The sequence below is a fragment of the Pseudonaja textilis genome, chromosome 3 (genome assembly GCF_049901715.1).
Source record: "Pseudonaja textilis isolate UNSWEBS1 chromosome 3, rPseTex1.2, whole genome shotgun sequence".
In the NCBI taxonomy this organism is placed as follows: domain Eukaryota; kingdom Metazoa; phylum Chordata; class Lepidosauria; order Squamata; family Elapidae; genus Pseudonaja; species Pseudonaja textilis.
Genome location: NC_141992.1, coordinates 31,920,060 through 32,026,103, shown reverse-complemented (window position 1 = coordinate 32,026,103; position 106,044 = coordinate 31,920,060). Strand labels below are relative to the sequence as shown.

The following is a 106,044-nucleotide window of genomic DNA, read 5'->3' as shown; positions in this document are numbered from 1 at the left end:
CTATCATGTCTCCCCTGGTCCTTCTCTTCACCAGACTAGCCAAGCCCAGTTCCTGTAACCATTCTTCATATGTTTTAGTCTCCAGTACTCAATTATCCTGGTTGCTCTTCTCTGTACTTTTTCTAGAGTCTCAACAACTTTTTTATAATGTGACCAAAATTGGATGCACAATAAACGATAAAACAAAGATTTACTGGAGAAAGGAGATGGAAGAAGATGATGCATGAAAGATAATGTCTGTTGGTATACCAAGCAAAGGCGTGGCCAGGGGTCCGACAAACATCAATTTACATATTTCAGTACCAAAAAAGGTAATGCTGAAGAATGCACAGGCTATTATCCTTAAGGCAGGTAAAATAATGCTGAAGATTTTGCAATGTGGATTGCAACAGTATATGGGGAAAAAACTGACTGCAAACTGAATTTGGAAGAGATGGGTCAATTGATTATTAACAAATTCAAAGTTCAAATGGATGTCTATTTTTGCTTTATTGATTATACTGAGGTTTTTGCACATGAAAAGGGGTGGATTGTTGTCCTCTCACATCTAAGTCCTAAGAGGTGAGTAAAGAAAACAATAGGGACAGACACGGGTAAAGGGAAAGAGAAATATAGGGTGAATATTTCAGATGTTCGGGTTTATTATATTGTTATTTATTTATTTCCTTTATTTGTATAAATAGCTTAAGTCCTTCCTCCTCCTCCCATTTTTCCCAATAACAATAACCCTATGAGATGGGTTGGGCTGAGAGAGAGAGAGAGAGACCAAAGTCACCTCAGCCGGCTTTTATGTATAAGACCCAACTAGAACTCACCATCTCCTGATTTGTAGCATGATGCCTTAACTATTAGACCAAACTGGCTTTCAAATGTTATGAGCTTGACAGCACCAGCCAGGAGTTATGGAAGTTGAAGTCTACATGCATCTGGGTAGGATTGATGACCTCATGGAATCATTATGCAATTAGTGATGGGGAGAAACTGGTGCGAGGTTGGACTTGACCTCTTAACTCTTATCTACAAATTGTGGGTGACCTTCAAAGATATGGGTATATAAAGCCACCTATCTGCCTATTTCTTTGATGATAAAAAACAGCAACAGTTAAGCTAGAAGGTGAACTAAGTAGTTCAAAATTAGAAAAGGAATATACAAAGATTATATATGTTAACTGTATTTATTTATGTCTGGACTATAACAAAAGAAATGGTGGATTAGAATAGAAATTGGAAATAAAATTGCAGGGAGAATTACCACTGACCCTAGATATGCTGGTGAAAGCAAGGGAGATATAAGGAATAAGGAATCTCTTCAGGATTTAAATTGAAGAATACAAAAGCTGGTTTGCTGTTCATTGTTAAAGACTAAACAGGCAGTGCAATGCAAATAAGTAGATAAGAACTTGAAGTAATTACAGATGTTTATTTTTTTGGCTCAAAAATTCACAGGGATGGTGAATTGGGAGAAAGATAATGATAAATCTAAATAAAATATTAAGATGCAGAAACATTACTCTTCCAATTATGAAGGCTATAGTTTTCCCAGCTGTAACATATGGCTGAAAATTGGATCATTAGAAATTCTCAATGAAAAACATAGATGGTTTTGAATTCTGTTGCTAGAAAAAATATTGTGAAGGTCTTGGACTGTAAGAAAAATAAATATCAGATGAACTGGACTGCTGACTATAAGCAGTAATAATGAAGCTAAAATTTATTTTCAAAATCACTAGAAAAGATGTTGATGTTTGAAAGGTAATTGAAAGATAAATTAGCAGAGAATGAGATGACTAAGCTTATGTTTTAACAACACAGATATTGGCGGACAATCCTTGCAAAATGATTTCCTCCAGTTCATGGGAACAGTGCAAGTGAACAACAGCCTAACCCTATTTCTCCTTTTCCTTGGAGCCGCCTCTCATCAGTACTGCTGAAAATTTGTGACAATATTTCCCATTGTTTGGGGGAAAGAAACAATATAAAGTCATGCATGCCCTAAAATAAAATAAAAATCACAAGCTCCCTTCAAAAATCCAGAAAAAATACAAGATTTCAATTCTCCTTTTTAAATTGGCATCGCTTTGTATCATTATCCCATGCAGCTCCTTTGACCCATACTCATAGCTCTAGGCAAAGTCATTCCTTGGATACCAAACAGTTTCCCAAAGCTATCCTAAATATTTGAGGCCCTTGTTATAGAAAGAGGTTGAAGCAAAAGTATGATGAGCATTTTCAAACTAGTTGAATAACTGTTATAAGAATATTCCAAATAATAAATAACTTGTTAAATAGCCTTTTGTTCTGCAATAAATAGGCTTTAAAATGTTGTGATCAAGTAGCGGAAGGATAACAATGATCCTTGAAGTAATATTAAGAGAGATGCTTTGGTTTGGTGGTTGAGATCAAAATCCTAGTCATACATTAAGACAATCATGGATTTTTATTAAAAGACCTCTGTTAGTTGCTGGTGTTCAAGAGTTAGGGGCCAATTAAAACTGTTAATACCCTAAAAGGCATAGCCCACAGTTATTGAAGGGATAGCTTTACTCCTATGAGAGCCAGTTGGAGTAGTGTTTAGGGCACCAGATTAGAAACTGAGACGGTGAATTTTAGTCCCACCTTAGGCACAAAGGCAATTGGGGAATCTTGGAACAATCACTGTCACTTCAATCTTAGGAAGCAGGGATTTCAGTTCAAGGAACCAACCATTTCAAAAGTCTTGCTAAGAAAACTGCAGGGATTTGTCCAGGCAGTTGCCAAGAATCAAAACTGACTAAAAGGCATAAAAACAAAAATAAAAAAAAATCTATCAGAAAAACCTATCTGGTTATTAAGGTCAGCAGGCAACACCCTTTTCATGATGCTCTCACTGTCTGGGGCCTTTTTGTTGGATACAAGGCAAGTCTTCTCCAGTGTTGCTCCCAAACACTGAAATGTTCTCCCTTTGAAGTTGCTCCAATCATCCACCCAAAATGATCCTGAAAAATTACTCTTCAGCCAAGATTTTTCTGTTTGATTTGGTTTAAGAATGACTCTCTTTTGTAAGATTTTTAATTGTTACTTTTAAAAAAGACAGGATATAATTTGTCAAAATAAATGTAATTTAACTCTTTCTGTCTCTGGCCTTGGGAAAGGAACCCATAATTATAGCTTGCTTACTATTTTATGACATGTTTCATGCCCTTCAGCCTTCAGTTTATTGTAGTTCTTGACTTCTCATCATTGGGTAAAAGGGCTGGTTTTAAAAGGTTGTTAAAAAGTAAGTAAAAGAGTGGAATTTCTAGGACTTTCCTCTGTCTTTGTTGGCAAATTTCTGTAAAGGATGGGTGACTTTGGGACCATTCTCTGGTGTCTATAAAATTGGTATAGCTACTCTATGTGAGGACTTTTAATGTTTATGAGTAAACAATATCCCATTTAGCAAGAAGCAAATAATGTATAATAGTTAGTTGAACATAGGAAAGGTAGAATAGGAATAGAATAGAATAGAATAGAATAGAATAGAATAGAATAGAATAGAATAGAATAGAATAGAAATGATAAGAGTTGGAAGGGACCTTGGAGGTCTTCTAGTCCAACCCCTGCTTAGGCAGGAAACCCTACACCATTTCAGACAAATGGTTATCCAACATCTTTTTAAAAACTTCCACTGCTAGAGCATTTATAACTTCTGGAGGCAAGTTATTCCACTGATTACTTGTTCTAACTGTCAGAAAATTTCTCCCTAGTTCTAAGTTGCTTCTCTCCTTGATTAGTTTCCACCCATTTGCTTCTTGTCCTGCCCTTAGGTGCCTTGGAGAATAGCTTGACTCCCTCTTCTCTGTGGCAGCCTTGAGATATTGGAGCACTATCATATCTCCCCTAGTCCTTCTTTTCATTAAACTAGACATACCCAGTTCCTGCAACTGTTCTTCATATGTTTTAGCCTCCAGTCCCCTAATCATCTTTGTTGCTCTTCTCTGCTCTCTTTCTAGAGTCTCAACATAGTTTTACATCGTGGCGACCAAAACCGAATGCAATATTCCAAGTGTGGCCTTACCAAGGCATTATAAAGTGGTATTAACACTTCACATGATCTTGATTCTATCCTTCTCTTTATGCAGCCTAGAACTCTGTTGGCTTTTTTGGCAGCTGTAGCACACTGATGGCTCATATTTAAATGGTTGTCCACTAGGACTCCAAGATCCCTCTCACAGTTACTACTATTGAGCAAGGCACCACATATACTGTACCGGTGCATTTGGTTACTTGCCTATATATGCTTTACCAGATAACGCAGCAAGCTGTAGCCATATATCATGACTGCTGAGCCTCAGTGTTGGATGAGTCATCTTTGTGAAAGCTTTCAAACTGAATTTATTTTCTTTTAAGAAAATATGTAACACTCCAATGTGGGGGGAGAGTTCCCTTGGTTAGAATGGGGAATAGTTGAGCCTCCCCCTCAATCTGTTTGTGTTCCCAATTCAGCTCTGTATAATGTGCGGGTGGTAAACAAAATGATGGAAACAGTAGTCGACTACTACAAGCAGAATAGTTCACATCTTGAATCTCTAGACTCACTGAATAGTTCACATCTTGAATCTCTAGACTCACTTCACTTTCTGGCTTCTAATGTTGCCTAGAGCCAGGGGTTGTATTCAGATGGTTTGGGCCAGTTTGCACGAACCGGATGTTAATTTTACATTCAGTTCGCCAAACTGGTAGTTCTGAAGATCAAATGGCCCCACCCCATCCCTCCCCTTCCAGGAGTCCCCACATGCCTGGTTCTGGCTCCCAGGTAAGTGCCGGGAGGCTTGCTAGGCCCAAAAACGGGACATGGGGGGGTGCGGCGTGTCCTCCCCCACGCTCTGTTTTTGCTTCCAGGAGGCTCCAGGGAGGCTTGCTAGGCCAAAATGCACACCCCCCAGGCCCTGTTTTGGGCCTAGGAGGCAACAAATGGTGCTCTCTGCTACAGAGGCACTCACTAGAATGGGCCTGGGGGAATGGTCTACCAGAGTGGATCAATATCTCTTAGCACAGCACACCACACCCTGTCGATCCACCAATGTTAGCTCTGCTAAAGTATTGATGGTCCGGCAGTTAAGGACGGTCTTAGACAGACTGCATCTTGAGTACTTCCCAGAAAAGCCTAGACTCTGCAAGAACCACAAGAGAGTTTCGGGAGATGGACTGGGTGAATGCAAGGAATTTCCTGCCACCATTATAGAGATAACTGGGCCGTGCTCTTATAAGGCCGAATTAGAGGATGGCCGAATATGGAAGCAGCATATAGATCAATTATGAAGGTGAAGGTTTTCCAGACCACACCAGCCAGACGACACATCCATGATCGCCAAACCATGAGTCTGGTCAACCGGAAGCACACTGGACACACAAGAGCTGACTGAACCAACGCTGTCCTAGTCACCGACAGAACCATCGATACCTGTCGCTCTGAGCCTGACTCCAGCATCTCTGAGTCCAATTGAGGAGGAAGCCCAGCCGATAGTTCCTCAACATCCAACAGAAGGAAATTCCCCTCCAGAGACTGTGCTGTGGAGATTGGGGCAAGTGCGATGTAGGTCTGCACACTTACAAGACTATGCCTGTGCAATCGAGGTGTGAAGGGGTGTTGTGTCCGAAGTCTTCACTATGGTCCAGAGCAGGCAGAGGACTCTATCCTGAGAGCTGATTGGTTGCCCTGCCTGAGCAGCCAGTATATAAGAGCTGTCAGATGCCCTGTTTGTTGTTGCCAGACAGTCAGTTGAGCTGTTCTCTGTTAGCACTAATAAACCGTTGGCAACTGATTAGCTTGTCTCACCTAGTTCTTCCCTGTCGCTTTCACAGAACAGAAAAGTTTTGAAAATTCTGTTTGTCACCTGATTTGGTCACGAACAGAAGCGTTCGCGACCTGAGGTTCCACTGTACTTAAACAGAAAGAATTTTGTTTTAACACATATGGCTTCAATTCCAAAGCTACTTTTTATGAAGGCCAAGTCATGAAACTGAGATTGGAAACAAAGCAAAGGTTAACCTTCTCATTCTTTCTAACCCTTCCTTCTTATGTGGAAGTGAGCCTTTCTACTTGCCATTTTATTATGAAGAATTTACCACTATCTTCAAATTAAAGATTTGCGTTCCAACAACAAAAAACACAAGTTTGCAAACTGCCTGAATAGTAACACGGCACATAATTTTGTATGTTCAATATCGAACCACAAAGTGAAAGAGGGAAAATATTTGTGAGAAATATTTACTGTGTTATTTGCTTGTCAAATTTAAACTCCATAAAGGTTGTGACAGTAATAGAAGTAATGCTGTAACCATGAAGCAGCAGCTAGGCAAACTGCTGAATAGTCTGAATTATGCTTTGGAAATTGTGTATGTATGCTCTGAAATGGAGCAAATGAATGAGACCTAAAGGTAAGCTGTTCTCTACAATATACATTATGAACTTACCACACTAAGTCTGGCATGAAAAAGCAGAGCAACTTATTTGTTTTGAAGAGGAGGATATGGAATAAAGAAAGAAGATTGGCTCCAACAGTTGTAGGAGACTGCATAGTTTTGTATACCTATAACATTCCCAAGGCAGTAATCAATACTGTATTAGCTCTAAGTGTTCTTTTGGCTAAACATTGAATCCAGGCATACTGGATGGATGGATCTCCCAGGAGGCTGCAGGGAAGTTTCTCCCTTCCCTCCCTTTCTTTCTCCCTGCCATCCCTTTCTTTCTCTTTCTTTCTCCCTCCGCTCCCTCCTTCCCCCTCTCTTTCTTTCTTTTCTTTTTCCCCTCCCTTGCTTTCTCCCTTCCCCCCCTCCCTCTATTCTCTTTCTTCCTTTTAAGAGAAAGAAGAAAGAAAGAGAAAGAACTACCATGCATCTCTATGCTATTCATGGTATATTTTCAGCTGGAACCTCTTTCTACTTAACCTTAGTACAACAACCAGATATTTAAAGCCACTAAACACCTTGGATTAATCTTGAAACTTTTTGCATACATGTACAGTGGAACAGTGGGTTGCAACTGAAATCTGTTCCAGGATTATGGTCGCGACCAGATGTGGTCATGACCGGAAGCAAGACCGTCTGCACATGTGTAGACAAAAAAAAAAAAAGGGCACCGAAGGGGAAATTGCCATGGCGATTTTTGGATTTGCTTGGTTGCCACCCAAAGATCTGTTCATGACCAGAAGCAAAACTGTTCTTGCCGTGTCCGAAGTCTTCACTCTGGTCCAGAGCAGACAGAGGACTCTATTCTGAGAGCTGATTGGTTGCCCTGCCTGAGCAGCCAGTATATAAGAGCTGTCAGATGCCCTGTTCGTTATTGCTGTACAGTCAGTTGAGCTGTTCTCTGTTAGCATTAATAAACAGTTGGCAACCGATTAGCTTGTCTCTCCTCATTCTTCCCTGCTGCTTTCGCAGAACAAAATACCGGCGATGAGGATGGGATACCGAGGTATATCCTTGACAATTAAGTTGTTTGGGCTGTGTGGCAACCACCCGCAAACAGCCTGCAGATTCAAAAATGCTGATTGTCAGCGTTGTGGTAAAAGAGGCAACATAGCCAGGGTCTGTAGGTCCATTATGCCAGCTGTTCCTTCACATCCAAAGCAATCTTTTGAGAAGGGAACCCCTCGGAAGCAGCCACAGAAAGGGGATGGCTGTTTCACAATTATCAGGGATAATCATCCAAATAAATTGGGCATTGGTCAAACTACTCCAGCTATCAGGAAAAAAATTCACTTCACCGTTAGTATAGAGGGAAAACCCTGTCAGATGGAGGATGACACGGGTTCTGCTTAACCTTAGTGTCATGGGGCACTATTAAACGATTAGTGCCCAAAATAGCAAAAAAACACCTGAAACCTTGTTTTCTAAAACTTAAGGATTATCAGGGTAAGGCTATACCCATTATTGGGTCAGGGAAATTTAGGGTTCAGTTTAAACAGTTTACAGGGTGACTTCAATTAGTCATTGTGGAAGGTTTCCTCCCTAGACTGTTAGGGCTTGACTGGCTCGAATCCTTTGGGCCTGACATTACTGGCATCAACAATATAAACGGCTCTTACTTAGAAACCTTGACTAAAGAATTTGCCAGGGTTTTTGATGGGGGATTTAGGCAAATACAATGGTACTCCCATTGCCTTTAATTTGGATCCCCAGGTCACTCCTTTGCATCTAAAACCTAGAAGAGTGCCTTTTGCACTTAAGCCAAAAGTGGATGCAGAAATTGATAAACTCCTGGCTCAAGGGATTTTTGAATCAGTGGACCATGCCCATTGGGAAACCCCAATAGTGACTCCAATTAAGCATGATGGTTCGGTTTGTCTATGTGGTGACTTTAAGTGCAATCTGAATTTAGCTTTACAGCAGAATGCTTATCCGGTGCCAGTGGTTCAGCACCTTTTACAGTCTTCGGGCAGGGGATCGATCTTTGCCAAGCTGGATTTGGCTCAGGCCCATAGATGAGGCCTCTGCTGAGGCTCAGATGATAAAATGGAGGGAGGGAGGGAGAGAAAAAGGAGAGGAAGGAAGGACCACAAACCCTGGCACTAGACGCAGCTTCAGAGGATGCTTTGAAACAGCGCAGCAATCCAGGGCTGGAAGGGACTTTGGAGATCATCTAGTCCAACCCCCTGCTCTAAGAACATTGTTAAAGTGAGTTTCTGTCTTTTGACCCACCCAGTCACATGACCACACAGCCACACCCACAGAACCGGTTATTAAAAAATTTGAATCCCACTGCTGCCTAGACCATGGTTGAGATAGGAACACTACAGTGCAAATGTAAAAGTCACATTAGGTGCAACCATGTTATGGTTCAGTGGAGCCTGAAGCCTGCTCTTAGTTTAATACTAATGGATTATTTACTATTTCGGCATTTCCTTTTTTTTTTCAATCACCCATTTTTCCTTTATATTTAATATGAGAGCTAGTTTGGTTCTCATAATGGTTAAGGCATCAGACTAGAAACCATGAGCCTGAGTTGTTCTAATCCCACTTTAGGCATGAAGCCAGCTGGATGATTTTGTATAATTCTGTCTCAACTCTAGGAAGCAGGCGGTGGCCAACCACTTCCAAAATTTTGCAAGGAAAACTGCAAGGATTTGTCCAGGCAGTCATCAGGAGTTAAGCCTGATTCGAAGGCAAACAAACATATAAATAAATGGCTTTCTTTATGCTGAGCTGCATCTTTGTAGCATGATACCATAGCCTCCCTCTGGCCTTTTTACACTTTTTCACTGTTTAATTTTGTTTTAATTCAGCTTTAATTCTGTTTTTGACTCTGTATTTTGACTGTCTTTTTTATATGATTATATAGTTTTATTTGTAAACTGCCCAGCATCATAGAGATGAAATAGGCAGTATAGAAATTAGGTAGGTAGATAATACTGCCTCCTCCCCCCACCTTGATTAAACCATTCACACAAAGTATAGTTCTATTAAAAATCATACTATTAGGAGGCAGTTGCCTTCATACCACTGACACTTAAAAAGGCCATAGTCTTCATAACTCTGGGCTAAGAGATCATGTGACTACTGAATTCTTTGTTAAAATAACAAAGAAAGCTTGGCTGGTTTTTATGTTTATAGCAAAGGATATTTTGAGACCAGGATTCAGTTTCATTTTAGCAGACGGTCACATCAGCAACGTATACAAATGTTGTCTCAGAGGTTAACCATTGCTAATACAGTTTTGCAAAATGAAGAGCAGTTTGACCAGATGGATGCAGTCTATACCTTGAGGTTTTTTTCTTTCTCCATCTGTGAGAAATTACAGCAGAGTTTTGTGATAGTTCTTCATTTCCCCATCTCTGCAAGTCTCTTATTATGCAGTTTTTAGACACAGCTGCTGCACCAGCTGTTCCTCCTACTGTCACAAAAGATGATTTTTTTTATGGGGGGAGGAGGCAGCCCCCATGGCAAGTTGCTCAGAAGCTCCCAGTAGAATTAAAAAGTCATTCCAAAGCTTCATATGTGATATAGAATCAAAAGAAAGGCAAATAGTGTGCTCCCAATGAATATATTTCTTTTCAAAAATCAATAAAAGGAAAATGGCAGGAGGGAGAATGTGTAGTTTAGGGTTTAACAAGACTAGCTGTCAATCCCATAATATTTTTAATTAGTGTATGGGATGGAAGGTAGGCAGGACATAGAAATATATCAACTTGCTTCCAATCTATTTTATGCTCTCCTAAGCAGGAAGATTAAAAAGAGTTGAGTGGAAAATTTTACATATATTTTTTCTTTGTTTGCCAGTACACAAACCAATTTCTTTCCTTTCCTTCCTTAATAACCTCTACGTTTATTCACCATCTTATATTACCATGTGTATTAGATGTGTTTTCATTTGGCCAATTTTTGCTGTATGGTAGTGCAATATAGATATTGAAACTCACCATCCTGTTCAAAATTTGACCTAATTGTATAAATAGAATACATTTAAAAATTGGCATTAGTTGTTATGCTCCGTGTTTTACTAGATTCTACACCATAATATAGAGAATACCGATCTGTGTTTTGAAAGCATTATTTGAGTTTCCTTCATTTATAAGAAACTAAAAATTTTATGATTGTGTAGTAGATTGCATACACGAGCAAGATTTAGAATCCACAAACAACATATTGATAAAGTCATAAAATGACTTTGATGACATGGGGCCAAAAGCAACAATTTAAAAGCCTGAAGTTGTTTTTCATTTATTGTAGTTCTTAAATCCTGTTTTTTCCCAAGCTCTTTGTCAATTCATTGCTCTTGAAATAACTAAAAGAAAAGTCAATGCCTTTCATCTCAAATGTATAGAATTTTAATTGTAATCTTTATTTTGAAGTTTTGTATATTTAAAGACTATAAAAAGAATGTGTACATTATATGCATGATACAAGAATATTTTATACAGGAAAGCAACTTTAATTGACAAATAGCCTTGGGGAGTTACAGTCTTAAGCAAGCAGCAGCAGAACTGTTTAAGTTTTTCTTCTGGTAGCTATTCTACTTAGTATCATGCAAATTACCCCTTTTCTTCCAGGTGAACAACACAATATTTCTTGCCATGGGGATAAAGTCAGAGAAATTATTTTAAATAGACATACATAATTGTTCACATTGGTACCACCACAGAATAATATCTTCCTCAAATGAACAAACAAAACAATGAACCTGTTTCAGACAACTCTATGTAATTGCTCAATTTGGCCTTTACATTTAAGAAATTCTGTAGAGGGCTGTTCCTTTAATGGAAAATGCAGGTACTCCACACAGCTCTAATATGTAAAGCACACTGTATGTTTTGCTTCATATTTTCTATGTAGCATTGAAACACGAGAGAGGAGGCATCATGATTTTCCTTTAAAATTTTGCAGGATTTAAATTTTTAAAAATATTTTATTCATAAAGCCTTTAAAGGGCTTATCTGAAAATATCATAGCTGAAGAATAGCAAGCAGTAACATATCTGCATTGCCTTTGTGCTTATACAGGTGGTCCTTGAGTTACGAATGTAATGGAATCTGTCCATTCCATTCGTAATCTGAGGATTCATAGGAGTGAATCACGTACCTTGAATGTGATCACTCCCTCCTTTTGCCCATGCGTTCGCTAATCAAATGCATGGCTCGTTAAGTACACATGAGGTAACTTGGGGGAAGGAAGGCCATGGGGGGGCCTAGTGATGGAACAGGCCACCTGCTTAAGACCACCCAAGGTCTCCCTTGACCCACTGAAATACTTCATGCTCCCCACAATTGCTTCCCCCCGCCCAACCTGCTGTACTGGTTCACTTACTGTACAAAGATCTAGCAAGCTGTCTCCTCCAGCCTCTCAGCCACATGTTCCCCTCCGCAGCTCCATTTTGGTGTATGCAGGCTTCGTCCAGCACTTCGCAGCTCAAAACAGAGCTTTGGAAGGGCAGCCCTCCAAAGCTCTGTTTTGGGCTACAAAGGCTTTGCAAACAGAGAGAAAGCTTCAATGTTTCAGGCCTTCCCTCCATTTGCAAAGCCTTTTGCTGCAGATCTCATCCTGACCTCTGTTTTCAGAGAACAGAGGCCTAAAGTATCATGAGATCACAAATGATCAGTAGCATGAGATCTTGAACTAATGATCTGGTGTGATCTTGCAATACTTTAGGCCTGTATTCTCTGCATACTCACCGAAGGCCTGAAGCATCAAAACAGGCCAACAAAGCAAAGGGTCTCTAGATGAGGTGAGTATCCATAGGCCTCGTACCTATGAAGACCCGGCCGCTGGCAGGGCAAATATTGCGGAGTCTCTGCGGTTCGTAAGGTGGAACAACTGCTGTGGTGCTGCAACATTTTTAATTTTGGGACTTGTTCGTAAATGCTAGGGGCACTTATCATGTAACTTCGAATGTTCACTAAGGAAACGCTAGTAACCTGGGGGTTACCTTTATTAGCATTTGTAATTGTCCTCTATTGTGCTATAAAATAAGCTATTATTTCATATGATTTATCTTTTTCCTCCTGTTAGGAATGTGTATGTGATTAAAAATAAGTTTAATACAATGCTGTCTTTTTTAAAAAGATGGCTTCTAAGGAAATGTGCCATTGCAATGAGGGTAGGGGGATTTGAGGATTTTATTTGGAGTAAGAAAGGGCTAGATAGATTAGAAAGGGATTTTTTTAATAATGTGGGGGAGAGTAAGTTGCATAGGAAGATTTAAGCCAGGAGTATTGGAAAGCTTAATGAAAAAGGGAAATGGAGGCAGAGAAGATAGAAAAAAAATCATAATTGGAAAAGCTGGCCTTGTAACAAATGGAAATGACAAGGAGCCAGTGAGTGATAAAGGCAGCAAATGAAGAATAGTTGTTGAAAGTGAGACTCCCGTGCTGCCGTACTTGGAAGCAATGGAGGTGGCTGTGCGGCTATCATTAAAGAACTGCTCAGAGGAAAATTGGCTAAACAGGGTAGCCTCAACACACAAGCTGATGCAGACAAAGTGGTGAGCTAATGGTTTGGCATGTTCTGTGAACTATTCGCCTTGTTATCAGGATGCACTTGGAAGCTTCAATAGCTATGAAAGGCAGATCCCCACATTTTGGATTCTGGGAGGATTATTGAACAGGTGTAGCATTGGGCCTGCCACTTAGAGAAGCTACCATTCCCCGCAACTTTCTATATTGGAGAAAGCCTGTTGGGTGTTACAAAGTATAAGATGGAGTGATATATATTGTAGGTATGATTATTAGATGTAAACAGCAGGAGAGAACAAGCAGATGACTGTTTTAGAATATGGAGGTGGAACATTGCTTTGGAATTATTCCAAATGGAATAATGTGGAGCAGTGTGGGAGCTTCAAGAGGCCCACATTGTACAGTGGTGTACTTTGTGAAGACCAAAGTTATGAATAAGGTCCTCCATAGCATAGGCTCTGCCACATATAAACTAGATTCATGTCAAGCAGACAGACTGTGGCTGGCTTTGAAGAAGAGTTGGTGCCAATCCGCATTAACAAAAGTTACCATGTTTTCTTTGTATTTTTATATTTCATATTTTCATTCTTGATGTTATTGTGATAGGAGATAAAGTGTATAAAATTATATATTAAAGCAAATTTAATTGATGACTTCGGTCATTTTGAATAGAAGTAGATAACATGGCTAGTATGTGTGGCTGTATTGCAAAGGCATAGTTGTAGGCAGGACAGCTGCTTCTAATGTGGATATTCGACTGCTCTTTATACCATTTTAATGAAGGCAGCAGATGTTAAATTACAACTGATATTCACATTACAAAATTATACAATAAGGATCTTGTTCAAATGTCTTTAATTTAAAAAGTTTAAGGTTCTGTGTAATTTTTATATGCCATCCAAAAAACTTCATTTTAAAACATGAATCTAATCTTTTTGAAATATCCTTTTCTTCTCAACTTTCTTTTAGTTTTCTACATTTGTAAATTCCTATATTTAATGTGGGCCAGAGTTATTGTTTTCATGTTTCTTACATTAATCTGTAAACTGCAGGTTATTCATCCTATAAAAAGACAATTAAAATATAAAAATAAACATGAGTTGCACAGAATGAAACTTAAAGCAAATAATTTATATATAATATACACCACTCTGATATCAAATGAAGGTATCTATTTAACTTACTGTTTTATTATATTGATTAAAGCTACATTAAGTCTTTCTTCTTAAGCAAACTGAGCAAGACATTAGCTGGTTTACATATTGCATTAGACCAGTATTTCTTTATCTTGGCAACCTTAAGATATAAGTAGTCTTTGACGTACAACAATTCAATTAGCAACCTTTTGAAGTTCCTTCGGCTTATGACCAGTTCCTTCACACTTATGATTGTTGCAGCGTCCCCAAAGTCACGTGGTCAAAATTCAGTTGCTTGGCATCTGGCATGTATTTATAACAGTTGCATTATCTTGGGGTCCCATGATCACCATTTACGATCTTCCTAGTTGGCTTCTGACAAAGAAAGTCAATGGGGGAAGCTGTATTTGCTTAAGAGCAGTGATTCACTTAAAATTGCTGCAGTGATTCACTTAATTGTGGCAAAAAAGATTACAAAATTGGGTGTCACTCACTTAACAACTTCCGTGCTTGCTTGATTTATTTATTTATTTAACTTCTGTGTTGCCTATCTTGCCTAGAGGCAATGCTAGATGGTTTACAATCAACATGCTTAGTAATGAAAGTTCTCTTCCCAATTATGGTCAAGGACTATCTGTATAGAGATTTCAACCCCCAGAATTCCTGAGCCAGCCATAAGTTGAAATCTACACATCTTAAAGTTGCCAAGCATTCGACCATGTGCCATGTTTATAAACCACAGTGGCCATATCCATACATTGCACTAAACTAAAATCAAACAAAGAGAGTTTATGTAGCTTGATGTACGTATATAACATAAAATGTTTTAAATATATATTTCAATAAAATCATGATTTCTCTCTCCCCCTACAAAAATAATTTCAGTTATCAATCATCAAAATGAGCATGAATTCAGCAAGCCTAATGAATGATATTACATTCCTTTTTTTAAACAAGTTTTATTCAGTTTTCCCCATTTTAACATCTTTTTAGTGAACAGCATGATTACAGATTTCACATATGCATACAAATATGACAATGGTTACATATACAGTTTTTATATTCAATTTCTTATCTTAACAATGCTTTTATACATTTTCTATTTTGTTATATTATTCCAAATGCTTACCTCTTATTTAGTTCACCTATGTTAGCTTCATAATTATTATACTTTGATACTTTTAACTGTCATATTTGTATATTTCATCTTAAATTCTAATTAAAAACACTCCTTAGAAATAGTTTCCCCCTTAAAATATCAATTTAAGTGCGCCATCTCTAAGTATTACATATTCATTATCTCCTCTTTTAAATCCCATTAAACATTTAACATTTTATTACCTAAAACATTAAAATTAATAATCCCTTTAAAACTACATAGTGTATATAAATCAGATTCTGCATAGTTATTCCCCTTTTTAATTTCATAAGATTTGTTTACAATTTCAGAAAAGAAGACATATTAATCTACTCATTTAATCCTGAACCCTGGTGTTAATCCCATTTCAGCTCTCCTCCAATATCATTTCATTTATTTTAGTATATTTAATACACAAATTCCATTAATTATTCCATTCATCTTTATATATTTAAACAAAAAACCCTGCAATCCACTTCTAAAAAAATATCTACTCCATTGTAACCCTTCTTAAATTTCATTTCGATTATTTCAGTATATTTAATAAACATATTCCATTAGTTATTGCAGTTATCTCTATACATAAAAGAGCTTAAATTCCATGATCAAAAGTAAGAGTTCTATTTTCCATCTTATCAGTCTATATGTCCCTTTTTCATAACTTTAAACTTGTTTATGTAAACCCCCCCCAATACCTTGCAGAATCCCCTTTCTGAATATTAATCAACCATTATCTCTATGTCTAATTAAGCAATTTTTCCCCACCTTTTTACAATTTTCATATTTCTGTTTCCAAGTCTTGTTTCTTATCCCCTTTTTCCCCTTCTATTTTCCCCTTTATTCTTCCACTCCAGTTTTTGTCCCTCTCTCTATTTGTAGCTTCCTTCCACCCTTTGAATTTCTGCTGATTCTTTTTACCTTTTTTAATTGTTGGAATATTCCCCTCTTTATTTAACCTCTTACATCTCCTATATTTATTTCCCACTCTTTTCCTCTTTCTTTCCATAATTCTTTGTTCTTGATGAGAATTAAAAATGGCCTCTTCTGAAGTTTGTTCCACTTCCTCTTCTATATTTTGTCTTTGTTGTTCATGTTCTGCAATCGCATTTTCCATAATTTTAAAGCAAAGCCCAACGATTCAACCATGCTCTTGTAATGTTTCTTTCATGTTTCTAAGCTCCATTTTTAATTCCAGAAGAGATATTGCCATTTTAAACCTTTTCTATTTAACAATTTAATCCAAATAGTGTCTATGAAATTGATTTCCAACAATCAGCTTTTATTTTATTCCTCTCGAGTCTTGGTCTTCAGCTAATCCAATGCAAAATCCATACCAGAATCAACAGTTAATCCAAGGGCAGAATCTTCTTGTTTCTTTCTTTGGTACAGTGTTTCAGTTTTTCAAAGTTCTTGTTTTATTGTATCAATTTTCCTTACAGTTTTTAAGAAACAGAGTCTTTTAGAGAAAAAAAAAACCAAGTTAAATTTAACCAGTTAGATGGCACTCTTTCTTATATCAGATCTTCATCCCCCCTTTTTTCCCAGCTATTCAGAGCTTTTTAAACCAAGAATAAAAATCAAATCAAATCAGTATTACATTTTCTCTTTAACAATCTATAGTTCAGCTTTACTAGTGCCTATATTGAATCAAAACATACTTATCCAAATTAGTTAAATGATTTCTTTTTCCAGCTTCTACCTTTCTCAGTTCAAAGCCCCACCACTGTCAAAAGCAATTTACACCTTTTTTTTCCTCCTTTCTCTTCGCTGCTTTAAATCCTTTCTTAAGGATTCTTGAAAAAGGTAATCCTGGGTGTTAGTGTTTGGGGATAAACCCCCGAGCAGAGTGCACAGCAGCAGTCTAACCAGGCAGCCAAATGAGAGAGAGAGGCTGGGCCCAAGAGTATACACACACTGGAGACAAAAACACTGTTTGTGGTTTTAAATAGATATTTAATTCACACAGAGATTAAGAATAGTCATTCAGTCCATATGTCAGTATCCAGTATATCCATCCAGTTACCTAGTCTATAAACAGTAAATACAATGTCTTTATCTGTTTGTAAATCTTCTTCTTCTGATACCTTTCTCTCAAAGACAATGCTGAGTATGAACAACTCACCAAGTAAACACAGTCCTTTTGTTCAGTAGAGAGAAATATCTTGCACAGTAGACATCTCATACAGGAGTAAACAGCAGGCAAACAGCAGACAGACCAGAGACCAGTAACACCAGGAACCAGGAACTCGAAACCAGGATCAGAAACCAGGAAGTGTTACGTCTCTCTCACTGCCTCTTATTGCAGCCTGCAACCGCACCCATAATTATGCGATGACATTGCAGTTTGGAGCTTAAAGTTGCAAACACTTAAACCTAGGTTTTATATATTCATTCACCCAAACCAGTTGGTGTATCCATATACCCAACATACTCCCCTTTTGGGTGACATAAATATATAATGCCTTCACAATCTGAACCCATATTTTTCACAACTCTCTAGATGCTTAATAGCACCTTGGGCTTTAGTAAAATGATCAGCTACATTGTCCTCCAACATGCAGTACTCCAGCTGTATCAATTTACTCTGTACAGACTGTCTTACATTAAGATACCTCAAATCTGTATGTTTACTCCTAGTTTTTACTGCAATACTTGTAGCCATTTGAATTGCTGCCTGATTATCCTCATGTACAACTATAGGGTAATTTACAGTTATACCCATATCTTTTAACATTTGTTTATACATAATCAACTCAGTACATAATAGTGATAAACAGGAGAATTCTGCCTCCATAGTAGACAAACTTATATGCTGTTGTCTAATTGACTTCCAGCCAATTAATGTCTTACCCAGCATTATGGCTGTTCCTGAAGTCGACTTTCTTGTGTCTCTTTCTGATGCAAAACTAGCATCTGCATAAGCACTCAATATGAGATCACCCTCTGGTTCTAAATACAGTGCATGGTTTAATGTTCCTTTAAGATATCTTAAGATTCTTTTCAATGCTATCCAGTGACATTGAAGCGGGTCATTATTGTGCCGTGCCAGCTGATTAATACTAAAAACAATATCTGGCCTTGACCAATTGCTAATATATGATAAGCTACCAATCAAAGATTGATATATTGCCTTATCAAACTTGGGACTTTGAGTATCCATTTTGCAAATATCCTGACTCATAGGAGTCTTTACAGGCTTACAAAGTTCCATTTTATAATCTATTAGCAATTTAGATATCTTATCTTCCTGAGATATCTTATAACCTTTCTGTGTTATATTTAAACCTAGATATCTCTTTATCTCCCCTAATTGCTTGATTTTTATTTTCTTACCTAATGATGCTATAATTTTATTTGCTTCATCATTAGTCTCAGTAATCAAGGCAATGTCGTCAGTGAACAACAATAATAATGATATTTTTCCATTTGTCTCCCTTTTAAACAGACATGGATCGGCTAAACCAGCTTTAAATCCTATATTGTTCAGTTCCTTTACAATATACTGGTTCCATTCATAGCCCGATTGTTTAAGACCATAGAGGCTCTTCTTTAACAACCAACAATCATTATTATTATCACCTTTCAATCCACTAGGCTTTTTCATATATACAGTATGTCTTAGTGGAGCATGCAAGTAAGCAGTTTCCACATCTAAATGGTTAACTATATATTTCTTGCTTGCTGCCCACACTAAGGCTGCCCTTAACGTTGCTGCTTTAAGACTAGGTGCAAATACTTCATCATAGTCATTTGCACTTTGTCTAAAACCTTGGGCTACTAATCTTGCCTTATGGATTAAATTTCCATCCTTATCAGTTTTTATCTTAAAAATCCATTTGCAGCCAATGGGTTTTACATTTACAGGTAATCTCACATTTTCATATACCTTCCTATCCTTCAAGGATCTCAATTCCTTATTCATTGCTGCATACCAATTTTCTTTCTCTTTAGAAGGATACCTTTTTATCTCATCCACAGTAGATGGAACTCTATTTACCTGGCACACTGTATTAGCCTGGTATCTATCAGGCGGTCTAGATACACGTGTAGTTCTTCTGGGAATTACAGGGCTTGTATGAGAACTTTCTTGAGTTACTACCTGGTCCTTTTCCTCATCTTGCTGAGCTATTTCTTCCTTGTCTTCTTCTATGGGCACTATTTCATCCTGTACTTCTCTTTTTACTTTATTCTTAAAGTTACAGGGATACTAGATTGGATTTCTGTAGGATTCAATAACCACTTCGTTATTGTTATCCTGCTCTAACTTATCCCATCCTACGTGCTCTAGAAATTGGGCATTAGCACTACATAACACTCTAGATGTGCCTTTCTCCCAAAATCTATATGCCCTATGGTTAGCTTGGTAACCAACGAAGAATAATTGTTTAGCTCTGTGTTGCCCTTTACGCCTGAGTTGTGTAGGGATATGCACCCATGCTGGTGCACCAAATGTGTGCAGGTAACTCAGATCAGGCTTCCTGCCATGCCACATGGTGAATGGGATTTCACCAGTAGTTGAGTTAACCATGTTGTTCAATAAGTGATTAGCACACATTGCAGCCTCCCCCCACAAAGAATCAGGTAATCCAGAATCAGTTAACATTGTTCTAACCATTGCCTGTAGTGTTTGGCCTCTTCTTTCTATATATGCGTTGTGTTGTGGTCTGTATGGTGCAGATTTCTTATGCTCTATACCAGCTGCCTTTAATCTATTCTGGAATTTGCTATTAACAAATTCCGTACCATTATCTGTCACCAAGGTTATCAGTTGCCGTTTAGTCTTTCTTTCTGCAAACTTTAACCAGTTGAAGAAATGTTGATATGTTTCAGTTTTGCTTTTCATTAAGTAGCAAAACCCATATCTAGAGTAATGGTCCATAATGCTCAGTATATACCGAGCACCCCCCATACTGGGTTTCTTTGGACCTATAATGTCTGCAAATACTACTTCTAAAGGTTCTTTAGTTTTAAAACCATTTAGTCTATTTGCAGGCAATATTTTACTCTTGTCCTCACAACAGACATTACAACGCAAATACTTATCACAGGGTTTCAACCTTATTCCTTCAGATAACTCTACTGTACGTTTTAGCATTTTAAAATTCACATGCCCCAAACGCCTATGCAATAAATGGATACATTCATCATGAGGCTTGGTATTGTTAAATACAGTCTGTGCCTCCCCTTTCTTACTATCATGTAAGACATACAATGCTCCATTTAAAGCTGCAGTTACCTTTTTGTTATCTCTTTCCAGTATGCACTTATTATTCTTAAATGTAACCACATATCCTAGTTTATCTAATTCTCTTACAGAAAGTAAGTTCATTTTTAACTGTGGTACATACAACATGTTTATATTCTGTTTTAAACATGGACAATATGCAATACCTTCACCCTTGGCCTTGAGGTGCCAACCATTAGCGAGTGATATATGCTGAGAGCTTGTAGACATTTTTATAAACTTTGTCTTATCTCTCGTGATGCAGTGGGATGCTCCACTGTCCACCACCCATATATCATTCTTCATATCACAGTTGCTGTATGTGGCTAGTTCAAAGGATTTCTTTGGCTTCTTTAAATTCTGGCGTTTTCCTTTTCTGCAGAATCTTGCCAAATGTCCTCTGCCTCCACAATTAAAACACTTTTTAATTGTGTATGCCGTTGAAGATAACTTCTCTTCCTCCGGGTGCTTTACCTTGCATAGCTGGTTCCTTTCAGGCTTTGAAGATAATTTCTCTTCCTTATTAGGCTTATCTTCCCTCAGCTGGTCACGTTCACTCCTTCTTCTGGCTTCTTCTAATAGCCTGCCAGTTATCTCAGTTACTGATAAACTGTCTTTTGGCAATACCTCTAATGCAGTCACAAAATCATCATAGCTTCGTTCCAAAGAAGACAGTATAATGTATACTTGTTGCAACTCATTAAATATAAGCTCTTTTTCCTGTAATTCTTGAAAAATGCTTTTCATACAGTTTAAATGAGTTAACATGTCTCCATTGCTCTCAAGATGTGTTCTAAACAGCTTCCGTGTAAGATTAATATGAGCTCCTACACTGTCTCGAACATAAATCTTCTTGAGATTATCCCAGCAATTGGCAGCACTATCCTCTCCACGAATATGTATCAGTTGCTGGTCTGAGAGAGTCAGTCCTATGATGCACAAAGCCTGTTCATTCTTTTGCTTATAGTCCTGTATCTTTTTGGCATCCTCTTCAACAGTAGGATCCAAATTGGATACATCTGGTGGGTTTGTTATTATGTCCCACAAACCTTCTCTTCGTAGCAGTAAACTACACTTCATTGACCATGAAACATAGTTTGTTCCATCTAACCTGGATATCATGGACAGACTTGGCAAATTTACTTGTGCCATTGCTCTGCAGAAAAATAACTATTCAACAAACAGTTTGTCTTTACAGCAATGTGTAACTCACCCCAAATCTAACTCTCAGATATAACCTGGTTAGCTAGACTGTGCACACTGCTGGGCCCATAACCAATGTTAGTGTTTGGGGATAAACCCCCGAGCAGAGTGCACAGCAGCAGTCTAACCAGGCAGCCAAATGAGAGAGAGAGGCTGGGCCCAAGAGTATACACACACTGGAGACAAAAACACTGTTTGTGGTTTTAAATAGATATTTAATTCACACAGAGATTAAGAATAGTCATTCAGTCCATATGTCAGTATCCAGTATATCCATCCAGTTACCTAGTCTATAAACAGTAAATACAATGTCTTTATCTGCTTGTAAATCTTCTTCTTCTGATACCTTTCTCTCAAAGACAATGCTGAGTATGAACAGCTCACCAAGTAAACACAGTCCTTTTGTTCAGTAGAGAGAAATATCTTGCACAGTAGACATCTCATACAGGAGTAAACAGCAGGCAAACAGCAGACAGACCAGAGACCAGTAACACCAGGAACCAGGAACTCGAAACCAGGATCAGAAACCAGGAAGTGTTACGTCTCTCTCACTGCCTCTTATTGCAGCCTGCAACCACACCCATAATTATGCGATGACATTGCAGTTTGGAGCTTAAAGTTGCAAACACTTAAACCTAGGTTTTATATATTCATTCACCCAAACCAGTTGGTGTATCCATATACCCAACACTGGGGGTATTTTCCATTTAACTATATCGTCCCGTTCTTCCTGCTGTTCGCTTCTTTTTCTCTCCAGCACAATCTTATTCGAGCTTAATCTTCCCCTTCAGGGTGGCCATTTTAGACCATCGCTTCAGATGTTTTCGGGAGGGAGCAGTTGCCAAGCCAGCGAGGGGATTTGCGACTCTCCTCTACCTGGCTGATGGTCTCCCCTTCTTCTGCCACCCCTACGAGGCAGCTTCTGCTCTAAATCAGACCGATCGGGTCTCTCCGACACTGAAGCACGGACCAAAGCTGCGGACAATCGCAATCAGCGGTCCCTCTTCAGGGAAGTTCAAAACTGTATTGGTATGTAGTGCCCATGGCATTATTATTTCAGGAAGAATCATTAGGTGACTCATACAGCTTTAAAAATGTTTGGTTTGAGAGAAAAAGAGTTCAGTCAACACTCATAATCAGTATCTTTTTATAGCCAATATTATTTTTAAAAATGCACTTGCATACAATATGATCAGTTTGTTTTATTGAAAGAAACAGAATAACTAGGTAACACCCTGAATATTCCACACTTCAAAAAGACAATCTGTTCTGTGAATTATGTAAGGATAGGTAATTACAGGTAGTCCTTGACTTATAACAGTTCACTTAGTGACCATTCAAGGTTGCAACAGCATTGAAAAAAGTGACATGACTATTTTTCACACTTATGACCATTGCAGCATCCCCATGGTCACATGATTTACATCAGATACTTGACAACTGACTCACATTTATGATGGTTGCAGATAGTCCCGGGGTCATATGATCCCCCTTTGAAACCTTCTGACAAGCGAAATCAATGGGAAACCTGATTCACTTAACAACCATGTCACTAAGTTAACAACTGCAGTGATTCACTTAACAAATGTGGCAAGAAAAGTTGTAAAATGGGGCAAAACTCACTTAACAAATTTCTCACTTAGCAACTTAACTTCTGGGCTCAATTGTGGTTGTAAGTTGAGGACTACCTGTACAGTATAGCCACCTAATATTTCTAACATACAAAAATATGATTAGTTTACAACAGCCTGAAAAAGCCTATATTGGAAATTATTTTTAAAAAAATAACTTTGTTATCTACCCATATGAAAACAGGAAACAAAAAACAGAACATAAACATTTCCAGTGAATGGGGGAAATCCATTATCATAAAAAACACATGGCTATTTTCCAAAATGTCTAAATTCAGGAATACATGTAAAATGGCCATTTGCTGTTGCCATTATGAAGGGTTTAAAAAAATCTAAAGAGAAACTTTCATGAAAGTTTTTTACAGGAAAGTTCCTATATTAAATAAAAAGTATTTATACATTCTTTATACTGTTAAATGATTTGTTCCACTAGTTAATGCTATTTGAGACCCTGCACCTACAATATCAATTAAGATCCACAAATATGTCAGGGAACTTATGTTAAGTAGTGTTTATAAATAATTAAGTGTAAACATTGATAGGGGAAAATCTTATTGTGGATTATCTTTGAATTATGTAAGTGATTGTACTTTTTGTATTCAAATTAGGATAATGACTTATTCCAATCTTCCTCATTTTCTATTTTTTTTTAAGCTGCCTGTACAGCATTTCTAAATCTATTTCATTCAGTTTAAATAATATAAATAATTCATTCAATTTATATTGTATAAATATAGCATAGATACTTTTTATATTATTATTTTTTTGAAAACATTTTTCAAGCCTAATAAAATCATGGCATATTAAGTAAGGATGAATATTTTCTCAGATCAGGAATCCAGATCTCCTGTTAAAATGTCCTCAATGTAAATAAAACCTCTGCTGAACTGCTTTTAACACAATTCACATATGCATCTGTTTTCATCTTCAGGGCTGAGATAGTTGGTACTTGGTTAATTTTGATGGGGCAAGCTGTTTGGGAGCTGGATTTCCAAACGGTCACCTTATTCTTTTTGTGTTTCCTTCTTATTAGCATGAAAACCAAACAGAATACTTAGCTTGCTAAACAATACAATTTGAAAGAGTGAGGAATGGAACTTATGTATCCAAGAGTCTTTGGACCGACCCATTACTTCTAGTTCACTTCCCTAGCACACACCAGCATTGTTCAGTCACGTTAGTGGCAGAAGGGATTCAACCTCATCTGTAAGCTATAGGAACAGTAGTGGAGTGATCACATATGATTTGCTTTACAGTCCTGTGCTTTGTGTGAGTTCAGACAAAGTCTTAAACAATATACTTAAAAAAAGAAAATTCAGTATTACTGTTTGATGACTGCAGCCCAAAAGAAACACAGAAAAATCTAAAATCTATTTGAAGTACTAGTTAAAAATATGCTGATCCTTCAACTTTTAGAGGAAATATTGCCCATTGTTTAGGGAGAAGGCAGCAGGAGGTGTCATTGCATGAAAGCAATGATGTGAGACGAGAACCAATAAAAGCTGAGGGCAGACGTTGCCCAAAATATCAATAATTTCTGAAGCAGATTGATATTTATTCCTTTGAACATAAAACATGACATGATAGTGATTTTGGCAGGGTGGCTTTTAAATATTTGTATGGAAGGAATTCAGAAAGGCCATTTGATTATCTCATGAGAACAGACACTTAATGGTGCAAGATAACAAATATATCAAACAAGCAAAGTAAAGATGTGTGATAAAAGAATTAACAAGCCACATAAATATTGTAGTCCTATAAATTAAATACAAAACTTTCTTGGCTCCCAAATATATACATTTGGTGCCATAGGCAAATTTTCAATGATAAATCAAAACTCAGTGCAACAGCATAACCAATAATTTTTAATGCCTTATAATCAATCTTGCTTTTTTTAACCAAGGTCCTATTAAGCATCCTATTTCAAATAACACTCCAGCACATACAAAAGTACATTTGTTTTCTTCAATTAAAAAAAGCTGCTTCATTTTGTATAATGGTGTTTAAAAACAGATTCTTCACTATACTCATTGTGTTGAAAATGATTACTATACTCATTGTGTTGAAAATGATTACTGTAAAATGATATTAGGACAGCAGTCAGACATTTTAATTCATAAACCTAGTTTTTTTTAGCAGCAGTAGTATGTGTGTGTGTGTGTGCGTGCAGTGCATGAGGTCACCGAGTGTAGTATTCATAATGATACAGAGAAATGAAATTATGAAAATAAGTTAACATTTTAGGAAGATCTATGCTCGCTATGCAAATGAATTTTGCAAGATCTTCCATTTCATCTAGAAGTCCAATTTTTTGTTCTTTTAAAATAAGAAATCCACATTGCTTTTCTGTGTATCTGTACAAGCCCGGAAAAGACCCAGAAAGACTAGCTTTAGTCAGTTCACATGATTGGATAATAAATTTTGGAACATCATTCCTCCAGGGATAAGATTGGCCTCTACCCTGATGCTTTTCCACGAGGTCTTGAAGATATGGTTTTGACAGACGGCTTGGGGACCCCATTCTGAGCCAGTCAAATGGCTTGTCTGATTCTGTTGTTGCTGCACTAGGGTGGTTTTCTTTAAATAAAAAAATTGTGGATTTTTAAAGTTATACACTGCCCAGAGTCACTGTGTGCGAGTCAGGTGACCATATATGTTTAATAATAAATAAATTTCAAAAAATACAATACACATCTGTATTCATTAATAAAAGAATGAGATAAAATCTAATGCTCCATTTGGCACTTCTGGTGGATTGCTAAATAGAATTGTACCTGTTGACTGTATAATCAGAGTATGATAACTGCAATAATAGTTTTAGCTATGTATGATTGCATCATTTTCCATCTAGTAAAGCTTCAATCAAGGAAAAGTTTTTTAGTATTCACACTCTTGCCTCACCCCCCATCATATTACAGGATTTCACAACAAGAATAACTTATTTGACACCCTTCCTTTGTTCACCATACTATTTACTCTCTTCTTTCATTTTAGAAACCCAAGAAATAAAACCTAATTTTCCTCTATTTGTTAACGTTACTAAATTTTAAGCATTTTGTAGGATAGTGTACTTAAAACTCCCAGTTTTTGTTTTATATTTATGCAACTGGATTTAAAAAGTCCATTAAAAAAAACATCCTTAAAATTGGTTTGATATGTTATCTGCTCTGATAAAAGAGGCATGGATAAAAAAAACATAAGCAATAACACTTCCAAGTACCATAACTACAGACCAAGATCATTATAAAATGATATCCATCATGCAGAAAATTTGGTTATTTCTTTTGTTGCTGAAGAAGTTGTAGATAACATAGTTGCACCTAGATGCAAAAAATACTTGTGATACTTGTGTCATCTGATCCTTATATTTTAACATTTAATTCATATTTCTTGATTTTAAAACAATGAAGGGATATTTTCTTCAGCTAATAGCATAAAAGGGGAAACTAGGTATCTTGAAGAAAAAGGAACAAAATATTTTGCTTATAAAATACTCGTTTCAAGCTCTAATCAGAAGAAATCAGCAATCTATACTAAACATTGTGGACAGACTTCAAGCAGACATTCATATCCAATGTTAATATAAATGTTCAGTATTGCAAAGGATGTTCAGATATACATAATTTTAACTGCCATTGGAATGTATTTTTATCCAAATAGTTGTCAGGTTTATTTGGTAGTAGATCTTTTATTATATACCAGGAAGTCAGAAATATCATGCCAAACATTACTGTCATCATATAGGTAGGTCATGGATGATTGTAGTGATGGTTGTAGAGTGTGCCGGTGATACTCAAAAAGCCAAAGAATGATCCCCCAAACCATAGCAGCAAAAATTGGGAAGGTATCTTGTTTGGGCTGTGGGATATAACCCTTCTCTACTGCCAATCGAGACAAGCCAAACAGGATACGAGATAATAGATACATATTTATCTGTTCAGGAAAAAAGTACTGAATTAAAATTAGGCAATTAGCACAACAGGAAAATGAGATTACTTGAAACAACTTTCAATTTAGGAGATCATCTAGTTCTTTCATATCAAAATCAGTCTCTAATTTTAACCAGACTGCTTGCATTTTAATAAAGTTCAGCAACATTTTACATCTATTCCTAAATCTAATGCTAGAAATACTGTATCAGCTATAAATAAATCCTTTCCCAGTTGCATCAAGACTGGTTTCAAAAGAAATGCATCTGTATTCAAAGTACATTTCCTAAAAAGCATCCAAATTTTATCTGGATTTTTAAATTTTACAGTGAAAAATCAACATGGATAGGAATTCTTCTGCCACAATTATCTACCACTGTGAAGTATCGGTTCTAACTTACCAAATAATTTTTTTCATCCTGGAAGATATGCTTCTCTAAATGGGTTTATCATTTAAATAACAATACTTATCTTTTGTTAAAATGTTCATTGAGTGTGGTTAGCAAATAGATAGCATATATTCTTTATAGCAGGGCCTGTTCTCTGAAATAAGGTTGTCCCCAAGACTCAAACGGACCCTAGTCTACTATTGTTTATATGAGCTGTGAAGACTTGGCTCTTCACCTAAGCTTTTGGCACAGGAAAGTGAGACCCCTCGCTTCATTCCACTTGCCACCTTTTATCTTTTATTAATGTTCTTGTAATATGATTGCTATCCAGAATAGTTGAGAATTGGGCAGCATACAAGCTTATGATTACTAATTCCTTTCTTACATTTTATTAGTGAAAGAAAGATGCAGAAGAATTGTATACAGATAAATTCACTACCCCATCTGTGGCAGATACACAAAAATTAATAATGGAAAAATGTGATGGAACAATTTACTAATTTTTTAAATTTCCCTTTCACTCTTCATGAGATCAATAGAACCATAAATCTAACACAAAACAACACAGTTGCTTACCTGGCTGTTAATATTATTACTTTCCCCAAACACTAACCAGCCCCCAATGAAGGCTGCAATGAAAGAATGAAGTGGAACCTTCTTTCCTTGCATTTGTGATTGCATGGCCATCAAACCCTTATAAATGAATACAAAATAGGACAGACATCTAGAATGCGTATAGGTAGCTTGAAGAATTGTTTTCAATTTTTCCTTTAGGCTGAAGGGAAGAAACAAAGAACAATTATTACACATAACATTATTTCCCTAAAAATATAATAAATCAATTATAATCTTTCCCTGAAAATATTATTAGTCATTGCTTCTGATGTACATTAAAAAGTAACAAGATCCTCATTTCACGTTCAGAAAAATTAGAAAACTAAAGCCACATAAGCTATAAAAGAGCACAAATACATTTTCTAGTCAATGTACTCAAATGTTTATAATTTTAACAGTTTGTGGCATTTTAAAAGACATAGTTGTAGAAACTGAAACATTGGAATTAACATTGAATTAACATACAAAGAATGGCAGTTAAGTTAAATATGACATGACTAAGATCGTTAAAATTATTAAAAATTCAAAGAAGAAATTGTGATATCTACTAGCTGAATTCTATTTAGTCAGGAGAACATCTATAAATTAATGAATCTTCAACTACAGAATCACATTACAATGGATAAGATTGCAATGTTACTTTTACATTAAGGGCTGATATGATGACAGCATAAGCTGCATTGGACATAGTGAAACTTAGTTGAGAATATATATGTATGTATTGTTAGATTGCCTCATAACCCTCCCTTGATTTCCTAGAAAATGTTGTTTCTATGGATAAATATCCACAAAACAGTATTAAATACATGTATAGTCTGATTTAAGTACAAAAAGGACAAAGGGTATTATTAATCTAATACAAGATAATCCTTTTTCTGTGCTAATATACAGTATTTAATTCAGTGAAAAACATCCAAACAGAAACATTAAGAATGCAGAGAAGAAATCACAATGTGTACTAAAAGTCTGCAGATAGTCCTTGACTTACAACCACAACTGAGACCAGAATTTTCATTGCGAAACAGGGTGTTTGTTGAGTCATGCCCAATTTTATGATCTTTTTTTGCCACAGCTGTTAAGCAAATCACTGCACTTGTTAAGTAACTCATACTTCGTTAAGTAAGACTTTGCTTGTTGGAAGTTGGCTTCTGCTTCCAGAAGACTGCAAATAATGATCAAGTAACTCCGGGACACTGCAACCATCATAAATACATATTGGTTGCCAAGCACCCAAATTTTGATTATGTGAGTGTGGGGATGGTTGTAAGTGGCTGTGATGGTTGTGTGAGTACCAGTTGTAAGTCACTTTTTTCAGTAATGTCGCTAAACTAATGGTTGTAAGTAGAGGGCTACCTGTATTTTAAAAAACATGCAGACAACAAGGTAGGCTTCTTTGATTTCTATGGCTTTATTCTGTAAGTGACAGATGCTCTGAGAAATGTACCTTCCACTTTTGAAGAGAAATGTCATTACCAAAGCATGAGGGGCACGGATTTTGGCTCCATAACTGCCAAAAATAAAGAAAATGCATAAAATTGTCAGTAAAATAAAGTTTAATGTGTGTTTGAATGCAATTATTGCAAGTAAGCAATACCCCAATCAAGAAACTGCCAAAAAGCCATCAGTAAACAGCCCAACCAAAAAATCTCTAAGACTACCGCCACCCACACAGATAGGCAAGACACCAGAATATAAAATGACAGGAAACTACTCTACTAGCACTGATGAAGTTACCTAGGGTAATGAAACGCCTGCAAGAAGAGCAAGCTCAGAGAGTACCAAGGACCCCCTAATTATTGCTTGATGTAACTTGAAAACAGAATATGGGGATACAGTTCTTGGGATGACAAATCAGCACTTTTCACAACTCCTTTGCCATATATATTGGGATATAAATTGCACAAACAGGTTGAGTTTGTTCTACACTGATAGACTTAACATGGTTGCCTAATATGGCACATAAATCTGAATGCTCAGATTTAGCATATCACTAAAACAATGTTCTGAAACCTCTTCCAAGAGTGGGAGAAAAACGTATGCCTGCCCACACAAAACGTCACTTACACCTATAAACAAAGCATCAGTAAAAAGGGTCGTTATTTTCTCAACAAGCAGACAATACCAGGCAATCTATTGCAGCATCCCACAAAGCGGCGGGGGGAGGGGGACTGTGAAGAAGAGTGAAAGCAAAGTTGGAGACAGCCCAGCCAAGGGCAAATCTGCTTCATCCCACTTAATTCTTAGTGAAATCAGCGTAAACCCTGGTCCGTGGTCGCCAAGAGGACTCAGGCAATAGTTTCGGAACAGGAACGCGAAAGAAAGACGGTCCCCAGCTGAAACTTACACCGCTCCGTTGCGGAAGCCCTTGAGCACCGCCAGCATGGTGTGATATCTCCGCTGCTGCAAGAGAGAATTGACGGTGTAGAGCAAAGTCTTGAGAATTGTCTGATCGCCCATTGCCTCAGCCTTGACACTTAGGATCTACAAGCCGGTCAATCCGGGGAAACAATTTGGCTGAAACACAAAAGGCATAGAAGCAGAGCTTCAGGAAATAATGTCCAAGCGGAAAACCAATCCCTGAACTCTAGTTCCGCTCTAATTTTATAGGCTCGAGAGAAGGTTTAAGTTACAGACGAAGAACATAGAACATAGAATTAACAGAGTTGGAAGGGACCTTGGAGGTGATCGATAAGCAAAATGTACAGCCCTGTAATTATAACTTTTCCTTACCCGGCTGTTCAAGCAGAAGCAACTTCTATGTCTGCATCTTTAAAAGAAGGCATGAAGTTGGTCGTTTAAGATCCAGACCAAATTGCAAACAATAGTATTACTAAAGTACAGCATTTTCAGAAGCCACGACATCACAATGGTTATTCTGAATATTATGGGAAATTAATTACTTTGCAGAAATGTAGGACGTCACTTGGTCTCAAATCCCCAATTTTACAATATGAATAATTATAGTCTATATTTTCAATGTGGCAAATTTAAAGAAGATAAACAAGATTGGATCTAATTAGAATGGAAGATTATCAAATCTCAGAGGTTCAAATTAGATTGGAAATTTGAAACATATACACACATACACTAGTGCCCCAAGAAGGCATGACAAAGCACTTTTTAAACAGTGCCAAGAAAACTATGGAAGTGTCTTATGCCTTTTAATAAAAAAATATTCTTTGGAAAAGGTGCTACTAGGCTCCTTATTTTTCCCCATGAAGTTAACCAAGGGTTTAGTTAATTCTTTTTATATTATATTTTCATTTGTGGCAGTTTTGTTTTAAAAAGCTTAAAATATTATTTTTCTAGAGATAATAACATGAATGAAAACCAACACAAATTCCTCCTCATTTTATAATTTACTTTATAGGTGAAGCAGGTCACATGGCACTGAATTCCTTTTTTTTCTTATTATGAATATGTTTCATTTTAGAATAGAATAGAATTCTTTATGATTGGGCACACAAGGAATTTGTCTTTGGTGCTCACTGTATATAAAGGAAAAAATACATCAAGATACATACTTTTCACCCTTTATTAATACATACATTTCACCCTTTAAACAAGATTTTAACCCTTTAAATAAGATTTTTAACTCTTTAAACAAGATTAGTAAGTAAGCAGGTAGTTTATATGAAAATAGGATACCAATTTAACTGCTTTTCCTGTTGATCAGGTACCTGGTATCGGTGGCAAACAAGTAGAATTCTTTGATGTTGGCTTGAGAAAGATTTTTAAGCAAACTGTGTTTTGATAGAGGATAAGAGTGTGCCCTTAAATCCCTCCCAGACTTGGAATTGTGGAAAGGGAACTTCACGAAGACAGTATTGTCACAAAAACAGGAAAAGCCCAAGGGGAACATCAGGTCAACCAGAAAACAAACTTACATAGGAAAAGGAATCAAATAAAAAGTATTAAAGAATCCCTATAGACAAAAGCCTAAGTAATTAAGAAAACTAGACAGATAAGAAAAGGAAACAAAAGATAATTTAGAAAACCCTTACAAACACAGGACATACCAAATAAGCAAAACAAACAGACAAAAGACACAAAATATAAATTACAAAAGGGACAGACAGGAGATTGCCACAGAACAAATATGAAAAACTATCTTAAAGCTAAAAGAGATTACAGAAACCAATAATACAATCTGGCCACCCCGCTGAGTTTGCCCTCCGGCGGAAATAAAGACAAACTCAAGCAGGATTTGACACATTAGGCACAAATACAAACACTCACACAAAATCAACTTACAAAGGGAGAAAAGGGTATAAAAAACCAGGGACTTACCATGGGAAGCTAGCTAGCCCAGGAACACAGACTTCTCACTGTTCTCCTCTTTCCTGAAAAATAAAAAGATCCAGCTTTAAGGAGTTGTCCATATACTTGCGCCGGAGCTCTCCCAGCAGGAAAATCGAATCCCTGAAAGAAAGGCATTTTGACACCTTTCAACAGAATGTTGCCCAGTGGATTAATCATTAATTTATAAATTTGTCAATCTGATGTTGGAAGAAAAATCCTTCTGGGTTCAGTTCCAAGTGGGGAAAAAGACACTGGAAACATGGAGGCTGTTTGGAAGGTTTAATGGTGGACAGGACCACATGGCCTGGAGCCCCAGATTGAAAAGGAAGGATGATCACATGCTTCAAGGTGAAGGAAGAGATCAAGAAAAGGGCTGAGGTGCTGAGAGTGCCTGGGTTTTATAACCTTTGTTGGGATTTGAATTGGAGCTTGTATTCTGATTGGTTGTCAGACTCCCATGAGGCAGGGGCAACTCTGTAGGCTGTCCTGAGTTCCAGGCTTGGTTAAGCCTTGCTGGATGATGATGCACTGAAAGGGCTTTTGAGCAATTGCTATAGTTTTACCTGGAGATCTTTGTTATGTAAAGTATTCTGGCCCAGGCCTTAATGGCCCACCCATTAACAAAGGTGGAGGTGAGTTTCTACTTCTGAGGTGTTTTTGCTCTTGAGTTTCTACTCTTTTTAGGGGAAATATTCTGCCTTTTTAATATTTCCTAAGATATTTCAATTTTCTAGGAGAGGTGTGGGTGCTAACTTCCTACACTGATTCAAAGAGTTTGAGCATGATTAGTCAAAAGGCATTATAGAGAAAGGTTGGAGGAAAAAATGTGTATAGATTGGACACAGACCCTACACTGATTCACTGAATTTCAGAGGGTCTCTTGGTCATAAGGCTGAATTACTTTATGGATTTAAGTCAAGAGAGATGGTTGTGTAGGCCTGCTCTCTGATAGATCACAAAGATGTTCCTACTGGCTCAATATGTCTTGTGTATTAATAAGTCATGCCTGATGCTGCATCAAAATGTAATCTTTGCTTTGATAGGGTACATTTCCATTTTCTGGGCGGGATTTAAACTTTGATTCTCATCAGTGTTTTCACAAAGGTTATTTCCCCACTGCTCTTGAACACTTGGATTTCTTTTCAGGGCTAGATCCTTTCCCAGAGGCCATTGATGAGGCTCCACATAGTGGAACACGAATATTGTCTTATAGCGATTCTGAAATATCATGAGCTCCATGGCTGAAAGCTAAGCTGATGAGCATCATTTAGAGTTGGTGAGCATATCTGAAATTTTGGGAAGATGTTTTGGGTGCTTTCAGAAAATTACTCCCATAATGAAAGTCTCATCGGTTTTGGTTGTGGTTAAAATGTCTTTCAGAAAGTGGCAACATAACTCTATTATCCTACACCTGCTTTTGGTGGCTGAGTCTGAACATCCAACAAAATACGTAAGTACCCAAAATTATGTTTAGGCTGCACATAGGTCCTATTGAATGCACATCCAAATCCTTAGTTGAATAATATTTTATTGGAACCAATAAAAAAGTACAAAAAATGATAGAAACTTTCAGGTTCTCCAAAATGTATGAGTCATGCAAAAGGATATAAAAAGGGGGAATGCATGAAGAGGCATGGAAGTCCCCAAAATCTGGACTGATAGTCCACTCCTGGGATCCCCTGTGAAGAATCTGAAATGGAGTTTGATTGTTGGTGGCAATATCACGGATACAACTTTTCCTCTTGACAACTGGGACAAAGAACATGGTTGGCCCTAAGCTCAGATCGCAAAATGCAATTTTTTTCCTTTGCTCCCAATTTTTTTCCTATCCTCTTTTTCGTTTGCTTTCCTTTGCTTTAGACACAGAGGTTCCCGAAGAAAGTCTGACATTTCTTCTACATAAATTAAAAGATAAGGTCCCCTCCCTGAACAAGCCGAGTGAAAGACCGAGACAACGCAGCAGCAAGCTCTCTGGCTAACCCTACGGCCAGGAGGCCCCGCCCCTTCCAGCTAGGCTATTCCCTGAGCCAGCCTCCCCTCCCCACCTCGTCGCCTCGCGCTCCCCCTAGCGGCGGAGCGACCCTCCCTCGTCTTCCCATAATGCCCGTTTAGGTTGTTCTGCTGTGGCTGCCTCGGCTTCAAGATGGCGCAGGCGATATTCGAGGCGCTGGAAGGTATATCGCGGGGAGCCGGGCGGGTTGAGGCCTCGCGTCTGGGAAAGTCCATTAAAAAAAAAAAGCGCGGCTATTCCACGCTGGGCGCCTCCCTCCCGCTGTTGTGGATGGGACGGGGGCTGAGAAGACGTCGGTGCCGCCTCTGGTGCTGAGGGAGGGTTCCTGGAACAGCCACTGTACGGTGTCTGTCTTGGAGGAGTAACCGCACCATCCGGCCGTCACCATCCTGCGTGCGCGGATAAATTTGTTTCTCCCGATAAATCCCGGAGGAGCCAAATCTTGGCAAGGGACGGGAAACTAAGCAGGCGGCTCGGGTTCTCCTGGAAATTGTTTCCAAAGCAAAGAAGGGACGGTGGCTTGGCCAATTGCTACCGCCTCTCTTGCAAGTTCCGTTCAAAGGGCATTTGTTGCTTTAATTTCCTCTCTGTAAGAATTCCTTTTTACCTCTAAAGGTGCCTTTTCTGGCTTCTTGAATAATGCAGCTTACGTAACATCGCCACCATTCCCTGGAAGAATTGCATCGTAGTGATTGGTGTGACATTAAAGTCTGGGCACGTACATTTGTGAAAATCACTGCTGCTAAAGGTTATTTATTTTTTACAAATGCAAATGTAGTTTGCTACCTGCAGTGGCAGTTCAAAATTGAAAATGTTCCCCGGTTGCAAATTACGTTCCCTCCTAATTGTGTGAAACTCCAAGATACTGTATGCTTCTGTAAAAATTGTTTTAAGAAGGATCCCTAATGAATTGGATCAGCAATCTATTTAATACAGTACCCTGTCTAAGTTTGGCCAACTGGATTCTTCTCCATAATATATAATTTAAAAGAGCATTGTTGTTACTTGATTTACACATCTCAGGACCAACTAATGTGGCTAGTTTAGGTTCAGTTTCCACTGCTTTGTGAATCAGCCACTGAAATTTGTGTTATAATGAACTTGGTCATGGTGGTATCTACATATAAGTATAATTTATGAAATTTATGTCTTCTGAAAGTGCTCTAAAACAGCAACTGTATTATATTTATCTGGAAAAAAACCTAAAGGCTTCTCAGTAGACACTTTGTTGTGTTGAACAGTAATTTCCTTAAATTATTGTTTTATAGGCCCTATTTCCCAGGCCATTAAAACATAAACATTTAGCCTAGTCTGACAAGTAAATTCAACTACTGACATGTGTTTTTGTAGTTGATGTAGCATGTGTTATCACAGCAGTGAAACAGTTTTAGTGGGCTGTCATAAGTCTTTCAGAAAAGTGTGCTAAAATGAATGTCCTTTCAGTACTGTTTAAAAAAGAAACAATTACTGGATCCCAAAGTCCAATCTATAAGAGCTTGTCCCATTTAGGTTTGAAAACTGGTTGTTCTGTATAGTGAAATCTGACACAAATCATTGATTAAATTGATACCAAAAAATAAAATCACTATCCAAACAACGATTATGTCTGTGCAGAGCATTCTTGTTTTGGAACCATTTGATTTTGAAGTCTGTCTTAACTTGAAAAAACATGATGTGTTACCTCAATATCGACAATTTAAGAACTGAATGTGCTACTTTATTGGAAATCTTGCCTCTTTACTAAGTGCATCTTTGAGGCTTAGCATAGCTCTAGTAATAATATTGGATACAAGATATCCTCAAGCTATTTCAAAGTCTACCTTATGATGTTCTTAAAATTATATTCTTTTTAAAAGAAGTTTCTGGGATAGTTTTCTATCTAATTTTCAGGATGCAAGGGATCATTTTGATTTTCTCCTCTCTGAGTTTTTGTTGTTTGAGCTATCAGAGACTACTACTTCCTCCAGGTTTTATCAACTATCTTTTAAAAGAAATGTCTGTGGTAATTTCCTTTTGATCAAGTTGACAGCCAGCTAGTAGAAAAATGACAGAACTTTTCTACATGGCACTAAAATATAGCACATATGTATGATGTTTGCCCGAAGCTCTTTATTTGGTACAATGAAAAATAATTGAGGTTTCCCGAGTCTTTACCTTTTATTAGGGATCACAGATAACTGACAATGGTATATTTGATATAATATATTCTAGGATTTAGGAAAACTTATTAAATCACATGTACTTCATTCAAATAATTTGTAAAGTATGATGACAAATTTGCATATACATCACATAAAACGTATGTATGAATTTACAGCTTCTTTCCAACTATAGTTAACCCAAATACAATTTCATTTTAGAAAAGCATTTAGTGTATTTAAAACACATACATAATATACCAATATTATAATCAAGATATTTTTTATTGGAAGTGATGAGAAAGCTTATATGACAAGAAGGATACTTCCTTTTGCCTTATTTATAGATAATTACTATGGATTATGGATGGAGGAGGAGGAAGAGTGAAGGAATGGAATTTGGAATTATTATTACTAGTCTATGTTACCTTGAAGCATGATCTTATTAAGATATTGGCTAATTTGCAGTTTTAAACTATATTACAGTGGTGCATTTAAGTTTTCAATTGACAAAAAGTAAAAAAAAATAATGGTTCTTAGCTGGCTTAATTTATCAGTGAATTTGATCGTAATAAAAAAATGAAATAAATTGTAGCTTTGGTATAACAGCCTGGGCACATGTTGTCATTTGTCCCATCTGTGGATGCTCATGATCATTGCCTGCTGGTTCATAAGCAGTGAAACAATAGCCATCTCTACCTCATTTATAATAAGAAGTATGTGTTTAAGCATGACTTTCTAGTTTGATGTAATTCAGATTTTCCTAATCTCCTAGTGTCATCTTGATATATTGGAACTTATTTTATCGCCAACAATGTAATCAAAGTTGACTAGAGATAATCAGAAAAGATGTACAAAATTGGGGAGGATTGGTTTAATTCATTTTAAAAGCCTTAACTATTTCATACCTTGGAATTCTACTCATTGACTTTGTATTAGGTTTTCATGTTATTTTAAGTAATATGGTTATTTGTTTAACTTTGGCTCAGTATAATACATAAACCACTGTAGTTTGCTTCACAAATCATGTCTTACCTAGAGTAATATGTGAAACTGACCATTGTATAAAGAAAGACCTGGATGTAAGGTTCTGTCATTTAAACATAGCAGAAAGGGAGAAAATCTACTTTGTAAGTTTTTTTTTAAAAAAAGATTTTATGTTTAAGATGCATAAAGCATTTAATAATTTGAGGTTATAATCCTACAGATATTTACTTAGAAGAAATTGTTGGCAATTTAATTTGTGCTTTTGTGTTGGTGCTTGTCCTTTTCTAGCTTCCTAATCTTTTTGACAAGTAGGCTAGAAGGTCATAGCAGCTACTCCACAAATTGCAGAATGGTGTTTCACTCTTCATAGTAAGGACAGGCAGAAAGTAATTTATATTTATTTAAATTAGTACTTTTGCTTTCTGTAAGTAGATCCATGTGTGGAGAATGCTGGAAAATAGTCTGCTGAAAGGATTCCAATACCCTTGATTAAATATGGTATCAAAACCAAATGGCTGAGGAGACTTGTCCTCTGTGTAATAATTTAGGAATGCATCCATTGTGGTCAATTATCTTTAACATGATGGTGCTATAAGCATCGGAAAACATACTGTGTAAATGATACTGAGTCATACATGGAATGTTCCTAAACGCTATGATGAGAAGGAGTATCTCCCATTAGGATGTTATTTTCAACAGCAGTCCTGTGGATAGTATAACTAATCTGCTCTTTTGGATTATACCCTCGTCCAGTGACATATGCTTAATGTAATCAATCTGTAGAATTAATACGTAGCAATCTTTGAGCTAATAAAAGAATATGAAGTTCATTTTTAATTTATTCACCTTGTAGTATCTAAACAAAGTTCAAAAGATAGTTATTTGGAAAAAGTGAAGGTTGCCTTCTTGGACACTTAATAGGAATCCACTGTTTTGTAGTTAAATGCATATAGGAACAGGAAATAAAGATGCTTAAATCTTACTCTAGTGGCTAAATCCAGATAATGGAATTCTGATATTGAAATTAGTCACATCATAGAATACCATGCCTTGCAGTCCTTTCAAAAGAACAATTTATGGTTCCCTAACAATAATCTTCCCATGCTTATTGATGGACTCTCCTTGAGAATGTTTTACTCTGGTGGATATATTAAAACCATTGATATAATAGAGGGTTGATATTTGAAAATTGTAAATATATGCGGTTGTGATAATAGTATTCATTTAGTAAGCACTTTTAACATGATATTATAGAGTATAATTCAAAAGAAAAAAAACCAATTATACAATTAGGTCTAATAAAACTAATTTATAGGTTAACATGCAACCAGTATAGATATTTGCAATTACAACAAATCAAATGCAACCACTATATATATTTAACGGAAAGTTCTTCAGTATTAAACATCATACATATATGCATAATTAATATTAAACAATACACGATAAAATTAGAGTAGGGTAAAAGGCAGGTAGTCCATGACTTATGACCACAATTGGAACCAGAATTTCAGTCACAACAAATTTGGTTGTTACGTGAGTCATCAAATGACCAGGACAAATTTTACTGTCTTTTTTCCCATGATTGTTAAACAAATCACATGATCCTTAAGCAAATCTGACTTCCCAAATTAATTTTGTTTGTCGAAAGCCTGCTGGGAAGGTTGCAATTCATGATCACATGACTGCAAAATGCTGCAATCATTGTAAATGTGAGCCAGTTGCCAAGTACCCAAACTGTGACCACCTGATTGTGGGAATGGTTGTAACTTTGAAGAGAGGTCATAAGTCACTTTTTCTGACTTTGACTCTTGTAACTTTGAATCATGATTAAACAAATGGTTTGTAAGTCAAGGATTTTCTGTAACTGGGCCTTAAACTAACCCATTAATTAAAAAAAAAATCTTTTAAAAAAAATCCCAGAGTCTGGGGATTGCCACCTTGGAACCAGGAAGAGAAAGAAGAACCTACCTAGTGGAAGGAAAGAAGTGGAAGTTTTGAGGGAGAAAAAAAGTGTCAAGTGTTTGTGTGACCAGACAGTTGTAAATATAACCAATAGTTTGAACTGTGACTGGTTTGTTTAAGTATAGTACTTGAGTTAATAAAGATCCCTACACTGTAAGAAAACTGAAAATAACATGGAAGTTAATGCGCCGAAATAAGTTTTATTGCAGTCAATTTGTTCATATTTTTATCCCTGGAAGGAATACAGATTTTTCTGATTGCCATTTCTATCCCCTCCAGGAATGGATAATCAGACAGTGCTAGCTGTTCAGTCCTTGTTAGATGGCCAAGGAGGTGTTACAGATCCATCATCACAGACAGTCAACACATCTTCCTCCATCCAGTCCATGGGTGAGTCTCTCATTGGGACTTCTTCGTTGCTTCTCTTTGTGATGTGCAGTAACATAGTAATTGGTTCCAGTGTGTCTGTGAGTGTATGCATGCACTACTTCTTTGAATGCCCTCTGTATTCAAAGAGTTATATGATCCTGAAATAATATTAATGAAACCATTTTATATTCATAGCAATAGGGCAGTTAATTTGCTATGTATTGTCACCTTTTAGCATAAGATAGCAGTTTATTTGGTTTCATTCTCCCTATAGCTTTATTTTTTAACAGACACATATGCTGATTCAGGATAGTGTTTTCCCAGGACAGTTAGCAATTAAGGTGATAGTTTAAAAACACACAAAGACATAATATAAAAACATAATAACAAATACATTACTAAATAACTTTTATGTAGCACGTCCAATTCAAATTTATTCCAATTCAAATTTATTTATTTCTGAAACTGCTACTCAATTCTGCAATATGCTACTCTATTCCAAAAAGGCAGAGTAGTTTACCGCATTGTAATATATTATGATAAATATATTAAAAGACCTGTGACAATTAAAAAGTTTACTGCATTGTGTTGACAATAAAATAGATCCCAGAGCATTTCAGATTTGGAAAATTACCACTGAGAATGTCCATATCTGAGAAATTAGCTGCCACACTAAGGCATCCTGTAATGGCTAAAATCATACCAATTGGAGTTCTGTTCAAATACCATGGTGCAATACCGTGCAGGACCTTAAAGGTGAATATTTATCTCTTCAACTGCAATTAGAAAAAAAAACCTGAGACGAAGTAAAGATGACATAAAACTGGTATAATATGGTTATAACATCCAATTCCAGTCAGTACTCTTACTGCCAAATTTGGTGATAACTGAAGTTTCTGGATGGTTTTCAGAGGCAATCCAATATATAATGGATTGTGGCAATCTAGATGAGAGATTAACCAAGCATGGTTTATTGATATGTGACTGCATTTTAGTAGGATCATAGCTGTTGTTGCAATTTTAGCCAATGAAAGGTATTATGTGTGCCTGAGCCTATAGTGATAGAGATGAATCTAAAAGCATGTCCAGTTGGACATGTCCAGCATGTCCTACAAATTCAACCACTTAGGAGAATGTAGCCTTTTCTGAAACAGGTTGATTATTATGAGCCACCTACTGTTTCCAGCCTTTTCATGCTATGGTCGAATCACCTTGATAGTTAAGTGAGACATCGCATGATTGCCATGATTGTCCTAAGATGCTGCAACTGTCACTAATATATGTTTGTTGCCAAGTGTCCAAATTGCAGTCATGTGACTGTGGGGACAGCAGTTGTAAGTGCAAGGAATGGATTGTAAGCCACTTTTTTGCAGCATCATCATAACTTTGAACAGTTGCTAAATGGATAGTCATATATTGGGGACTTCAGATGGGGCTTGCTTTGAGAAAGCTAAGCATTCTCCTAACTGCAACTTGACGGTGTTTAGTTAATAATTTCTTGTCACTTTGTTCTGCTGAAACTCTGTGTCTTCTTGGGAGGAAATCTTTCAGGTTAAATAATTTTTTTTTTCCTTTCCCTGATTTCAGATGACGAAGATGTATTTCTCTGTGGGAAGTGTAAGAAGCAATTCAACTCATTACCAGCATTCATGACTCATAAGCGGGAACAGTGTCAAGGCAATGCCCCCTCACTGGCTACAGTTTCCCTAGCTACTAACAGTGTGTATACCCCGTCCATTACCTCAGTGCAGCAGGCTCAGACCACCAATCGTCAGGTAGAGATGCTGAATGTTGGAGCTTTTTGTGGTTGAGTCACCAGTTGTACCTAAGCATACCTGTGTACTAAACATGCCAGGGTTTCCTCTTATACTCCAAAGTCAGTCTCAGCATGTGTAAAACCTGTTAATGGCTGTCATCCATTATCTTAGAGCAGCAGCCCCCAATCAGCTGGCGGCAGGGGTGGGGAGGGGACATTCTGTGTCGGTGGCAGGCATGCATGTACATGCATGCTTGCCCATTGCTTGTGTATCTGGGTTCTGAACAGGCTGCGGCCTGGTAACGAGCCGCAGCTCAGAGTTGGGGACCCCTGCATTCGAGAGAAGTTGGTGACTATAATAGTGTGAAACAGAGGCAGTGGACTCAGAATGAGAATTGGCAGTGAGGATACCTGATTTCAAGCTTGTGTAATTTCCAGAATGGGTAGTCTTAGGGTTTTAATTTTGGGAAGACTGCAATAGAACATCTGAGATAAAAATCGGATTTCCTCCTGTTTAATGACTAATTGCCAGCTGAACAAACTTTTACCCTTTGTACTATGCTACATAATTTAATTGAAGAAGTTTATTCTCAAAATTTTGACTTTTACTACATCATTTCTTATACGGAGTAGTTGCACTGAATGAGTTGTTTTACTTTGTTTCTATGTGTTTCTGAAGAATTTTCTGAAAGGTTTCTTGCCTAATATCCAGTGTAAGATTTTGTTTTATCCATTTTGCTCAACAGATCTCTACTTACATTACTGTTCCACCCTCTCCTTTGATCCAAACCCTAGTCCAAGGGAACATCTTAGTGAGTGATGAGGTCTTAATGTCAGCCATGTCTGCTTTCACAACCCTGGACCAGCCAATGTCCACAGTGCAACCCACTGTGCAGGTAAATATTCTTTTTCCTGCCATTTAAAACACACACAAGCACTGACAAATAGAATGTGCTATAAAAACAAAAATCAATAAATGTATGTTGGAAAATAATGTTTAATGTCTGATGATCACATACTGTATGCATAATGTTGTGTAGTAGGGCTGGGCAGCAATCTGAAGGACAAAATGCAATTTGAAGCACAGGGTTGGCACACCCGTAAAATAGATTGGAAATATCTTAAACCATCCATCTATCCATTTATCATTCGTAGAATTGTGTTAATGTTGCTAAAAAATCTACACATATATGTGCGTGAACCAGGAGTTGACCTTGACTTGAGGCATTTTTTATCTTTTGTGGTCAGTTTCTTTATGTAATAATATTGTTATGTTGAAAATGTAAGCTGATACATTTATTCCTTAGAAAAGATCCCTTCATTATTAAATAAATGTAAATTAGGATTTGCATATACGTGAACTTTATAGCGACAGATTTATTTTGCTAGTATGCAGAAAAACATGGGTATTGATATTGATCTTGGTTAAAGAAGGAAAGCCAAAGTCTTCTTGCAACTATTGTTCCTATTTATGGACCAAAAAGGGAGGGAGGGAGGGAGGAAGGAAGACTACTTTCTCATTCTTTGTTTTTAGAGCAGCTTGAATATGCATCCTGGAGCAGGATACCTCTCTCAGCCTCCCCCACCCCCTCCACCCCCTCAGCCACCACCTCCACCACCTAGAACTCTTGGAGTGCCAGGCCCGGCCAATGCAGGTAGCAGTGGAGTGGCGGAAGTCTACAGTACATCTACCTCCATGCCTGGGAATGGGACGGTAGAAATACAGAATCTGGGGATGCAGCCATATCCACCTTTGGAGGTAAAAACGGCTGCCTGTCTTAGTGATTATATTCTTGCTTGTGATTATGACAGGTCTTATTGGCCTTTGTGAAATGACACTGTTTCTGATTTTACTCCATCTCAACATGCCATTTTTGTTGGTTTTCAGAGAGTGGCATAACTAAATGCACAAAGCTATATTATAATAGATGATAACTTTCTTCCTAAGGAAAATGGTTGTGAAATAGTTCCCAGTCTCCAAAAGAAGGAAATTAATTATGTTCCAGGCAGATTCTAAACTGAGAGATAAGTATTACTTAAATATAGTTAGCTGGGCCGCACATGGCCAGAAGGAGGAATATCATATATTGACCTACAGGTGTAGTAGACATTTATCCATGGAGATTTGAATGATTGTTGAATAAAAAAGTAAGATAAATTATACTTAACACACACAAATTTATCAATGTGTCCTGAAATGCCAACGCTAAATCAGGTGTTAAAGAATCTGACTTTCAAGAGATAAGAGATAACAGATTTACTGTACACACTCAGTATTGAGATTGAATAAAAAATTTCAGAAGGCTTATTATTCAGAAATTGTATTTAAATGGTCATTAGATTGTAGATTAGAATTAGATTATAGATTAGAAAATCTAGATTGTGCATGATTAGAAAAAACAATACATTATAGAAGAAATGAAAGTAATGTAACAGCAGAGAAAGGTCTCTACATTTGGCAAGATTGGTTTAGGTTATCTGCAACCTAACTGCAGTTAAATTGAATAAGCAACTGGTACTGACTTATGTTAACTACTGTAATTATATTTCAGGCTAACTATATTTAAGATTTATCAATATTTATCCAACACAGCAAATTATGATTAGTTAAAAACAGGATTAGCACCAGATTCTCCACATGGCCATACAAGAAGATGATGCAAATGTGTAAGCAATGCAGAGAGTTTGTAGTTTTCATCTGTAAGCAACAGAGCTTTGCTATGCTTCCTATTTCCAAACTTTGAGCTCACAATAGAAGTCAAGATAGCCTATTTCTCTTCTGTGTGATGGTTGGGAAGTCAGAAACGATGGAGCTTTGAATTATTGACATTTTTCTGTCATGTGTTATCACTGATTTCTGTTTTAGGTGCCCAGCCAATGTGTGGAAAACCCAGTATATCCCTCTCCTCCAGTATATAGTCCAAGCAAACAAAGCTTTAAGTCTAAAAATGCTAATGCTGCTGCTTCCTTGAATAATACATGTGGAGGAAATCTGACCAATTTTGATTCTGCTTCCAAGAATCGTCGTTCCAAACCGGACAATAACTTGCTTGAAGGTAGGTCTTCTTGCTACTTATTCTTGCTTTAGTCTAATTACATTTAAGTAAGACAGAATATGGAGTCCATGACACTGGAAGACTTGAGTGATATATTGTAAAGGGAAATCTATGATCCTCCAAGAATCCTGTGATTCGTGTACCCCAAAACCAACATGCCAATAATAATCAAGGGTGATAGACATGTTGTCCGTAAACCTCTGGAAGGGCAGATAACCCAAATACTGGTTACTAGAATCCCGAGGACTCATTTTTTTATAGCTATATGAAAATGCTAATGTACTATTTCCTATTCAATAGTGAAACATGTGAAATAGAAGCTTCACTTCATTAGCTTCTAATTGATGTACAAGATGTCTTTATTTGGAAGATGTAATAAAATATGTAAAATATGTTTTGGATGATACAGGAATGTGAAACTTTGGTTTGTTACATATTTCATAAAATTCCGAAACATTATGTAGCTATTGTGTTCTCATTATAAAGAAGGAACTAACAGCCATATGGTTGAATGGGCTCATTTTGTTTTTACATTCAGGTTATTTTTAGAACTGGTTTTTTTATTTTCTTTTTGATTAACAAATCAGGTTGAATATATGTTGAGATAGATAGATAGACAGACAGACAGACAGACAGACAGACAGACAGACAGACAGACACACACTAGAAATCCATGTCCTGTACTCAGGAAATCACATTTAGACCTCACAAAATTTATGTTTTTCTTGTCATTTTGTATAGCACATTATTAGAATATTGGTTCAGCCTTAACCTTTTCAGGAAGCCAAATATATTCATTGTAATCCACTAATATGGATCACTACGACATTGTAACCAATGAAAGCTGAGCTATTGTTTTGATGTTGTAGGAAATGTTGCAGTGCCATTCCTTCATTAGAAAGTATGAAAAATCCAGTGTAGGTAGGAGACGCCAATGTGGCAGTTCTTTCCTTTACCAAGATTAATGCAATCTCAATTAAAGTGATATAAGCATGAGATGTAAAGCAGAAAGTTACCCATGAAAACAGAAAATGAAAATAGTGGTTTTACATTCCTTCCACGTAACATCATTTTGTTGGATTTTCCCACTATTTTCATTCTATTCTTCCCATAAGGCAATGTACTCAAACTCCCTGCAGCACTTCCATTCCCCAAACTTCATTCTAGTTTGATGGGTAGTGGACAAGCAAGAATCTGCAGCAGGATGGCCTTTTTGACATAAATTCATGCTTGTTTTTTGCTGTTTGCATTTCAGGAAAGCCCAAGTCACCAAAACTGAAATGTACATACTGTGATAAAGCCTTCACCAAGAATTTTGATCTGCAGCAGCATATCAGGAGGTACTGTTGAGCTTCCAAAATCGGACAGAAGCAGTGTCTATTTGGACAGGCCAAGGACTTGATTGGATATTCTGAGCAACAATTGGAGCCATTCTTACTTGCTGGCAAGAGCTATGGAAAATAAAGCCATCTCTCTGCTTGGTCAGTGTGATCCCCCAAATGTTGAACACTGGTCTCTGTATGGTGTATGTGTGAAACTTAATCTTGGTTCTGATTGCTGAACCATCAGGTCTTTCAGAGCCTCAAGGGATAACAAAATTTTGCACCTATTATTAAGACAGGATTTGTTTTATTATTATTGGATAAATAATTATGCCTGATAGACCCATAACTCTAAACTGCAGTAGGAGAGAAAGATACAGAGTTGTACCATTTTAGGATACAGATGAGCGTTTGTAGGATTTCATGTTTCTCCAGGAAGATTCTTGTCACATGGAAAAACATATCTCAAAACAACGTCTCTTATCTGTCCTCCCTGAAGGAGTAGGTAGGGTTTTTATGTATTCATGTATTATGTCAAAGTTGCTTGTGAAGGAGCTTTCCAGTCATGTAAATTCCTATCTATATGCAGTTTGGAATGCAACTAAATTGTAGTTATGAGCCAGCTGGAAAAGTGTTCAGTATTAAAAGGATAGAGGAAATTAAAGTAAATGAAATACATAAATGGTGGATTAACTTGCTCACTTAGAAGATTGTGTCTCCTCCCTGAATGCTGAGAGAGGAAACATCCTAAAAAAAGATGAAGCCACAACAGTGAAGATTGCGGTCAAGTGCACTAGTAATATGTTTCCCCCTCTATTGAGATATTATAATTCCTGTTCTCTCATGTAGTGTCTATTTTTCCTTCAGTCATACCGGAGAGAAGCCATTCCAGTGCATTGTGTGTGGTCGAGCTTTTGCGCAAAAATCCAATGTGAAGAAGCACATGCAGACACATAAGGTGTGGCCACCAGGAATTGGATGTACCATCTCTCGGAGCTCTGTCACTGTGCAGGTCATGCAACTCAACCCCAACCAGCAGGAGGATGAGGAAAATGCAGGTGCATTATTACTGTAATTGCTTGAATGGTCAATCATATGGGCCTGCTTTCACCAAACCTCTGAATAAAAGTGCTTCTGCTATTCTGTTTTATAGATTTATAGATGGAAGGGTTAGAAAAATAACTGCTGTGTACTGGTGGTTTAAGTATGTGTTAGCATATGAATCTATAAATCAGATATTCAGCTGTTATGATCTTGCTCAGTCATAGCCCTTCGCTTAATATTGTTTCATACTCTTGTAATTCTTAATCCTTTTTCAAACTTTTTCTTCACTTGTGGAACCTGTAATACCGATTCCCCCCTTCTATGGACTAAAATTAGATGTATACTGAAAATCAGGCATCTATCTTCAGGAAGAGATATCCAAATGAGCCTTTAGATACCGGTATAATTGCTTTAATTGAAGATGATTTTGGCTAGTAATTATGAGAATTGGAATCTGCAGAGCAACAGATTAGAAAGCCCATGTTAGATGTATTCCTGAAACAGAAATTGTGCATCTAGTGCTTGGGTGTGTGGTATCACTAACTTCTTAAACATCTGTGCTGCTGGCTATGGACGATCATAAAAAATTGTGGACAATGATCCATGCACATCAAGCCTTTTGCATATTGTGTGAATGTAACTGCTTGGGCTAAGATGAGTTGTACATACCAACTGGTTGATAGGCAATGAGAAGATTGGTAAGGGCCAAACTGTTTTAAGTTATAATTGGGCTCACCAAGGCAAAAGTTGGAACTTACATAACAAAACAAGCCTAACCGTACAGAATGAATCTTATGTGGTAGAGAATATTTGTGTTACTTTAGTCTCCTCTGCCCACATAACAAGTCTACGACTTCACCAAGGACTAATTGCTTCATTGCTTGAGAATATGAGAGGAGCACTTTAAAAATAATATAATCCAGTCAATAATTTATTTCCACAGTGACGGAATAGATATCAGTGCACCACCTGAACGGAGTTCACAAGTACAGTAAAGTCCCTATCTAGTGTTCTTTAGCAGCCGCCAATATCAAGCATATCCCTCCAATACTGGAGATAATATATAAGATTGGTGGCAAGAGTTCTTCTGACTTTAAAGTGAAATTGAGCATAGGTGTTATCCTCAATCTTAATAAAGAATGAAAAACAAAGATACACAAAAAAGGAAATCTAATTTCCATGGTTTTGCATCTTGGAAAAATAATTTATATTAATTCTATTTTGCTGATTTTGTTTGTAATCTTTTCGAAAGGCTTATTTCCCTTGAAATGCTTGCAATTGAAATTAGTATTTCTGTGTTCTGCGTTTTTTTTTTTTCCTTTAGGCTTAAACCAGGCTCCAAGAAGTAGCCCTCCACAGCCTCAAGCCCTGCCTCCTGGGGAAGAACATGACACGGCAAAGATGGAAGCCAAGCAAGTAGTCTTGATAGACAGTTCTTATCAGTGCCAGTTCTGTCCCAGCAAATTCAATACATATTTTCAGCTGAAATCACACATGACTCAGCATAAACATGAACAGGTAGATAGTTCATCATGAGATGGCTTCATTCTGTCATATCTAGCTTTTTACCACTTTTCCATGAGCTGCAGTCCAATGCATGCGTACTTCCAAGTTTGGACAATCTAGGTTTCAAAACTCACATGCAAAATGTTGGCTGTTTTGCCAACTGTTTTATCTTTAGCCTATACAGTTTAAAACATAAAATTATACTCTATGATACTCAATTATACTCAATTCTGTTTAATTGGCTACTCACTGATTGACAAAAACTCTACGATACTAGGTATGGGAATTGTAATACACACACACACACACACACACACACACACACACACACTGTATTCTTGACATTGTTCTTTGGATCCAGCATAGGAATTTTCTTCTACGCATATTTTAATTTAGCGTTAGAAATCTGTGTTGAATAGATAACACAATGTATTCTACACAAGCAACTCCACGGAATCTAATTCACAGATGTCTGATAGTTGAAATACATTTTTCAGTTATATTGCCTTCATATTTTTTTCCACTGTGTAAAAACCAAACATTTCCATTTTTGTGTGCATGAATTATTATTCTGGGCATATTCAGTAAGTCATTGCTCGGAGCCTATGTTTGATTGCAGGACATTCCAGTTTTCATTCTTGGAATTTCTAAAGAGATAGAGAACAAAAATTCTGCTCCAAATTCTAGAGTGCCATTGCTAGTGTAGAAACTATTCTAAGCTAGATGGTATCAGCCCATATCAGGGGCCGTCCTAGGTTTTTTACTGGAAGGAGACAAATCTAGAGGCAAATCTTATGCACCGACATGACGTGTAACCTCCGCAGGGAAATAGCTTTGTATTTTTTCCATAAGGAAGAATTGAATGTTCACTGCAAACTTCCAGGAGAGGCTGACTGGAAGAAGAGAAGTTAAGAGTAATTCATTGTCTAGGGACATAATACATAGCTTTCACTGTGAGTGGGTACATCTCAGAGGAACCTTTAATTACATTTATACATTTAATGCTGAGAGTACAGTACAGTTTGTTTGCTTTTGGTGGCGCAGAATAATGCTGATTTGAATTCTCTTTTCTTACCATTAATGTGCAGGTGTACAAATGCGTTGTGAAAAGTTGTGCCCAGACATTTCAAAAGCTGGACTCTTTCTTAGAGCATATCAAGAACCACCAGGAAGAGCTGAGCTATCGCTGCCACCTCTGCAGCAAGGACTATCCTTCTCTGTATGAATTGGGCGTCCATCAATATTCCCACAACTTGCTCCCTCAACACAGCCCTAAGAAGGACATGGCAGTTTACAAGTAGGGTAGAACTGCAAATAGTAATATTTCTAATCTGTTTGGGAGGGGAAAATTAATGAAAAGAATGAAAAATGATATAATTCAAACTTGATGGTATTAATACATCAGGTAATCATTTAAATTGTGGATTTGCTGTTGAATGATTTGGTATTTTCCTTTTAAAAAGTAACAAAATCAAACCCCACTGTGAGCATAATAACCTCCTAGATTGAAGAAAATATATTTCATAAATATTGATGTAGAACAATGGTGGAATTCAATCTTTTTTACTACCGGTTCTGTGGGCGTTGCTTGGTGGGCGTGGCAGGGGAAGGATACTGTAAAATCTCCATTCAGAGGTGATATTTGCCGGTTCTCTGAACCTCTAAATTTCCGCTACTGGTTCTCCAGAACTGGTCAGAAGCTGCTCTACACCTCTGATGTAGAGATTATGTTTTTCTATTTATGGCATACCAGAGCTATAAGATGAATAAGTTTTTAATCCATTCCATAAGCTTTCATCTGGCAATTGTGAACCCAGACATTAGGCAATTACGCATTTATTTTTAAGCCTTTATTTCCTTCAAGGATCTCTTAAGTCTTTTCCTGTTTGAAAATGCTTTTTGAAAATGCTAGCTGGCAGACTTCAGTCATACTAACACGTTCTTTCTTTCCTTAGGTGTGTCAAATGTGTAAATAAATATTCCACACCAGAAGCCCTGGAGCATCACTTACAGACAGCAACACACAACTTCCCCTGTCCTCATTGTCAGAAGGTAGGCAGATACCTTAACAGTAAATTGACTTTCTGGAGTAATAAGCAATTCTATAATTTAATCACCTAGTATAGCAAAATTTTGTCCCCTTATTCTTTCATGTTTATTTCATAGTTTGTTTCTCAGGCTTTAGAATGAGAAAAGGGAGTCATGCCCAACATTGCTTATGTAGTCACGCTTTTGTATAGTAGATGCACACTTAGGTCCGGTTGCATTGTGTCATCTGTACTGCAGAGGATGCTATGGAAATTCCAGCACCTGAGTTCTCACAATTATCTTCTTCCAGGCATAACATACTTTCTGTCCTGTGGCTCATTCCCTGAGGCAAGAGCTATCCATGGAAGGGTGTTTTTTTTTAATAGCTCACTTGATTTATGGTAGTAAAGTCTTTGTCTCACTTATTTTAGAATTTTACTGTATAGATTAGTTATACATACCCATTTCCTTAGGGAAAGAGTAGGAAATCTGTAGACCCTGGACCAAAAAGAGCCCTTGAGGCCCTCAGAGTATCCATCTAACCGTAACTGATGAAAAGTGATGAAAGTATTCTGCCATCAATTAGTGTCTATTTCTTGAGCTGAGAAATAGATGAAAACTGTAAAATAAGCCCCTAAGATAAGGCTTTCCATGTTGAAAAGTGAAGACAACCCTGAAACTTTCTAAAATTCATCCTTGTCCACATTTGAGATATGACCTCCCCATTCACTTTTTAGATTCAGTTTCTCAACAAAAAGAGCAAACTGTAGCCACAAAATAGTGCCTCCTCCTGGTCTGACTGGTATTACTATCCTTTTAAATGCCCTTGATCTTAACCAGAGTTTCAATGACATGCCTTCTTTTTACAGGTGTTTCCCTGTGAGAGGTACTTGAGAAGGCATCTGCCTACGCATGGAGGAGGAGGCAAATTTAAGTGCCAGATCTGCAAAAAGTTCTTCCGCCGAGAACACTACCTCAAATTACACGCACACATTCATTCGGGTAAGAAATGGCAGAAATCAGTTTCCAATCTGTTGAACCAATTCGTTTTCCAAAGTTCTCCTGTCATCAACTTCAGTGGTGGCTGATATCTTTACATTTGCTGGGTTTTGCCTCCCTATTAGAAAAATCGTGTTCACTTAGCAATCTTCTTAATTTCTGTCTGATGGATCACTACTTTGATTGGAACCATTTGAATATTAATTATTTTAATTAAGTTTCTGTTACCAGGAATAGAAAATGACTTATTAGAATGCTTTTTAATCAAACTCATGTATGTCTTTATTGCTGAATTTATACCTCTTTCCTGTGCAGGTGAAAAGCCTTTTAAGTGTTCAGTGTGTGACTCAGCCTTCAACAGGAAAGATAAACTCAAAAGGCATATGCTGATCCATGAGCCTTTCAAGAAATACAAATGCCCATTCTCGTAAGTATCAGAGGACCCACAGCAACGCTAGCTTCATAGACAACAGTGGATTACTTAGATATTGGAAAATAAAATGACGCAAATAATTAGCAGCTTTTTGAACAAATGCATATAAAGGAGATGAAATCGTCTTATTTTTATTGACCCTGGGGTTGGCTAGAAGTTCCCAAACTTTCTCAGTTCATAGCAGAATTCCCAGGGATTCCCAACTTGTGGGCTGTGACATTCTCACTAACAACTCCATTTATTAAATAGTGAAGTATCCCATTATACATCTGTGCATAGTTTGGGTATAGCAGGATTATGTCTTTTGTACCAAGGTTACTTGTTTAAAAAAGCTCTGGTCACACATTGAGTTGTTACACTAAAAAACAGTTTTGAAATGAAAAGAAGACAAAATTGAGAAAAAATGTGGTTTATGCAGGGGGTTGATGCTTTTGTAAGGCGCTTCCAGTTGGCACTATTGCACATCATCTCATACTTAACTATAGACCTGTGAGTTTGTCAGTAGTCTCCTGTAGACCTACCATTCCAAAGCTCTCATTATACTGAAAATATTGTTTCTGTTGAATTCGGCTTTATCTGACTTCTCTACCTCTTCCCATTCCTGGCTTGATTGAGCAACTTTGACTTTCTTAAATGGTGCAATAAAGTAGCATAGTAAAAACAACCTGACTTGGAAGCAGATTATTCACTGTGATAATCTTTTATTCTTTCTGCCTCTTTAATTAAGGATCAATATGCAGTTCTTTTTTGTTGTTTTGTTATTTTTTCAGTGTACTTTTCAAAAACATAGTGAAGGAGAAACAGAACAAAATTATTTCCATCAATAAGTAGGAACTTTATTCTTGCAGCAGAAGAGAATATAAGTAACTCAGGGTAGAACTGTAGGGTTCTTGGTGCTCTCTTTCTGTACCAGACATTATCATTGTGAGGGAAAGTAGCAAACTACTCTATAAAGTCCTTATTTAGCAATCATTCACAGTTATGATGGTGATGAAAAAATAACTTTACAACCAGTCCCCACATTTACGACTTTTGGAGGTCTGTAAAGCAAAGTAAAGCTGAAGTAAGATCATAAGCAGAGTCATGATTTCAGTTAGCAATCACTTAATGACTTGAATTGCTGGTCCCAATTGTGGTTGCTAAACAAGGACTATCTGTATATATAAAACAACTAGCAAATCTCACTGTCTTTTGTGCTGATGATGTTACATAGCATGAAAATAAAATGTGTGCAAGGAAACAACCAAGCTCAGAAAGTACCAAGAACTCAATACTTCTTTCTTGCTATAGCAAAGGGTTTGATCATTTAAACTTATAACTTGCTTCTACTAAGATGACTATTACTGTGTTAGTGTAGCAGAATTATCTGTTCAAATAACGATGGTCATACAGATGTTTTAATAAATGACTAATCTTAGAACTGGCTCTCTGCATCACTTTTTTTGTTATTCAGAAATCATACAGGCTGCAGTAAAGAGTTCAATAGACCGGACAAACTGAAAGCTCATATTTTATCCCATTCAGGTATGTGGAATTATTGCTTTTGATTTGGCTCAGTACTGGAAATAATTATAATTAATGTATTGAATGTTAATAAAGCATTTAGAGTTTGTTTCTTAACTTCAGTGAAGAGTAGAAGCAGTGCAACTCAGCCCTAACTATTTATGTTTTCCCTTTTTGAGCTTTGAATCAAAAAATCTAATTCTAGCTACCATGGGGACTGAATTAACCATTTCACATTGAATTGTTATGCCAGAATCTATTCCCAACAGCCAAATATAGCAAAACCCTCAATAAATATCTATTCAATGTAGCTGAGTTTTCATGGCTTCCTATACAAAATATGGTTTATATCACCAGTGTAATTATATGGAATTGATCTAGAGTCACTAAGAAAGTGTTCCATAAAGTTTTAGGTTCAAATCTTGCTTCATCCAGAAAAGTATTAATTGGATATAGATGAGGCCTACAGAAACTTTTTATATCTAAGCTGTTCGTTGTATTCTCCCATTTTTAGGTATGAAGATCCACAAGTGCCAGTATTGTAACAAAGCCTTCAGCCGGCGAGCTCATATGATGGAACATCAGCGTTCTCACACTGGCAACTATAAATACCGTTGCTCTACGTGTAGCAAAGGCTTTACTCGCCAGAAGTACATGAAGGACCACAAATGTAGGCTGAACTCATCAAAGGATAAAGAATTACCAGTCAGAAAATCTCAGAAGAAGTGGGGGGCACGTGGGCGGAAATTGGGACTTCCTCTTTCAGCTCAGTTGGCTTTCACAGAACTCAAAGACCCTACAGGTGGAGAGAGCCTTCAGAAAAGTAGTCCCAATAAAGAACAGTTTTCTGAACCTGACACTGTTCTCTCCATTGTGGTTGGCAGATCAGCAGCAAATTCAGACAGTGGCAACTCTGGCCAGCATTCTGGCATCTCACCCAACCTTGCTCTGACAGAATTGCAACCTGGCTCTGAGAGTCCATGTGCCATGCTGGCAGTCCCTGTTTACATTCACACTACTGACTAATTGACAAATGCAATGCTGCATCCATTTATAGGAGGGAAAGTTCCTGTTTTAACTGATACAAAAGAACTGCTGCAGAGTGAGAAATGAATGGCGTATATGTACAAATGTTTGGCTTCACCGATGCAGAGAACAACATTCTTTTAAAGAAACATATTACAAAGTGCAGTCATTCCTCTCCTTATCTGGATGAATTCATTTGAAGAAGCTGTTAAAAACGAATAGGAATAATTTATATTCTTTTTATTTAAAGATACCCGGTGCTTAAATATTCATTCAAGTTCTTGAACTCCAAATCTAGATCACCACAACATTGTTTCACTTTTCTTGATTTAATTTTATTGTTTCATTATGGAGCACTTACAGCAAACGGTGATGACACCAAAATGACAAAACGTGAAAGAAAATGTTATTGTGCAAGTATTATATACTTGCATCCTGACCTCTGACACAAATATGCAAATTGTGAAATTTCCATGATGATGCCATCACTTGCACTCCTAGAACTCCATGTATGGTTCTGTCCTAAACTCTACATTGCACTTTCAAGATGAAGGTTTATTCATAACATGATCCTTTGAAAACTTCACAGACTTATTCATAGAAGTATTTTTTTTACCATTTCCCTTTCTCAGGGTATATCGGAATGGGGAAATTGTATACAAACACAGTTGACAAGTTAAAGCTGGAGCCCCCCTCCCCCCCCCTCCAAATTTTCTCAGATTTGCTGATACTAAGCAGCTTTGGAAATAAATACATCTGAACATATGATTTTGAAACAGGGGAATATCATAGGAATTTAGATTTCAAAGGAAAATGTGACTCTTTCAAGAGTTGAAGGTTGCTAAATTTGTACCTGCTAAGAAAAAACTGGGAAAGGGGACAAAAGGGAGGAAAGCCCAGCATGAACTGTAATGGTGTTCATACTCTTTTCCACCCATTTGTAACACCACAGTTACTACATTTAAGAAGAGAGCTTTTTAAGGCAGTTTTTCTCAACCTCATGCTGGCTGGGTAATTCTGGGAGTTGAAACCCACATGTCTTAAAAGTTGCTGAGGTTGAGAAACAGTACTCTAAGGTACTTTACCAGTAGGCTCAGTGACAAGGCACTTGTGGAGCATTGTAGCTTGATCTTCTTGTGTCTCACAAACGCTTGATAAAGGGAAGCAACTGGTAGTGAAGGATAGCCTCCTAGAATGGGGACCATGTTCTTCAACCTGAGCGAGTAGTTGCTTTGGGTTTATTAAAATACCAGATTGAGATAATAAGTATGAATGATATTAATTTAATCAGTGAGAGAATTATATTAATTCCAATGGATTACTTGTGCTGATGTTACATTTTATGTTATTTTTTCCCCGAGATGTCCTGTGGTTATGGTATCCAAATCCAATTGTTCTTGAGCGTATGCTGTCCATAAGCTTCTGGAAAACATGCATTCTGTGACATTAGATTGTTAAATCTTTGAGTCAGAATTTTTGGGCTTCTGTGTACTTATTTTTATCTGAAATTGTAGAGTGTCTGTTACAGCCACAGGAAATGAGAGAATTTGATTTGACTTCAAGAGAGGTAACTCAAAACCGTGATCCATGGGCATGTATGAAGGATCTCTTATTTAAGCAGCTTTTCAATCTGCATAATGGCATTGGTGTGACTCCTAGCTGTTTCTATGTATGTGTACATATATTCCACATGTGTGGGGACAGTTGGAAGCAATTTCTAGAGAAACTATGTTGCGCAAAACACATTTACAAGTCACATTCAAGAGTATACCATATCAGTCTGTTGAAAGTGAATCCTTATTTTCAACTGTCATTGCACATTAGAATACCAAGAACATAAGGGGCTGGCATCTTCATTAGGCATCTCCATTGATCTGGTTTCCTTATACCCACTGATGCTTCCACAATGACCGTGAAGATAATACAGAGAAGTGATATAAGTTGCTTATCTGGTTTCAGAGTTTTAGTTGCAGTAATTTGCCTCTGGATTTCTCCCAAAAACAAGGTTGTACTTCCAGCACAGAAGATAAGCCAATATCAATGTCTTTCTCAACAAAATTTGTTATGTCACAGAATAAAAACTAGAAATGCACTAAATTATCTCTATTCCAATATTACAGATTTTCAGATATTGGTAATTCTTGTCAGTTGTATAATTCCTTGAGGCTTTCTTTAAGGAAAATGTTTTTCTAAGATTCCCCCCTCCCCAATAAGTTTAAGTGACGTTTGCTGAGGGTCGGGATTACTATGTATATTTTTCTCAATTACCTTGTTACCATAAATAACACTATAATTATGTTGTTACCGCATCCTGTTGTCTGCAGTTGCCTTTTGATGATGTGTATAAAGCAAGGCTAGTCTGCCTGACCATGGAGTGTTCTTTTACATTAGGTCTTTTTGAAGTGGCATTTTTCAAAATGATCCAAAAGAGTATGTATCCTTTTGAATTCTCTAGATGCAGTATTACAAAAATGAGATTGGGAGGAACAAACGATCCAAAATCAAGTGAAACATTTAAGCCATCAGCACAAGATCTATAGGTCAATGTCAACCCAAGAGGGAGGTTGACGACCAAACACATTCAACCTAAATTATCATTGGTATCAGATTATGCCCAATATTAACCTGTTATTGAGTTAATCTGCTTAACTCATTCTTTGCATCAGTCTTCATACAAAAATAAACTATAGCCCAGGGGTCTTCCAGGGGTCCTCCAGTCATGTTAGCTCAGGAATTCTGGGAGTTGAAGTCCACAAGTCTTAAACTTGCCAAGTTTGAAGACCCTTGCTATAGCCCAACCTACCAAAAAAATAACTAAAATGCAGACTAGAAATAAAAATTAAACAAGAAAATAGTAAAGAGAACACACGTCTGATTTTGATGAATTCACTGGAACCTGACTGATTACACTCCAGAGTTCTGAAGGAACTCAACCTAACATCAATATGTGAAAAGATACTGGAAAATATAATAAAAAACAGATCTATGAACATCTTAAAACAAATACTGTAGTTATAACTAGAAGCCAGCACAGGTTTGTTAAAAACAGGTCATGCCAAACCAATCTTACTTCATTCTTTGACAAAGTGACTAAATTAGTAGACCAGCGAAATGCTGAGGACATAGTATACTTAGACTTCAGTAGGGCATTTAACAAAGTACACCACAACTTACTTCTTGGTGAGAAAAATGTGGCATAGACAGCATCACCACCAGATGGATTTGTAACTGGCTGACAAACCATACTCAATGAGGAGTCCTTAAAAGTATTACATCTGCATGGAAGGAAGCAATGGGGTATCACAAAGTTCTATTTTAGGCCCAGTACTTTTCAATATCTTTATAAATAATTTAGTTGAGGGAATAAAAGAGGAACTCATCATATTTGCAGATGACACTAAACTGGCAGGAATAGCCAATCCCAGAAGACAAGCTCAGAATCCAAAAAGATATTGACAGACTTGAATGGGCCCTCCAACAAAAAAGGTACAAATAAAGATTAGGCAAAACCTGGCTCAAAAACAAAAACTTGTAGTCCTGGTGGTCAATCACTTAAACATGAGGCAACGGTGCGGCAGCAGCCAAAAAAGCTTATATCCTTGGTGGTATAAACATAGAATGAAAATCACCTGAAGTATTAGTACCACTTTATAAAACCTTAATATAGAATAGGATAGAATACCTTTACTGTCATTGCATTCTACAAATACAATGAAATTTGAAAGACCATACCTGAAATACTGCATCCAGTTTTAGTCACCACATTACAAAAAAAATGTTGAGATTTTGGAAAAAGTGCAGAGAAGAGCAAATAAGATAATTAAAGGCTGGAAACTAAAACATTTGAAGCAGTTCTGGGATTGGGTGTGACTAATCTAGAGAAAAGAAGGACTGGGGTGATATGATAGCAATATTCCAGTATTTGAGGGCTGCCACGAAGAAGAGGGGGGCAACTTATTTTCAAAAGCACTAGAGGGCAGGACAAGAAACAACGGATGGAAAGTAATCAAGGAGAAAAGCAAGCTGGAATAGAGGAGAAACTTCCTAACTGTGAGAACAATTAACAAGTGGAACAGCTTGTTTTCAGAAGTTGTGGGTGCTTCATCACTGAAGTTTTTTAAGGAAAGATTGGACAGCTACCTATCTGAAATGGTATCTGTCTCCTGCTTGAGCAGGTATTGAACAAGAAGACCTCCAAGGTTGCCTCCAGCTCTATTCTAAATTGAAAAAAAAACATAAAATCAGTTTTTAAAATTTATTATAGTTTAAAACATTTTAAAATACAATGAGTATTTCAGTACTTTCATCCTTTTTTATATCAGGGGTGTCAAACTCACGTTCTCACGGTGTCCTTATGTGATGTATTGGATCTTTCTCCCCCTTCGCTAAACCAGGCATGGTGGGGGGGGCATGGCCAGTGCATGACACATCCGGCCTGCATGAGGCCCTGCTTTATATCATTCTCCTTAATCAATTTAAGAAAAGAACCAATCCCACTTGCATCAAGTTTTTCCTTTTCCTCACACTGAAAAAACAGGCCATTTCAGGCTTGCTACGCATGAGGTGAATCTGTTGTTTGGCCTTGTGGAAACAATTTAGGCTGGTATTTTCTATGTGTTTTAGACTTTTAATACTGACCAGCATACTAGTGATTGTGAGAGTTGATTAAAACATCTGGAAGATAGTGAGTTACATATTGCCAACTTAGTCTATGGACATAGCACCTCTGCCTATTGGATTTGTAGGAAAGCAGCATTGTCAGTTGAACACTAGGAAGTCGGCAGAGAACATTTGGGGTCATTGTTCTCTTTCACATCTACTACTGTCTACATGTCTGGCAGCTATGAGGAATGAGTAATGTTACAATAACTATTTTTCAGTGGTAGTTTTGATACCAAATTCAAAGTTACAGACAATTCAATGTCTGCAGTAATGACAAATTGATTTGTCATTACTCATGATTTGATTGATATTCACCTTCTCATAGGCTAAAGTCAGCACACAGATATAGAGGCCACAGTCAAAATAACTTAAAAGCAGCAGGCTATTTGCAAACATTAATAAATACAGTACAGAAAGTAACTAGCAATTTGATTGTTTAATTACTTGTTGATGAGTGGTAGAAGGAACAGTTGAAAACCTAGCTAATTTTCCACTGGTGTATGGTTTGACAGAGCAAAAAACATACATGGATGAAAAATATACATAATATTCATCAGATTTTCCTGATAGATTTACACAGCATAGATATCAATGGATAATGTGTACCAGAGTCAGGGGATTATCATTTTTCATTTCAATTGAACTATGCAGCAATATAGTACAGTACTGAATGAAGAAAATCTTGATTTCTGAAGCAGCATTGATGGCAGAACATTAGAGCATACCAACAAAACGGCCCTTTGTTGATTGAAGGCTAAAATATTTTAAAATTTCCATATTCTCAAAAGTCAAAGTCATGTGATAGTCAAATGAAATGGGCAAGATAGCATGTTTGGAAACCCTTACATAAAAACCAGTGAAATGGTCTAGAAAAAATACACAGCAAGCAAGGGCACAAGACATAAGCATCAAGAGCATCCTTTTTGTTTCTTTTAAAAATAGTATTCTCTCAAGCCTCAGAAAAAAACCAGAGAAAAGTCTTTTAAACAAACGCCGTTTTTTTTTTTTTTTAAAAAAAAACCTCTTTGAAGCACGTTATTTATGTTGTGATATCTGGCTGCTGTATAAACGGAGAACTTCAAAATCCATACGTTAAAAAAACGAGGCTACTAGTCAACGATTTTATGGATGAAACTATCACCGCGACTCAGAAACTGACAACAGTGTATGTCTAAGCACATTCGTGCAAGAGCATCCCTTCTCGAGCAACACTACAATTCCCGGCAGCCTTTGCTGCTTATTTACACCCACTTGAGCCGAGAGGCAGACGGAGGTGGGCGGGGTTACCGCTGTTGCCACAGCTCCCCGAGTGACGTATGGGATAGTGGGCAGTTCTACTCCGGGCCGTGAATCAGTCGCGGGGGTGGGGGAAGCACTTGGGGTGGATGCGCTGCCGAGGGCTGGTGCAAGAGAGGGGTCAGTGTCGGGCCTTTGGCCTGTGCGGCTAACTAACCCGGCTGACGGTTCGAGGGGACCGCAGGGATCACCTTTCTCTGCCACGACCACCTCTGCATCTCGGGAGCAACCAGCATCCTCCTCCTCTCCCTCGTTTCCTTACTTCCTCCGGGCTGGGGTTCTCGGTTCGTTCCCTCTCCTCGCGTGAGGTCCAGCCATGTCCGGGCTGCTGGGGAAGTTGTTCGGGATCGGCCCGGGGGAGAAAGGCGGCGGGAAGGGCCCTTCTCCCCAGGAGGCCATCCAGAGGCTTAAAGAGACCGAGGACATGCTGGGTAAAAAACAGGAGTTCCTGGAAGAGAAGATCAAGCAGGAGCTGTTGGCGGCCCGCAAACACGGCACCAAGAATAAGCGCGGTGAGTCCGGCTGATCGGAGCCATGGAGGAATCCCATCTCGCGTTTGTGGGTGGACTCGGATGAGGTGAATTTGAACGCCCTCCTTGGATGGTCAAGCGAGCGGGTAGGGTAGTATAAAAGGTGGACCGTGTTCTGTGTTTTTACTCGGGAGTAAACCTGTGCATCTTATAGGTAGGTGAGTAAACATTTGCATCTTTTAGGTAGGGGAGTAAACATTTGCATCTTTTAAGTAGGTGAGTAAACCAGTGCATCTTTTATGTACACTGAGAGCATTTGCACCAAGACAAATTCCCTGTGTGTCCAATCACGCTTGGTGAATATAATAAATATTCTATTCTATTCTATTCTATTCTATTCTATTCTATTCTGTTGGTAGGGTCAGAATTGTGGACATTGTAGGCTTTCTCCAGCTGCCCCTTTGGCCTCAAAAGTTATGGGATGGAATGGTTGCAATCGAGAAGGATTGCAGAAACAAAATGCACTAACATCAGTTAGCACAGAAGAGCAAAATTTTTGAGAGAAGTTTCTACTGTTTCTGAAATCCGTGATTGAGGGAGCAACCTTTGATTGTAAGGTGCAAGTCTCATAATGAAAAGCACCCTACTTAGAATGGTTCTTTTATTCACATCTCAATAGTATCTTGAGTGTTGGATGTTCAAATAATTTTGAAGGGACCTCCCCCCCACTCCAGTAGCATCCAGGGCACAACAGGTGTCTGGGGAATATTGTGTAGAGTTGTAATATATATATAAACACTTTGAATTTTTAGAATCTCTTACATTCTGTGTACGGTAGGTGTGTAATCAACCATTTTATAATGCTTTTAGTTGATTTGTCTCTTTTATTATCATTGGTGGCATCTCATTTTTGACCATATTCATTCCTAAGCATTAAGTCTGTTGGTTAAGGCATCAGGCTAGGAATTGGAAGACTGAGTTGTAGTTTTGCCATAGGCATGAAAGCCTGCTGGGTGACTTTGGGTCAGTCACTCTCTCTCAGTCCAACCCACCTCACAAGGTTGTTGCTGTGGGAAAATAGGAGGGGGAAAGAGTGTTAGGTATGTTCATCACTTTGAGTTATTTATAAAAAATAAATGCATGATAAAAAATAAATAATAGGTGCAAATTGTTACTAATTTGTCTATTCCAATCATTTCCAATAATATCTCTCTCCCTACCATCCCTCCCAAATTAAATTCTGCTATGATATGGATCAGGTATTGAAGTAGCCTGAGTGGGAAATGAAGGCTGTGGTCCCCAACCTGTCTGGCTTGTGAGCACAGCTCCCTTTGTGTAAGTGGCAGGTTTACGCAGCCCAGGGTTGGGGGACTCCTGTACTAAGGGAATACTTTGGATTCATGTAAAATTATACAATATTTTGTATGGCTCTGCTCAACTTGAGTTGCCTTCTTGATCATATTAGAGACCTACATGGATTTTGTGGCTTAATAAGAATGACTTGCCATTTAATTTCACATTGATAAGTTAAAGTTGAATCATGTCATAGTTAAAAGTAAAAGTTTCCCCTATCCAGTCATCTATGACTCTAGGGCAGTGGTGCTAACCCTTCTGAGTTCCTGTGTCAAAAATCGTGCGTGCACATGCCAGCACACAGAAGGCAATGCACCCCCCCCCATGCCCCCTGCACATGTATGCACAATTCTCCCCTTATCTGTACTGCGCCTCCCAGCTGATTTTCGGCCCATTTGAGGCCTTCTTCGGCCTCCCAGAGGCTCGAGGAAAGCTTTTTCAGGCCAAAAAATGGGCCTGTTTCATCACTTCTGTTATTTCTGGAAATACAGGAAGTGACAAAATGGGCCTATTTTGGGGCCTGCAAAGGCTTTCCTGGAGCCTCTGGGAGGCTGAAAAAGGCCTCAAACAGGCCGAAAATCAGCTGTGAGGCGCGCACATGCGCAGTGAGGTAAGTTTGCCTGCAGCTTGCCTGCTGGCACAAATGGCTCTGTGTGTCACAGGTTCACCATCACGGCTCTAGGGAGTGATGCTCATCTGTTTCTTAGCTGAGTCAGCATTAGGCCAGCATGACTCTATGCTGAGAACACTGTTACCTTCCCACTAAAGTGATAATTACTTATCTATTCCCATTTGCATGCTTTCAAACTGCTTAGGTTGGCAGGGGATGGGGCAAGTAATGTGGATCCATCCATGGCGCTCAGGTCTTGAACCTAGAAAGGGCAGTCGTGTTGTAGACGGTTCAGACTTATTCTCATAAACTCCACAAGGTAAGACTAGAACTAATAGGATGAAACGTCAAGGATGTGAACATTAGGAAGAACATTTTGATGGTAAGAACTCCAGTCAATAGAATAAGTCACTACATGGACTTCTTCCCTTTCATGGAGATTTTCAAATAGAGGTTGATAGTCACTTACAAGACTGATATAGTGCATCTTGCAGTGTAGAGTAGGGTAAATATGATAATGTTCCTTCCACTCTTATGATTCTATGAAAACACGCATTGAGGGAACCAATTAGGCAACTGGATTTTTTGCTGGTTCTGGTTCCATGCTTAAAGTTGCTGTTTTATTTTTTTTTCTGAGACTTTGTTTCACTTTAGAGGTTGCTTATATGCAAGCATGGGTTGTCACTCAATGCCTGAGAAAGTGCAGTATTATTTGGATTGTAGCATGGGTTGTATATTAATAATGTGCTTGAATGGCTTTAACTATGAGTTGTAAGAACTAATGGTCTATTTTTTGGATGTCTTTTAATATGTCTTTCCTGGGAATTGATGAAGCTTTATCGATTGCTTACTGATTTGATTAGGTAATTCAGTCTCCCAAAAGCCTGGCTTTATTTCATCAATTGAGCGTCTTAGACCAAATGCATAAATTCTACTGATAAATAATATTTGTTTGTTTTCTCAATGGAAGCTGGAAGCATGTGGCTGTGCATTATGATCTGTGGGATTCCTATATAACATGATGTTTATTGTCTATTGTGTAATTTTTTGTGATGTCAAGAAGGTGAGCTTGTTCTATAAATAGGTCAGAACTAAGGTTGATGGTAGTGTAAGCTAAGATTTTGATGGAATTTAATGAGAGAGTCAAGTAAATGACAGCCTCCTCCCAGCTATTTTAGATACCATAGATAGAATTCTAATTCCTGTTTTCCCATTTGTACTTTCCATTAACACTAGTTACTCCAGTAAATATATAGTTTTAATTTCAGTTTTTTTTTCTTTTTCTGCTCCTGGTTTTGAGAAAAATGGACTGAAGGTTGTTCAGCATGCCTACTTGAGTTCCACTGAATATCAGTCTGTCGATGCTATGAATCAGATCTAGTGGCATTTTATCTAGCATTTTATCCTGGAGTTAGATTTAGAATTAATAAGTAAAATTTATTTGCCTTGGAAAGGCATTTCACTTCTTTAATCTCAATTTGAATTCTAACTGGAATAAATCCTTATTGTATTGCAAATAATTATAGTAACTCATCTTCATAAACTGTTCAGTCTAATATTAAAATAATTTAAATTAAATTAAAAGGACTTAATTTAAATCAGTGTTGAAATGATTTGAATATAGGTTTCCAGAAATGCCTGGTTGTTTAATTGATCTCCAAGGTACTTACCTGAATGGATGAAACTTACCAAATTGGTCTCTTACCTGTTGGTAATAATAATAATATTAATTTTGAAGTTTGCAGCAAAATAAAGAGAAGCAATTGTGAGCACACATTTGAAGTGGTTTTATATTCTGGATAGCATTCTAGCAGAGACAGTTATACAGGCACATTATATATCATGCTTTGTGTTATTTTTATCCAGCTGCCCTCCAAGCTCTAAAACGAAAGAAGAGATATGAAAAGCAACTTGCTCAAATTGATGGCACACTCTCCACAATTGAATTCCAGAGGGAAGCCTTGGAAAATGCTAATACCAACACTGAAGTGCTCAAGAATATGGGTTTTGCTGCAAAAGCAATGAAAGCTGCTCATGATAACATGTAAGATATCCTTCTTATTGGTTTTCTGGGGGGATGAGTACAAAGCAATGATTAGGATCTGCAGTGTTTTTGGTTTAATCAATGCAAGACATTTTTGACCATTGTCTAAAAAAATCAATTTTTAAAAATTTCAGAATTTATCCAGGAAAAACAGATCACAAGTTTTGGAATTCATATTCCCCACCCCCAAGTGTCTGAGTACTATAAAGCATTATTAATGTGCAGCATTACTGAATAAGGCAAAGAAAAGCTAATTTTGCTTAATAATTACCAATCCCTTTGTTTTGGAAAAATTTAAACACTTATTATCGCTGGCTTCTGTGGTTATTCATAAATGCATTCTACTTTGTATACTGAAATCATTTTTCATGTAGCATAAAAGGCATTTCACTTCTTTAATCTCAATTTGAATTCTAACTGGAATAAATCCTTATTGTATTGCAAATAATTATAGTAACTCCTCTTCATAAACTGTTCAGTCTAATATTAAAAGAATTAAATTAAAAGGACTTAATTTAAATCAGTGTTGAAATGATTTGAATATATGTTTCCAGAAATGCCTGGTTGTTTAATTGATCTCCAAGATACTTACCTGGATGGATGAAACTTACCAAATTGGTCTCTTACAGGGATATTGACAAAGTAGATGAACTCATGCAAGATATTGCAGAACAGCAAGAATTAGCTGATGAAATTTCAACCGCTATCTCCAAGCCTGTAGGAATTGGTGAAGAATTTGATGACGTAAGAATAAATAACTAAAAATAATTTCATTCTGTGTCAGACATACAATGGTTAGAAAGCTCAGTGATTTAAAATACTGTATTATAGGGCTAATTATTCATGAGTACTGTATTAACATGGTTTAGAAAACATTGTACATGCTGATGTGGTCACCTGGTAAGAACCACAGTTGTTAAACCATCTTTACTCTTCTTAATCTCTCAGTAGAATTAGAATTCTTTTATTGGCCAAGTGTGATTAGACACACAAGAAATTTGTCTTGGTGCAAATGCTCTCAGTATACATAAAAGAAAAGATACATTTGTCAAGAGTGAAGAATCATAAGGCACAACACTTAGTAATAGTCTTAGGGTACAATAAGCAATCAAATCATACTAGGAAACAATCAATATAAACAATAAGGATACAAGCCACAAAGTTAGTCATACAATCACAAGTGGGAGGGGATGGGTGATAAGGAGTGATGAGAAGAGTAATAGTAATAGTAGTACAGACTTTGTAAATATTTGGGCAGTGTTGAGGGAATTATTTGTTTAGTAGAGTGATTGCGTTCGGGAAAAAACTGTCCTTGTGTCTAGTTGATCTGGTGTGCAGTGCTCTATAGCATCGTTTTGAGGGAAGGAATTGAAACAGTTTATGTGTGAAATATTTTCACAGCCCTCTTTTTGACTCGTGCAGTATACAGGTCCTTGATTGAAGGCAGGTTGGTAATAATTGTTTTTTCTGCAGTCCTAATTATCCTCTGAAGTCTGTGTCTGTCCTGTTGGGTTGCAGAACCAAACCAGAGTTATAGAGGTACAGATGATAGACTCAATAATTCCTCTGTAGAACTGTATCAGCAGCTCCTTAATCTCCCAGTAGCCTTCAGTATCATCAAACATGATATCATTTTGGGTTGGCTACAGGGCCTGGGGCTGGGTAGCACAGTTTTGTGCTGATTCGTCTCCTTTCTCCGTGTCTGGTGTCACTTGAGTTTATAGGGAGTGAGAAGTCCAGCCGTCGACAGTTATCATGTTGTATGCCATAGGACTTGGTACTTTCTCCTCTCTTTTTTAACTTGTTCATGAAGCTGCTGGGTGAAATCATCTGTCACCATGGGTTGAGATATCAGAAGTACGCTGACAATACCCAACTTTATATTTCCACACTTGGTGACACAAGTGATACTGTTGCTGTCCTCTTGCAGTGCTGGAGGCCGTGAGGGCCTGGATAGGGGACAAGAGACTTTGAACCCTGGCATGACTGAATGGCTTTGGGTGTATAGGGCCCCGAGATCTTTGTCACCCCACTCTGGATGGGGTGGCACTGACCTAGATGGTTCTGGTCTGCAACTTGGAGGTTGTTCTGTTCCTCCTCAAAGAGCAGGTGGCAGTTGCAGCTAGGAGAGCCTTTGCACAACTTCAGGTTGTGCGCCAGTTGCAGCCTTTCCTGGATCAGGAGCCCCTTCACTCAGTCATTCAGGCCCTAATCATCTCACAATTGGACTATTGTATGGCACTGTACATGGAACTATCTTGAAGAGCATATGGAAGCTACAGCTGGCGCAGAATGCAGCAGCACGAATAGTTCTTGGGGCCCAAACAAGAACCCATGTAACATCCGAGCTTCACAAGCTGCATTGGCTGCTGGTTGGCCACAGGGTAGAATTCAAAGTGTTGGTAATCATTTTAAAGCCCTTCACTGCATGGGTTCAGGCTACTTGAAGGACTGTCTCATCCCATTGGGGTCGGCCCATCCCACCCATGCTGGTGGGGGAAGCATGCTGTGGGCCCTGTCAGCCCAAGTATTCTGGCTGCCGGGGTCCAGGAGAAAACTATTCTCTGCCATTATGCCTGTGCATAATGCCATTATTATCTTGCTCCCTGGAGTAAGGTTGGCTCCAACTTTCCTGACCTTCTGTAAGAGCCTAAAGGCCTGTCTCTGCCAGTTATCTTGGGGCTCCAATGCAGGAGCATCATAGTGGAAGTGGCTGATAACAACAGATCTCACCTCCCCCATTCTGTTCCTGCTCTCCTCATCTTTAATTGAACTGTAGTGTTTGGCTTGTATTAATGTTTTTACTGTATATAGTTTTATCTTTTATTATTGTAGGCTGGTCAGAGTTGCCCTGTGGTAAGGTGGATGGCCAATAAATGTTATAAATAAATAACTATAAATAAATAAATTATTGTTTTATATTGGGAGTTGCTCTGAATTACTGTGGAGCTGGATGGTGCTCAAATCCAACATATTGTGAGACTCTGAGAAAATCCAGTTACATCCAGTGGTTCATAAAAATACATTAAAACTATTTTTCCCTAATACAATATTAGTAAATGTGATTACAGATACTGATACAAGCAATGATTTTTTTCTCACTGGTTCCATTACAGGATGAGCTGATGGCTGAATTAGAAGAACTAGAGCAGGAAGAACTGGATAAAAACCTATTGGAAATCAGTGGTCCGGAGAATGTTCCACTACCCAACGTGCCCTCTATAGCTATACCTTCAAAGCCTGGTAAATGTTGGAAAGTGATGTCGTATGACAAATGTAGTTGCTGAACTATATACTGTTATGACAAATGTAGTTATGACAAATGTAGTTGCTGTACTATATGCTGTATGTACTCATATATATCCTATTTGCATAATTTATTTTTAAACAGTATTCACAAGGCAGAAATCCACCTCTGCTGTGCTGTCGCCACTGCTCAATTTATTTTAAAAAATATCTTGCTGTATCTACATCTAACATTTGTTTGTTTTATCGGAATATCTAATCTTTTTTCCAATAACAGTTTTATAGAACTATAAAAGTACATAGTAATGATACTAAGCTGGCAGGAATAACCAACACCCCAGAAGACAAGTTCAGGATCCAAAAAGATATTGATGGATTTGAGCAATGGGCCCTATCCAACAAAATGAAATTTAATGTGGAGAAAAGCACATTTGTATACCTGGGCAGGAAAAACCAAAGTTACAAGTATAGATCAGGCGAAACCTGGCTCAAAAACAGTAACTGTGAGAGGGAGCTTAGAGTCCTACCGTGTTTCTCATATAATAAGGCTGGGTCTTATTTTTTTTGAGCCCTGAAAAAATGGCTAGGCCGTCTTTTTGGGGGTGACTTAATTGCCCCCCCCCCCTTGCATCTTTGGGCAGGCGGGCGGCGACAGCTTGGATGTTGATCTTGGTGTTGGTAGGGCACTTTTATCAGGGTCAGCGCAGGCAGCATGATATCCGGGTGTGCAACAAAAGTACTTCCTAACAGCAAGCCCCCACACTATTTCCCCCCCATTTCGCATGTTTTAATATAGGCCTTAATTTGGGGGGGAAGGCTTAATTTCATTTCATGCCTATAAAACATGCTGGGACTTCCTATTGGGGGAGGCCGTATTGTTGGAGAAACAGGGTAGTAGACTATCACTTAAACATGAGCCAGCAGTGTGTGACAGCAGCCCAAAACGCTAATACAATCCTTTGTTGTATAAATAGAGGTATAGAATCTAAATCACATGAAGTATTAGTACTGCTTTATAAAGTCTTAGTAAGGCCACACCTGGAATACTACACCTCATTACAAAAAAGATGTTGAGACTTTTGAAAAAGTGCAAAGAAGAGCAATTAAGATGATTAAAGGCCTGGAAACTAAAACATGAAATAGAGTTGCAGGATTTGGATTTGGCCAGTCTAGAGAAAAGAACTAGGGAGGACATGATACCAGTATTCCAGTATTTGAGGTAGCTCCCACATTTCCCAAAGCACCAGAGGGCAGGATAAGAAACAATGGATGGAAACTCGTGAAGGAGAGAAACAACCTGGAATTAAGGAGAAAGGGTGCTTCATTACTGGAGATTTTAAGAAGAGACTTATCAGTCACTTGTCTGAAATGGTATAGGATCTCCTGCTTGAGCCAGGGGTTGGTCTAGAAGATCTCCAAGATCCCTTGCAGCTCTATTCTGATCGATTGATCTAATGTTATAAACTGCACAGTGGAAATTTGAGATTAGGACAATATTACAAATTGCGACTCCATGACAAAAAGGTTGTTATGCCATTAAAATGGTTCTTGGAAATACAAACTAATTGTAGACTGTATAATATAAAACATTTGTTATAATACAAGTAGTGAAATCTTACGTTTTCACCTGTCAATTTTTTTTCTTTCTATTATATTTCAGCTTAATTTAACAACAGGTTTTGCATAAATTTCTAGTTTCATTCATTCATCATAGCAGTCTAATGATTTTTCTAACTTATAGGGGTTTTTATACCTTGCACATATGTGGTAATTAAATCAGTATTGAAAGGAAAATGTTTAATTCTGTACTATTGTGCTTTGCTTCTAGCTAAGAAAAAAGAAGAGGAAGAGGATGATGACATGAAAGAGCTTGAAGCCTGGGCTGAAAACATGTAACTGTACTAGCAGTGAACTGGATAAATAATTGGGACTGGTCACCTGTTGCTAAAGGTGCACATATACTTGGGAGACTTCATTAAGTGCAAAGTCGTTTATTTCTTTAAGCCCCAAACTAGGAATTCTACAGAGCATGGTTTGAACAAAATAAACAAAAGTGTCCAAGGAGGGCACCTGTATTTATACAATGTTGAATTCCTTTAAATAATAAATATTATTGGCCAAACACTCCAATATTCAGCTTCTGGACTTAGCTAATGCCATTGCTGGATCCTCATCTTTCAGAATTCTGACTATGTTGAGACCTGGGATGTGAAAGTGGTAACTTAAGTTGAATGAAATTTTTAGAAGTCTTGTAAAGCATTACAAAATGAAAACCCATAAGCCATTATTGGTTTACTGTGTTTAGATGTACAATTGCATTAAGCTTTTAGTACTTTAAAGTCTGTATTTATATTGGCAACACTGAAATGCCTCTCATCATGATACTAAACTTGGTCACTTGGTGAAGTGGGTTTGGAATGATAAATTATTTTGTTATGGAAATAAATTAAATTTACACTTCTGTTCTAGCTGTACACTTTTCTATATAGCACTTGGATGTTTGCTATTTGTGACAACCGATAGCCCATGCAGAAACAAACATACATTTATTTTAAATATGAATGAACTGTACTAAACTGATTTTCATATTGTCAGAACGATGTGTTCATTTGTATATATATTACAAAAGTTTGAAAAAATGTTGAATTTTCTTCCAGTTTATTTCTTAGTTTTTCCTTATCATTCTCTCACAATCTGCCTTTGAGATAGAAATATTGTACAGATATTCCAAGTATCTCCTCACAAGCTTTTCTTTTTTTATTTTTCAAAGAGAATAATCTAGAAACAAATATATTTGAGAATTAAGCAGTATTGCTGGAAAATTTTTGAAATTCACCTATTTTGAATGGTTTACTGTGTCTGATTATCTACCTTTTGAACTTTTTTTTCTATGTGAGGTTTCATAACAAGGTCTAAGAGAAACTTGGTGTCAGATAAAAAAAAACAATTCCTTCATAATAATATAATAAAAAAATATTTTTCAGTTTGTATATTCATATATTTTACAGCTATGTCAGTTTCTTTATATGAAACTGAGTGGATGCTCACATACATTTCATAAATGCATTTAGTCTTTACCAAAGTGCTACCAAATCCCAAAGCATCATGCTTGATCCTAATGCTGGCTAATCCTGCCAGTTTCTTTGTTCTCTAGTATATCGGAATCTTACCTGGAAAATTTTACAAGGCTATAATTGAACGTAATATTCTGAAAGGTAAAAACAGAAATGCAACAATCCTTTGGGGTTTTTTTGGAAGCAACATATAGTTTTAAAAATCCTAAAACAGATAATTTCACTCTTGGTATTGCTAAGGAAGTATCTGCATACCAACCATCTCACAATTGCATTTGAGTATGGTTCTCCATATTTATCTCTTATGGTTTTTAAACAATTCTTCAGTGTTCTCAAGATTGTGAGCCAATTTTCTCAAGGAAGAAGATTACGGTATGTACTATTATACTGAAGTACTGCTTTCCTCTATATGTTTTTACCCCATGGTGGAGGCAAAGTGGAACTTACTATGATACTCTTGGTTTTCAAAGTAACTGCTATTTTGTATAGTTGTCTTGAATAGAGACATAATTGCATTGAGGGTTGGCTGTAATGCAGTGCTGAATTACCAATTCTCAACAGCTGATTCTTTGGTTCATTTTCTCGAATGTATTTACTGTAATTCACTTTGTCATTTAAGATTATCGCCTCATTGCCGACCCTGAATGAACAGTCCTACAGAGCTTGTGTGAGATTTTTTTTTAATGAACTCCAGGTCTATAAGAATTCTAATCGATAAAATGGTTTATATGTCTTGCTTCTATGGAATAAAGCAGAGAATGACACATAGATCTAGCTTTTACAGCTCTTCCCACAATCGTGTTTTCTTCTAATAAAGATCCACTGGATTTTTTTTATTAGAAAAGTAATTAGAAAATTTACAAAAACTAAAATTTAAACAAACGTAAAAGCTGTGTCACAGGCTCATTTTTGTTTGGTAAACGGGGTGGATTGGATTTTACTAACACAAGATACTTTATTGCTGAGCAGTTATAAAAGTAATGTGAGATCAACAAAAATAAAGCCTTTATTAAGTCTATCATACCTTTGTGCCTATCTTATTCTTGCTTCCTACACCTCAGGGTTTGTTTCTATTATTCTGGAAATATTAGGTGCTTAAGTACATTTTCTGCAGCTTCAGATATTATGTCTCTGCCAGCTTTCAGTTTGGAAGCGTAAAGCAAGCTGTTGCACAATCTCTGCAAAATTTATGACTGTCCCTTTTGTATGTTGCTAAGTCAACTTCACCCACTCTTTTTTAGCATTTGGAATCTTTTCTCCGCAGCCTCTTCCATCAGAGTTCTGGATCTGATGTAAATGTGTAAATACTTGTAGATGTGTGGCTATGGCTTAGCTGCTAAAGGATTCACTTAGTGGCAAATTTCAGTTCCGCTGGACTGTTGTTTTTCTATTCTTTTGGTTATTGTTGCTTTGCCTTTAACTAGACTGTAGCTGCCTCTTCTTCCTCTGTTGCCCCCAATTTGCCAATTGCTCCTTACTGTTCCTGTCCCCTCCACCCCCCTGCCCTGGCTGTGGCTTGATTTTTTTTTACTTCTTTCTTCCTCCCAAACCCAGGCTTGCAGCCTTGAAATATGCACTTAAAAGCAGAACTGGGAATATTTTCTGCACCCTCCTGCTTTTATTGTAATTCCTTTTAACACCAACTGTCCAGCTAGGAGACGGAAAAAAGGGGAGAGATTCATGGAGGTTCTAGGAAGCCATGTAGCTTAATGAAGGAAAAAGGAGGAGGAACAAACTTGCTCCTTTTAGAAGCTCTGGTTCCCCTCTCCCACTTCTCCCCCACCCCCCCAAAACAGCAGAAAAAAATACAAAATGCTGTTCTTTCAAAAGTATACTCTCCTTCAAAAACTAATGGGAAGGAAGGATTCACATCTTCCAGATTTTTGTAGGTGACCTGTCTTCCACAGTCTTAACTAGCCATGCATATGCTTACATATTAAATGCATGTTATGTTTTATTCTAGATGAGGAAAGTAATATTTTATCTTTTTAAACTGCTATACAATAGGTATAGGTATACATGTATATAAAGAGTTCTGTATAAAGTATAGAGACCTTTTAAATCAAATCTATTAGTATGTTTTGCCCAATATTTACAGTGTTCAGAGTTCTTCCACTTCGGAACTACACATGAGTTCACCACTATTAACACTTTGGCAATTACTTTTATCAGACCATCATCTCTCTCATCTTCTAATTGCCACAATAAATAAATATTGAAATTCACCATGAATTTTCCTGTTTCTTTGATATACTCCTAATTTGTCAATCTGCTTAGTTTCTTACAAACAAATTGTACAGTAGAAGTGCGTAGAGATTCCTCCCTCCATGCTTAGCTACTATCAACCCAAAGTGATGTTTAGTTACTATCAATCAAAAGTGATTACCAAACATTTTTCATGTGTGTTAACAAAACAATTGGATAATACAATATGTAATTTCATAGCTTTAATAAGTGTAGATAAAAAATGAAATTGTAAATGTCACCATTCTCAAGTATGCTATTTATCTGTGAGATTTCTATAAATGATATGAAGTGAAAAGATCAAGTTGTTGATTCTTTATATTGATCAACAATATCCAAATTGATCAATCGGTTCTATTGTCTTACAAGTCCAAATACCACTCTAGATTTTGCTTGCTGCTTAGAAATGCTCCTAGAGTTGACATTATATCCTTAAACATTTTATTTTGTGCCTTTCAGTTTGAGCGGTGTTTATGAAATTTGGCCAAGAAAAAAAGTATTTTATAAAATATATGTAGTATTGTATTTCAGGATCCATTGAAAATCAGTCTTAATTATTGCACAGATTCAAAGAGAGGGAGGGAGAGGAGGGGAGAGAGAGAGAGAGAGAGAGAGAGAAAGAGAATGGATTAAAATGCACGTTAGGATATGACAATATTTTTAAGGGATTATTTCCATGCCTGCTGCTCTGTGTTCTTGAGAGCAAATGGATTATTGCTTCAAGAAAATAAACTACTGTAATTCTTTAATTCAGACAGTAGATGTGAAATACTGTTTTTTGAACACTGGGTGGCAAACTTGCACCATTCCACATAAAATTTCATCTTGGTGTAAAGTGGAATGAGGAGAAATATTTTTTTAACGTTGCTGAAATTTCTTAACTTGAATTATTTTTAAGAAAGATAAGTTTTCCCAAGTCTACTTATTTAATGTAGAATATTATAATTTAAATAGATCACACTACTGTTTATCAAGCAATATAAGTAATATGCATTCATTGTGACTTGGAATTGCACTTCCTCTATGTGTTATTTGCATGATTACTGCCATGGTCTACACTATTTTGATGGCTAATAAAGGAATGATATGCTCTAAAACAGTGGTTTCCAACCTATGGTCAATGGACACCTGGCAGGGGGGGGTTTGCTATGTCATCACAGCAGATCTGTGAAGGCTTGAAGAAATGTTATTTTACACCTTGAGTTAAGCTTTCATGGCCACGGTCCATGGCTATGGTCTATGGTCATAAAAGGTATTTAAAGAGGGGCTATGATGAAGAAAAAGTTGAGAACCATTGCTCTAAAAGACTATTCACATGATTTGTACATGCAATTTGTCTGCTGGGCAAGAATCGATATGAAAAACCCTTTGTCACCCTGTTCCTGGCTGTATATAGTAATTATGGGCTTCATCAATACTTCCTCCCATACTATTCCTGTAAAGTCTTCAGTTCTTGAAGCAGAATAGCCTTCCATGTTGACATTCCAAGCTGTTGGGCAGGATTTACAATTGTTAACAAACTTTCTGGTGTTGGGATTTAACAAATAGTTCTTGTTCCAGAGAGCAGAGAAGTGACTCTACAAATGTTGCAAATGAAATCTCCCTGAAGCCCCAACCAGGAATGCATTATAGAAACATCTGGAGAGCCAAAGTTATTGTACATGTAGTCCTTATTTAATGACCACAATTGATGCCAGAATTTGGATTGTAAGTCATTGTGGTCATTAAATGGGTGACCACATGGCATAATTTTATTTTACAATCACTTTTATGAGAGTTGTAAAGCGAGTTACCATGGTCTTTAAGCAAACTGGTCATTCAGTAAATTCATTCTCCCAAATGGACATTTTTTGTCAGAAAAGGTCACAACCAATCATAAATGTGAGCCAATTGACAAGCACCCAAAATGTGACCATGTGACCACGGGTTTGTGTGCTGCAGTTATTTTGCGGACAGGTTGTAAGTAACTCTTTTAATCCATTGTAACTGAATAGTTCTTAATTGAGGATTACCTGTATCTCTTGATATATACAGTTTTCTACCCTGGCCTTTTGTATTTCTAGCCTCATATTGTGTCATGCTCCTGTTGGAGTCTGACTCCAAGGGAGAGGAGGAACAGCGGACAGAGAGTGGGAGTGTGGCTCTGGGGAAGGAAGTGGCCCTGATCCCCTTCATGGGCTGCAGCTGTGAGGACTGTTAAAAGGACAAACTGCACATGGCCCAGTGCTGGAAGCAAAGCATGCATTATTCTTGTCAGAGCTTATCTGTGTTTTGGCTTCCTCCCAACTGTGGTGGCTGCATTACCTGGTAGAAGTCTGCAATTAATCATCGTTGCCTGCCGTAGTAATTCCTTCAGTGTGGTTTGTGTTGTGTTTTTTATTTCTAATTAACTTTACTTTGGGTGCAGATGGCATTTACTCCTGTAAACTGTTTTCTTTCCAGCCGAGGATAATTGGACATTGGGGTCAAGTTAGAGGCATTAAAGGAACTTAATTCTATTTTTGTGCCTTGGTTATTTTTGTGTCACACCCCAGGTCATCACATATTGTTTGATGTAGTGTAAAACCACAGTGTGAGCTTTTAGACTGTTCTTGGGGCCAAATATAAAAGAGTCTGATTTGCAACAGACAAATGGTAATTTTATCAGTGATAGGTGTAGCTGGCAAACAAAAATACAATAATTAACATCCCTCACAGTGCAATTCTCTTGATCCAGATTGTATTACCATTCCTGACAGTAAAGTAATTGTTACGATTTTGAAGGCATTGATATTTTTCCCTTAAGGCTTAAGTCTTGCCCATTCTGCTATCATCTTCTCATATCTTCCATATCATGGCATCTTTCCTACTCATGGAGCTGCTATTACTGAAACTTCCTGCCTTCTGTTTCATCCTCTTCTTTGTGCCGAACTTCCATTTGTTCACTCTCTTCATTTTCCCTGCCTCTTTCTTCTCCAGTCACTTTCTTTTTTAAAAAAAAAACAAATTTTATTAATTTTCAAAGACAATACACAGACAAACAAAACATAAAACATAAGAACATAGAACATCTTTTCTAAGAACTGCTTAACAAAACAAATAAAACATCTTGTTTAAGTACAACATAATTCCTAATTTATCACATTTCCATACAAACACAATTTAATATGCATCTTATGTATTCAACTTCATATCTTATTACTCTTTTTCCAACTTCTCACTGTTTCTTCCTTTACTTCTGTTCAATTTTATTCATTAAACTTATGCTTTCATCTATTTCATATTACTATATTTCATATTATTACTGTTTCATATGTTCTTATCCAGCATTATTAATTCTCAATAAACAAACATAAACAAAAAAAACATATAACATAAAAACATAAAACTTCTTTTTAGAAAGCGGCTTAACCCCGGGTTACAACTTTTTGTACAGACATAAATCAGATTCATGCTCACCTTATATACTATTTCATATATTATTTAACATTCTATATTTTCTATATGTCTTCTCCCCTCTTTTCACTCTCTTAATTCTATTTTATTTATTTAATCTTAATTTAAATCATTATACTTGTATCTTTTGTCCGTTCTTTTTCAATTATCTATTTATCTTTTCTCTTTAATACAAACTTTTTCTTGTAATTACTGGTTGAAGTATGACACCTTTCTATCTTTCCCCCAAATTTAACACTTAAGATAATACATAATTTCCATTCTGATTCTGCTTCGTACATTCTACATAACATTTTAAAATAAAAAACACAATAAGCTCATAGTATGGTAAAAACAATGTTATAACAAATTAATTAATTAAGCTCTATTAGTTAAATCTTAGACATTTTACACATTCCCTACAATGTTCTATTAACACATATGTTATTCCAATTTTCTAACTCTATTTCAAATACAAATCCTACAATACAATCTTATGTACTTTTGCAGAATCTTTTTTTAGATTATATTTTACCCTTTCTCTTTGAAAAAAGACTGTTTTTTAACGTCTTGTTTTAAGCCTTTATAACTTTTCTTCACTTTTTCCCTTCCTTTCTTGTCAAATCTAGCCTTTTTAACCCCCCCATCTATCCATCTTCACCCTCTTAGTCTCCCCTCTCTGTAGTATTCCTCTTTTCTGTTGCTTTCTGACATTATATCGATTTTTCACCTCATTTTTCCCTTTCTTGGTTGTTTTTTTAGAACTTAAATTCTCCATTTTCTTTTCCTTTTTTCCCTTTTCTTCCTCAATTAAAATTATATGTCCATTAAAGATGGCTTCTTCTTCATCCCAACCTTCTTGTTGTATTTCCTGATAAGTAGAAATCGCCATTTCTAAGAAGCGAAAAATAGATCCAAAAGAGCCCTTGCCTTCTTGTTCCTCTTCTTTTAACTTTTCAAATTCCATTTTCAATTCTTCAACAGATACCATTGTGAAAATATTCTTTTTAAACAATCCATATGTTTTTTTAGTCTTTCAAAAGATAGTTTGCAAAAGTCCCAAAGTCATCAAGCAATCAAAACCAGCACAAACTGTTTCATTTAGCACTTTCTTCTTTTAATACTTTCTCTTCCTGGGGTAGAATTCAATTACACAATTCCAAAGTAATTTTTTTTGAAGTCTTATTGCAATTTAATCTCTGATCATATAAGCTCCAAGCAGTCTCCTTCAACAAATCTTGGTATAAATCATTTACCTCTCTTCCTTCCCACTTATAGCAAAAAGATTTTAATTTTTAAATGTCAGTGTTTAGAAATCTAATGTCCCCTTGGCTTTAATTTTCAAAATTAGTTACCTTCTGCTGCCAAAGCAGGTATTTCCGATTTCCATCTGCTATCTCCGTAGGGAAGGAAAGTGAGGAGAAAAAAAAAAAGCTTTCACTTTCACTTTCAACCGCAGCTTTACGATCTTCTTGGGAAACAATGTATCATTTAAAGAGCCAAAGTTCCAGGGTATTCAGATGTTGCTTGTCCCAGTTCAGCCAAAAACTTTCACTTTCTCAACTTCCTCCTGCACAAAACTTGTCCAGCTGAGAGGTTCTTTGTGACGGCCATTGCTGAATGCCGCTCCACCACCTTTGGAAAAGGGAGTTAAGCCGGCTGGGGAAGGGGATTGCGATGCCCCCAGACCCGTGCCTGGATCTCCCCTATCTTCAGTTATCCCTACAGGATAACTATAGCCTCCGGATCCAGCTGGATCGGAGGCACTCCGGCAGCAAGCGTGGCAGGGATCGCGCACAAATGCGAATTCCTACTGCCTCCGAAGCCTGACAAACCGGAACTCCTTCTCCAGTCACTTTCTTTGCCTCCTCTGAGCTGGACTTCAGGGCATCTTTATCTTTTTGATTATCAAATATACCTGCACCAATAGTAAATTTACTACAGATATCACTCTTGTCCCAGCCAAATTTTAGAGCCCCTCACTCTAGACCTGGGATTATGCCTGTGCATACTGCTGCATATTTCCAGCTCACAAGACTATGTTATTATAGGCATCAGTTAATTACCTGAGCATAGATATGAACATAAGGCTTCTCTCAGCAGAAAGTTCATAAGGCTTCTCTCAGCATAGTCTTTGAGATATATTGAAAGGCAATTAAGATTTTTGACAGTGTAGATTTCTGAGCAACTGCAGTGGAATTTGGTCCTGTAAATATTTTGATAAGCAGAATGACAGATCAGATTTTTGGTTAATCCAGACAGTTAGTCTGTAAGTAATTTCCCCCCTAGCTTGGATTATAGACCACATAGGATGGTAACATGGCTTTTAGACATGTTTCTCCCGTGCACAAATAAGGATTTTTGATGCCTAAGTCTTGCCTGACAAGGCTTTTATTCCTTGGACACTGTGTTTATTGTAAAACTTTGGAAATTCCAATCTCTTTTTCTTAAAATAGAACAACAGAGTTGGAAGCAGAAGTGGGATTCAGAGGTTCTGACCTGTTCTGGAGAACCAGTAGCAGAAATTTTGAGTAGATCGGAGAACCAGCAAATGCCACCTCTGACTGGAGATTTTACAGTATCCTTCCCCTGACACGCCCACCAAGCCACGCCCACAGAACCGGTAGTAAAAAAAAAATGAATCCCACCACTGGTTAGAAGGGACCTTGGAAGTCTTCCAGTCCAACCTCCTGCTTAGGCAGGAAACCCTATACCATTTCAGATAAATAGTTATCTGATCTCTTCATAAAGACTTCCAGTGTTGGAGTGTTCACAATTTACCATGAGTGGGTGGGTGACATTGGTGGTGCTACAAATCATAGGTGAGTGGGTGCTGCAAGCAGGAAGGCAGGCAAAAAAACAAGTGGGTGCGACTTGTGATCTTCCGCTGGCTTCCCCATTGACTTTGCTTGTGAGAAGCTAGCAGGGAAGTTTGCAAATGGCAATCAAATCATGATCATATGGCGGGACTCTGATGGCTGATTAATTGTAAGTCCTCCTCATTCAGTGTCTTTGTAACTTTAATCACTGAACAAAAGGTGAGAACCTGAGGACTACCTATACAAATATTTACAGGAAAATAGGAAGGCAAGAGCAACACAAAGTTGAAAGCTATTCAAGGTTGAAGGCAAAAACCTATTCACAAATCACAGCTGAACCATGAAATCAGGTTTACAGACTACAATAGCTTGGTTTACATATCAAAGCAAGTCAAAATAAAATAAACCATGAACCATGAGGCCAGATACTTTGGCTTTTTCACAAACCAATTAGTTCCAACGGACCAACAGAAACAGGCGGAAATGGCACTTTCACTGTAATAACTTTTTCACAAAGAGTTGGTTTTGCAAAACAAAAGGGAAGATGCTTCCATTTTACTCTCTTCACATTTCTTTTAAAGAAATATTAGCAAGGAGCCACAGCTGGTTCCTGCAATCTTGACCCTTAATTGGCTAATTCTGAGCTCAGCCTCATTTCTTAATTTGTTGTATGTAGGAAAACAGTCCTTTATTTATGGATTTTTTAGACTCCCTTCAGATCTGGATGGCATTCACTGCTGCCAGTTATTACTTTTGTTCCCTATAGGCTGTAAGTGGCACTGCAATTACCATAAGGGCACATTGTTGTTGTTATCATTGATCTTTCATTGTTCCCAACTACATTTATGACTATAACATAGCTTTGTTTCTGTGGGAATGACAAACCAAACTATTTTAGCTGTTAGTATGTTTTAAAATCCATATTTAGTACTGAAATGCTTCCATCAAGATGCTATTTATTTAATTTCTCATATTTCCAATCTACCCCAAAACTTGATACTGTTTGGATGAATTAGATAGTTAGACATTAGTTTGTAAAAACATTTTAAAAAGAGTAATTTTTTTTTAAAAAGCAATAAAATACAAATATGTATAATAATGAAACATAACATTATCTATTTGTCTACCTATTTATCCCACTATTCCAATGCATAGTTGGCCCTCAGTTGAAATGAGTTCAGAATTATTAAAATATCTATAAGTCGTGGAATGCCAGATAGTCCATTAATGAGGATGCTGGAAATCAAGAAGACGTCTATCTTGGATCTCTTGTCCCAATCACTTGATAAGAAACCCCATAGTGGAGCCTCTAATAATGACCAAGGTATACAAGCAGAGTATAAACTAAGATTATCTGTGCTATTTTCCCTCCTGTCAGATGTTTTGTGAGATTTCAAAAAATACAGAAGCAGCACAGAGACACACTTCAAAAGAATCGTTTGAGGATAATGCATGTTGATGTCTTTCAAACAAGTGAACAAACAGTACTTCCAGAGAATATATACGTGAATTTGCTGTTTGCCTGGTGTCATCCAGGGGATAATCCTATTAGCAATACCTTGATTTACAACAGTTCATTTAGTGACTGTTTGAAGTTACAATGGCACTGAAAAAAGTGATTTATGATCGTTTTTCACAGATATAACCTGTCCAGCATCCCTGTGGACAGGAGATCAAAATTCACATTCTTTTCGACTGGTTCATACTTATGACCATTGCAGCATCCTGGGTTTATGGGATCAACTTTTGTGACCCTCCGACAAGCAAAGTCAATGGGGAAATGAGATTCACAGATTAATAACAGCCAGGTTATTAACTTATCAGCTGCGGTGATTGACTTAACAACTTGGGCAAGAAATGTCATAAAATGGGGAAAAACTCACTTAAACAAATGTCTCACTTAACAACAGAAATTTTGGGCTCAATCGTAGTTGTAAGTCGAGGACTATCTGCACCTGCTTAGAAAGTTGCTACATCATTTGAGCTTCACCCTGCACATTTGTAGAGTGTTTTGGGTATCTCTGCAATATCTGGAACTTTAAAGCATTTTCAGTGCCTCTTTAAAGGATATTAAATTTTCATGAATTAGAGGCTAATGTTTTAAACATGTCTTATTATAGGAGACAAATTCACCAGTCAACTCTGTTAATTAAAATAATTTTTCCCTTCTTTGGAATTTGAGAGAGAGAGAGAGAGAGAGAGAGAGAGAGAGAGGGAGACAGAGGGATGCGGGGGGGACAAATTTGATTCAACAATGGGAAAGGCAAAATGGAATTTTAACTTGTCTCATCAGGATACTTTTTCAGCCAATATTTCTATAACTATATAGTGTTTAGCATTCTGTTCATCCATTTTTTTCCTGATTTAGGGTAGATGGTATGTATGTCTGATGCCCCAAGTTAACTTAAGAATTGTTTTGTCCCTGAACTACTGTTTTATTGAAATTCAACTTCAGTGGGAAACTTCTAAAAATGGCAACAATGAAAGCTTTCAGTGGCTCTTTGCTGTCTGCTGGTAAACATTTGGATCTTCCCAGTCCAGATATGGCAGTTCTTTGATTACAAGCCAGAATCAACTGAAGTAGTAGTAAAAGCAAAATGATAAAACATCAACACACCTATAAATTTAAAAACTGGATAAATATGTTCTGCTTATGCCTCACTTTTTGGCTTCTACCTGCAAGTGAATGTCATTCTTTTCTAAGCACAATTCTCCCAGTCTTTACTTAGCAGCATTTATTGAAAAGAAAGGTATGACTTTACAAACATTCAAGCTAATGGAACTTTTTCTCATCTAAAACTGATACATCTCCAAAGTACAGTAGGGTTATGAATTTTTTTATTTTAGATTTAGCTGCCTTTCTGTGAACTGGTGAATGAGCAGATCTTTTCACTAATAACAAAGGAGCTTGCAAGTGGCTCTTTATGGTTTTTTTTAATTTTTTGGGAACCAAACATTACAGCACACCTTGTAAAAGTTGTAAGTCTGATACTCCTTTTTCCTATGCCATTCACCCATGCCTTCTCAGATAGGTTGATTTGGGTATCTCTCCATCCTGGGGAAAAAGGTAATCTCTTTTCTTTTTCCTTTCTGCTTTTTGTCTCTGCTAGTATATGGTATATATGGCTGGTAAATGACCAGTCCTGTATAAGCATTGTGAGTCAATACAAGTAGTTGTCAACTAATAATCATTTGTTTAGTGACTGTTCAAAGTTCAAAAAAAAATCTGACTTGTGTGTTTTTCATACTTATGACCTTCATGGTTACGTGATCAATATTTGGGAGCTTGGCAACTGGTATATATTTATTGCAGTTGCACTATCCTGGGGTCATATGATCATTATTTGTGTAATCTTTCCAGCTAGCTTCTGACAAGCAAAGTCAATGGGCAACGTCAGATTCACTTAATGTCTGCATGATTCACTTAACAACTGCAGTGATTCTCTTAACAACTATGGCAAAAGTTATAAAATGGGGCAAAACTCAACTGTCTTGCTTAGCAATGGAAATTTTGGACTCAATTGTGGTTGTAAGTTGAGGACTACCTTATACCAAGAAATATTCTTCTTATCCCAAAAGATAATAAAAGCCAATATAGATTTGGAGAACAAGCATAGTTTCTATCATGGATAATACAACATCATTATTTCCCTCATTGGTAACCATTAAAAAATTACCTAAGCTGCTCCTGTACCTCTCTTTCTTCCATCCAACCACCACAAACTCTTGCAATGTCATTATCCCATTACTTTCCTGATAAGGTGGGGGGTTGGTGGGAAATTAACCCTTTACTCATGATCAGCCATGATAGTCATTCATTACTTTAGTACCCTTGGCTGAAAACCAGAAAAAAAGTGTAGACATACAGAAGAGATATAGATAGACATCTCTTTACATCCATTTAATAGGTCATAGAGATGTTAGCAAGGCAGATGAGATATATCTAAAAAATATTGCAGCTCAGAGGAATGCCAATATCAGTATCAACCCCATTTCTCTCAATAATTTTATGTATGTTGAACTAATATTGAAAGATACAATAGATTTCTGTGGAAAAGCAAGAGCACAAGGATGGTTCTCTCCTTGCCAATTATTTTGCTGTTTGCTCAAAATATCTAATCCTGGAAAGAACATCTCTGGTTGTCAAGTATTTACCTGGCTATGTGGCAATCTGAATTGTTTATCATCCTAAATTGGATCCAAAGATGTCTTAGGGAATCTATAGGTATGAAATATGTACAGTATATGTGGCAGCTTATTTGTTCCTTATATGCCACAACTCAGTTTTGAGGAATGTGAGGCACTGAAGGAAGAGAGAAAAACGACCTATTCCAAGTCACCGTATGATGGTATATATATTCTCCTTTGTTTCCAAGTATGGGAACCTGTTTCTGAAAGTATTTCTAATAATACGATAAATCCATTCTTCAATTTCTCTATAAGTGTGTCTCTCTCCTTAAAGTTAGATCTTTGTATGTGTTTATTCTTTCCTTTGCAGGTTTTTCTCCAGTGTTATGTATTAGAAGAGCTGTGGCCTATATTGTAGTAGCTATTTTAAGGGTTTGGTGGTTGTTACTCTTCACCAGAATTTTGCTTACTTTGTTGTGACCTATTTCGAACTTTTATAATATTTATCTTAGTTTACAGTGTAATAATTTCTCTCAGGAAAGTGGATCAAAACTACTCTTGAAATAGGACAATTCTGAACAAATTGGTTAATACTGCTTACCGGTTAGTGCTGAATGAATGTGATCTTGTTAGATCTGACAATTTCCAGAGGGGATACCTGAGTCAGTTCACTGCATTAAAATCAGAAGAATGTCTTCTGAAATTTTAAACAGATGAATATATTTAGGATGGCATAAGCTTTCATGGTTGCAGTACACTGAAGCATTTTGTTGAGATGCAAATGGAATCAAAGAAAGGTGAAATGCAGAACACAATTACCTATATTTAATTTCATTGTCCACGATTTACTACTTAAACTTTGCCTTCAGTATGCGTTTAAGTGTATGTACATGCACACACATATACATTCATAACTGGCCATATAACTGCATGGTGAAGTAGGCTGTAGTCCATGAAATTCATCCATAATACATTTATTATTCTTTAAGATGCTCACTGACTTTGTTCTTACAGTTGACAGTATATTCTGTGCTGGGGAAGTTGTCTGATTTATTTTTGCTATTTTTGCAAGCATTGGTAGCCTTTATGTTTGCTTTATATATTTCAATAGTTTATTGGTTATATTTACACAGCAGGGATGATTTTTTTTTTTACTTTTTGATTTGAAGTGGCCAAATACTCCACTCATATTTTCTCAGCTGAAATTTCTCATGGTTTGGAGTTTTTGTTTCAAAACGTAAAATGGTATGAAAAAAACAAGTGATCAGATAGAGAACTAATACCTGATTGTGGAGCATGTCTTTGTGTGCTTAATTTTCCAATTTCTTTTGTTCTCACAGGGTATTCAATCTTTCCATTGAAGGTTCATTTACAAGCTATGCTAGTTCCTCTCCACACGAACAAAATTTGCAAGGTGTACATAGTACAAATCATGGCACTAATTTTTAAACCACTCCAGATAGCACTGGACTAGATGGGCCAAACCCCCAACTTAATATAAGGGTTCATAAACATCCTCCATTACAAAGACAAAATAAATCTGGCCATATGTTGTTTTTCTCAGAGCAGCTTGAATTTGACAATGACTTGTAGATAAAAGATACTGTTTGTTAGCCAACTGTCCAAGCAGAGTTTGACATATACAACTGGCAGAAGTCACTTGATACTTTCAGTTGAACATTATGTGGTGCCAGAGATTGCTTAGAGCTATAAAATATGAGGATTTCTCTTTCCAGTCATTTCTTCATGATGATACTGAAAAACTGGGTGCTGTAGGAATATGACATTTTCCAGAGGGTGAGCAGCAGGAGCTAAGCTAAATTTGTCAGGGTTGAATGCTAATCAGGAAAATTGGTTCATAAGAAAAAGAATCCAGAGTCTGTTCTTCTATCTCATAGATTACTTGTGATAATGAGATATTAGCAAGATGTATATCAAAGCAGGATGCCTGGCTAAAGAATTTCTTGCGTGAACATTAGCCAGAATCTAAGCAAAGCTCCTATTAATCTGACTATACTTTTACCAAAGTTAGGTAGGTTCATAAAAATAGTTCTTACTACTACTGTATGTATCTATTCTAATCTTACTATATACTATATTTTTCGGACTATAAGATGCTCTGGACCAAGGTCTTAAACTTGGCAAGTTTAAGACTTGTGGACTTCGACTCCCAGAATTCCTGAGCTAACATGACTGGAGGAGGAATTCTGGGAATTGAAGCCCACAAGTCTTAAAGCTGTCAAGGCCTGCTCTGGACTATCAGATGCACCTAGCTTTTGGGGAGGAAAACAAAAAATCTGCCTCTGCCTCCCAGCAATTTGCCTCCTTGCAGCAAGCAGCAAACAGCCTGGTAAGCTTCAGCACGGCCTGATTTAGCATGAGCAGCTGATTGGTGGTTGGATCTAACTCCTAGAATACTACCAATCAGTTGTTTCAGGCTACGGGGATCGCTGCCATCCATCGGCAAATCACTGGTCATCACAGCTGTCTCAACACCCCCCAATTTTGGTCTATGTGCACCCCATTTTTGGCCTCCACATGTTCCATTTTCAGCCCATTCCAGGTGCCGCCACCTATCCCTGCCACCTGGAACAGGCTGAAAACAGAAAGTGCAGGGGCCAAAAATGAGGCATGTGGAGGCTGAAAATGGCGTACATGGAGGTGGCGATACGTGGCAGTGGTGATGGGTGGCACTGGCACCAATGAGCGCCGCGATTCCTGAAGCCTGGAATAGCTGAATGGTGGTATTCCAGGAGACAGATCCAACCGCCAGTCAGCGGCTTGTGCTAAATCAGGCTGTGCTGAAGCTGACCAGGCTATTTGCTGTTTGCTGCAAGGAGGCAAATTGCTGGGAGGCAGGGGCCAAAGGGTGGGAGCTGACAGGTGAGCGGGGCAATATTCACTCTATAAGACGCCCAGACATTTCTATCCACTTTTTTGGAGTGGAAAAGTGTGTCTTATAGTCCGAAAAATACGGTATCTATTTCTGAAATATCCAAGCCTTCTTCCCCGTGGGGCTTTTTTTCCTCCACCCTCTAGATCACAGGTGTCAAACTGGATTGGTTCACGTGACGTATCATGATACACCATGATGTTTTTTGCCTTTGCGGAGTTGGGGTGGGCGTGTCCTATGTGTGATGTATCTGGCCCGTGGGCCACCAGTTTGACAGGCCTGCTAGATATTTCAGTACTTCTTTATTCCTGGTGACTTCATGTAGTGAACACCAGAAAGAAAGCTAACTTGGGACCTGTAGGATTTCTTCCTTGCTGTCTACTCCTTCCCTATGACTTCAACAAACCTAAGTGTATGGGGTGTGCTTCCATGTTTGAGTTGGAAAATCCAGTTGTGTTTGAGTTGAAAACAATCAGATGACCAGAAGATGGCAGCAAAAAGTTAGTTGACACTTCCCCAGCAATTTCTCTTTTTGTCCTGTGTGAAAGAATGAGGGGAAAGTAATGGTTCCAAGTAATGGTTGTCTGTACTTTTTTTTTTTTTTTTGCAGTAAAAGGTTTTTCAGATGACTGAATGGATGGTCTGAGTGGCAAGTGAGAATGGTATTTAGAACGTCCTGAAGAAATGTGTCACTAAAATGAACACTGACTTGATCAATTATCATTGTGATATGTATATTGTGTGGAGGCTAATTTTCAGTGGGATCTTGTAGGGAAAGCCAAGAATTATACTATAGTCCCTATGATTCCTTTATTGTTTTTTTTATATATAAAAATTTTATATGGGTTTTCACAAAACATAATGCAAGTAAAATTTCTTTTTTTTTGAGAATAGATGGTCCCAAGTTATCACTTCTCCATACAGACACAAATTCTATTTCATATTCATCTTTGTGTTCTATTCCATATCTTATTACTATTTTAACATTTTCTCAATGATTTTTCCTTGCCCTTAGTTTTCTCAATCTTACTTTTAATTATCTGATTCCTTTCTAAATTCAATTATATATATCTTTTTCTAAGTTTCAATACCTTTCTAGTCATCATATTTATACTTTTGTCTGTCCTATTTCAATTTCATATTTTCTTTTCTCATTAAACAAAATTTTCCCCTGTAGTTACTAATTAGAGTATGACACCATTGTATCTTTTAATTTTTATCCATTCAACTCTTATTTAAATTTAAATTTATACCTTTACAATTATAACATTCAATATAACACATAACTTCCAGTCGAATTCTGCTTGGTACATTCTTAAAATACGCACTAAATTCTTAAAGAGAATATATATATATAACAATAATAAATAAAATACTTATTCTATTAAAGTTCAGCTCTATCATTAATGTTAGTTATAATCTTTGACATCTTTAACATTCCTTTCCAATAGGATATCATACTTCTAGGAACACTTATAATATTTCCATATTTTTTTCATGTTTCTTTCATATTCCTCTTCACTTAAATTTTTATAACACATTTATAATAATTAAAATGTTCCCCTCCTTTCCTAATTTCATTCTCTCATTCTCTTTATTTCATTTATTTATTAAACATTCCATTACATTGCAATGAGTATTTTATCTATCATTTTAATCACATTGTTTCATATTTTCAAACTTCATTTCTATTTCTAATATAACAATATTATTTTATGCACCCTTGCAGAATCCCCCTTTCAATTAAGTTTTCACCCATTATCTCTGTGTCTTGTACATTTTCCCTGTTTCTCTATGTCCTGGTTCTGTCCTTTATAATTTCTTTTCCTTTCCCTCTTCTCCCTCTTCTTCTCCCTTCCCTTTTTGACCCCTTCTCTCTCTAATTCTGATTCTCTCTTCTGTAATCCTCTCTTCTGTTTCTTCCTAATGTTGTAATTACTTTTCAAACTATTCTTTTTTTTAGTTGTTTTTTCAGATCTTAAATTTTTTACTCTCTTTCCCCCCTTCCCTTTCTTTTCCCCACATAGAAATACTTGGTCATTGAAGATGGCTTCTTCTTTGTCCCGCCCTTTTTGTTCTACAGGCATTTCTTGTTGTTTCTCATAGTTCAGGATCTCCATTTCTAAAAATTGAAATACGAAGCCAAAAGAACCTCTTCCTTCTTGTGCATCTTCTTTCTGGTTTTTAAGTTCCATTCTCAATTCTTCCAAGAGTGATACCATTTTAAAAACTTTTAAACAACCACCCGATTAATTTTAGTCCTTTAGATCCAATAGCCAAAAATCCAAAAATCACCAAGTGATCCAAATAATCCAAAGCTGTTTCTTCTTGCTTCTTTTTTCCACTTTCTCTTCCTGGGGTTCTCTTATCATGTTACAAAGTTTCAGTTAAAATGTATCTTTTAGGTATCTTGTTAAAGTTTCACTGTTAATTCCTTTCATTTCCAGGTGGTCTCCTCCATTTTTCCAGATCCCACCCTTTTGTTTTTTTCCTTCTTTTAAAAGTTTTTGAGAATCCAGAAGCCTTTATTATCCCTTTGACATTTTATTACCAGCTTAAATACCTGTTAATGTCAAAGTGGACTTTTGCCGGTTTCTTGCTTAAATCTGTTAGTTGTCAATATAGGGAAGAAAAGAAAAAAAAACACCCAAATCCTTTCCCTTCCCTCTCTCATTCACCGCTTCAAAGTCTTCTTTGGGAACAATGTTGTTCTTTATAATTCAAATTCCAGGGTACCTTGTATTGTTGTTTTTCCAGTTTGACCCGGTTAGCCAAAACTTTCTCTTCTTATCTTCCTCCTGCACATTCTTTTCTGGCCGAGTTCTTCTTTGAGGTGGCCATTTCTGTCCACCACTGCAACCGCCTTCAGGAAAGGGAGTAATGGCCAGCTAGGGAAGAGAGATGTGACACTCCTCGACCCTGCTGGCAGTTTCCTCCCTCTTTACCACCTCTACAGGGTGGCTTAGCCCCGAAACCAGCCAGCTGAGGGCACTCCAGTGGTGAGCACAGATCGAAACTGTGCATGATCACAGATTTTGGTCTGTCACCGAAGAAGCTCAAACTGGATCCATGACTCCTTTATTGTTATATCTTTTCAAAAATCTAGACTTTGCTGCTGATTTTCTCCTTGCCACAGGATGTTTATCCTTGTTTTTAGTTAATATTTTATATGTGTATGTGTGTGTGTGTTTAAAATTAGGTGTCCAGAGCCACTTTGCAAGTATGCCATCATGTAAATCAATCAATCAACCAACCAACCAATCAATCAAGAATTATCAATCAAATATATAGCAAGCATTTAGATTGATCCCATTTGTCCTTTTTAGGATTGTTTGAATGGGGAGTACAACCAAAATTATGGGCTTTCAGAGTTCAAGGCTGAAAGAAAGCAGAGAGAACTGGGCTGTAAAAAGAATAGACATTCATGATAAAGTCTAAGCTATTGGTTTTCTCCTAGAAAAATAAACAATCCACCATTTAAAATGTGTAAATGTAATTCGCTCTGAGCCCTGATATAAGGTACCCTATAAATCTAAGTTCCCTCTGCTTTTATATATAATATATTCTATATTTTCTGTCATGTTTAGTGGGCTTTAATTTGCTTCTAATCTTAGCATGAAGTTTGTTATGTGTGCTAACCTGATTGTACTTTATCACTTCCCATATCATTTATTTCCCTGCCTGCTTACAAAAGAAAGAAAAATGGCATTTGAATGGAAGTGGTTTAGATTCAAATGTGCACACTGACCCTCTGTGTAGCACTGAATTTAATACAAATTAAACCAGGGGTGACATTTTAACTGAAAAAGCAAATGGGGGTGTTGCTGTATCCCTTTTTAATAGTTCCAACAATATTGGTTCTTAAAGCCTGCTTCTCTATAACCTGAACACCTCTCTTCTTCCTACATGTTGCTCAAGTAAGTGAATATATTTGCTTGTGGAGTGTTTTGTTCCCCTTTGTTAATGTCTTCAAAGGTGATGCTATTCTCTTGAGCCAGAATCTAGGGACACACATCCAATTAGCATTTTTATGGGCACATACACAACACATTTCAATAAAATGTGTGCTTTTCTAGTTCAATTGCTTTAAAGAGGAATCTCATTTTTTCCCTTTGCTATTCAAATTCAATTCAATAAATTCAATTATTGTCCCTGCACCTAAAATAGCAGCAAGGTTGACAATCAGGGGTGGGGTTCTTCCTGTTTGGACAGGTTCTATAGAACCAGTTGTCACAATTCTGCACAGCTCGGAGAACTGGTAAATTGGGCCACTGGCTGGCCCTGCCTCTCTCCACCTGCTCCACCTGCCCAGTCACTCTTTATCTCTCATGCGCGCCATCCAACTTGCCTGCTTTGTACCTTCGCCTAATTTTTGGTAAGTTGCTATTTCCCCTTTCCCCCCGATGATCAGCTGTTCTGACTCTCAGCTGTGCTGCACGATTTAGATTAGCTAAAAAGCAGGAAATTGTGGGAGTTCTTGCTTTCTAGCTAATCTAAATAGCTGTTGTACTGCTTTGCCATTACCCAGGAGGCTTCCCTGAGGCCCAGTCAGGGGTATTCAGGGGGTTGGTGGGGGAGAGAAGTGGCCTGAGAGCAGAGCTCTCTTAGGACTTAAGCTACTATTTTTCAGTGCAGACTCAGGCAGCAGATTGCAGAATGGTAGATCGGTGAGTGAATCTGTGATTCTGCAGACAACTCAATCTGCCTGCCTGCTTTGGGGGTAAAAGTTGCTCTTCTTTAAATAAAAAATCCAATATTGACATACATGGTGTGTTGTGAGTTAATTTTGTGAGTTTACTTGCAAGCGAATTTTATGATTGCTTGCAAGCCAATTTTATGTGGTAGATTCAGGCAGCAGATTTCAGAAAGGTAGATCTGTGAGTGAATCTGTGATTCTGCAAGCAACTCAATCTGCCTCCCTGCTTTGCCTGATTTTGGGTAAAAGTTGCTCTTTTTTAAATAAAAAATCCATTATTTACATAAATATATACAATATTTATGTACAAGCTATGCCAGGCCAGTCAGGTGACCACCAAGCCATGCCCAGTCAGCAAGCCACACCCACCCAGTTACATGACCACCAAGCCACACCCCAAATTAGTCCACAACCACAGAACCGAAGTTTGAAGAAGTTTGAATCTCACCCCTGTTGACAATCCTTAAAATAGGCAAGAAAGTAATAGTCAATGATCATGGGCAATGTTTGATTCTACTCATCCTCCAAGTATGTTACTGCCAGTGACTCTAATTTCCTAGGAGCAAGTTATATGAATCTGGCACATGATCTGGGAAGCTATATTATATACTCTGCAGGAATGATGGCCCTCTCAGGTTCTAAATCTGGTCCAAATTTCCACTGATTGTCCCCTTAGCTGCTGCATAAAATTGGCAATCCCATCCTATCCCCCATTTGAGCAGCTTTGCCCAATATCTCATTCTGCAGAATCCTCAGAAATTAATACTTCAAGACAACCAGCCATTTTGGAAGCCGGTACCAAAACCAGAGCCATTACTCTATGCTTAATATAGCACAATCGCTGTTTATCAGAGAGTTAATTCCATTGATTTGAGTGGTACTCACTTCTGACTAAAATGTATATAAACAGTGTTTTAACAGAGACACAATCCTTACTCTGAAAAAGTGGCTTCCATAAGTTCCCCCAGCAGAATCTGCTTGGTTTCTTTGTGTATCACCACAAACTAGCTTGGTGTCTCATTGAAGCTGAGTACCTGAGAATATTATTCTGATGTATTGCAACTGTCTTTGACAGATAATTGTGCTCCGTGATGTTTTGAGAGTTTATTTTGTAATGTAGCAGTAAGGTTGGTGCAATTCTGGGATGAGTGGAAGACAAGTGATCTCCAGGGAAAGAATTATCGAACTATTTTTCCCAATGGGCTTCTACTCAACCTAATCTATTCTCTGCATTTTTTAAAAAGAGAAAAATAATTTACAAAGGAAATAAGTCTCCTCCTCCTCCTCCTCCTCCTCCTCCTCCTCCTCCTCCTCCTCCTCCTCCTCCTCCTCCTCCTCCTCTTTTTCTTCTTCTTCTTCCTCCTCCTCCTCTTCCTCTTCTTCACATCTATTGAAACTCTAAGAAATGGATTGAGGATACCCTCCAAAACTGAGTGAGGAAGTAATAAGAGGAAAAGTGGGGAAATCTTTCCCCATATATCAGTGGGGTTCTTGGTTGGTTGAGAGCACTTCCTTAAACAGAAGAAATCATGTGGGCAGAAGAAATGACTAATATCCTAAACTTTGGGAAGTAATATCTCATGCTTGGAAACAAATTTACTTTGTTCATTGTCTAATATCCCTTGTTTGTTTAGCAGAACATACATTGTTTTCCTCTGCCAAATGTCAGGGCACATTTTAAATTACTTTATGAAGTTATAGTAATAATACTAGACCTTTCTGGCTTTTCAAAAAGTTTTAAAAGCCTTGATGCATAGAGGCTTTAAAAGGCATAGAGGTTTGGGAGGCTAGTGGGAGCCTGTGAGATATCGCTATTTTAATATTGATAGAGTTTTGCCTCCAGCTGCTATTATAGGCTTTATAAATGTATGTCGTTTCTTTTTATACTGTTAACATAAATTTGATATTAGCCACAATGATCATATAATTTTGTTTAAAAAAAGTTGGGCCATCCTATGAAATTCTTTGAAAACTGATTAGAGGGAAATGATCAGGTGCAGAATGGATAGTGAGCAGGAAGAGCATATGTGAATCAGTGGTGGGATTCAATTGTTTTTACTACCAGTTCTGTGCGTGTGCCTGGGTGGGCATGGCAGGGAAGGATACTGTAAAATCTCCAGTCAAAGGTGGTATTTGCCAGTTCTCTGAACTGCCCAAAATGTCTGTTACCGGTTCTCCAGAACTGGTCAGAAACTGCTGAATACCACCTCTGGTGTGAATGCAACTGCATGTTATTTCGTGGGTCAAATTTTAAGCAGAAGAATGAACGTCTATCAGCCAGGCATGGATGGAAGGGGAAAATTGTCCTGGATGAGATTTTATGAATTCTGCTGCTGAATATTCATTCCATAGAAGAGAAAAACTAAATAGAAAGCATATGTAACCTTTTAAAACAGATACATTGGGTAGATTGGAAGAAAAATGTGTGCAGTGCCATCACTTTACAAGGATCATTCTGTTGGTGCCTGTCTTATATTATTATTTATTTAATGCATTTGATATTGCTTCCTGTGTAAGTATGTAGAAACTCCCCAATGAATAATTATGTTACATAGGATTATAGTATAGTATCGAAACAGCTACTTTAAAAACTGCAAGCCAGGTATTAATTTGCATGTCCTTTGGCTGAGACCTTGGTATTTAGCTTGCAATGATACTTCAAGATGAGCTCCTTAATTGGAACATTTCTCCCGATAGAGTGACGATGGTTGCATTCCCCTTTCTTATTTATCTGTGCACCCTTATTTCTTTAACAAGCAGAATTCAGCACCTCTTTTGTCTCTATTAACTGAGGAAGAATAGTAATAAATCTGTAGCTCATACCAACAAAGGGCTTCACAGAGAAAGTGGTGATATACGTTTCTAATTAAAGTACTGCTCTGAATTGCTCTTTGGAAGGAAGGAGGGTTGGTGCTGTGGAGTCTCAGAATTTTCACAAAGGAGCTGCATTCTAGACTGGAAATGGGGAAATAAGGAATGTGTGTGCAAAGTGATTTTCTGCAGAGGGTAGAAAAATAGGTGCGTGCATCTGGATGTCTGTGTCACCTTTTGCTCAGTAACTCCTGTACATTATACAGATAGTCCTCGACTTATGATCACAAATAAGCCCCAAATTTATGTTGCGAAGTGAGACATTCATTAAGTGAGTTTTGCCCCATTTTATAACCTTCCTTGCCACAGAATTAATGCAGTTGTTAAATTAGTAACATGGTTGTTAAGTGAATCTGGCTTCCCCATTGGCTTTGCTTGTCAGAAGGTTGCATGACCACAGGACAATGCAACCATCATAAATATAAGCCAGTTACCAAGCTTCTGAATTTGGATTATGTGACCATGGAGATGCTACAATGGTCAGAAGTGTGAAAAATGGCTATAAATCACTTTTTATAGTGCTCTTGTAACTTTGAACAGTCACTAAATGAACGGTTGTAAATCGAGGAGTACCTGTAATCTGTCATCTGGACAATTAAATTATTTTTTCCATATAAGTGGAGAGGTCTGGTTTTTTATTCCCCCCCCCCCCAAAGAGAGAATAAATGAAAGAGAGCAAACCTTTCTTTTATCCCTTCCTATTCTACTGCTGCTTTATTAATTTTTATGCTTGGATGGCTTTGATACGGTATAGTGTAGGATTGTAGTTGGATAGTCTTACATCCTGCTATTTTTTAATGAAATTCCAATGAAAAATGGTGTTGGCATTTTATTTTATTCCAGGCAATAAAACAAATTTAATTTATCTATTCTATCTCAGCACCTTCTGATGAAAAACACATTTTCATGTTTTCCCTAAATAACCTTGCCCAGCTGATCATGTAAATCTTGCTACATCAAAAATTTAACACCTTTACATCCCATTGAGTGCTTTTTCCATTGGCTATATGGGTATCCTCTATTTGGATTCATGAGGTTTGAAAATATTTGACTTTGTTTAACAAATATTACTGCCAAAATAGAACTCCTTGTTCTAATTTCAGACAGTGTCAATACTTCTTTTTTTTAAATTTAGAAAAGGTGTGCATGTTTAAAATACATTGTTTGAAATCCTGTACGACACAACTCAATCAAAACTGGACTTTTTGCATCAGCTTCAAAAACATATCATTCAGTGGTGGTATTCATTTTTTTTTTTACTACCAGTTCTGTGGGCATGGCTTGGTGGGCATGGTGTGGCTTGGTGGGCATGGCAGGGGAAGGATATACTGCAAAATCTCCATTTCCACCACACTCCAGGGAAAGGATACTGTAAAATCCCCATTTCCTCCCCACCCCACTAACTTGCTTTCCAGCTCTGTTCTTCTGTGCAGGGCAACAAAAGAAGACCCAGCCCATCAGCTGGGACTACAATCAGTTGGGACTCGGGAGGCAGTGAATAGATGGGGGAAGAGCCAATCATAGGTGGTATTTACCGGGTCTTTGAACTACTCAAAATTTCCACTACCGGTTCTCCAGAACCTGTCTCAACTGGCTGAAACCACCTCTGATATCATCTTTTCTATTTAATCATCAATAAATATCCAGTAACCATGCTTTCTAACTGAAGAATGTTGCTATAAAGTGGAAGATTGGGAGGGAGGGAAAACATAATTATGCAATACACTCAAATTTGTCCTTAACACACCACAATAAGAGTTAAAGAGTTCCATGTCTTGAAACAATTATTTTTAATTTGAGGCTTTTTCAAAAATGTGAAGATGGGGTACCGGGGGCAGATTTATGAATTTTGGGGTCATATCTGCAATTACCCAAACGTTCTGATTCAAGATTGCTTCAACCTATGTTATCGTATTTATCTAGTTATGGGATCCTTGGTGCTCTCTAAACTTGGTTGTTTGTCTGCAGATATTTCATCACCTGACTAGGTAATATACAGTATTGGTGCTAGTAGTGAGCATGGTGGTTGCTTCTTGTGTATATAAAGCAGCTTGCTCTGTCAGAGTGGAGGGGTATGGTTTTCTCTTTGCTAGTTCTTTGATTAGGATATTGTTTTCTACTTGATTGTGTCTGGTGTTAATCCCTGCTTATCTGGGTGTTGGCTGCTAGGGAGGATGTGTTTTGGTAATTATGATTCTATTTTTTAATTGTCTCTTTTGAATAATGTATAAATGTGGTTTACCTCTATGTGTCTATTGATGGCACTTTTGCCTGAATGCCAAGCCTCCAGAAATCCCCTAGCATTTTTGGATTTAAAGATTCCCTGCTCACACTTTCCCAGTTAATAGACAAAAATATAAAAGCTAAGATACAATTAAAATGCTAAGGAGGATATAACAGAACGTATAACTATATAACTTATTTTGAATATAAGGATAACCAACTGAAGAACTGGAAAAATATGTTTTCTGGAAAGCACTTTTTCCCTCGAGGAACTATTTTATTTCATTTTTAAATGTAAATACTTCATTACAGAACAGATATTAACTGGGCGCAGTGGTATTTATTCAACATGAACTAGAAATTGTTAACACTATGATAGTTTCGATAAGACAACCTTTGAAGATAAGAAGAAAAAAGAGTTTATATTAATGTTGCATATAATTTCTAAAATGGTAATAAAAGGTTAAATTGTATAATTAAAGCTAAATATTGCATTGAAAGAAAATTTCAAAATGCTTTGAATTATTTTATAACATAAAAATGTTTTCCATCCAAATGTAGGCATGCCTTGAGGAAACTTCATTTTATCTAATCAATATGTTTGCTTACAAATAAAAAAAATCAAATTTGTCACTCCCCCCACTTTCAAGGAGTATGTTAATATGGCAATTTTTTTGTCAGGGGAAAGGGAAAGATCTAGATGTCTATTTGTTTTAGTTGTCATTCACATTTTCTTAATTAAAATGAACTTTGATATATTAACCAGATGTGATTTTTATTTTAAGTGTACTAATTATAGTGGGGAAAAGATTTACAATGATTTTCATAATCTTGCACCAAAGAAATATAAACCATCTGCCAGGTGCAAATCCATTGTGTGATAAAGTGCTAAGCAGACTGTTAGCCTACAGGAAAACTTTGGCAGGGAAGAAATTGTCTAGGAGTTAATTATTCTCTTAGGAATGTTGATGGCTTGTAGCTGACATTGATGATATAAAGTATTTTGACATCACATTCCACACTACAACTATTTGCAAGACTGACTACAAGATTTTCAATATATCCACTTCCCATTTCATTGCTGAAATTTACTTTTCCATTTTTGTTTCAATCTTTCTTATGATGGGAAGGTTAAGAAGGAGGCTGGTTAATCTCCTCCTGCCATATTGTTTATCAGCATTACCATTTTTGTATTGTACAGTTAGTCCTTGACTTAAGGCCACAATTGAGCCCAAAATTTATGTTGCTAAGTGAGACAGTTGTTAAGTGAGTTTTGCCCCATTTTAGAATTTTTTTGGGCACAGTTATTAAGTGAATCTCTGCTGTTGTTAAGTTAGCAACATGGCTGTTAAGTGAATTTGGCTTCCTCACTGACTTTGCTTGTCAGAAGGTCGCAAAAGATTGTCAGAGTATATTCATGAACTAGAATAGAGCTTGGTAACAAGGTCAGCCAATGAATAGGCATAGCAACTAAGTCAGCCAATGAGGACTGTTTTGGAAACTGAAACTAAAAGTAGCCTAGATGAGGGTTTATGTTAAGCTCTGCAACTCTGCAGCTATGTTAAGCTTTGAGTCTGTCTATTGAAGATGAAACTAACTTGCTTGCTTGCTGAAGACTGGAGCTCTGTTCTGAACTTGCAACATGTTTCTGCTTGAGTTTGCTGCATGTTGGAGAAATCTACAACTGGTTTGTAAAATCTACTTATGTTTATAAAGATGTTAAATGAAGCATCAGCTGTCTGTGTTTATTTTTCTGGTGCTGAATTATCACTGCAAAACTCTCAATAAAGGTGATCACATGACCCCAGAACACTGCAACCATCGTGAATATGACCTAGTTGCCAAGCATCCAAATTTAGATCATGTGACATGGGGATGCTGCAATGGTCCTAAGTGTGGAAAACGGTCCTAAGTCACTTTTTTCAGTGGCGTTGTAACTTTGAGAGGTCATTAAATAAGTGGATGTAAATTGAAGACTACCTGTAATTGTCAAAGTTGCTTGGCAAAACTCTAAAACATGCCCAGCTCTGCAATTCTCAATTAGGAAACCTTATATACAAAGAAGCTGGAGTATAGAGAAGAGCAACAAAGATGGTAGGAGACTTGGAGGCTAAATCTTATGAAGGAAGTTAGTATGTTTAGCTTAAAGAAGAGAAGGCTAGGAGAGACATGATGGCAGGCTTCCAATACAAAGGGAAGGAAGAGTAAATTTATTCTCCCACCCAATCAGCGGGAGGAAGTTTTATAATGAGAAATTCACACTTGAACTAAGGAGGAATTTCCTGATTGTTAAAACAGTTAAGCAGCTGATCAGCCTCTGTCTCCCGAAATTGTTGGCATTCAATCACTGGAAGTTTTTAAGAAAAGACTGGACAAAATGGTGTGAGGATTCCTACAGGGAGTTGGCTAGAAAATCTCCAAGGCTCTTACAGTCCTCTGATACTATGATTCTGAGTTAAGCATACAGCAGCACACAGGCAACTTCTCTATCTCTCGCCCTTTCGGACCCATGGTTTAAATCAGGGGTGTCCAACCTTGGCAACTTTAAGACTTGTGGACTTCAACTCCCAGCTTTGCTGGCTGAGGAATTCTGGGAGTTGAAGTCCACAAGTCTTAAAGTTGCCAAGGTTGGACACCCCTGGCTTAAATTCTTTGTCCCTAATATTGAAGTTCTTTACCAAATGTCCTTTGTTTAGGAAATGTTTTTCTCCAGTATCAGAATCAGGGGTGTTTACCTCAACACCCTCAATCCTTACCATAATCATATCAACCTAGCCTGGAAAATATTCCAACAAATATTCAGTAGAAATAATTCACATATACATATGAGGAATGAAGAGGGACCTGAGGAAAAATGAGGCAGTTTTAACTTTCTGGATGTGTGTATACCCATCATACAACAAGTCGTCCTCATGTAATAAACACTCATGCAGTAACCATTCAAACATACACAGAATGAGAGGTTGTTTTGACTGGACCTTGTACTTTCAGCTGTTGCAACTTCTGGTTGTCATATGATCATGATTTACAACCTTCCCTACTGACTTCCCACAAACAAAATCAATGGGTAAGCCAGCAGGACATCAGCAATTGTGATAATAGGAAATCCTCACTTAATGGATCCTTGTACTATCATTTAATGATGACAACTGATGCTTTGTGACTTATGACAGAATTGTGTAACGTCAGAGTTTCTGATTCCAATTAGCATTGTTAAATGAGGACTACATTTTAATGATTTTGGAGTCAGAACCATTATCCAGAACACAGGAGTGAGGAATAATAAGCCAAAGAAGTCAAAGAAATAATTTAAAATATAACAAACATAGTTTAAACTAGCTGATACTAACATTTTTTACTTTACTACTTCATTCTTCCTACTCCTCCCTCCTCCTCTCTCAATTTCATGTGACAAAAGGGGAAGAAGTATGCTTTTTCTAATGTATCCATATTCACACCCATGCTTCTTATATCTTACATTCTTATATCTAACATTCACTGCAAATCGTTTGGATTCTCAGCCAACAAAACAGCATCATATATGCAAAAAAGTACATATACATTTAAATCCACAACTAATTCATCTCTAATATCAGGACCAGCATTCCTGGGATATTGATTCATAAGTCTATTAAACAATTAAACAACTAACATGATATATCCTTGTACTTTCTGAACCATTTGCTAAACCAACAAATGTACAATAAACTTTATTTCTCAGATTTATGTTTCCCAATGACATGCTAAAGCACAATTTTCTGATGTTAACACCTTTTGCCTGACATAAAGCTGTACTGCACTTCCCAAAGTTTGTTCTTTATCCCTTTGATCAGAACTCTGCCAAATATTTCCAAGGGTCATCTAACAAGCTAATACCTGTGTAGTTTTTCTCTTGCTGTCTCCTATGCAGGGAAAATAATAGAATTTTTCCAATCAGAAGGCAAAAATGCAGTCATCATACATGTTAACAAGCTTCACACCCAATACATAAAGAAACCATATCCATATTTTAATATATTAATTAATTCATTTGTATTCTGCCTTTATTTTTGATAAACTCAAGACAGCATGTGTGTCAAATGCTTCTACTTCCTGTTTTCCCCACAAAAACAAAACAAAAAACAAAAAAACCCCAACCCTATTAAGTGAGTTGGGCTGAGAGAATCTGATTGGCTAAAAGTCTCGAAGCTGGCTTTCATGCCTAAGGGAGGACTAGAACTCAGTTTCAGTGTCTAGTCTCAGTTTCTAGAACTAGAACCTAGCTTCTAACCAGCATCTTAGCCACTACACCAGATTGGTTATATACATTTTACTACTTACACTATCTCTATCTGTATCTTTACCATTTTTTAAATATTCTATAATACTGGTATGAGTGATTACAGCTTCATTGATATCTTGTTGGTAATTGACATTTATGGCATTTCCCCCCAATTTCTATTCTTCAACATATACCATACAAATCTCCCTCACATCAGTTTCATCTTAAATGACTTCTGTCATTAGCATTCTGTAATATAATTCTTTTCAAACAGCTTCTGCATTCTCTTTATGTTCACTTACTATTCATTCTGCTGAGAAATTAAACTATATTTTTTCCTATAGAGAAAAAAATTATACTCACTTTCATTTTTTTCATTTCACTCCTTTTCTTTCATACACATTTTCTCCCAAGTCCATGCTTGACACTACAAAAAAGTCTTGTCTAAATTCTATTCCACATTCGGGTTCTTTCATCAGTCTTACATCTTTCATAGATTCTTTCAATATTTCATCAAAATTTCTGTGCCATGTGTAAGTATGAATTGACTTATGCTTAATTCACATGTTGTAAACAGATAGATATTTTTCTAAGCAGGTATTCATCTGTCATCATTCTAATATTTTCATGGGTCTTCAAATGGTCCAAACACCATTCATGCATGCATGCATGCATGCATGCATGCATTCATTCATTCATTCATTCATTCATTCATTCATTCATTCATTCATTCATTCATTCATTCATCACCAAGCAGAATAATATATTTTTACATTGAAATGCATTCGTTTAGAATGTTTTCTAGGAACCCATCTCTTTTTTTCCAATTCATTAGGGTATAGTCTCTGGGAGACACATATGGAGATCCTGCTGTGAAAAACTGATGGGTGAGAATTTGTTTCATAGACAGCAGAGAAACTGTGGCCCATAAAAATATGCAACATTTGTTCATTGAAGGGAATACCAAGTAAAAGAAACTGCATTATGGAAGACAATCCCTAACCTCAGAAATATGAAAATAATAAATATTGCCTTAAGACATCCACTGAAGCAGCTGTGACAGACACCCCTGAAATGTCACCAATAAACAAGATATCTTGACATTTGGAAGGGATGACATTTGAGTAAAATGTAAGAAGTATTTTTTCCAAAAGGATAGCTTTAGCTGATAACAACAGAAGCCTCCAAGCATCTGAGTTTTTACATAGTAACTAGAGATAAGAAGTTCAGGTTGAGGTGTCTTTTGCAAGATTCTTTTGGAAAAACAACATTCAGAACATTCAGAGCATAACATCCAGATATGATACCATTTTTTAAGCTTTCCTGTGGGATAATAGATGAATGCTCATCCAGGACTGTTTACTTGGAAAGGATACTCAATCTTAGAGCAGCTACTTGGGATAAATTTAGAATTATGTAAACATGGAATCCATTTGTTTCTGTTATTGTTAGAATATGATCTGGAATTTGCAGAACAATTTCAAGACAAGCCAACTTTGTCATTGAAGTAATGATAAGGGAAACTTATCACTTTGAGGATGACTTTGAAGTCAAGAGTAAAATGTTTATTCTAAATAAGAATATACATACGCTGGTCATAGCAATAACTATAGAGATATCTGTATCACTATAATCACTATATGTAGGATACTTTTCCATGCCTTAAGCAAAAGAAGATAATATATAATGCATTTTCCTTTGTGTAAGACATATTGCTTGGGACAGAGTTTTGTGATAAATTACCTGAACAAAATTAAACAGGGACACTTGTTTCACTCCATCTTTCTGGTTAGCTAATTTCCCAACTAGTAAAAATTAAAATGAAATAATAGTGAAGCTTTCTTAATTTCCTCACATGGCTTTCAAATTATTCAAATAATTAAAAATAGTTTCCAATATATAAGCTGGAAAAATAAACATGTGAAAATGACTTTTTCAAGATCATTAAATGATGTAGCACAACATCACCTTTTCTGATCAAGAGTGGCTCTCCAAATTTGAGACAAGTTTCTTCCCCCCAATCATCTCTATGAAACCCCTTAACTCAAGACTGGGCAACTTTCTGCAACTCAGGGTACCTCATTTGTATCCTCTTATCCACCCCAAGCGGTTTTCACGACTTGGGGAGAAATAAACTGTCAATGATAATGGGTTTCCCATGTCCATTCCCTTTATTAATTTCTCACAAAATGTTTTAAATGAAACTAGTCAACAATCTTTCCAATGACACTACCATTCCTATAGCTCAAAGTACCAAAAACAGAAAGAAGGGCCTTCTCCAGGTATTGTGCCATTTTGTAAGGATAGTTTAAATTAAATTTATTCTTGTCTTTTTTCATGAATTCCAGGTGGCTCATAAGGAGCCCTGCTTTCATTTTATCTCTACAACAACAATGATATAAGCCAGTGATGGCTAACCTTGTCATTGTTCCATTCCAAGTGTGCAGGCGCATGCACGCGCATGCACGCCTGTACCCATAATGCAACACACATGCAACCCCTGCCCACTGAGCATGTGCATGTGACCCCCTGCGCCATATGCTTCTATGTATGCAAGCACATCTTGTGCACGTGCCCCGCCACCTGCGCATGCATGGCAGATACCCGACAATCTGCTGGCTGTTGGGAGATATGTGTGCATGCCCAGTGCATCTCTTTTGAGTGATGGCTTGTATGCTGGCAGAATTGGCTCTGTGTGCCACTTCTGGCACGCATGCCATAGGTTTGCCATCATGGATATAAGCAATTTGTGTTAAAAAATGAGCAAGGAAGAACAAAAGTTTGAATTTCTTTGATTGAAGATGAACTTGATCCTGAGATTCTCTCTGGTCTTAGTCCCTCTTTTATGCTACACTGACTTTTATTTTTGTTTTTGCTTTCATTCCTTTGAAAACATAACACTAAATCTTTTACTGTATATCTCATATGGGTCATTTCTATGAGTTATAATATGATTATTCCTTACTCTTCTGTTATCATAGAATCATTGACTTGAGAAGCTTGTTAGATAAAATGGAAACTTGCTGGGGAACTACAAGACCCAAATCAACAATCTCATCTAAGTAAACAGTGGATAAAATTGTAATAAATATGGTATATAAATCTTGTTCTTATAATAGCTTTGTACACATAGCTACTATATTTACTGGTAGGAATTGGTGCTAGAAAGACAAGGCATTTGTTTATCTCTTTCAATAACACCTTGAAGATGAAAGTAGCAGTCTTCTTAGTTGAAGGTTTTAAACTTTTTATATGAATTGGCAAGTATTTTATCTCTAATGCCACAAATGCATTATGTGTCCAACCCATAAGGTCTGAACAGGGTGCATTTATTTTACTGACTTAGAAGCAGGCGTCTTAGAAGCAAATAAAATAACAATGAGTTATCCTATTCCTTGAGACATTAACAATTATTGTTTCTTGTCTTCTTTTAAAACTTTTAAAACATCACAGTTGGGGTTTACTGCCTACACAATGCTAAAATTGATTGCAGCTGAGAATATTTTTCCTAGTTTAAGAATTGATAGGTAATTATTGAGAATTGGTAGAACTCTGAATATTGTGATCCACTTATATGTTTAGAACAAGAGGATAGGGGAGGAAACTTGGACAATTTTTTGTTGTTGAATTCTGTAGGACTTCTGTAGGAAGGACTGTGTTTCTTTCATGCTTTTTAAAACAACATTAAAAACAGACTACATTGCTCCTCATTATTGTCATATTGTCTCAGGAAAGACGTGTTCATTAATACTTTATATTAGAATATATCAAGCTAGTTTTAGAAAATCCACACAGAGAAGAAACCATTCTGTCATCCTCAATCCTATTGAAAGCATTGTCAAATATTCAGCTTGCCACATTGTAAAACATAAGGCTATAAAACCAACTTGCTGAATCTGGCCAAAAGTTCATTTAAGCACAATATGCTATTTCCTACAAAGTGATAAGTTAGTGATAAGCTGTAGGGATCCACAAAATAGACAGGAAAAAAATGCCTACCCCTATATTGCTGTATTTGCAGTACAGGTAGTCCTCAATTTATCATCACAATTGAGCCAGATACTTCTGCTGCTAAGAAAGACATTTGTAATATTTTGCCCATTTTACGACCTTTCTTGCCGCAACTGTTAAGAGAATCACACCTGGTTTAGTAACATGGTGGTTAAGTGAATCTGGTTTCCCAATTAACTTTGCTTTTCAGAAGGTTGCAAAAAGTGATCACATGATCCTGGGACACTGCAACCCCATCATAAACATGAATCAGTTGCCAAGTATCTGAATTTTGTTCACGTGACCATAGAGATGCTGCAATGGTTATAAGTGTGAAAAATCTTCATGTCACTTTTTCAGAGCTGTTGTAACTTTGAACAGTCACTAAAGGAACTTTTGTAAGTCAAGTGTAATTGTCAGTGTAATTTTGTAATTGTCAGTGAAAAGCATATGGTTCTACTTCTGAAGGCTAATATCCTTGTTTGTCATCTTTGTAAGTTTTTACACTTAGTTCCCTTATTTGTCCTGTATTCAGTGTCCTATATATCTACCCAAATATTGAAAATTCTACATTTATTTAATTTTTGAAAAAAACATGGGTCAAAATTTGATAATCTATTTCTAGAATACGGCCTTTTAACATTTTAGATATAATTTTTCTAATATGTTAGATACGGTTTTTCAGTTCATGAGAGTATAGATAAGAGATAGTAAAATCATGGTCAAGGTGCATCTATCCTGTCCAATTTTGTAGCTTCCAGAGATCCCCAGGACCATTTTGTCAATATTCAATGGGGAAATAATAAACTACTCCAATCATACTAAAGAAAAAATTGTGCTGAAATATTCTCTGTTCACTCTGGTATTACTGTGACACCACCAAACTATTTTGAAGGTTAAAACAAAGTTGTGTTCACTTTTATTTTGTGCAAATTACATTTTCCAATAGGTCATTAGATAGTCTTTATAGTGTGTTGCTTTAGGTAAGCATTTGAAACATGTACAGATGAATTAGGAAAAATCTAATTGCAGTGCTAAGCTCGTTTACTTGTGACTATGCTCAATTAACTCAGAAGGTTTTATCTCCAAGTACAAATACATAGGACTGGGCTGCAGGCTTGATGGATTAATA

The 106,044-nt window shown here is 37.1% G+C and overlaps 3 protein-coding genes and 1 long non-coding RNA gene across 5 annotated transcripts; 2 read left to right on the top strand and 2 right to left on the bottom strand.

The window, feature by feature from the left end:
• Positions 1 to 14,983: 14,983 nt before the first annotated feature.
• LOC148126059 (uncharacterized) lies at positions 14,984 to 17,397 on the bottom strand. Its single transcript, XR_015742729.1, has 2 exons — positions 17,305 to 17,397; positions 14,984 to 16,638 (listed from the first exon to the last, which is right to left on the bottom strand). It is a non-coding gene; the product is annotated as an uncharacterized LOC148126059 (long non-coding RNA).
• A 7,603-nt stretch (positions 17,398 to 25,000) lies between these two features.
• On the bottom strand, positions 25,001 to 32,782 carry PXMP4 (peroxisomal membrane protein 4). Its single transcript, XM_026697641.2, has 5 exons — positions 32,464 to 32,782; positions 30,518 to 30,687; positions 29,618 to 29,680; positions 28,135 to 28,333; positions 25,001 to 27,173 (listed from the first exon to the last, which is right to left on the bottom strand). The coding sequence occupies exons 2-5, from the start codon at positions 30,628 to 30,630 to the stop codon at positions 26,910 to 26,912; spliced, it is 639 nt and encodes a 212-aa protein (XP_026553426.1). The 5' UTR covers positions 30,631 to 30,687; positions 32,464 to 32,782; the 3' UTR covers positions 25,001 to 26,909.
• A 1,801-nt stretch (positions 32,783 to 34,583) lies between these two features.
• Positions 34,584 to 56,977, top strand: ZNF341 (zinc finger protein 341). 2 transcript variants are annotated; one of them, XM_087929162.1, is made up of 15 exons: positions 34,584 to 34,649; positions 39,856 to 39,966; positions 41,533 to 41,720; positions 42,448 to 42,597; positions 43,305 to 43,460; positions 44,568 to 44,757; positions 46,013 to 46,097; positions 46,947 to 47,137; positions 48,448 to 48,641; positions 49,718 to 49,926; positions 50,585 to 50,681; positions 51,527 to 51,659; positions 51,972 to 52,083; positions 53,543 to 53,613; positions 54,107 to 56,977. In XM_087929162.1, the coding sequence occupies exons 1-15, from the start codon at positions 34,619 to 34,621 to the stop codon at positions 54,616 to 54,618; spliced, it is 2,430 nt and encodes an 809-aa protein (XP_087785288.1). In that variant the 5' UTR covers positions 34,584 to 34,618; the 3' UTR covers positions 54,619 to 56,977. The 2 variants fall into 2 exon arrangements, with proteins under 2 accessions (XP_087785288.1, XP_026553423.1); XM_026697638.2 differs by having other exon boundaries at positions 43,236 to 43,460.
• Positions 56,978 to 60,639: 3,662 nt separating this feature from the next.
• CHMP4B (charged multivesicular body protein 4B) lies at positions 60,640 to 72,391 on the top strand. The gene is made up of 5 exons (XM_026697640.2): positions 60,640 to 61,088; positions 64,876 to 65,053; positions 65,683 to 65,797; positions 68,170 to 68,296; positions 70,128 to 72,391. Exons 1-5 carry the CDS (start codon positions 60,893 to 60,895, stop codon positions 70,193 to 70,195), a joined length of 684 nt encoding a protein of 227 aa, XP_026553425.1. The 5' UTR covers positions 60,640 to 60,892; the 3' UTR covers positions 70,196 to 72,391.
• The last annotated feature ends 33,653 nt before the right edge of the window (positions 72,392 to 106,044 follow it).

Coding starts and splice junctions, on each gene's coding strand:
- CHMP4B (XM_026697640.2), top strand. CDS start 60,893: ATGTCCGGGCTGCTGGGGAAGTTGTTCGGGATCGGCCCGGGGGAGAAA. Junction 61,089..64,875: donor CGGCACCAAGAATAAGCGCG/GTGAGTCCGGCT, acceptor ATTTTTATCCAG/CTGCCCTCCAAGCTCTAAAA. Junction 65,798..68,169: donor TTGGTGAAGAATTTGATGAC/GTAAGAATAAAT, acceptor GTTCCATTACAG/GATGAGCTGATGGCTGAATT.
- ZNF341 (XM_026697638.2), top strand. CDS start 34,619: ATGGCGCAGGCGATATTCGAGGCGCTGGAAG. Junction 42,598..43,235: donor CAGTGCAACCCACTGTGCAG/GTAAATATTCTT, acceptor CTTTGTTTTTAG/AGCAGCTTGAATATGCATCC. Junction 44,758..46,012: donor GGACAATAACTTGCTTGAAG/GTAGGTCTTCTT, acceptor TTTGCATTTCAG/GAAAGCCCAAGTCACCAAAA.
- PXMP4 (XM_026697641.2), bottom strand. CDS start 30,630: ATGGGCGATCAGACAATTCTCAAGACTTTGCTCTACACCGTCAATTCT. Junction 29,681..30,517: donor GGCTTCCGCAACGGAGCGGT/GTAAGTTTCAGC, acceptor TATTTTTGGCAG/TTATGGAGCCAAAATCCGTG. Junction 27,174..28,134: donor GTAATAATATTAACAGCCAG/GTAAGCAACTGT, acceptor TTTCCTGAACAG/ATAAATATGTATCTATTATC.